This window comes from Lutra lutra, chromosome 12 (assembly GCF_902655055.1).
Source record: "Lutra lutra chromosome 12, mLutLut1.2, whole genome shotgun sequence".
NCBI classification, from domain to species: Eukaryota; Metazoa; Chordata; class Mammalia; order Carnivora; family Mustelidae; genus Lutra; species Lutra lutra.
Window position 1 is genome coordinate 28,065,404 of NC_062289.1, and position 142,223 is coordinate 28,207,626.

General features: G+C 45.2%; 2 protein-coding genes and 1 long non-coding RNA gene across 6 annotated transcripts; 1 reads left to right on the top strand and 2 right to left on the bottom strand.

The window, feature by feature from the left end:
• The first annotated feature begins 3,229 nt into the window (after window positions 1-3,229).
• On the top strand, window positions 3,230-109,861 carry EPG5 (ectopic P-granules 5 autophagy tethering factor). Of its 4 annotated transcripts, none has more exons than XM_047696841.1 (44): window positions 3,230-3,360; window positions 14,753-15,697; window positions 16,946-17,183; window positions 18,966-19,102; window positions 20,115-20,222; window positions 21,115-21,188; window positions 23,090-23,195; window positions 25,718-25,832; window positions 26,460-26,610; window positions 30,012-30,167; window positions 33,889-34,046; window positions 35,351-35,505; window positions 37,578-37,718; window positions 42,467-42,631; window positions 44,512-44,631; window positions 45,282-45,541; window positions 49,383-49,523; window positions 50,994-51,138; window positions 51,365-51,562; window positions 51,942-52,052; window positions 53,460-53,582; window positions 54,472-54,638; window positions 55,451-55,672; window positions 57,668-57,791; window positions 60,524-60,668; window positions 62,267-62,438; window positions 64,013-64,175; window positions 71,857-71,999; window positions 74,359-74,515; window positions 77,549-77,743; window positions 79,304-79,517; window positions 81,513-81,661; window positions 82,220-82,421; window positions 83,406-83,478; window positions 84,877-84,977; window positions 89,126-89,301; window positions 91,481-91,666; window positions 92,156-92,365; window positions 93,080-93,224; window positions 99,335-99,577; window positions 101,036-101,252; window positions 101,424-101,639; window positions 103,230-103,344; window positions 105,400-109,861. In XM_047696841.1, exons 1-44 carry the CDS (start codon window positions 3,298-3,300, stop codon window positions 105,580-105,582), a joined length of 7,728 nt encoding a protein of 2,575 aa, XP_047552797.1. In that variant the 5' UTR covers window positions 3,230-3,297; the 3' UTR covers window positions 105,583-109,861. The 4 variants fall into 4 exon arrangements, with proteins under 4 accessions (XP_047552797.1, XP_047552798.1, XP_047552799.1 ...); XM_047696842.1 differs by having other exon boundaries at window positions 37,578-37,709; window positions 84,874-84,977; XM_047696843.1 differs by lacking the exons at window positions 103,230-103,344; window positions 105,400-109,861 and having other exon boundaries at window positions 84,874-84,977; window positions 101,424-101,643.
• Window positions 109,862-115,406: 5,545 nt separating this feature from the next.
• SIGLEC15 (sialic acid binding Ig like lectin 15) lies at window positions 115,407-127,798 on the bottom strand. Its single transcript, XM_047698231.1, has 6 exons — window positions 127,747-127,798; window positions 120,641-120,700; window positions 119,857-120,240; window positions 118,363-118,743; window positions 117,176-117,206; window positions 115,407-115,488 (listed from the first exon to the last, which is right to left on the bottom strand). The coding sequence occupies exons 1-6, from the start codon at window positions 127,796-127,798 to the stop codon at window positions 115,407-115,409; spliced, it is 990 nt and encodes a 329-aa protein (XP_047554187.1).
• Window positions 127,799-128,352: 554 nt separating this feature from the next.
• Window positions 128,353-140,280, bottom strand: LOC125082551 (uncharacterized). The gene is made up of 4 exons (XR_007122011.1): window positions 139,989-140,280; window positions 138,576-138,680; window positions 135,980-136,089; window positions 128,353-128,596 (listed from the first exon to the last, which is right to left on the bottom strand). It is a non-coding gene; the product is annotated as an uncharacterized LOC125082551 (long non-coding RNA).
• Window positions 140,281-142,223: the final 1,943 nt, after the last annotated feature.

Below are 142,223 nucleotides of genomic sequence, written 5' to 3' on the forward strand. Positions count from 1 at the left end.
CTTTCTATTACATGTTTTTCTATGTTATACTTCTATGTTGTTTGCAGACACATTTAAGAATATTATAATTTAATACTATTATAGGATTTTTTGGAAGGGAAGGAAAAATATATAAAACCAATACCCAATAGTCAGTGCTGTGACTATTCTGAATAATCCAGTATCTTTTAAATGAAATATTTGTGATACTCATCTCAGCTCTAGTGTGTAAGTACAGAGTACTGCAATTACAGAGAGAGTAAGCCTAGATACCTATCTTAAAAGTCTATTTGGGGGTCCCTGGGTGGCTCAGTCAGTTAAGCGTCTGCCTTCAGTTCAGGTCATGATCTCAGGGTCCTGGGATCAAGCCTGGTATTGGGCTCCCTGCTCAGTGGGGAGTCTGCTTCTCCCTCTCCCTCTGCCTGCTTCTCCCTCTGCCTGCCGCTCCCCCTGCTTGAGCTCTCTTTCTCTCTCTGTCAAATAAATAAGTAGAATCTTTTTTTAAAAAGTGTATTTATACTGTACAACTTCATTGGTTCAAATTCCAGCTCTCCCATTTACTAGCTCAGGCTATCTCGCTAGAATGACCGTAGGCAAATCATTTAACATCTCTGAGTCTCAGTCCCTTTCTAAAAATGAGAACAATAAAACAACTGACTTCGCAGAATTGTTGTGAGAATCAAATGAGTTACGTGAAAAGTACTCAGAACAGTTCCTGACTGATAGTAAGATAGTAAGATAGTGAGAGCTCAGGAAATGGTGATTATTACTGCCCAAGGATCTTAGTAGTAAACCTTCCACTGTTAAATTAGGCCAGTGATTAACCACGCTTGCTGCCAATGTAAATTTTTTTTTTTTTAAGATTTTATTTATTTATTTGACAGAGAGAGAGCACAAGCAGGTAGACAGGCAGGCAGAGAGAGAGAGGAGAAAGCAGGCTCCCTGCCAAGCAGAGAGGCTGATGCGGGACTCAATCCCAGGACCCTGAGATCATGACCTGAGTCGAAGGCAGAGGCTTAACCCACTTAGCCACCCAGGCGCCCCGCCAATGTAAATTTTTCAGGGTTTCTGCAGATAACATTTATGTATAGAATATACAGTTATCATTATTTTCTTTTTTGAAATTAATCTTTAAATTATTTCAAAATTAATGTTCAATTTATTAGTCATATACATTGTAAAATTTAGTTTTTCTTTTTCTTTTTTAATTTAGTTTTTCTTAAGTCTTTATCTTTATAAATCTCAACATTCTATTTATAAGTCTAATAAATTTTAATAATCACTTTCAAGGGGGGGCTTGTTTAATTTGGTCTTTCAAATTCAATAGACCAAATTTTGTTCAACAATCAGTTCCATTTATGACTTAAATTCCCTCAAGCATTTTAAACTACAGTATTAAATTTTTTAAAAAAGATTTTATTTATTTATTTGACAGAGAAAGAGATCACAAGTAGGCAGAGCAGCAGGCAGAGAGAGAGGGGGAAGCAGGCTCCCTGCTGAGCAGAGAGCCTGATGCAGGGCTCCATCCCATCTCATCATGACCTGAGCCGAAGGCAGAGGCTTAACGCACTGAGCCACCCAAGTGCCCCTAAACTACACTATTAAATTTAATATAGATTAATTTATTCTATTGCCTGAACTGACCAGCAAAACTAACTACTTATAGTACTAAGTTCTAACAAATTCAGTTCATATATATATATTTTTTTTAACACATTTTTTTTTTAAACAAAATTCAATTTGTAAATGTAAAGTATGCCACTTTCCCCCTTAGGTTGTGATAGATTTATCACAACTTATCTATGCATTGTGTCTGCTTTCCAACTAAATTGTAAACCATAGGAAGTGAAGGTAGGGCCACTTCTGTTTTGCTAAGTAGTGACTAACATGTACAGAACTTTGAAGGTCAAGAAGGATTTGAATTGGTCTAAACCAGAAAGGATATTCCAGACCTGAAGAAACACCAGCAAAAGTAATGGGCAGTAAAGGTAGTAAAAAGATTTTGTTTGTATTTGCCAAGTCTTGCCCATTATAAAAAAATACACACACACACACACACACACACACACACACACACAGAGGTATACAAAGTGAATGTGTGTTCTGAGTGGCTTGATAACATTTTTGTTGTTGAGGATTTCAAAATACATGAAACTGATCTTTGTATAATCAAATAGCTCATAAACAAGTCACTGTGCAGTGTGTATCTCTGAAATGCTTCCCATTTCTCATATCATATTCCCGGATTTTTCATTCTAGGATATGCTACCAGCGTGTGGATAGTCTTATTTTCCTCCCACATAAGCCATCTCAACTATCTTACCCCTGCCACCAGACAAAACAACTCACATTCATTTGTTCCATCCATCAAATATTTATTGAGCATCTACTCTACACTGGCCCGTGTTGTAAAGGCTCTGGGGAAGCAAGAGGGAACATAATAAAGAACGCTTGCCCTTTAAAAGCTTACATTCTGGAGGAGCTGACAGACACAAACAGAAAAGCAAATTATGTAGTATTTTAAGAGGCACTAAGTGCTTTGGAAAGAAGAAATTGAACAGCTGGGGAAGGGAGATGGCGCCAGGTTTTTAACATCTGGAATTTAAAACTGAAGCAAGGTACGGACAATCTATACTAAGAACGCTTTTACGTGTCTTATTTCTTCTCTGCCCTTCTCGGGACAGGGGTCTATTTCCCGCCTGGCACTTTGTACAGTAATGATAACTTCCATTTACTGATATGCCTGTCACTCCACAAGTACCTTTCACGACTGGGCCGTTTAATCTTCATCAAATATCATCGTTCCCATTTACAAAAGAGGGAACCAACACGCAAATCTCAAGGGTACATCCCGAGCGCAAAGCAGAGACTGAGGCTAACTGACTGGATCCACTTAACTACAGGTCAAAACGAGACTGAGAGACGTCCGTCCCCGGACTCCTTTAAGCCGGCGAGCGTGAGGTGTGCGCTAGCGCACCCGGCGTGCACACTGAGCGAGGGCCGGAGAGACAGATAAGACTCCCCACCGGGAGGCTGGGATTCCGCACAACCGAACGAACCTGCGTACGGGGTACAAGGAGCACTGGGCCAGGGGTGGGGCCTGGAGGGAAGGGGCGGGGCCGCCATCCTTCAGTGAAAAATACGCCTCCTGGAGTGGTTTGTCCTACGTTGCGGCCCGTAGCGTCCCTGGCTGCCGCCCCTTCTCCGGGAGTGGTGGAGGCCCGATCACGTGATAAGCCCGGAGGCCGGAACTGGGCCGGTTGTGGCAAGCGCAGGGTTTTGACAAAAACAAACAGCGACGGCGCTGCCGCAGGGTCTATGGCCGAGGCGGTGAGGCCTCCGCGCCGGGCCAAGGCCAAGGCCAGCCGGACTAAAACCAAGGTGAGGATCTCCCCGCCATCCTCCCGAGACCGTGGCGGATGCGCCCTGTCTCCTTTTCCCTCTCTTGGGCCTCTCCAGCCGGGGCTACCCATCTCCCGAGCCCTCCGCAGTCTCTGCCCGCACCTTCCAGTACGTTGATCCCACCACCCACCGACACCAGCCCTGTTCGTCTATTCCGTCTCCACGTTCACTTACCATATTTTGTCAGGAGCCCATATTTTCCTTTTCCTTCTCTGACCTCAGGGGGCTCCTTCTTTTCTGCTTTCTTCTTGACTTTTCCACACCTGGGCCTGGATTCCTGCCGTGGAGCACCTTTTCAGTTCCCAGCTTCATCTTTGACTCTCTTTTGTCCTTTAAACCTGGGAACATTTTCAGTCCTCTGGGGAACAGAGGGAAGGAAGCGCTCCTCCACGCGTAGCATGTGCCCTCTGGCAGAGCTATATGGATAGCGACAGAAAGTAGATTGTAGCGATGTACCTTTTTACTTTTGAAATTCAAGGTGATAGTGGTGCTGCTGCTGTTTATTTCTCATAATCCTGGTCGTTTATGGTGGGGGATGAATGTCCAGAAATTAAACCAGGGCAGGACTCACACAGTAGAGATGAATTTGAATTTTCTGGGTTACTTTTGTTGGTTTGTTTTCAGGTGCACCTTGGGTTTTAATTTTTCACATATATTTTATGAAATGACACTTATTTTACAGTGAAGAGGTTAAATGCTACCCCTGGATGGCTGGACCTAGATTTATTCTGGCTTACCTGGAACTGAATTTACATTAAGGAAATAATGAGGGTAGTATTACAATTACTGGAAATTTCCTTTCTAACAAGTGGGTGATGTTGCAAAGCAAGTGTAGCTTAAAAATGGTACCCAAATCTGACTTTCTCATAAGAGCAAAGTTTTGACAAGAGACAGGTGTTGAAAGATACTGTATTAAATTAGCCATAAATGATATATGTGACTCCGTTTTGTTGTGCATTTTTAAAAGGCTGTAATGGAGTTAAGCACACCAGTGTACCCAGGCCTGTGAGGAGTTACTCTTTGGGGTGAAACCCATTTTGCTATCTAATTTAAGAAGCATATTTAAGAGAAATAATTTTTCATTGTATTGGGCTGGTAAAGAACTAGCTAGATGGAGGAAGAAAAAAAAAAAGCCCTTGGTGAACCCTGCATAAGGTCTCTGTACCTAGAATATGGTAGTGCATAACATGTAAACATCAGTCATGTAGAGGGCAGAACATTAAATCTTAATATGTAGGGCTTTTTTTTCCCCCTCCAAACGAATGATGAAACTAAAGTCCAGAGAAGTTAAATGGTAGGCCCACAGTCGGTTTAACAACTCAGATTAAAGCCAAAAATCTCAATCCAGTAGCTTAGTTCATTAATTCATATATCTATATGTCTGTCTATAGATACTTAAAAATAGTTAAGAAGATTCTCTGTCACGTTATTTTGTTTGCAACAGGACTTTTAAAGTAAAAACCTTAAGCTTTTAATCTATCTTGGAAAACCAATTGCTCATTTTATTGACACATTTCAGGCAATTTTCCTACACAGACATATGTTAATTTATTTGAAGAGGCCTTCATTCTAGAGGTATTTGGTCAAACCAGAAATCCTGGATGCATGCTTTTTTCTCTCTCCAAATCTAATCAGTCACTAAGTCTTTCCAGTTGTATTTCCTAAATACTCTCTTAATTTTGCTCATTTTTCTCCATCCTACCACTACCACCCTCCAAGGAAGACCTCTTGGATTTCTGCTAAACTGGCTTTTCCAAATTCATTTTAGCTGCCCACTCTCTAAACGAAAGCTGGTTGATAGTTTTAAAAACAAAAACCAAAACTGATAACTCTCCTCCTTACAACCTTGCAAAGGTTCCCCATTACCCCGAGGCTGGAGTCCAGAGTCCTCAGCATTGACTCGGGGCCCTAAATGATCTGGCTTCTATCTTTCTCTTCAGCCTCAGGTTTACTACTACCATCTCTTTGGTTCTCAACTATATATATAAAATACATATATACGTATATCTTCTGCTTCAGGGCCTTTGCACATGCTATTTCTTCTGCCCTCATTCCTCTTCCTACCCCTCTTCACCTACTGCTCAGTCGTGAGGTCTCTACTAAAACAGTACTTCCTTGGAAGAGCTTTCCCTCATCACCCTCATGTTACTCCCTCCTGCAGTAACACCCTGCACCTCCTTTGTCCCTTGTCTCATTTGTAGTTATTTTGACAACAACTCTTCTCCCATAGACTGTGTCCTCAGTGAGGCAAGGATTTGTTTGTTTCCAGTACCCTTCACAGCCCTTTATGCACTTGGTCATGTTTGTTAAATAAAGGAATAGATGCCAGTATTGAAGAATACTTCCAAGCTTTGTCACTTAGAAGAATTTAGTAAATTTCCTCTGAGTAGAATGAAAAAAAAAAACAAGTGGAAAAAGTCCACAACACCAGCAAGGCCCTCATACTTGTCATTGTAAAAATTGTTCTTTTAGAGTCAGTAGATTCGTTTTAGTGTTGGCATAATTATAAAGTTCTACATTAATGAAATATTTATTATCTGTTGTCTAATTTACCAGCTATTTACGGAGCCATAAAGCAGTTCCAAGACTCAGTTCAGGAAGTGAGTAGTGTCATGTGTTGTTCCCTTCAGATAGTTTGAGTGGCTTGTGGATTTTTTTTACCCAGCAGCTGACCTGCATTCCTCAATGTTAATCATCTGGTAGATGACTTCACATTGTTAGGCTGTAGTTAATCTCCTCATTCCTAAGAGGTTGTCCTAATAACGTTTTCATTCTTTTAGTACATCTTCTACTGGAATATCCCCCACCTCAGAGGACCCTGACTTCGGTGATCTTGGTAGATTTTGAGTTAAGAATGGTAGATTTTTAGATTTGGACTTATTCTACAGATGCAGTGTGTATTTTAGAGTCATGGAATATGCACAAATGTTAGTTAAATTCTGGATGCCAGCGACTCGTTAATTGTAACAGCATATGGTAATTGCTAAGGGTAGACTGAGATGTGGCCCAGAAAGCTGATCACAGAAACAGAAAGACTGTTATTTTTTTAAAATTTTAAAAGATTTTATTTATTTATTTGAGAGAGAACAAGCAGTGGGGAAGGGCAGAGGAAAAGAGAGAGAGAGAGAAGCAGACTCACTACTGAGCAGGGAGCCTGACTGTGGCTCGATCCCAGGACCCAGAGATTCTGACCTGAGCCAAAGGCAGATGCTTAACCGACTGAGCCATCCAGGTGCCTCCGGAAAGCCCTTTAAATCCCCATCCCCTGTTGTTTCTTAGCCTGGATGATTTCTACCACTCAGCTGCTCCCCCTCATGAATAGGAGTGAAGGTAGGGGATGTTATATATTATTTAGGTCCTTTTGTGCTTCCTAAGGTCCATTCATTTGTTGAGCAAACACTCATTGGTCACCAGGAACTGTTCTAGGCACCTGGGAAGTAACATAAGAAAATGAAAGAACCTGGTCTTAATGTACATCACATTCTCGAGGGAGAGGACAAATGAACAACCCCACCTAAAAAAATAAAATATATGATCTATTAGGAGATGATAAGTGTGAGGAAAGGAGAAAAAGAACAGGACACAGAGTTGGGGAGGAGTGGTGAGAGATAAGGATGGGTTGCAGTTTTCCAAGGTGACATTTAAGTAAAGACACAAAAGAGATGAGGGAGTTAACCATGTAGATATTGGGGAAGAAACGTTCCAAGCTAAGGCCGTAAGGGAGTGGCCTGCCTGGCCTGCCCCAAGAACTGCCAGGAGGCCGTCTGGGTAGGGGAGGAGTGAGGGACAGGGGAGTAGTGGGATGAAGTCAGAAACCTAACACATGAGCCAGGTCATGCAGGGCTGTGGGGGCCATTGTAGCAACTTCTGCTTTGAAATATGTAAGCACCTCAAGAGTTTTGAGCAGAAACTTAAAGGATCACTGTGCTTGCTGTGTTGAGAATCAGCTGTAAAGGAGCAAGAGTAGAGGCAGGGACCTTTTAAGAGTCTGTTGGAATAATCCAGGCAAGAGGTGACAGTGGTTCAGACCAGACTTGTACAGCAGAGGTGGTGAGAAGTGTTTGAACTCTGGAAGTTTCTGCAGGTAGAGCCAAGAGGATTTTCCGATGGCTTGGATCTGGCATGTGAGAGAGAGAAGAGTCACGGATGACTCTGAGACGGGGAGGTGGTGGGTGGAACGGGTTTGGGGGTTGATTAGGAGTTCAGCTTTGATTATGGTAATTTTGAAACAGGTGTCTATTAGACGTCAAAATGGAGATATAAAGTAGGGTTGAGTGTATGAATCTAGAGCTTGGGAGAGTCAGGTTGGGATTAAGATCTGGGAGTCTTTGGGGTGCTTGGGTGGCTTAGTCGATTGAACGTCCAACTCTTGGTTTTGGCTCAGGTCACAATCTCAGGGTCATGGCATCAAGCCCTGCATTGGGCTCCATGCTCTCAGCACGGAGTCTGCTTGAGATCCTCTCCCCCTACCAATAAATCAATCTTTAAAAAAAAAAAGATCTGAGAGTCTTTGGCATATAGTCTTTAGCATATAGGTAGTTATTTAAAGCCAGAGACTGAATTAGGTTACTTTGGGAATGAGTGTCATATAGAAAGGTGATAAGAAAAGAACCCAGGGACACCCCAACTTTAAGAGTTTGGGGAGAAGGGGGAGAAGAAGAAAAGGAAGTGTGAGGAGTGATCAGTGAGGTAGAGAGGGAGTATGTGTCCCCAGTGCCCTTAACTGAGAGTGTGAGGTCCCAGAAGCTGAGTGAGGGAAGTATATGATGGAGGAGGAACAGGTCAAGCTTGTCAAGCCTAACACTTAAAGGAAGATTGGTAAGAGCACAGGAAAGAGGTGGCAGCTAAGAGCAGATGTTGTATTCAAAGCAAAACGTAGAGGCCTTATCCTTCCCCCAAGCCTTTTCACTCATACAGCATCCCTGTATACCCCAAGGAGGGCTGGAACAGTTGCCCAAAGAGCTCTTGACTTAAACAGACCCACATATCCAAGCCCTTTTTATCTCTTCTATGCCAGACGTTGTGCAAAGTGCTGCGGATACAGACATTATTGATAAACAGACCCTGTCTTTAGAATAATCTCATGGAAGTATTCTACGAAATGTGTAAAACTTGAACTTTCATTATTTGTGAAGAAGCAGCTCATTGTATTTTTACAGAAGCAAAGGAGTTGTAACTTTTTTACTTACTCCAGCTCAGAGAGAAAGAATTGTGAGTGAGGAAACTTCCGGTTTGTTTCCCAGAACCTACACTTTTTATTTTTCTTCTAATTTTAAAAGTGCTCATTGCTTCCAGAAGCATGTGCATCTGAGCGGGACACACACACACACACACACACACACACGCAGAAATGTACAGCAGAAGCGAAATGCCCTGAATTCTGTCTCCTGGGAAAAACTGTTGGTAGTGGTTTGTGTGAGTTCTTTAGTTTTTTGCCCACATGTACCCAACACTCCAGAGCATGTTTACTGTGATGTGTAGTTAAGTTTGTTTTTCCCTGTTTATTGACAAAGAAAATTCTTCCATTCTTCCATTTCTGTATAAGTGTTTGCTTATTTTTCCTTCTTTGGAATTATTTTAATATTTATTCTCTACCTATATGTAACTTAGGTTAAAAGTAAAGAAATACAGATTCCTAACCTGGCCATCTTTAGTTGTGAGAACTGTGTCTTTTGCTTAAAATAAAATTATGTAAGTATGAATTTTTTGCACACATGACTTGATACACATGGAGTTGTGTTTGAATTTTGTGATCTGTAATGATTATTATATATACAATACATTCTCCTGTATCTTTATCTCTAGTTGACTCAAGTAGGCAAAATAATCGGAAGCCGGCTTTTTAACTTTTAAGTGACATTTTATATTTTTAGTGTAAGAATAGATTCTGATTTTGGCATAAAAGTCAAATTTCTTCTGACTGATTGGGTATTCCCTCTGCTTTCTGAGAGGTACGTAAAAGTAAATTTCTGAATGTGCCAGAGCACATGGTAAGTATAAATATTTGTTGGATAAATTAATAATTTCTTTTTATTTCTTTATTCTAGTACCTAGGACAGGGCCCAGTATACAGTTTGTACTCAGTAAATCCTTGTATTTTATAGGTCATCACCATTGTCTCAGGAAACATTGAACATTGTCAAAAGTCAGAGGCAGATCAGATCCAAAGACATATAGTGCCTGGCCCTAAGACACTTGTGGTTTATGTGGGGGGAGAAAGAACTTAAAGATAAATTAACCTGTAATCAGGGCTGGATGACAAGTACATACAGCAGGAATTCAGAGTAAACCATGTGTAGAAGGGTTGGTGTGGTCATTAAAGGAAGAATTTGTCTGGAGGCATGGTCATAACTGAGTCATCAAAGGCACTGAGTTAAGAATCAGTCTTTCATTAAGTGGAGAGCTGTGACTGTTTGTGGTGTTCAGAGTAGTGTTTTAGGGGAGCCAAAGTTACAGTGGAGTTTGGAACGAATTGGTGGTGGGGCAGAGGCTGCTGGCTTGGAGACCATTCAGGACCTGCTCCCTTATTTGGTGCTTGGGAAAGTGAAGTAAGCCGCAGGGCGCTCACCACTGCCTTTGAGGCTCTGGCATCAGTGGTGATCTCAGCAAGTCCCCTCTCTCTCTGCATTCATACCTAGAGGTCCTGTCCCTGTACTGGGATCCTCGAGGGAGCAGGCCTTTGCCATCAGCTCAGACGGTTGTCCGTCCTTCCCTCCAGGTTGCCTTCTCTGGTCTGGATAGTCCATTTGAATCGAAGCACCAGTTTCTCTGTCCTTCCCTCACTCCTTCCTTGGGCCAGCTCCAGGCTAATTTCTCTTTGGACCCAACTACCCTAACCAGGACAGGTAGAGAGTTTTCTTTGGTTCCACTCTGGAAACTCAGAGAAGCACTGAGTTCTACCCCAGGGGAAATAAAAGTCTAAACAAAGTCTTGTGTGTTCTTTCCAGAGAGGCTAAGAAGTTTTTAAAAAAATTCATTTGGTTCTCTGGCCTCATTATCTGTTCCTACAGCTGCTGGGAGTGGGCAGGCAAGTTTGGGAGTAGCAGCTGGACACTTCATTTTGTTTGGTAGAGGGAAAGAATTTGAAATTTCAAGGCAATTCTGGAGTGGGGGGTGAGGGCAGAGTGAGGTGGTGTTGGAGTGGAATGAGATGGGGGTTAAAAACTGCCTGAGGGGTAGGTTGGATAGGAAAGCTCTCGTGCTTGCATGTTGGAGGCGGTGTAGTTGCTTTCTGTGCCCTTGATCATGTGGCCTGTCTTGTGGCTGCTTCCAGCTCCCTTGTCTCCTCTTCCAGTTAGCATTTAACACCCCTAGAGGTCTCTTCCAGCTTCAGAAGAGAGAAATAAAAATCTTCTCTGTTCCACATTCCAGTCTCTGCTTCCTTACTTCTCACTCATTTTGTCAACTCACTAAGTTTTAAAAATCTCTCCTAGCTTTTTGAGATGTAATTCATACGCTATACAATTCACCTATTTATAATCACCTATTTATAATGTATAATTTGGTGGTTTTTAGTGTGACTGTAAGGTTGTGTACCTATCACCACGGTTAGGAGTTGATGAACTGTCTTCCATAGTGGCTGCATCACGTTACAATCCCACCAGCAGTGTATGAGGTTCGAATTTCTTTACATCCTTACTGTCACTTACTATCTGACTTTAAATAGTTTTCCTACTGGACATGACATGGTGTCTCATGATTTGGATTGGCTTTTCTGTAATGGCTACTGATGTTAGCATCTTTCTATGGACCATTTGTATATCCCCCTTGGAGAAATGTCTGTTCACATCCTTTGCCCATTTTTACATTGGGTTATTCATCTTTTTATTATTGGGTTAGAAGAGTTCCTTTTTTATGCTGAGTATAAGTCCCTTATAAGATAATTGATTTGCAACTATTTCCTCCCATGCCGTGGGTTAACTTTTCACTTCAAGGTGTCATTTTCAGCACAAATATTTTTAATTTTTATAAAGTTCAATTTATTTTTTTCTTTTGCTATTTATACTTTTGATGTCATGTGTAACCCAGAGTCATTAAGATTTACATCTCTGGGGGGCGTCTGGGTGGCTCAGCTGTTAATCGTCTGCCTTCGGCTCAGGTCATGATCCCAGGGTCCTGGGATCTAGCAGTGCATCAGGCTCCCTGCTCAGTGGGAAGCCTGTTCGTTCCTCTCCCTCTCCCCCTGCTTGTGTTCCCTCTCTCAGTCAAATAAATAAAATCTTAAAAAAAAAAAAAAAAAAGATTTACGCTTATTTTTTCTCCTAAGAGTTGTAAAGTTTTAGCTCTTACATTAGGTCTGTGATCCTTTTTGAATTAATTTTTGTGTATGATAGAAGGTAAGGGTCCAGTTCACCCTTTGGGTATCCTGTTGTTAAGCAGCATGTGTTGAAGACGGCTCATTGTTCATTATATTGTCTTGGCACCGTTGTTGAAAATCAGCTGACTGTAAATACAAGGTTTTATTTCTGGATTCTCAGTTCTCTTCCATTGACCTACTTGTCTGTATGCTGCAACCACACTGTTCTTATTACTCTAGTTTTATAGTAGGTTTTGAAGTTGCAAAGTATGAGATCTCCTTTGTCCTTTTTCTTTAAGGTTATTTTGTCTGCTCTGGGTCCCTTGCATTTTCTTATGAGTTTAAGGATCGAGCTTGTCATTTTCTGCAAAAAAAACCAGCTGAACTTTTGATTGAGATTATGTTGAATTTGTGTATCAATTTGAGGAGGATTGCCGTCTTAACAATATTGTGATCTGATCCATGAACATGGGATGTGTTTCTATTTATTAAGTCTTCAGTTTCTTTTAATGATGTTTGGCAATTTTCAGAGTACAATTTTTACAATTCTTTTATTAAAGTTATCTCTATTTTATTCTTTGCCCATTATAAATGAGATTATTTTCTTAATTTTATGTTTTGATTATTCAACTCACTAAAATTTGGCCTTTCTCCCAACAAGTAACACCAGCATTTCTCTCGCTGTAGTAACATGGTCCTCCGTCTCCTGATTTTCTCTTTCTGACCTCCCAGTCTGACAAACCTACTTACTATAGAAGTGTGCTAAACATCATTGCAGTGTAATTAGACCCACTTCATTTTCTTATGAATACTCGTGTAATGCTTTTTGTTGTTCATGATTTTAGGCAGTTAGACTCATTTGTGTGCCTTGTGTGGCTCATATCTGAATCTGAAGTTCACAGTGTAGATTAAAGTAATTTTGGAGGGGCACGTACTTTTTCAGTCGCCACCATTGTAAATGTTTGGTAGCCATTACCAGTGAGCGACCTCAAATTCGATTTCAAAAACATTTATCTTTTCTTCCTACTATTAGGTACATATAAGTGGCTTACATTTTTGGTTCTTGTCAACTTTTTTTTTGCTTGACATTTGCTGGACAGCACAATCCAAAATCACTGATAACTTGTGAAACTGTCAGGTTTGTCTTCTTAAAATTTCATAGTGAAAGGGGAATGTTTGAGTGATGCATTTTTTTTTCCAGTTTGTTTGATTGTAACAATTTTATTTAAAGAATCTTCTGTAATTTTTTTCTTCTTTATTAGCATGTTTTCCTGTGTATCTACTTTGTGTGTTAATGCCTGAGGTGTTTTTTTTTTTAAACCATAACTCATTTTATTGGACTTCTTTTAATAGTTAACTTTTTTTTGTCTTTGTGTTTTGGGAGATCATTTCAGACTTTGTGAAATGTTGTAAATATAGTATAGGGAGTTCCATATACCCTTCATGCAGCATCCTCTGATGTCACCCTCTCACACAATCATAAATTCTGTAGTGTAGAACATTTATCATAACCAAGAAGTTAATGTTGGCAAAATGCTATTAACTGAGATGTAGAACTTACTTGGATTTCAACAGTTTTCCTACCACGTCCTTTCTGTATTCCAGAATCCAATCCAGGGTCCTACAGAGTATTTGGTTGTCCTGTCGTTGTTGTTTCCTCCAGTCTCTTGATGGTTTCTCAGTCTTTTTTCTTTGATGACCATAACATTTGTTACTCTTTTTTTTTTTTTTTTTTAAGATTTATATATTTATTTGAGAGAGAGACAGAGAGTGAGCATGTGGAGGGAGAGAGGGCGATGGAAATTTTAGCAGACTCTGCACTGAGTGCAGTGCCTGACGTGGGGCTCTATCTCACGACCCTGAGATCATGACCTGAACCAGAACCAAGAGTCAGGCATTTAACTGTACCACCCAGGGGCCCCATATTTCTGTTATTTTGTAGACTGTTCCCTAATTTGAGTTTTTCTCTGGTATTTTTTTATACTTAGATTGAAGTTATATGTTATTGGAAAGGACACTTGAAGAGGTGATAGGCCTTTTCAGAACCTCACATGGGGTTATGCTACTGGTCATATTAATCTTGATGACACAGTTAAAGTATCATTTGCCAGAATTCTCCATAGAACCTTACCGTTTCCCCCTTTGTAATCACTAAATATTTAGGAGATGCTTTGATGCTATCCAGTTGTCTTGTTTCTCCTTGAATTTTCACTCACTCACTTTAGCATCCGTTGGCAGATTTTGCCGTGACAGTTATTACCATGGCGTTGTAATGGTGATTTCCTGTTTTCCTCATTCCATCTACATTTACTAATTGGAGTTCTATAAGGAGGAGTGTCACTTTTGCTCATTTATCATTTATGTCAGTATGGACTTGTGATATTTATTTTATTCTGTAGGTTATAATCTAATACTATAGTCATTTTTATTATTCAACTTATTTGACTATTTCTGCTTGAATTTTAAGTGAATATGTTTGTCAAGATGAAGATAAATCGATTGAGGCCTATGCCACTTGGACACTGTTCTGTTGACCTCTAGGAGAATGGAGAATGCCCTAATTAAAACTTTCCTCCTCTCTTCTTGCATCATAATTTGCTGCTTCTTTTGATGTCTTTCTCTGTTACGATTAGACTAGTGAATCTCCCACACTTAACATAGTCAAAATTGAATAATAATGGGAAATACGAAACACGTTACTTATTTTTTTTTAAAGTTAACTTATTTTTGTTTTTAAAGATTTTATTTATTTATTTGACAGAGAGAGAGATCACAAGTAGGCAGAAAGGCAGGCAGAGAGAAAGAGGGGGAAGCAGGCTCCCCACTGAGCAGAGAGCCCAATGTGGGGCTTGATTCCAGGACCCTGAGATCATGACCTGAGTTGAAGGCAGAGGCTTTAACCCACTGAGCCACTCAGGCGCCCTGAAACACATTACTTATGAAGTTTATTTAGATTCCATTTGCTAATTTAAAAAATTTAGATTTTTGTATACAATTTAAGAATTCCTTATGTTGAAAGCATCAGTTATTACTTCAGTGTTTTAAATTATTTCACATTATAAATCTCATTTTTAGGAAAAGAAGAAATCTGAAACCCTTCAGAGGGAAGAATCTGATGAAGTCTCTCTTCGAGAACCCTCCAGAGAGCTGGCAATCCCTCCTCCAGCTTGTGAATTCAGAGGAGACTGTCTGAAGGTGCTAACTGATTCCCAGCTCCAGAATGCTGCCTGTGGACAAAATGAGAGTGAAATGTTTGATGTACCACTCACCTCCTTAACTATAAGCAACGAAGAGCCCCTGACATGGAACACAGAGACCCTAAAGGAAGGGGAGGAGGTCAGAGCCCGCGTTGGGGACGATGCGGTGAATCTAAAGGTCAGCCCTGGAGACAGTGTCAGAACCAAAGTAGAAACCCCCAAGAACTGCACAGAAGGAGAGGAAAATCAGTTGGTACTCTGTGGACCTTCCAAAGGTAGCTTGCAATCTAATTTTTCTTATACTCAGCCAGAAATGGAAAATTTACAGGCCAGAGAAACTCAGAAAAAGAAAGATGACAAGCAAGCCTTGGGTCTTTCTTCAGAGGTGCTACAAAATGTTGGCTTGCAGAGTTCTTGTGAAGCCAAAGACATTTTTCATCCACCTAGAGTGAAAAAACTGTATCCTCAGTTGCCAGCCGAAATTGCTGGAGAAGTACCAGCTTCGATGGCAGTGAAACCCTTGTTTCGTAACGAGCGACTCTACCCAGAGCTCCCATCTCAACCAGAACTAGTACCATTTACTAAAGAACAGCTGAAGATCTTTGAGCCTGGTTCGTGGCTGGAAAATGTTGAGTCGTATTTAGAAGAATTCGACAGCATGGCTCATCAGGACAGGCATGAGTTTTACGAGCTGCTTTTGAACTACTCGCGATGTAGGAAGCAGCTGCTGCTGGCCGAGGCTGAGCTCCTTGCTCTCACGTCTGATTGCCAAAACGCGAAAAGCCGACTGTGGCACTTTAAGGATGAACAGCTGTCCGTGCAGGTATTTTGGTGTTCTGTAAAGCGTTTCGGCACCTGGGGCATTTGCAGTGGAGCTGCCATTCTTGTGATGCCATCTAGGTCTGGAGGATGCTTGTACTCACATAGACCCTGTCCTAGTCCAGAGTAGTGTGGTGTAGGAGTCACAAAGTTGGATGCTCGCAGGGGCCATGCAGGTGACCTGAAGGAGTGAAATGGGCTGAGTGGGATGGTGGTCCATGGGTAAGTTCCTTCCTGGCCCAGTGGGGGCAGCTGCTCTTGAGTTCTAGCTGATCGTTAGCCGTGAGCTTGTGATGGTCCAACATTGCCACATCTTTTCACTTCCTAAGAAGAGCTGGAAGTCAGGATTTCTGTGTGAAGGATCCTGATTTGTGACTGTTGGCAACAAAATAGAGAGTAGAGGCCAAGCAAGTCATGTTTTCAGGTCAGATTCTGTCTGGGGACCATTTAGTTTGTAACCTTGGGCATAATGCCCGGAACATCCAGATGGGTAGAGAGGGTCAAGGAGAGGCTGATCCATGGAATAAATTTGAGAGCTGAGGAAACAGGAAGGCAATTAGATGTGGCCCTGCGGAGGCCAAGGTGACCTTGTAGAGGCCAAGGGAAGCCACTTCCCAGTGGCCTGGGAAGGTTGGCAAAGAAGAGAAGGCCACTCTTGGCAAGTCTGGCAGTGAAGGGAGGCTGGAGAAGTTATTGAGGAGAAACATGTGGTTCCCCCAATCCCTGATCCTCATTCACTGGGAGACCTTTGTATCTCTCTAGACAGAAAAGAGTCTGTGGTCAGGGGAACATTTGAAAACACTGAAAAAGAGGATAGACTTAGGAACACAGCTGGGGGTGTTAGTATTGGAAAGGAGAGGGGTTTCTTTTGAGCAGATTCAGAGTGATGAGGGTAGGTACAGAGATATTTTGAAGTCCCTTGAAGTTGTGGGGATATCAGCTTGACTTCCATGTTTGTAAAGTTGAAGGTAAGATTATCAATTGTGAGACTCCTAGAGACAAGTTCTATTATTTTCTCCTTAGGGTTTCTTTTGTCTTCTTTGACCATGTGATGCCTTGTGATTGACTTTATCCCTCTTGGCCCCTGATTACAGATTTGATTTATTGTTTCTTGTGTGGTAGTATTGCCCCCTCACTATGATTTATAAGCTCTTTGAAGGTGGTACTGAAGCCAATAATACATTGTATGCCTGATTATGTCACATGTAAAGAGTTAACTGGTTTCCTGTTTTACCCTTTTGTCCACTGCTAGGGTATCTGTGCAGATCAAGTGAAAGTTTCAGGCTATCATCGCTACCAAAGAGTAGAGATGAATGAAAATGCACTGGGGGAGCTAAAGAAGCTATTTGATGCCAAATCTGAGCACCTCCATCAGACCCTCGCTCTGCATTCGTACACCTCTGTGCTCTCAAAGTTGCAAGTGGAGTCTTACGTTTATGCCTTACTCAATAGTTCAGCTCTTCTGAGATCTTTAGCAATTCAAGGCCGAGGTATGTGAATCGTAAAAGTCTCTTTTTTGAGGTCTTTGATGAAGAAAGAATGGAGGAGTTGGTTGAATGGGTTGTGTCCTCATTGGTATTATAAGGGAACATTTGTCCTAGCTGTTTTACCTTGCCTTCCCCAAAGCAGGATTGAGATCTGCCTTCATAACATCTGTTGGGAGCAGAGCTAGGCCTCCCTTCCCTGGGGCTGTCAGTTTCTGCTACTCTGGGAAGCCAGAAAGCTTGCTTTTTATCATTAATGTCCCTTAGTCCCAATTTATGTGCTTGTTACCAAGTAGAGTTCAAATAAATTTTGATTGTAAAACCCATACTCAGCGTTCTTTTTATCCTGTATCTTTTGTGGTTTATTTTTGCTTGTCTAGTTTGTTCGGCTGTTTTATATAACTTTCATCAGAGGATCTATAATGTTCTGTATTTTTCACCATATTTGGGTTTAAAAAACTATCTTTAATTGTATGATGTGGTAAATATGAATTAGCTAATTGAATTATGCAGTTTTTATTTCTTGGGAAGATATTAGGAGTATTTAAAGTAAAAAATAATCCTGGGTGCCTGGAAGACTCAATTGGTTAAGCGCCTGAGTCCTGATTTCAGCGAAGCTCATGATTTCAGGGTTGTGAGATCGAGCCCCACGTTGAACTCTGCATTGGGGTGGAGTCTGCTTAAGATTCTCTCTCTTCCTCTCCCACTCTCTCTTAAAAAAAAAAACAAAACCTTCCTCCTCATTGTTTTCATAACTAACCAAAGAGCTGGGATTATTAGGTCAGAGATCTGCTGATTTTTAAATTAAAAGTGGGTTTTCGGGGCGCCTGGGTGGCTCAGTGGGTTAAGCCTCTGCCTTCAGCTCAGGTCATGGTCCCAGGGTCCTGGGATTGAGCCCCACATCGGGCTCTCTGCTCAGCAGAGAGCCTGCTTCCCCCTCTCTCTCTGCCTGCCTCTCCACCTACTTGTGATCTCTGTCTGTTAAATAAAAAAAAAGAAAAAGAAAAAGAAAGTGGATTTTGATGAAGTTAATTTTCCCTTATTTTGTAATATTTCACAAAATTAAATACTTTTTTGGATTACATATTTAGTAGATATTCAGATTTTTGAGAAAGGTTTTATTTATTTAAGTAAACTTTACACCCAGCATTGGACTCAAACTCAAAAATCCCAAGATCAGGGCACCTGGGTGGCTCAGTGGGTTAAAGCCTCTGCCTTCGGCTCGGGTCATGTTCCCGGGGTCCTGGGATCGAGCCCAGCGTTGGGCTCTCTGCTCAGCGGGGAGCCTGCTTCCTCCTCTCTCTCTGCCTGCCTCTCTGCCTACTTGTGATCTCTATCTGTCAAATAAATAAATAAAAGCTTTAAAAAAAAAAATCCCAAGATCAAGAGTCACATGCTCTTCTAACTGAGCCAGCCACTAGCCCCAGAATTCAGATATTTTTGATGCAACTTTTCTTCTTGGATTTTTTTTTTAAAGATTTTATTTATTTATTTGACAGAGAGAGAGATCACAAGTAGGCAGAGTGGGGTTGGCGGGGGAAGCAGGCTCCCCACTGAGCAGAGAGCCTGATGTGGGTCTTGATCCCAGGACCCTGAGATCATGACCTGAGCTGAAGGCAGAGACTTTAACCCACTGAGCCACCCAGGCGCCCCTCTTCTTGGATTTTTTTTCTGAACTAAATATTGAAAAGATTTTATTAATTAATTAATTTATAGATAGAGACACTAAAAATTCTCTCCAAACTCTGTTTATGTGGGGGCTCATTTAATCCTCTTTTTAATTTATAGCTTGTAAACAGACAGAAAGCTTTCCCTCTGACCTCTGTCAACTTAAGGAGTGTATCAGTGTCTTATTCATGTTCACCAGAAGGGTTAATGAAGATACCCAGTTCCATGATGATATTCTTCTCTGGCTGCAGAAGTTGGTAAGGGAACAAATATTTGAAGAATTATGCCTTCTGGAGTTTTCTTCAACAGCTTCTTCCACTAATTCATTTAATGTATTAATTAGTGACTTTTTTTTATTCATGACACATGATAAATTATACTTATCTAGTGTGTCATTAAGCACAAAGTAGTATTTTTTCTTTCTGATACACTTTAAATAATCTCAGGCCTTCAGCTTAGGAAGAAATGGAAATGTGGGAAGCATGCTAAATTAAAGATGGGATACGTATTTAGAATACAGGTAGCTGATCTAAAACCATCCATATCATTTATTATGTATTATGTATTTTTTATTTTTTTATTTTTTATTATTTTTAAATTTATTATTTATTATTAATTATTATGTATTTATTATGTATTATGTATTATGTATCATCATACATTTAGTGTTGTGTTCAGTCATACTTAAAGAACTTAAGAGAGAAAAGGCTGGTGTCAGGGTTTGGGAGATTTAAGAAAGATGTTAAGTGTGTTAGAGAAGGAGGCTTGTTTATTTAGTCGTGTTTTCAGTGGGGCTGCCTTGGGTGCTTCTTTTAGGTTAATATTAGAGTTCTCGCGTATATGGTAAAGTCCCAAGCGTGCTTATTTGGATTTGAGAATCTGTTGCAAACTCAGACTAGATTAAACTACTTGGCTTGCATCCATTCCCATGTGGCCAGGAACGTGAGTTGTATTTTGCCAGATAATGAAAACTGGGTTTGCAGGAAACTACGTATGATGTTTTTATTGTAGTACTCATTGGTTCTTAGGCTTCCGTGTGCATCTGTGGTAGAAACTCAACCTGTTAATAGTATATCTTTGTTATATACTGTATATATACTCTGTGTGTGTGTGTGTGTGTGTGTGTGTGTGTGTGTGTGTGTACAGTAGATCTCTGGTTCCTCTTCTGGAAGATTCCTGTATTTAAACATTGGCTGAGTGATTTACTAGACCCCTTGGCACATTTTTCTTCTTACTAGATAGTGAAACTGTATGTCCTTCCCTATGCAGGTGTCAGTGTTACAAAGAGTTGGCTGTCCTGGAGATCACTTCTTCCTTTTAAACCATATTCTCCGATGTCCAGCTGGTGTTAGTAAATGGGCTGTTCCTTTCATCCAGGTATGATGATGGTCTTCTGATTTTGAGTGGGATGAGAGAGATTTTGTTAAACATTTTTCCTGAAGAAATTTTTTTCCCTTTAAAAAACTGCTTAAAAATATTGATATTTAAAATAAAATTCTTAAACTATTTTAGTGTATATGTATATGTATTCATAGGGGTTTTTATGCTGAAACTTCTTGGGCCGCCCATCACTGATGAAATTAAGATAGAATTGCAGAAGTTCCCCTGTCATCTGGCTCGGTAGATTCAGTAGTATGTAGTTCTGTAGAATTTCTGTGCAAGAAGACACACTGGAACTTTTTTTCCTGGTGATATGCAACACAGCTTCCTAAATTAGTCCACCACAAGCATGGTTGGTATACGCAAAACAGAAACCACGAGCATCTCAAAGTTCTTTAACGCTAGCAGAGATCAGGCCTTTGTGCTCAATGTTCATACAATCACCTTCAGTGCTGATTATACGGCTCACAGTTTCTCCGCTCTGCTGCTTGCGTTTGGGTTATTTTGTTACTCACAGCCTCCGCTCAGATGGGTGGGAGCCAAGTGCATGCCAGGGGCAGCTTCTCCACGTGACCTTTTCTTTAGTATTTCTCGCAGTGAGAAGTCTGAATCTCTTTAGGTAGGAGGAGGATTTTTGGTTTTGTCCACTATTGTGGTTCATCCCATGTGGGTACAGTAGTTGAAGTCAGCTGCTCTGCTCGCTGTGCTCTGTGAGTCCAGCTCAGTCAGGACTGCCAGGGAACCCACCTGCTCTCACTCTTGGGGATTACGTGCCAGTCACATCTTTGTTTTAGTAACTGCTTCCTTTGTCAGAATGCTGGTGAACTGAGATCATGGATACTTGGGTTGTCAGCTTTCTACAGTATGCCTTTTCCTTTTCTGATTTCAGATCAAAGTGTTGAATAACCCATCAGGGGTCTTTCATTTTATGCAGTCCCTTGCCCTGCTAATGTCTCCTGTCAAGTAAGTGCGGAAGAGCTTTATGAAGTAGAAATTGAAATGCTTCTTTCTACCAAAGGATTGGCTTCCTAAACTGCCCAGATCCAAAGATCCGCTAAGGGAAGTGTCAGCATTCTAGAATTTAATATTGCGGATTTTCTTTGGGTTCGATACCCTTTTTCCCCGACATGACCCTATTAACTTCTTATGTATAAACAATTAAGCTTTTTTTGGGTCCCCTTTTTAGTGGATTTGCCTCTCGTGTCATATATGTCAATATGAAGGAGCTGTGGAGAGATAAGAAAGATGTCTTTCCCTTAGAAGAAGAGCTGTAGTAGAGAGGGGAAGAGGGCAGAGATCTAAGCGCCCACTTGGGAAGCTGTGATCAGCGTGCTAGCCCCGGGGAGCCCCAGGGGGGTGGTGGAGCAGTAAGAGAAGATTCTAGGTGTGTGTATGACTGGGTTGCAAGAATGGGGGCAGATCTCATTAAGAGAGAAGAGCAGGCAGGGCACTGTCGGCGGAGAGAAGAGGCTGTGGCCCAGGGTACAGGTAAGGTGGCGGTGCGGAGGATACGATTGGCTGGAGCAGAGACTGCATGGGAGATGGTCATACAGTGGAAGAGCTACAGCGACTTGGATGATAGAAGGTTTTGACATTAAAACAGAAGAATCTAGATTTGATAAAGTCTGGCTCTGTAGCAGATCAGGGCTTTTGAATAATTGTAAAAGTCATCCAGGAAGGCTAGGATGGACTGAAGGCAGAAGAAGATGTGCTTCTGCTTAATTGAAGTGCAGTTAGAGACTTCTGGCTCTCCTGGCTCTGGATCCCAACCCCTCATCAAGAGGACATTTAGAGGGAGAAGGCACTGTCTTGTCTAGGTGACCTTGAACAGTGGTATTACCTCCGGCTCTCAGTCCTGGAAAGCTTGTCTGCCTTGGAGCCTGAGTTGGGGTAATGGTGGTGAGAAAGAGAAGGAGGGGAACCTAAAGGTTGTCTTCCCAGAAAAGGGTTAAGTAGCTCATGAAATAAGGAACTGGTGGAATAGGAGTGGTTCCGAGAGAACTCTGTAGACCTCTGAGCCTGAGTGACTCTGAGGGCATTCATGCCCTAACAGACCAACAGGGACAGAAAGGAGAGCCGTTTTATAAGGAGGAAAGTCTGAGGTCATTGAGGCATACAAGTGGACACACAGGATTAGAGCTCCTTGGGTTGAAAGGGCAGCGGTGTGCTGGAAGTCATGGGAGAAAGTTCCTGTAACGGGAAGGAATGGGTGAATTTTTCAGGGGCAGGCTGAAGGGGAAGGAACAGGGGCCTGAAAACCATGTTGTAGTCTAAGAGAAGAAATTTCTCTGGTTATACCTGCTCATCAGGTCTAGCTAACACCTTGTGAAATCTGGCTGGCAGGAATTCTCTCTAGTTCTCTCTGCCTGGATACAAGGGGCTTCTCCAACACGTGGTAGGTAGGATTTTGACTTCAAAATTGTTTTGCCTTTAGAGGTACTCTTTTCCCCTAAACAAACTTCTGAATTACCTGCAGATTATCTTTTTATATTCAGTAAAGCTGATGAGAACAGATACTACATGTTCCTCAAGTCGTGTACTGGCACCAGTTTGTAAGCCTGGCTGGAGGTGAGGTCCTTCAGCAGTCCGTATGTATTGAGGTCCTGGCATGCGGGAGCTGGGCCAGCATTACGGCTTCTCTGCAATTACTTGTCACTACTAATCCAGGATCCTCGAGGTCTGCACACCAAAATTAGGTTTTAGCCGCCTTGAGTTCTCGCCAGTTCTTATTTGTTTAGTCGTTTAAACCATGTGATGATGGGGTGGCCGGCTGACTCTTCTGCGGGGTTGAGTAGATGACCCAGAGTGCATGCATGCGGGCTTTCTGTGTTCATGTGATTGGCGTGATCTCCCTTGTCCTTCAGAAATCGAGCGGAATTCCTGTGCCATATGAAGCCCAGTGAGCAGAAGCCATCCTCCTCGGGGCCTGCATCCGGGATGTGGACGCTAGTAGATGAGGGAGGAGAAGAGGTAAGTTGTCGTGTCTGCGTCATTTTCATTAATCATTGTCGAGCTCCTCTTATGTGCCACACATTGTTCTAAGCACTTGTCACATGGTCTTTCCTTGGCTTCTGCCACAGCCCCATGAGGGCAGGTACTGGTATGAGAAAAACCGAGGTGCAGGGGGTGAAGGAGTTTTCCCAGCATGTAACGTGAGTCTGTATAGTAAAGAGCTGGAGCTTACCAAGCTCTTCCTTTAACTCTTGTGAATACTTCCTATCCAGATCGTCTCATTTGTAAGGTAGAAGATGGTTCTTTATTCTTGGTGAGAACTAAGTGATCCAAATCCAGTTTCTCAAGATAGTACTTGTTGATTTTTCTTTCTGCTGTACATAGGGTTAGTGTATCTGTCAGGAATTTTCCCTCCAGCTAGTTACCTGCCCACGTGCTCTTTTATGATCCACATCCTGATTTGATGTGCTGTCAAGGTGGCCAGGGACCAGATTTACTAAGTCTTCTTTTTATTTTTTTTTTAAATACTGTTGTTGTTTTTTTTTAAGATTTTATTCATTTGACAGAGAGAGATAGAGAGGGAGCACAAGCAGGGGAGTGGGAGAAGGAGAAGCAGGTTTCCTGTTGAGTGGGGAGCCCGATGCAGGGCTCCATCCCTGGACCCGGGGATCACGACCTGAGCCGAAGGCAGACGCCCAATGACTGAGCCACCCAGGCGTCCCAAGACTCCTTCTTTTTATTTTTATTTTTTTAATTTTTTATTTATTTTTAAAAATATTTTATTTATTTATTTGACAGACCGAGATCACAAGTAGGCAGAGAGAGAGAGAGAGAGAGAAAGAAGCAGGCTCCCCGCTGAGCAGAGAGCCCGATGCGGGGCTCGATCCCAGGACCCTGAGATCATGACCTGAGCCGAAGGCAGAGGCTTTAACCCACTGAGCCACCCAGGTGCCCCAAGACTCCTTCTTTTTAAAAGAAGTTGACAGTTTGCAGCAGACAGTGATCATGTCTGTGTGTTTACCCAAGTGCTCATTCAGGACTAGGGGGTTGCTTTGCACTCATTTTCCTCTTCAGACATCTCTGCTAGAGACTCAGCAGTCACCTTGAAGAGAGTTTCTCAGAAGCTGGTGCTTTAAATTGTATTTAAAGATTGTGGTGAAATGTTCCCCCCGCCCCCCTCCACAAGAGTGTTATCCCCTGAGAGAGAAGTCTTTTCTCTGGAAGGTTTCCTGCATTTACTCCCAGAGACAGATGATGGTTGGGGACCCTGCAGTGGTGCCTGGCCCCTGGCTAGTCCTCACTGACTGTTGAGTGAATTCAAGAACCTGGGGAGTAGGTGAGAATGTTGAGAGTGCTGTTGACTCAGAAGGCTGCAGGAAGGAAAGTGCTCTCAGTTTTTCACATTAGTGGTTCCTTGATACTGGCTCTATATTAGAACCAACTGGGCAGGGCGCCTGGGTGGCTCAATCATTGGGCGTCTGCCTTCGGCTCAGGTCATGATCCAGGGGTCCTGGGATCGAGCCCCACATCGGACTCCCTGTTCAGCGGGAAGCCTGCTTTTCCCTCTCCCACTCCCCCTGCTTGTGTTCCCTCTCTTGCTGTCTCTCTCTGTCAAATAAATAAATAAAAATCTTTAAAAAAAAAAAAAAAAGGAACAAACAGGGGGCAACTTAGAAATCTCGCCCAGGCCCACACCCAGACATCCAGATGTGTAAAAGCCTCCCAGGTGATTCTGATGTAGAACTAGAGTTGAGAGCTGCTGCTCTAATAGAGTTTCTGAGGCTTGTGTGTAAGCCGTTTAGGACCTAAAATGGGGCGGGGGTGGATGGGGGTAGGGAAAGAGTGGCCTGGGAGGTTATCAATGAATGCATTAGTCCCTTGTTGAAATTGAGGTGATACATTCTTCAGGATGTCTGGATCTTTTTACAGCATTCCCTTTTGAATGTAGCATATTTTAGGACACATATCAACTTGTTTTCTAAGATGACTTTAGTGCTCGGTATTAAACAAAAAACCCTAAACGTTTCCCCTATATAATCTCTACGTATGGCCTGTTATTCTCTCTTGCTTTAGGAGCACTGACTGGCAACAGAGCTTCAGTAGCTCTAGCAAATGCAGATTACTTTGCCATAAGGCAGTGTATACTACAGTAGGCCTTGATTTGGGGGCAAGAGACTTGTAGCTAAAGTAACTTGGCCTGAATATGTGGTTCTTAAATTCATGTTGTCAGAGCACTAACCTTTTATAGTAAGATTTTCCACTCTTGAGGAATTTTTTATTTAATCTTCTTTGGAATGGACATTTAATGAGGGCAATTTCAGCCATGGAAGAATGGGTATGACCCAGATGCACATATAATTGGGCTTGCAATTTCGGGAGATTTATAGCCCATCTGTGGAGCTGATAGTAGGAGGAGAAGTCCACGAAGACACATGGACCTGATGTAGGACTTGTATCTGTGATAATTTAACTCTTGTAACTTTAGACCCTGGTGTGTTCTGATCCAATTAGCTGACATGATTTTGCATCTTTCCCCTTAGGATGAAGATCCTGAGACCAGTTGGCTTCTCCTTAATGAGGATGACTTGGTTATCCTTTTATCCCAGTTTCCGTTCCATGAACTCTTTCAGCATCTTCTTGGGTTTAAAGCAAAAGGTAGACTGATTTCTTTTGTCGTGTGGTAAATGGGGTTGTGGCAAGCTCATTCCAGGAGCTCAGCATCCATCCTTCCAACTTGGGCAGGTTTCTGGTCCAGGTTCCTGGGTGCCTGGCCCGTGCAGACATGGTTGCATCATATCTCAGTGTGATTTCCTTCCTTTCTCTTGTGTTTGTAATTTCCCACCTAGTGCTGAGATGCAGAAAGGTCAGCTAGCTTGCACACTGCCCAGCTTTTCTTTTTTTAAGATTGTATTTATTTATTTGAGTGGGGGGGCATGAGCAGGAAGGAGGGAGGGGCAGAGGGAGAAGCACACTCTCCACTGAGCAGGGAGCCCAATGTGGGGCTTGATCCCAGGACCCAGAGACCATGACCCAAACAGAAGGCAGATGCTTAACTGAGTGAGCCACCCAGGTGCCCCCTACGTCGCCAGCTTTAATATATTGCTTTCATTTTACACTTTGTCTCAGGTTCCCCATGTCATGTTGACAGAGAAGCCAGAGCAATGGGATTGTTGAGTTTTCTCGCCTTTGGCTTTGTTTCCTCACTGAGGTGTTTACATCTGTGTCCTTTATTGTTTTTTGATAGTAATATTAATTCCTCCCTTTTCTCCAATTATCTTCTAGGTGATTATTCACCTGAAACAACAAGACCTCAAGAGATGATGAAAATTTTTGCCTTTGCTAACTCACTAGTGGAGCTTCTGGCTGTGGGGTTAGAAACCTTTAACAGGGCACGCTACAGGCAGTTTGTGAAGCGAATTGGTTATATGATCAGGTAATACTGCTGTTGCTACATCTGTTTCTGTTTGCCTTTGCCTGGGTCAGGCATATATACTGTGTGAAATTGAGATGATGGACATCTCAGTGTACAATTCGGGTCTGATTTATCATATACGTAAGAATTTTCTTTTCCACCATCTAGCAGATGGGAAATCTATAAATGCTTCCAGTCAGAATATTTGGTTAATTATCTCAAATTTAACTGGTTTGTTAGATAATTGTTCTTGGAGTCAAGGTTCTCGAAGTAGTTGCTGGGTTGAACTTGGCCAGAGAAACTCAACTCAGTCATGGAAAATGAAGCCTCTTTGAAGCCTCTCTCCTTTTCCTTTGCTCCCTGTGTTCTTCTACTTCCTCACTTTTACCTGGGAATTGTCACTTAGCTGCAGAGGATTGGCAATAGCTCTTTCATGTCATTGTTTTCCGTTTACCTCTCTTATTTATTCTTATTCTGATTTTCTGTTAATTAAATGCCATTTAAAGAAAGTTGCAAAGACTTCTGTCATTGGCCCCTGTTTTGAACTGAGGAAAGCATTATCATTTATTTGATTGAAAAATGGGTTTATGCTTTTATGATCAAGTATGAATAAATTTTGAGAACATGTACTGCTTTTTATTGAATTAATTTTGTATCCTCTTTTCTGCATTATTAATTTTTCTGTCTTTACTGTCATTCCCTATAGCACATTAGTATGCTGTTGTTTATTCCAACTTAAAAGCCTCTAAAACCTCTCTCCTTCCTCAGTGATGTTTCCCAAACAAAATTGATTATAATTATTTTTGATGTGCTTCCATGTGCTTTGTAAAGCCAGGTAAATGGTTGTAGGATGCCCTGCAAGGCTGTGACTTTTAAGGTCTTTAAAAGCCTTTAGTAGGGGCACCTGGGTGGCTCAGTGGGTTAAAGCCTCTGCCTTCAGCTCAGGTCATGATCTCAGGGTCCTGGGATTGAGCCCCGCATCGGGCTCTCTGCTCAGTGGGGAGCCTGCTTCCTCCTCTCTCTCTCTCTCTCTCTGCCTGCCTCTCTGCCTGCTTGTGATCTCTGTCAAATGAATAAATAAAATCTTTAAAAAAATATATAAATAAATAAATAAAATTTAAAAAAAAAGCCTTTAGTAGAGGGTATTGAAAACAAGAGATGGTGGAAGGGAGGATGGCTGGTGACTTGGAGAGTAATTTCTTTAAATCTAAAAGCCCATGTACTCATTATTAGAAGTTCAGGCGTTCATTTTCTGATTGAGCTTGGTGAATAAGGTAAAGCCTGTCCTTGAGTTTGTTTATGTGATGTAGGATTGAGTGCCCACTACATGCCAGTGATATACCTTCTCGTTTTATTCTCCCAATAACTCTGTAGGAGAGACATTGTTATTCCTGCTTTAAGGTCGGTATTCATTCTATAATATTTCTGTGTAAATACTTACAGTTGATTATTATAGTGTATTATGACCTTTCTTTGTCTTCCATCTGCTTATTTTTCTTTGTATCTATTGCACATTCTTCTCACACCTTCCAGCTGTAGAACTGTTTTCTACAAGGTCACTCTCTTCAGGTCGTCTATTGGTTCCAGGTTTTTCCCCTCCATTCTTGCTTGAATTCTCCACAGTCAGGGTCTCCCCACACCCCACCCCTGGACCCCCTAGGCAGCTCTTAAGAATGAAGGGCACTAATGAACTTTGTTCTACTGAGCCAGTGGCCAGTTCTGAGTCTTCTCCCTTATATTTCTCCCATAGTTGACATAGCTTTCTCAGAGTTGCTCACTTTCTCCTTTAAATATTTTCTTTGGGGCGCCTGGGTGGCTCAGTGGGTTAAGCCTCTGCCTTCGGCTCAGGTCATGATCTCAGGGTCTTGGGATCGAGCCCCGCATCGGGCTCTTTGCTCAGCAGGGAGCCTGCTTCCCCCTCTCTCTCTGCCTGCCTCTCTGCCTACTTGTGATCTCTCTCTCTCTCTCTCTCAAATAAATAAATAAATAAAATCTTTAAAAAGAAAAGGAACATTTTCTTTGCTTGGTTTCCAGGATCCCATATTCTGGTTTCTCCTCCATTTCCGTAGCTTCTCATTTTGCGCCTCCTTCGTTGTTTCGCCCTCACTCTCAAACTCCTTGATGACGGCCCCAGGGCTCGGTTCCTGGACCTCTTCTCTCCATCGAAACTCGCTCTTTGGACCCTTATCCATTCTCTTGTCGTTCAGTGTCATCGAAGTACTACAACGGTGCTCGGAGTTCTATTTTTAGCTCGTGCCTCTCTGTTAAGCCTGTCAACTCAGCACCGCCCCTTGGATGACTCACAGACATTGTAGTTTAATACACCCAATGGACCTCCCCGGTCCCACCTCCCAAGCCGCTCCTCCTTGGCCTTTCTGTCTTAAGTAAGTGGCAACTTTATTCTGGTTGCTCAGGCCAGAATACTTGGTGTCATCCCCGTCTTTTTATACCCCGCATCCAGTGTGACAGCCGATTCTGTCATCTCTACCTTCAAAACACTGTCATCAAATCTAAGATGCCACCAGTTCTGAAGATGCATTTTGTGTGCCTCTAAGAAAAAATGCTACAGAAGTACGGCACGTTATCAGTTTAGCACACATTCCAATTTGCGGGGATTATAGTGTGAAAGATGCGCATCCTTTTAAACTAATGAAACCCGCGGTTTCCAGAATCCAGCCGCTTCTCCCCAAGTTCACTGCTACCGCCCTAGTTCATTCTCACATATTTCTCCCGAATTGCAAATGTCATTGTTAATATCCTCCTGACTCATCTTCCAGCTTTTGCCCTTGCTCTGCCCTCGGCTTATTCGCCCAACAGCCAGTGTTCCCTGTAAGTGGTGAGTCAGTAGCTCCTGTCACTCGTCTGCTCCCAGCCTCGGTCAGAATAAAAGCCGAAGGGTTCAAAGTGGCCTGGTCTCCTGTCACTTTTCTGATTTCGTCTCCAGCCAGTCTCCTGCCCACTTACCTTGCTTTCACGCACTGGCTGCCTTGCTGTTCCTCCAACATCCTGAATATGCCTTGGGGCCCTCTCACTGGTTGTTCCTTCGACCCGGATGCTCTTCCCTTAGATACCCCTGTCTTTACTCACACGTCCCTCTTCAGTGAGGCCTTTCCTGCTCCCAGCCAACCCCCTTACTCTGGCCAACTCCAGAGAAACTTTAGTCCCCTCTCCTACTTATTTTCATCGTCACTTATGACCATTGGACAGATTATACTTTTCCCTTTGCTTTGTTGTCTGCCTCCGTTAAATGTAAGCCGCGTGAGGGTGGGGTTTGCCCTCCCACTGACTGTCTTTAGAGCCTCGAAGATAGCAGGTGTTCCATGAATATGTACTGAGTAAATTAGTGCTTCCAATGTAATACGAAGGTGCCAGGATTGAGTACGTGAATGAAAAGTGCTGAAATTGCCTTTCCTCCTGCTCAGGATGACCCTTGGTTATGTGAGCGACCATTGGGCACAGTTTGTGAGCCACAGCCGAGGCTTGGGTCTGGCCCAGCAGCCCTACTCCGTGGAGAAACTACAGGTTGAATTTGATGAACTGTTTCTGAGAGCTGTCCTGCATGTGCTGAAAGCCAAAAGGTAAGACATGTGATGATGATTGTTGAGAAATGGCTCCCTGACTCGTGAGGAAGATTGGTGCGAAAGTCATCCACTACAGTTAGATCTTCGTACAATAATGTCTGAGTGCATTTCATCTGTTTCTTATCTTGGGCAAATTCATTGTCTTTAAGTTTCCTTATTTGTCATGGTGGACTGAAATGCTCTTTTTAAGTTTTTTTTTTTCCAATCTTAAAATAACCCGATTCTGATACCTCAGTGGTGTCATCCGTCGGCTTTCGGGGAAGCCTTGAACAAGGTGTGAATTCTCATTCCCACCCATCTCAGTGCCTAAGTGAGGCAGGGTAGGTGCTCAGTGCACAGCACAAATGATTTGCCCATTTTATTGTTCAAGTTGTCTTACTGTGAGGATTCTTGTGGGTCCTGGGCCCCTGTGCTTGGCTGTGTAAATGCTGTCTTCTGGTCATGTTGTCTTTGTTGCTGCTTTTAGCCCGGGGTACACTTGGGGGAGGGGCAGGGGCACAGTGGTGCCTCCTGCACTGTCATCCCTGAGCATCTGGCCAAGTGTAGGGGCAAGTTCTGCCAAGCGTTGTGCCCTCTGCTGAGAGATGTTTGCTGGCCTCCAGTCCACTCATGAGCTGCCAGCTCTTCCCCAGCTTTGCCTTCTTCTGAGTTGTCTGTGCTCCCTCTTGCCATGATCTCTAACTTCAGCCGTACTCACTGTGTGCTGTGCAGTGGGTTTGAGTCTTGCCTGCTGTTTACTGGCACCTTGGGCCAGTCACCTAGTCTTTGTCTTCTCACTTTCCTCATTTATAAAATGGAGATGAGGGTAATGATTCTGCCTGTTCCATCGACCTCATGGATATGTGCCCAGGATGAAATGCAGTAGTATATGGAAATACTTTTTAAATCATGAAGGACCTTTTGGATGGAGGTGGTGGTGGTTCTTTGTGGCTTCAGATGAAGAATAGAGTGCTCACTTAGAGAAATATCAGACTCCTTGACTAAGTCTTAAGCACTTTGAGGCACTTGGAAGGCGTGGATCTAAGATATATAGAACTTGGGCTTAGATATTTATCTTTACTCATTACTCATTCTATATTGTCCATAAATTTGGTGGTCTCATTGGGTTTACCAGATCCTGTGCAGAATCCTGCTGGGGGTCAGGAATAGTCTCCTGTGTCTGACTGTCACTTGTCCTTGTGGCCACTTAGCTGAGATGGAAAGCTCTCACCATAGTTACCAATTCCTAGAGTTAGAGCTCTGAACTCTTCTCCTGTAGCATTATACGTGTAATTCACAAAGGCAGTCCTGTCATTTTAAACTTTAAAATATTGAGAACTGTTGTTCTTGAGTATAATTTATTTTAGGAAAGAGATTACACAAGAATCAGATATTTATTTATTTATTTTTTAAAAGATTTTATTTATTTATTTGACAGAGAGAGATCACAAGTAGACAGAGAGGCAGGCAGAGAGAGAGAGGGAAGCAGGCTCCCCGCTGAGCAGAGAGCCCGATGCGGGACTCGATCCCAGGACCCTGAGATCATGACCCGAGCCGAAGGCAGCGGCTTAACCCACTGAGCCACCCAGGCGCCCCAAGAATCAGATATTTAAAGCCATGATGACATTTAAATGTATTTGGCTTTCCAGTAGAAATTTCTGACAGTGGTTATCCCCCAACCCAAAGCAAAACAAAACCAAAGGACAGCAAAAACCTAAGCCAGACTTACTGCATAGCTGCCATATGGGGGATTTCATGGCCTGAAATACACAGTCTCATGATACTACTTTTAAGGCCTCTGCAAATTCCTCTTACTGTTTTGGGATAAGTTATACAAGGTCCTATGTGAGGTGTTAGGATAATTATTTAATAAGACAGAAGCTTGGCCCAACGGAACTTAACAGTTTCTTCAACCTTTGCTCAGGAGTCTAGCTACTGCTTTTCAGAATCTAGGTCAGTGGTGGTTTGGTCCACTAGTAGCGTGGTGATGGAGCATAGATGTGGGTCTGGCTTATATTATTTAATTTCTTATTCTTTTTCTCTTAATAAGCTTTGTTTGTTTGTATTTGGTCAATTTGTAGGTTTGTCCAAAATACAGCAACAGTTTTGAGTGCTTCCCTGTTTTTTAAAAGATTTTTTTGAGATAAAATTCATTTTTTAACCCAATTTTAATGAGCAATTTACCGAGTGCTGATTGTTTGCAAGATACTGGTTTAGGTGGGGGATAATTTGAATATAAGGCTCTAGGTTACATTTAAGTTTATTCAAAGATGAACAAAACCTGGTTTCTACTTTCAAATTGTTGTGGTTTGTATGTGTATGTAAATTACAGCAACTTGAGGCATTTCTCACTGTGTTGTTTGAGGAGCACTTGAGTCTGAGTCACCCGGGATGACTAGAACCTAAAAATTCTTGGGCCGGAGCTGTGACCTACAAAATCAGGATCTGTGTAGGCAGGCCTTGGAATCTGCATTTCCCACAAAGTCTCCTGGTTTTTTTGTCGTTGTTGTTTGTGTGTGTGTGTGTGTGTGTGTGTGTGTGTAAAGCAATTGAAGTTTATTAAGTGAACATACAGAAAAAGCTCTCAAGAGTGAGAGGGGTTCCTATAGGATTGCCATTGAGGGACTTTACAGTTGGTCTTTTCTAGAAAGCTAACCAGGGAACTTACATTGTTTTTAACATCTCTATTGATACCAACATTGAGCAAGGACTAGTGATAATACCTTCAATGGCTTACTTCCTTTTTAGGGTCTGGTTATTCTTTGTTGGTCATAGGTGATTATCATAAAAAAGACACCCACCCCACAGGCCTAGGGCAGGTGGTCGGGTTTGTTCCATTATGCCTGGTTTCCCAACGCCTGCACATTTTTGGGATTTCTGTGAGCCTGATCACATAGCCCCCTATTTATCTCTCCCTGCCTAGCCCTGCTGTCCTTTACTCATTTCTCCCCCCTAGAATAGTCTCCCTGTGATTTTTCTGCCGGCTCTGGTGTAAGAACCACCCATAAAGGGTATGATATTGCCAAAGTCAGGTACGGACGGAGTTCTGTAGTAGTGCCGAGGAGGAAATCAGGAGGGCTTCGCAGTTGGAGGGCGGCAGCTTGGAGGTACGAGATTCTTGCCGGGCTCATCCAGGAATGGTCTCATACTCTGCAGGCAGCGAGGCCTCTGGTTAGAAACATGGGTCTGAGCTGTATAGGGGAAGCCTTTGAACGTGGGGCTGAGGAGTGTGAATTTCATTCAGTGATGAGTGGAGAGGCCCTGCAGGATTTTTGATTCTCCTCTCTCTCATTGCACATGTGTCTGTGTGCACACTCGTACCTGCACGTAGACTCAGACACATACATCGTATCTAAGCGCCTGTCACCCAGGCCTTAAAAAGATCTTTGGTTCAAAACACAGCTCTGCCTCCTATTACCCTTCCTGTGCCTTAGGAGCCTTACGCATAAAGTGGGGAGAGTGTCGCTAGTAATACTTGCCTTGGTTTTTGTGAGGACGGAGTGAGATGATCTGTATGGCAGCGTGATTAGAACGGGGCCTGACACAGACGAAGTTCCTGTGTGAGTCTTGCTGTTACTGTTACCTGTCCTTGAGGTGTCGGTGGCCGAAGCGTGTTAGAAAAATTGCTGTGTTGTGATTTAAGAACTTTTTTTTTTCTACCAGAGCAGGTCTGCCTGCTTTCTCAATGTGGTGAAGTTGACTGATAAATGAAACTATTCCTACTCTTTAAAACACGCAGACTTGGCATTTGGCTGTTTATGTCGGAAATGCCCTTTGGGACGCTGTCGGTGCAGATGCTCTGGAAGCTCTTCTACCTCATGCACCAGGTGGAGAGTGGGAATCTGGAGAAGCTCTGCGTCGCTCTCCCGCCTACTGAGTGCAAGAAGCAGCTCCAAGGTACAGCCTGGCCGGACTGGGCCGCGCGGCTCTTTTCCCCGTGTGCCTCCATGGCTTTATTCCTTTTATTTATTTATTTACTTATTTTTAAATTTTTTTTTTTAAGATTTTATTTATTTATTTGACAGACAGAGATCACAAGTAGGCAGAGAGGCAGGCAGAGAGAGAGGGGGAAGCAGGCTCCCCGCTGAGCAGAGAGCCCTATGCGGGGCTCGATCCCAGGACCCGAAGGCAGAGGCTCAACCCACTTGAGCCACTCAGGCGCCCCTATTCCTTTTATTTTTAGAAGGACTAAGAGAACATTTTACTCTGTATACTCGTATGTAATAATTTTGAAATTCGAAAGACTGCTTTATTGCTCTGACATATTAGAATGATAATTCCAGTTTTCATTATTCTTGAAATGCTCTGGGTAGTAACTTGGTTTGATCCCAGCTCGGGGATGAGAAATGAAAATTGGGTTGTAAATGCCCCCATGGAGTTACTTTGAAAATACGGGACATTTGATGGACTACCTTTGATTTCTGAAATGTGTAAACACCTGGAAAGAAGTGTGGGCTTATTGCCTTCTTATTGTGCAAATTCCATCAGGGGAATGTATTTTTAAAACAGACTATTTTTTCAGTCTTTCCCCTATATCTTTGCCTTTGTAGCATTTAGTTTTCGGTCATGGATCCCGAAACTCTAGTGCCCCCTAGTGACAAAGTAGTGTATTGCGTACACTGCATCCTTGGAGAAGTTGGTAGAATGAACACACTGTGCACTGTTTATCACATTTAGCAGTATTGCAGTCATGGTTGTAACTAATTTCTTGCCCCAGATTTTCATTTATAAGAAAATCTCTTTTGTTTGGAATGAATGCTCTGTTTGCACTGAGTGCTTTGCTAGTCCTAGCAGTTTTCATTAGTAAGGTCGTCATCATTCATTTGGCCAACAGTTAACAAAGTAGTTTCAGATGTGTCTTGAAGGTGTCCCACCTGATGACAAAACCCGTCACTAGTCACTAGTGTCATTTAATCTTCAACAACCTTTTAAGGCAGATGGAGAAACTGAGGCTTGGGGGTGTTAAGTGTTATCTTTGAGGCTACATTATATGTAGAGTTGGAATTTCATCTGGTCCCTGCCTTTTCCCCTGAAGCCTGTAGAAATCCATTCTGGAACAAAGAATCTTTTCTAAATATTATAAATATATTAAAAGATATTTCTAAATATCTTCTAATTTTGTACCTCCTTTCTCTCTGGGGGGTGATTAAAAGTGATATCTCTTCATTCTTTGTTCTAATTTTCTTGCCCTGAACTTGTAGACCCAGAACACTTTGTGAACTTTGAGAAGTGTCTTTCTTCCATGAATAGCTCGGAAGAGATTTGCCTTCTGACTACATTTGCTCAGATGGCTCAGGCCAGAAGAACCAATGTGGATGAAGACTTCATAAAAATTATTGTTCTGGAGATATATGAGGTTAGAATATTAAGTTTTAGAAGTCAGCTAAAAAATGTTTTCTTTGGGATTGTTTTCTTTGGGATGTGTTGATTCTTTTGGGATTGCTTTACAAAAAAAAAAATGTGACTAACTTGTACTGAGTATGGAAGGAGGTAGAAAATCAAACGAATATCATGTTGCTATAAGGAGTATTGAAAATATGAATCCTGCTCATTCCATTTCCCCTTACTCTCTTGACATTTGATGGGTGAGTTTCAGTGAGGAATAGACCACCTGGCACAGCCTGACACTTGCGGTTTTAACAGTGTCTGCTGCTGCTCTTTCCCCACAACACTGCCAGTAACATGGTGGCCTGGCTTCTGAGCCAGTTTATTTATTTGTAAAAAGATTTTATTTATTTACTTATTTAGTGTGCAAGTGGGGGGAGGGGCAGAGGGCGAGGGAATGAGAATATCAAGAGACACCCCAGTGAGCTCCGAGCCTGACACAGGGCTCAATCCCACAATCCCTAGATCATGACCTGAGCTGAAATCAAGAGTCAGGCGCATAACCAGCTGAGCCACTCAGGCGCCCCTGCCGAGCCAGTTTATATGAGATGGTGGAAAGAACACTGATGCTCACATAGAGGACCTGCGCTTGTTTTAACTCTGCTAGCAGTTGCCCATCTCACAGCTGAAAAGGTGCCTTCCCACTCTGGGCTCAGCTTCCTCAGCTATAAAATGACGAGGTGGGATGAGATCCTTGCCTTCTTCCGCTAAGCCATCACTAAGGGAGGAAGAGAGTAGACTCTAGACCCTGAGTGTCTAGAGGCATAACCCATATATTTAAAAAGATGCGTATTTTCCATTTAGGGTGTCATTTATTTGTTTCTTTTCATTAAAAAGTACTTCTTCCAAACTATTCAAGTAAACTTGAAGTCAGATTATGTTTGAAGAAGATATCTGAGTTTATTATTTTCTCCCCAGTACTCTGGTTTGAGAATGATACAACTGGATGATCTAAAGTTCTTTTCCAGGATCAAATACTAGGCTGTTCGAACACTAGGCTATTGTACTTTGTACTTAGCGTGAAGTTAAGGCCTAAATCAGTCTGGCATGCCAGACTATCTTCATGATATGAGAATATTGCAGGGGGTTGGGAAAAGACTGTTTTCATATACAGTAAGTGATGTTCTCAAGGTCTTTTGTGAAAGTAACATTTGTGTTCTTGAATGTTTCAAGGATGTTGGCCAGTACTTAGAGTAAAAATTACATTGTGTATTACATTCTGATTCTTCTTGTGTGTTTGTGTGTGTGTGTACATGTGTGAAATTGAGGCAGCACTTAATCTTACTGAGACGCACTCTCACCTTTTTCTGTTAATTTTTTGTTCTATTCCCTTGTATTTTTTTAAAAAAATCTGCTTGCCATTGACATCAATGGATTGCAGCCTGTAGTTTGGAATATGTTGTTCAACAGGCATTGGTGAACATTGCTATTTTAGAAGCTCTTGTCAGTGGGGATCTTATTTTGTAGGAGAAAATAGGTATTTCTATGAAATGCATTCTGATTTTTATCATTTTAGCAGTTTTAAAGATTTTTTTTTTTTTTTTAATTTATTTGTCAGAGAGAGAGGGAGAGAGAGCGAGCACAGGCGGACAGAATGGCAGGCAGAGGCAGAGGGAGAAGCAGGCTCCCCGCCAAGCAAGGAGCCTGATGTGGGACTCGATCCCAGGACGCTGGGATCACGACCTGAGCCGAAGGCAGCTGCCCAACCAACTGAGCCACCCAGGCGTCCCATTTTAGCAGTTTTAAAGAAGTTTTTACACCAAAGGGACTATTTTATAGCTACAGACAGACTTTGGGATGTATTTACTATGTGGGGCAGTTGGAGTTGTTGTTTTATAGTTGCTTCCCTGCCCCTTCTGACTCCCAGCCTCAGGATAGACGATTTGCCTTCTGAAGGTCCGACATCTTCTTGAACATAGTGTGACCTGAGGCTCAGTGTGAGATTCTTTCTCGTTTGCTTGAAGACGTCCTAAATGAAGTATGGAACTGTGTTTTGACTGACAATTGACTGAAAGTACCATTTCCACCTCCTACCACCTTTAGGTATCTTACGTCACCCTGTCCACCAGGGAGACTTTTTCAAAGGTTGGTCGAGAGCTCTTAGGGGCCATCACAGCTGTTCACCCTGAGATAATATCTATCCTTTTGGATCGAGTTCAAGACACCATTGACCAGGTGGGAATGGTAAGAGCAATGATTTTGTTTGTTTTGCTTTTTTTGTTCTGTTAAATCCTACACTCATGGAGCAATGAGAAAAATAGGTTGTTGGGAATGTCTGAGTCACAGGCACGGCAGGATGAAGAGAGCATGTATGTGTCCCAGGCTCTGCCACTCACCAGGCCTGCTTGGGGTTAGCGGCTTTGTACAAAAAGTCTGTAACCTCCCTAACAGGTTTTTCTTCTAATTGTAGTCTGTAGTTAATAACCGTTTGCATTTCAAAGTTTGTTTGGCTGTCACAATTTTTATGTTTTATACTTGGAAGAAAACAACCCTGATTAGGAAGAAAGGCCCTATTTACATCAGCCAAAAGCAAAATTAAAAGTGGTGATTTAGGTTGACTTCTGTCATTTGTCACAGCCCCTTTTGTAATCTTTGTCCATGTTAAAAACAGCTGTGTTGTGATATAATTCATATGCCATACAATTAATCTGCTTAAAGCTTGTAAGCCAATGGCTTTTAGTATACTCACAGAGTTGCACAGCCATCACCATTCTCAATTTTAGAACATTTTCATAACCTCAGAAAGAAACCACAAGGTCTTTAACTCTTACACTCTGTCTCTCTCTTCCTGGCAGCCCTAAGCCATCACTAATGTGCCTTTTGTCTCTAGATTTGACTCTTCTGGACATTTTATTTTATTTAATCTTATTTTTACTTTTAAAAAAGATTATTTATTTATTTATTCGACAGAGAGATAGGGAACACAAGCAGGGGGAGTGGGAGAGGGAGAAGCAGGCTTCCCGCTGAGCAGAGAGCCCAAAGCGGGGCTTGATCCCAGGACCCTGGGATCATGACCTGAGCCAAAGGCAGATGCTTAATGACTTAGCCACCCAGGCACCCCTCTTCTGAACATATTATATAAACAGAGTTATATGATATGTGGTCTGTGACTGGCTGCTTTTACTTAGCGTAATGTTTTTCAGGTTCATCCGTGTTGTAGCATGAGTCAGCGCTTTCTGCCTTTTGATGGCCAAATAATATTCCATTGTAGGCATGTGCCATTTTTTAAAAACATGCACTTAACGAAGATCTTCATCATCATCTTTAAGAAGGCTGTAATGTGTGAGTTTTTCTAATGGCAGGAAGTCACGTATTATAACTTGAAGAGGAACATTTAAAGCACTTTTCTGTATGGTATTTGCAAAGGGCCCTTCTGTCTTATAGTCACTGCATTATTCCTGTATGATAGATGACTGATAACTGTCATTGCTTTATCACTTTCAAAAGTGGGCAAATTCCAGTGAAAGATTGGTTCACGAGACACGTTCTTTTCTAAATGAAGGATACATGACATACCGTGCTTTCCTTGGAAGAGTACATGGTACTTTTTTTTACATTAAAAAATTTAATGGTGGTAAATTATATGCAACATAAAATATACCATTTTTGCCCTTTTTAAGTTCAGTGACATTAAGTACATTCACATTGTTTTGCTGCCTATCGTCACCATCATCCATCTGTAGAACTCTTTTCATCTTGCAAAACTGGAGCTCAGTACCAATTAAACAGGAAGTCTCCTTTCCCTCCATCCTCCCCTCCAGCCCTGGCAGCCAACATTCTACTTTCTCTATGAGTTTGACTGGTCCGGGTACCTCATATAAGTGAAACCATCCAGTATTTCTCCTTTTGTGATTGGCTTACTTCATTTAACATATTGTGGTCAATGTTTATGCATGTCAGAGCATGTGTCAGAATTTCCTTCCTTTTTAAGCCAGAATAATATTCTATTTTAAGTATGGACAACATTTTGTCTGTTCTTCTCTTGATGGGCACTCAGATTGCTTCTTCCTTTTGGCTGCTGTGAATAATGCTGCTGCGAATAGGAGAATACGGTTTTCTCTTTGAGATCATGCTTTCCATTCTTTTGGGGATATGCCCAGAAGTAGAATTGCTGGAACATAGGGTAATTCTATTTATCATTTTCTGAGGCACCACCATACTGTTTTCCATGCGGCAGTAGTAGTTTTTAAGGAAAGCATTGTAGCCCACTGTGATATGCTTATGTTGAGATGAAAGGCTTTTTATGTGCAACATACAGGAGCATGTTTTTGGTTGTTCAGTTTTGAGTGATTATCTAATGGGATGAGTCCCAAAGAAATATACATGGGGGAGGTGTCACAAGATTCTTCCCATTTGATTGAGCTCATCACTATTTTCTCTTAAGTGTTTTTCTGGTTTTGAGTACACTTATATTTTAAACTTAGTCATAATACTTCAAGTAGTAAACTGTGCCCAGAGGTATATTTAACTGTAAAAATTGGGACCATAAGGTTTTTAGAGCACATCTTGTTAAAGATGGCTCTCCTCTCTGTTTATACCTGTAGTTCCTTTGCGCTCTGTGAACTTGCTGACATTTTTGGAGGAACTTGTTCAAACCCTCTATATCTTTAGATGAATAGGATAGCTCTGAAGATTTTTGTTGTCACCTTGGGATAATTAGGAATCAGATCTAGCCCCAGAGACTGGGAATGATCTCTGGGCTCTAAACTGTTCTAGTTTTCAAATGTTGAACCATTATTGTTCCCTGGAATAAAAGCCACTGAATCGTGGTGTATTATTTTTGATATATGTTGATAGATTCAGTTTGATAATATTTTTTGTTGAGGATTTTTACATGTATATTTATGAGGATATTGATCTCTAGTTTTATTGTTATGTCTTCGTTAGGTTTTGATTTTAGGATTATGTTGGCCCCATCATGTGAGTTGGGAAGCATTCCTTCTTCTGTTTCTTATAAGACATTTTAAGATTGCTGTTAATTTTCACTTGACTGTTTGATGGAGTTAACAGTGAAATCATCTAGCCCTAGAGTTTTCTTTGTAGAAAACCCTTTGATAACAATTTGCATTTTTTAAACACACAGAGCTGTTCAGATTTTTATTTTTCCTTAGTTAGTTTTGGTAGGTTATGTTTTTAAAGGCATTTTCCAATTTCATCTAACTAGTTGAATTTATTGGCATAGAGTTTTTGGTAATATTCCTTTGTTAACCTTTTAATGTCCCTAGGTCTTTCATGATAGTCACACTTTGATTCTTAGTGGACAGATACATGCTAAACCATAATTTTATCTAGCTGGGATAGATGTTTTTCTGGATGGATTTCATTGCTGTACCAACTGTTCTAGAACCATTATTTTGCCCTTTCTTTCAGATTCTCATGGGGTAAAGTAGGATTTTTCCATCTTTAAAATTATTATTTTACCATTTTATTGAGAATATTCAAGACCCTTATTAATAAGTCCTCATGAAAAATTAACTGTGATGAGTGCATACATACACACAAAGGAAAGATTTCTTTAAAATTGATTCTTTCTACTGTTCTTTCACATTTTGTTTTGCCTCTCATTGGGAGCAGTGCAGAAACCTGAAAAATACTAGTATGTATGTATGTTCTAGATCTGTGTTGTCCAATACAGTAGCCACTAGGTATGTGTAACTATAGAGTCCTTAAAAGATGGCTAGCCCAAATTAAGGTGTACTGTAAGTGTAAACTACTCACTAGGTTTCAAAGACTTCATATGAACAAAAGTATGTAACCTGTCTCAATAGTTTTGTGTAATGATTATATGTTGATAACGTATGGGGTGTATGGGATTAAATATATTATTAAAATTAACTTTACTTGTTTAACTCTTAAAAATGTGGCTGTTAGAAAAATTAAAATTACATATTGACTTGCATTATGCTTCCATTGGCTAGCACTGTTCTAGACATTATAAAATGAATTGCTCTCCTGATCAGTCCCCCTTAAAGCAAACTATTGAGTGAACCCAGATTTATCTTAATTTGCACACATGGATATGTTGTTCACAAAGTTGATGCTATAGACTTTTTGTAAACAGGTTTTAAAAACTTTTTATTACAGAATCTTTCAAATCTCTATAAAAGAGAGAATAGGGTCATGGATCCCTTCGTACCCATCATCCAGCTTCAACAGTTACCAACTCTTGGTCGATCTTATTTCCTCTTCACCTCCATCGAGTTCTTTCCCTCCTCCCCAGATTGCTTGGAAGCTAACAGAAATATCTTTTTAAATGTTACAGAAGAAATAATTATTTTTCTATAGTTGACATGCAGTATTATATTCATTTCAGGTGTGCAACATAGTGACTTGACAGTTGCATACATTATGAGATGCTCGCCATACACTAAATGTAGTCACCATCTGTCATTATACAAAGTGATTATATTATCATTGAGCATAATCCCTATCTGTAGTTCTCATCCCTGTGACTTATTTTATAACTGGAAGTTTGTACCTTTTTGCCCATCCCCTTACTCTCCTCCCCTCTGGCAACTACTCGTTTGTTCTCTGTCTTTAGTCTAGTTCTATTTTTTGTTTATTTAAATAATTATTTAACGTGCTAAATCTTCTTGTAAAATAAATGACTATCTCCTCATTTATCATAGCTTTAAATTTGGGTCTTGGTACTCTTAAATGGTTTTCTTAAATGGAAGTAAACCAATATATGTATAATAAAAGATTAATGACCTTTACAAAGGGTAACAAAATGTGCTTTTGGTGTATTACTGGTTTTAATACTTATTTCATTTGGTTGTGCATGATGTCCATTTCATTTGTCTAAAAATCAAACAAAACCTCACTTCCTTTTGGAAAAAAAAATTTTCAAGCAGTTTAATAATATAATATTAAAGTAACACAGGATTGTTCTTAATTTCTATCTTAATTATGATCATTTTCTTTCAAATAAGGTTTCTTTATACTTGTTTAAAGAACTGCCTTTGTATCTCTGGCGACCATCTGCCTCTGAGATAGCGGTGATTCGGGATTGGTTATTGAATTATAACCTGACAATGGTGAAGAATAAATTGGCCTGCGTTATTCTAGAAGGACTGAATTGGGGATTTGGTGAACAGGTATGTGTTAAAACCATCCTCTAGAGACTGGAGGTTCTATACACATCAGTTTTAAGGAAACATTTTCTCAAAATGTAGACATTTTCAATTATCATTTGCAAGGTCTGCAAATTCTGTTAGCTGTGTCAGAGTTTAGGGTCTTTCCTTTAATTCTGTTTTGCAGAGTGACCATCCTTTAAATGAAGATAAATTGTTCCATGGTGAAAATTCTTCACTTTTTCCTTAGACCATTTGTATCTGTTGTGTTCTCTCTTGCTGTTTACTGAAGTTCCTCCTACTTGCCTCTCCTGCATTTGTCTCACATGTCACTGCCACATTTGTTCCCTGAAACACTGTGCATTGCTTAAGAACCTGCACTCACAGCCAGCCTGCATGCCTGGGTTCTGTTTCCAGCTCTGCCACCTCCTGGCTCCATGACCCTGACGGCATCCTGAACTCTCAGGGCTTCAGCTGGTCATCCGTCAACATTGATAAGAGCGTGCTTACCTTGTAGGGTGGTTGTAAGCATTCAGCAAGTTAGAACAGGCAGAATATTTAGGACAATTCTTGGTGCACATTAAGTACTCAACAGTGGTAGTTTTTGTTAATAATAGTTTATTAATAGCTTTATTAATAATAGCTTATTATTATTCAGAGTTTGCTACTTACCATATGTATCATATGTCTCCAAAGATGCCATGTCAATGATTTTAATTATTAAAACTTGCCTTCCTCTTTACCCTAGACCTTATTAGTTAGCTCCTAGAGCAGAGTGTTTCGATATGAAAATGGAAGAGAACTCATCCTTCTCTGCCTGCCAGCTTTTGTTCTGAGCAAATCATTTAGTCTTCATAGCTGTCTTGTGAGGTTTGCATGAACTTGACCCCTCTTGTATAGATGAGAAAACTGGAGCCAGGCAGCTTTTCTCCCTGGACGTCCCTAGCTACCTGGGTCTGCCCCTGGGTCCGTTTGGAGCTTCTCCCACTCCAGTGCTGGTGGGTGAGCACTATAGGGGGTTGTCTTCCATCTTTACGTTCTCTGATTTGTGAGTAGAACCGCCCTCCCCCCAGGCCTTCCTCTCCCACCAGGCTGTGTGAAGACTTCCCTGTGAGAGTCTCTACGATTGATCCTTTGTTAGTTAGGAAAGTCATCTTCCATTAAAGGATTAAGAAATGTATTTCTTCAGGTTGCAAGGAAGATTGGATGGGAAATTCAATAGGCAACTTCAGGCTTCTGAAGGAATACTTTATCTGTGTTGTTGAGTATCTTTTTTTTTTTTTAAAGATTTTATTTATTACTTGTTTATTTAGAGAACTCACCTGTGTGTGTGTGTGATGGGGGGAGGGCGGGGTGCAGATGGGACAGAGGGAGAGGGAGAGAGAATTTCAAGCAGAGACCCTGAGATCATGACTTGAGCTGAAATCAAGATGTTTAAGTGACTGAGCCCACCCAGGTGCCCCTGTGTTGTTGAGCATCTTACATATTTTCCACTGATGATAGAATAATGAAAAGAAATATAGATGTAATTTATTAAATATTTTCCTATTTAATAATAATTGAACAATTTCCCAGTTTTGGGTAATGCCTTTAAACTTGTAACCCAAAGACTTTATAGAGCTTCTAGGGTAGGGACAGGGGAGTTACATTCAAAGATACCTTTGATATGTGGGGTCCGAGATGAGTCAGTTTCAAACCTATCTAAGTGCAGTATAATGGTTAAGATTTCAGTGTCTTTTCCTATTGTCATTTTATAACTTAATTGTTAGGGGATGTAATTTTTGGAAAGCTCAAGTTCTGTATCCAAGATCCTACTTTACTACTTTTCTTAGTCGTTTTGTTCAAGGGTATGTTTAAAAAAAAAATCAAGATGGCATGTTTGTAATTATTTTTCTCCTTCAAAGGGTACCCTTCATCTGGATCGAGCAGTCCATGCTGAAGTGGCTTTAATGGTTCTTGAAGCGTACCAGAAATACCTTGCACAGAAGCCCTATGCCGGGCTTCTTTCTGAAAGTATGAAGCAGGTATTTCCTTTTCTTATATATGGAGAACATCTTTATTTGTAACTTGCTTGCCTGGGTGGATACAGTTACAATGTTTACCCTTAGATTGCCCAAGAACATCTGGCAATTTAAGAGATTAGAATTGAATTCTGTGGTTGGATAAAGATTTTTCTTTGAGAAGTAGCCTACATATGACCATTTTAGTATTGTGGAAATCCATGTGAGCTAGAGCTGGCAGGTACTGGCTCAGGGGAACAGACTATTCAATCAGGAACTTTGCAAACCAGGTTGTTAACCTATTGGTAGCTTGAAACTGACCATGGTGGGAGTCTTTACAGGACCAAAATTGACAAGCCCTATAAAGGATCTCCCAGGCTCCAGCTGGTTGTTAAAACTTACTTATCGTCACAGCATTTGTTGTGTACCAACTTTCGTATTACTACTCCTTTGCTTGCACTGACTCAGATCAGGTTCACAAAGTGACTAGCAAGTGAGCGGAAGTGGTCAGTTGTGAGAAATTGCTTTAATTGAGTGCTGCAAACACTGAGTATTGGTAAGTAGTATGTCCTCTCTTTTGAGGACGTTGTCGATCACAGAAGGAAATGGGTGGGTGAGCTTACTGATTTAATTTGTATGTGACTAATGTGGTTTAAAATAAATAATTGTTTTAGGTTTCATATTTGGCCAGTATTGTTCGATATGGAGAGACACCTGAGACCTCATTTAACCAGTGGGCCTGGAACTTGATCTTGAGGTTAAAACTGCACAAAAATGATTATGGAATACAGCAGAATTGTCCAACTGTTCCCTTCTCCAGCACTGTGCCTGACATGACAGAGTCACCCACGTTTCATCCTCTCTTGAAGGCTGTTAAGGCGGGCATGCCCATCGGCTGTTATCTGGCCTTAGCTATGACTGCCGTGGGCCACAGGTACAGTGTGGGCTGAACCCCTAGGGTTGCTGAATCTCAGTCAGTGATTCTAGATCTCATTTTGCACATCCCAAGGTCTGAGGCCTCCATCAAACCTATCCAAGGGTGATCAGGACCAAATCATAAGCCTTATTAATGGCTTCTCCAGGGGAAATGCTGCCCAAATTCATATAAGACATACTTGTACCAGAGAGTCACCTCGTAGAGTATGGAGAGGGTACGCCTGTCCACAAGAGTGGAATGTTCATGTCAGCAGTAGGTGTTTTCTCTTCCTTGGAATAGAGAGCACATAAAAATAATTGGCCATCCGGGGCGCCTGGGTGGCTCAGCGGGTTAAGCCGCTGCCTTCGGCTCAGGTCATGATCTCAGGGTCCTGGGATCGAGCCCCGCATCGGGCTCTCTGCTCAGAAGCCTGCTTCTTCCTCTCTCTCTGCCTGCCTCTCTGCCTACTTGTGATCTCTCTCTGTCAAATGAATAAATAAAATCTTTAAAAAAAAAATAATAATTGGCCATCCATACTGCATTTTGTTTAATGGCAGCCCAGCTTCTCTGCTATAGGGCTAAACCTGCCCAGGGGAAGGAAATTCCTGATCAGGTCACATGTCTCTCTGGCATGAGTCCAGAGTTGTCTCTGTTTCTTCTACTGGAGCATTTGCCACACTGCACTGTAGTCTGTTCAGTCTTCCCAGGATCGTCCGTGAGGTCCTAACTTCAGGAACCATGTTTGTCTTGTGTTACCATTTCATCCCTACTACTGCTGACGGCTGTAGCTGATGCCGTAAGTAGCTGGTGCAGAGAGTAAGTGAATGAGTTCTTAATTGGTTAAAAATCCCATAATTTTTTTTAAAAGATCATTTTCCTACGGTATATTAATTTTTTCTAGCCTGCCTGTTTTTCTAAAATCTCTTTCACCTCCACACTTTCTGGTTCACACATTTTAGACTCACTGTGATATCTCATTAGCATCCCAATTTCAACATCTTGTTTCACATTACATATATTTTTAGTGGGTTGCCCACTGTCCGGTCAGTTGTTTGTGCTCTGAAGTGGGAGAGATTCGGAATTGGTAGTTAGCTGCCTTCAGACTGCTGGCAGTTCAGTGGAGCTGGTGAACAGAAAGTGGCTGGCGCTGAAGATGTGACTGTGGGCCGGCTGAGGTTGGTGGAGCGATGCTGCTCTTTACAGTGCTGTCCAGAGTGATTCTAAAGCTACCTGGATGGGGAAGAGGGTGAGAGTCCAAATCTCATTGGCCTGGGGGCCAGATTATTCTACAGTACAGCCTGGATTGGGAAGGAATTTCAAGGAAGGGGAGATCATGAGGGCAGGATGCCTACATGGAGGAGCTAAGCTTTGGAGAGGAGTCTTAAGTAGAGAAGGCGTCCGAGACTGGGGACAGAGTGGTGACGCTCACCTGCTCCAGGTGATCAGTGCCCCCAGTGTGGAAGATTGAGCCACGGGCCTTGCCCCGCCCCCCAAACTCCCCGCAGCACCTGTGCACTCTGAGCCCCACCCTTACTCTACCGCAGTGAGGTAGTGTCTCTCCCTCCCCTGCACTCCATGCTCCTCGAGGGCCGGGCATTGTCTTGTCATCTGTGGATCTCCCCAGCTTGGAGTAGGAGGTGCTTGGCTGCATGAACATGGGAGGGAGCAGCGGGTATCCGAGTGAGGAGGGGGGAGGTGTGGGGTGACGAGGAAGCACCCCTGACTGAAGCCCCTGCTTCACATTAGGGAGCGGAGGTGAGCGGGTGGGTGAGGACGGCCCAGCTGTGATGGACAGATGTGAAAGTCTGGTGGAAGGGGGTAGAACTGATCCACTGGGATGAGGAGAGATGTTACACAGGTGCTTTGGAAGGCATTTTGCGTTTTTCCAGTAACTGTAGTGTCATTTGCTAGGTACAGTTTCCGGTACCTCAGGTTCCTTGTCTCTAAAACGGGAGTTACGACAGTACTAGACTTGATGAGCCTTGAGTGAGTGGTGATACATGTGGATTCTGAGTGTGGTACTCTGAACTTAATCTTTCATGATTTCTCTCATGTCTTGTATTCCTTCTGGGAACGCATCTCCTTGTTCGCTGATGCTACCGTGGGTCTATTTGCTTGGTGCTGATTACTGAATCCCTAATGGGAGTGAAGATGAGAATAAAGTGTTTCTCTTTGGGCTACCATGGTAGTCAGGGATGTATATATACTAGAACTAACTTAAAACAATCTCACGAATGTGCTTGGGGTTGGGGACAGAGTGTACAGGGATGTGAGTTGTGCATGAATATAGTATCATGTAGTACAGAGAACAATAGGCAGAGAAATCACCCAGAATCTTTCTCACCCTAACGAAACATTGGTTTTTTTTTTTCTGTTGGTTTTTATCCAGTATTTCTTCCTTTGATCTTTTTTAGAGTTATAATGTATGCATAATTTTGTAAATCCTTTGTTTCTCATTCTGATATTACAGACATTTTCCTGTGACATAATCTTTGTGCTGTTACTTTTATTTTTTGAGAGGACTTTTTACCCTAGAATTAAGGCAGTGTAATCAAACTATAGAAGTAGGAAGATGGGAGAAAGAGCCACTTACTTCTGCTTCTCCAGCACAATGACCATTTTGGCGTGACATCATCCCTGTGTTTTTTTCCTTCTATATGATTCTTTATTAGTTGTTGTTCACCCCCCTGCCCCCCAGCATCAGTATAGTAGAATTTTTCCATTGTGCCCTTGGATATCATATGCATTCTTTTTGAAGATTTTATTTATTTATTTTATTTTTTAGATAGAGAGAAAGAGAGGGAGAGAGTGCCAGTGCGGGAGAGGAACAAAGGCGGAGGGGAAGGAATCTTAAATTGTGCTGAGCACGGAATCCCATTTGGGGCTCGATCTCACTCTGAGATCATGACCTGAGCTGAAACCAAGAGTTGGATGCTTAACCGACTAAGCCACCCAGGTGCCCCACATGTGCATTATTTTTATGTGATGTAATAATATTTGCAATGAATGGATTTTTCCAAAATTTACATAATCATTTCTGCCTCTTGAGTTTGTGTTTTTAAATTTTGAAAAGTGCATCTTTACGTGACTCATCTGTCATATTTTTCTCTACCTTTGAGATATTTCTTAAAGATAGGTTTTCTTTTTTTTTTTTTTTTTTTAAAGATTTTTATTTATTTATTTGACAGAGAGAGATCACAAGTAGGCAGAGAGGCAGGCAGAGAGAGAGGAAGGGAAGCAGGCTCCCTGCTGAGCAGAGAGCCCGACGCAGGGCTCTATCCCAGGACCCCAGGACCATGACCCGAGCCGAAGGCAGAGGTCTAACCCACTGAGCCACCCAGGCACCCCAAAGATAGGTTTTCTGAAGTGAGTCAAAGAATAGATAAATTTTTATGCAAATTGGTTTCAGAAGAATTTTGCCAGCTTATACTAACAGAGTGAACTCACTTTTGAATCTTCCCTTTGCTCTCATACCTTGTGGAAATACGCAGACAATGAGAGCCCCATCGCTCTTAGAAGAAACACCATTTGGGAAACAAAATTGGGTAGTGGCCAGTGCTCTGGACTGGAAATTTGCAAACCTGGGTTCTCATTTTGGCCTTGCACTAGGAAATTATGTGAATTTGGGCATGAATACTTCACTGTTCTCATCTATAAAGTAAAAATACAGATGAACTGTTAAATTCCTTTGTACTTCCTGAGTCCCATGCTGGTATTTCTGTGTGAAGTTTGGCTATGCACAACATGTGTTGGAGACCTGAGATCATCTGGGTGGCAAGTGGGCTGATGGCCCATTGGAAGAAAATCATTTCCTGAACTGGCAACCTTGACTGCTCATTGCCTTTGTCTCTTTCCATAGCATCGAGAAGTTCTGTGCAGAAGGCATCTCACTGTTGGGAATTCTGGTCCAGTCGAGGCATTTGAGAACAGTGGTTCATGTTCTGGATAAGATCCTGCCTTTGTTCTACCCTTGCCAGTATTACCTTCTGAAGAACGAGCAGTGAGTAGAATACAGCCCAGGGAGGACCGACAACTGTGTTTTCAAGTAAAGTAGGGAATGATGTGATTTGGTAGTGTATTTTTTAGGAGGCAGAAAACTTCCTGCCCAGTTTAGAATGCAGGTTGATGAACAGTGACTCTTAATAATGATTCCAGTTGATGAACAGTGACTCTTAATAACGATTCCAGTTTATTTTCATGAGAGATATTTCCCTTTCTTACCTAATTTTAGATTGCTTGTAGCTTATTAGTATTTGACAAAGCATCTGTTTCCATGAAACCTGCTGACATTGAGCAGCAAATGGGCTTTGCTGTTGTAACAGTAGTGAAACACATTGCTTTTCATTGTCTGCAGTATTACAGACAGATGAGATACATAGGAAGGTTCTCATCACACGAGACATTGATAATCTTGTGGAGAAAACAAGACTTTTGAGGTAATTACAAAGTCATGAAGCAAGACCATGCTGTGTGTATAGGTTGCATTTGCATATGGGTAAAAGTATATGGGATTTATAGTAAAAGAAATAGCTGGTTGGGGAGGGAGGGAATTAAAGATAGGGTATTAATCAAGATTCTTAATTGAACATGATAAAAATCCAGTGCACACTGGTTTCACCAAGAAGGGCGTATATCGGCTCATGTAATTGGGAAAAAAGCTCATGATAACATCATGTGATTCTATTCTAAAGTGGTAGTTCTCAGCCAGGGGTGATTTTGACCTTCAGAGGACATTTGGTAATGTCTAGAGATGATATTGGTTGTCACATCCTGGTGGGGGGTGGGGTAGGAGGCAGTAGGTGGTTGAGCAAGGGGATGGTTGAGGGGAAGGGATGGAGGCTTAGTGGGCTAGGTATATTTTAGATGGGAGGGAGGGGTCAGGAAGTGTCCTTTGGGGAAAGGACATTGTAAATGAGATGCGTGGGGAATGAGTAGGAGTTTGCCAGGTTAGGTGTTGGGGAGTGTTTCAGGGAGAAAACCCAGACGCAACAAAGGAGAGAGGAGGGAGTTGGTACATCCAGGGAACTGAGGGCACTTCCTGACTAATTGTGGTGGGACACCCCCGACAAGTGCCCCTTATACCAACCACCTTGTATGAAGGTTACACCCAGTACCAGATTGTGATGATTTTCTAAATATCTCAGCTTTTGTGAGGGTGGGAAGTGGGGAGGGGATAAAGGAGCCCTTGGGATGTTGTTCCTCTGATGCTCTTTGTGCGTGTTTGTATGTCTTGGATCTATCTGTTCACTGTACTTCTGCAGGTAGATAGAATTCCTTTTAACCCACCTTAAATTTGAAAACTTCATTCTTCTGAAATTCTCGAAGATTTATTGAAATCCCTAAGTAGAACTTTGATCTGCAAATGGGATCAGTTTTCATATTTTTCTGTTTCCTCATAAGTAATTCGCTACTGGAAACTTTATTGACTTCTGATTAGAAGGTCAAATGTGTTGTCCTTCATTCCTGGCAGGTTCCTGTCACACCTCCTCCTGTTCCTGCACTTGGACAGCGGTGTCCCTCAGGGTGTCACACAGCAGGTCACCCACAAGGTGGCACAGCACCTGACAGGAGCCAGCCATGGGGACAACGTGAAGCTTCTCAACAGCATGATCCAGGTCAGGCCCCTAGGAAGCCTCTGCATCCACGCTGGCCCATCTTCCCCGTCAGGCACCCTGCTGTTAGCACAGCTGAGTGTTGGTCATTTCAAAGCACTTGGCACAGTGCTTTTGGCCAAGAACATCAGCAGACTTGGGCTTTGCTATGGAAGTAGTTATTTTGTTGGTGTCTTAAAAATGGGAGACTGACTCTTACCTCCACATCACCTAAGCCCTTTCTCCATAGGCCCACATATCCGTAAGCACCCAGCCCAATGAAGTGGGCCCTGTTGCCGTGTTGGAGTTCTGGGTCCAGGCTCTAATAAGCCAGCATCTTTGGTACCGAGAGCAAGCCATCCTCTTCCTCATGGACCACTTGTGTAAAACAGCTTTTGAGCTGATGCAGGAAGACTGCGTGCAGAAATTACTCTACCAGCAACATAAGGTAAACTTGTTAGAGAATTTGTCTTTCAATCCTTGAAAAGATAGTGGCCTTCCCAGAACATTCCCCAAATGCATAGTTCCCAGTACTACTCTGGGGCCAGTGCCTTTTTAAAGCTTGTTTTTGACGGTGCCTTATCTTAGGAACCATAGTCCCTGCTAGTATAGACTCCAGGGAAGCCAAAGGAAAAGACCCCCCAGGAGGAGCCTTGCTCCTTGCATTTGACTGTAACACGCTGCCTGCGACTCTCACTGCTGAGGGACTAATTAGTGAAATCCATGTCTTACCAGAACCTACCATCGTAAGAGGCTAATTGCTGATATTCTTGATAAGGTTTTTTAAAAAGCTTTTCTCTTTGCTGCATATCCTGTCCCGTGTGTAGAATGCTTTGGGTTACCACTGTGATCGGAGTCTGCTCTCTTCTTTGGTGAGCTGGATCGTAGCTGGCAACATCACTCCTTCTTTTGTGGAGGGCTTGGCCACGCCCACTCAGGTAGGAAAGCCCCTGCGGCCCATTGGTGATCTTTGCAAACTTAATGTTGTTATCATCTTTGCTGATGTAGTGCTACTAACTTTAAGTAGTGCTCCTTTAGCACTTACAGCATCGCAGAACCCTCCCAGTGGCCTCTGCTGAGGTGGCGAGGTTGCTCTTCTGTTTCATGGAGGAGTTAACTGAGATTTGGTGGGGCCAGGTGGCTGGCTCAGGATCAGACAGCTCATGGTCAGGCCTGGTCTGCCCGACTGCAGAGCCTGCCCAGCAGTGTGGTTAAGAGCGGACACTGGGGGCGTCTGGGTGGCTCAGTTGGTTAAGCATCTGCCTTCGGCTCAGGTCATGATCTCAGGGTCCTAGGATTGAGCCCCACATCGGGCTCCCAGCTCAGCAGGGAGTCTGCTTCTGCCTCTCCCCCTGCCTGTGCTGTCTCTCTCTCTGTCTCCAATGAACTAAAAAAACAAAACCCACACAAAACGGACACTGGAGCCAGAAGGCCTGGGGCTCAGTCTGCTCTTTGTCTGCCCTGTGCCTCAGCAGCTTGCTTACGTCTCTGTCCTCAGTTTCCTCCACTGGGGAACGGGAGTAATGACTGCACCTGCATGTAACACACTCAGACCCATGCTTAGTCCAGCCCCACTGCACGGACTTAGTGTTGGCTGCTGTTACCATTGTGAGCAGCGGCAAGCGGCAGCAGCTTTTTCTTCATTATTACCCCTGTCTGACTCTGTGTGTCCGATTATGTCCCTGATTCATCACTTCCACCACTAGTGACATCCTTCAGCCTCCTGTCGGTCTGGCCTCCTGCTCTTCCTTGTACCTCTTGTGATCAGCTGCAACACTACTCCTTGCTGTTGCCCACCCATGTCTCTGGTGTTTCTGCCTCTCTGCCTCTGCCTCACCTGGTCTTCTTGCCAGGCCTGCCTTCACCTCCGTTCTCCGTGCAGAACTGTCTCTGGTGTGTCCGCCTCTGTGATCCTGTGCTCTTTCCGCCAGCTTCCCATAGCTGCTGACTCCTGATTCTGTGCTCACCACCTCTCACTTCGCATTGTAGTTACTTACGCATTAGTTTCATCTCCTCAAAGATGTGGAAAACTTCTGGAGGGCGGAGCTTAGATCTGGCTCTCTTTCCTGTCCCTCGTAAAATAATTAATTATTGTGTGAACAAACATCTTCTTTTACTGAAGGGGCGTTTCTGAAGGAATTTAGCATTTTTCAATGATTTATTTTATCTAAGTTTGTATCTGCGACAAGAACAGTGATAGGTGTAAGAACTCTACTAATTTGGGGAACCATAAATATTTGTTGATTGAGATACCTGGTAGAAGAGATGTGCATTTGTAGACTATCGGGATGATTTGGTCTGAGTGAGCTGCTCATTCCGCTCACCCTTACCTGCTGTCCTTGTAGGTTTGGTTCGCCTGGACAGTACTGAACGTGGAATCCATCTTTGAAGAAGACTCCCAGCTCCGAAGAGTTGTCGAAGGGGAATTGGTTATAAACTCCGCTTTTACCCCTGACCAAGCTCTGAAGGTGCAAAAGGCCGTTGTGCATTTGAGTGGGAGAAGGTGGTTTATTGATGAATTCATCTAATAGCTTTTGAACTTGGGTGTTTCCTTTTGTTGTAAATGTTTGGCAAGTACAACTCCAAACCAGTTTTTAAAACTGTATAATTGAAGTGTATACTTCCTTTCCAAGCTTTATTTAGCATAACGTGTCACCACCTAATGATTGAAGTCTGTGTTCACGCATGAGTGCAGGGGTTTACCCTTGTTTTAAAACCGTTTCCCGTGTGTGTTCTATGCATCAGTCCCCTGAAGAGCTTGTTAAAAATCAGATTCCTGGACCCTGGCTTTTGAAATTCTGAGTTTCGAAGTGTGGAGCGGGACCAGGAATTTGTTTTTAAAACTAGCTGATCCTTAGGCTCACTGAAGGGAGAAAAAGACTGGGATGAGGCTTTAGAATGAAAGACCTGTGTTAGGGTCTCCTAATAGAGACTTGGCTTTTGGGTTTCAGATCCTGTCAAGGAGTTTATAATTCTTGTAAGTTCTTTTCAAGTCTAAGTTTTCAAGAGCTTGATAATGTTTGACAGTAAAATTGACTTGATTTTCCTATCAGTCTGCTTCCTTAAACTGTGGTGTTTTGTGCACAAAGGCCTGGAGAGGCATGGAAATGAGGTAAAATGTGTAAGACATATTCCAATCTGGGGAGTCTGTGAAATGTTTTGACCAAAAAAAACTGCCCCACACGTTTCACTACCAAGGAGGTTAAAGTATCAGCTAGTGAGTTGGAAATAGGACTTTTTTTTCCTCACTGAATTGAAAACAAAATGTTCAGGGTTTTATTTGGATCATTTAGAAAGAGCAGACTATCTGGAACTGTGATCATGTTATGGCTGCTCAAAGCCCCTCTTCTTTTGTAGAAGGCCCAGGCCCAGCTGAAGCTTCCCATCGTCCCATCCCTCCAGAGGCTGCTGATTTATCGTTGGGCCCACCAGGCCCTTGTCACGCCTTCCGATCACCCTCTTCTGCCTCTCATTTGGCAGAAGTTCTTCCTACTGTATCTTCATCGCCCAGGACCGCAATATGGGTACGGTACCCAGTGTTGTTGTGTCTGTGAACCTGTTCTTGACTTTGCAGTCTGTTCTCATGCTCATTGTGGCCTGTGAGTTAGAACCATCCTCCAACCTCTGGCTAAGAGCCTGCCTCTTCCTGGTTCACACTGATGAGACTAGACAGTTTGTGAGTTTAGGGTATCTTGTGGCAGCTCCCCGGGTGAAGGCAGCACCTGGAGCTGGGCACGGTGTAGCACAGAGCTCCCGGAGCTCAAAGGGAGCGAAACTGCCCCAAGCAGGCTGCTCATGTGACTGGTGCGACGGCCATCCAAGCGGACCTGTGAAGGGCAGAGCAGGTGTGGACAAAGGCTGGGCAGTGCCCGGCCGCTCTTGGTTCTGTGCCTGGGGGTGTCTAACATTTCCCCTGAGTATGAAGGGACTCTGGCCAGCTGGACCTGTCCACTGTTCCTGACTGTGTTCTCTGGCTTCAACTCAGTTCCTAGCTCACCCCTGGTCCCTTACCTTAGTCCTTCAGAACGTACAGATACTGGTTCTTAGGCTCTTCTGTTTTCTGCCAGCTTGCAAGTTCTTCTAGAACACTGTCTTTATTCTCTACCACTAAGTGGTGATAGTTTCTTAAATTTGGGTAGCATTTCATTCTTTTTAAAACTGCTTTCACATGCACCATGCTTGTGGGAGCCTCATACGAACCACTGAGGTAGAAATAACAGGTGTTGATTTAATGTGGTATATTGCTAGCCACTGAATTGTCAATTGATAGCAATTGTGTGCCACATGGAAAGAGCATCTTGGGTTGATCTTGTGATGTGTGCTTGTATTTTTTAAGGTTACCTATAGATGGTTGTATTGGAAGAAGGTTTTTTCAAAGTCCTGCTCATATCAATTTATTGAAAGAAATGAAGAGGCGCCTGGCGGAGGTGGCCGACTTCCACCATGCTGCGAGCAAGGCCCTCCGCGTCCCAGCAGAGGGCAGTGAAGGGCTGCCTGCCAGCCAGGCGGGGACCCCCGGCTACCTGACTTCGCCGGAGCTGCACACGGAGCTTGTGAGGTGGGCCATGGTTAGTCTCTGCTGTCCTTGGCAGCACCAGGGACACTGCTGGAGCAGCTCTTTGGTGCGACAGCCTGCCAGATGTCATTCTCTCAACCCTGTTGGATTTTATAAAGAGGGTGGTTTGCGCTGGGTTTGCATGGGGTAATGCTTCTTTTCTGTGTTCCTCATGAGAAGGGAATCGGCACTTTGGATACAGCTCTGTCAAGTGCCTGGAGTCTGAATGGAAGGTCTTAAACCAGAGGGCTGATGTCCTCTTCTGTCTCTCTAGGTAATAACAGAAACCAGAACAGTCGGTCACAGGAGGTAAACATTTAGTCAAGCCTGCCAGGACAGTTCTCAAAAGGAAATTCTTAAGCAAGGCAGGGTTCTTTAAGCGAAGTTCATACACCTCTTGAAATCTGCCTGGGGTAGGGTAGCAATCACCCAAAACTGCTTCTAAAATCAGGCACAATGCAGGTAAGCCCCCAAAGATTAAGAACTCTGAAGTAAGTGTGGTCCCTTTGACACAGGTCCTTTACTTTTCATTTATGCTTGCCATAAACCAGGTATTAGTCTTCTAAATAACACTTAATAAAAATTACTTCTAATCATTAGCCCTGGATGCCAAATGTCTTGGTAAGGAAACCAGGGGTTTTGATCCAGTGCTGAGGCTTCAGGCTTGCCTGACCTGAAAGCCCTCCAGGCTATCTTTCTACCTCCGGGATGATTTCCCCCCTTATCTTGCTTGCTTAAAGGAAAACCTACTTTTAGCCAGGTTTAAGCAGTGGGGAGGCTTAATCTTTGAACATTTAGATCAGCCAAGAAAGTTTGATGTGTGGTTCTGCCTCTCATAAACCCCCCTTCCTTTGGCATATTGGTAAAGTAGCCATCTAAGTGAGTCAGAAGCTGGGAGAGAACCCTGCGCTGGCCTCCTCTGTGTGAGTGTGAGAGCCTCAGGGTCCTGTCCGTCTTCCTACACGGGCTGCCCTTGGAGGTAAGGGAGGTGGTTTTCCACGTTACTGAGCAGAGCCAAGCCATGCACCTCCCAGACCCCGCCCTGCAGCTTGTGTGCCAGACTCCTCTAGCCTCGCCTTGATGCAAACGGCTGCTTAAAATACCGGTGATCTTAGCTAAATGGACTGTGTTCCTTGCAGAAACAAAGCAAATAAAGGAAACATCATTAAATTTTTTAAAAAGTTTTTCCTGGAAAATGGAGGTTTTTTTCTCTCTCTCTTTTTTTTTTTTTTTAAAGATTTTATTTATTTATTTAACAGAAAGATCACAAGCAGGCAGAGAGGCAGGTAGAGAGAGAGGAGGAAACAGGCTCCCTGCTGAGCAGAGAGCCCGATGCGGGGCTCGATCCCAGGACTCTGAGATCATGACCTGAGCCGAAGGCAGCGGCTTAACCCACTGAGCCACCCAGGCACCCCTTTTTTCTCTTTTTTTAGCCAGGCTTTGTTTTATTCCTTGTTAATGGGAACAAGGTGTACACACGCTTTTGGGTTCCGTTTGTGATTTCTTGAAGCAGGAGGACGTCATTGAGCCTAAAGCTGGCAGGTTCTTCCATTGCAAAAGTTTAAGATGGCTTTTAGTGTTTTCTCTGAAAGTGAGACAGTGTGTTTTTTGGAATGTTGTTTAAACTTTTCCAACCACTGAGGCTCACTGTGACTGGATTGCCAAGATGGAAAAACTCCAAATTCAGATCCTAGATCTATGTTAAAATACCTCCTCTGGTTATTTTTTTTTCTCTATGTTATATTTATGTAGACGTTAATAAAAGAGTTCACAGAGCTCTTTCCTCACAGCCTTGTTGTAACAATTTCTGCATCATATTGTAAGGATTTGTGACCTTCCTCCCCTGCTGGCCCATGCCTGCGGTGATCGTTGGAAACGTTTTTGGTATTACGTGCTTGTTACTTTTATGTAGTAGTGACAGTGTTCCTAGAGATGTAAGAAACTTCATTTGTCTGCATGTCTTTTTGTATTTTATATAATTCTGTCTTTTTCTTTCAGGCTCTTCAATGTGTATATTTTGTGGCTGGAAGATGAGAATTTTCAAAAAGGAGATACCTATATCCCTTCTCTACCAAAGCATTACGATATTCACAGGCTAGCCAAAGTGATGCAGAATCAGCAGGTAATACTACGGCAATGTCTCTTTCAGTATACCTGACCGTGATCGAATAGGTCACAGTCATAATCTAACGTTAAAACCACTTACTGATATGGAAGTGGGGCCACAGGCATGTTCAAGAGGTGTAGCTGGGGTATAAACCCTGAGGAGGGCAGAGGGTGCCAGACAGGTGAAGAGTGGTCAGATTTCTAAGGGCCATATATATGCCTTTCTAAAGAATTTGGATATAGTTCTGAAGTGTTTGTTTGAAGAGGCCCCAAAATGGCACGAGTGATTAGATAAATGGATGAATTTAAAGTACATTGAAGAAGAATCAGTAGGATCAAGAGGATTTTCAGATAAGATACACAGGTGGGATTGATACAGTAGTAGGATTGATTAGATACACGAGGACACCCAGATTTCTAGCTTGGGCAGCTAGAGATGCTGTTAACAGAGATTCAGAATACTGGAAGAGGAGGTGCTAGAGGGAGTTCAAGGAGAATGCTCTGTCCAGGATTTGGTAGGGAGGGGATGTGTAGATCTAGAATAGAAATGGGGCAGTGTAGGGAATGTGGCTGTGATGGTAGTAGAGCATTTAGATTGAGAAGAGGACTGAACGAAGCCAGAGAACCCTGAGAAGTAGCGACATTTAGGGCATAGAGAAATAAGACTGAGAATACAGGGCCAGAGAAACAGGAAAAATAAATAGGCAGTCACGGTGCCCTGAAATTCTTTGAGTCAATTCCGTCTTTATCTCTTCTTTATCCTTCACATGCCAAGGCCTTAACCTAAGAATTAGTGTGTAGTTCTGGTCAGTGGTTTTAAAAGTTAATCATAGCTCCTTGGCTCTCTGGAGTTTATCTTGGTTCCCCTTTATCGAAAGAATTTATAGCTTTCTTTCTTTCTTTCTTTTTTTTTTTTTTGTCTTTGCCATTTCATTTTTTAGCTCCACTTTCTGATCTGTATTTCACATGTAGACTTGTTCTGTGTTATTGTGGTTTCTGACACCTCTCTGCTTGCCCACTGCTAATTCTTAGTGTTCTTAATCATTAGTCCCTGTCAGCCGTTATTTAGCATAGAGGCAGACAAGGTGACATTAGCGACCCCACTTGAAAAAGGTGCATATACACAGTAGGGGGTCTGGTACAGTACTACAGTACCCCCAACAGTTGTTTGGGGCTTCTAGGATTCAGGCTTGTGATCAGTATGACTTGGGAGTTTCTCCTCTGAGTCTGGAATACCTTGTGTCATGGTGTGGACATGATTTAGGACTTCATGGCAGTGTGCTCATTGAGAAAACAGAGACATTTGTAGGGTTAGAGGAATCCTCTAAACAGTTAAAATCAGAAAAAAAAAATTGTTTACGAAACGATAGTCCGTGTCCGATCACCCATTACTACTATTTGCTATAGTTTTTAATGTTCATGGAGAGCTGGCATTTCTTCTAATTAGAGACCGTCTCCCTTTCTGATACGTACTGATCACCAGAGTGAAATGGACATAGTGCGAAATACGCAAGACAGTTCATTGGAGTGTGGGAAGAGAATACTGAAACTTCCATTTTCTCTCATTTTACCTGTTAGTTATTTTACCTTTTATAATAAGAAAAATTTGATCATACAGAAAAATGGAACAGTGCAGCACACATGCCCTTGTCCTCCCTCTGCCTGCTGTGGACCAGGTGTCGGATTTTATCTATAGCCCGTCCACTCCCTTCACCCATGTTATCTCGGAACTAATCCTAGAAAGCATTTGATACATAAAAATTTCAAAGAGGAGGGTTTAAAAAGTATTATAACCCAATAACATTTATGTCTGGAAAATAGTAACAGCAGTTTCTTAATAACAAATACCTAAGTAGTGTTCCAGTTTCCGGTTGCCTCATATAGGTCATAAAAGTTTTGTTTTCATTTTTACATTTTGAGTCAGGATCCTCATATTGTGGTTGGTTGATAGCTCTTAAGGATCCGTTTAATTTACTGGTCCTCCCCTTATTCCTCTTGCTCCCCCAGTTTGTTTGTGGAAGAAACTGGCTAGTTTGTTCATAAAGTTTCCCCACAATCTGGACTTCACAGATTTTATCTTTGCTAGTGTGGTTTAATATGTTTCTCTGTCCTCTGTATATCCTGTAAAGTGGTATTGGGATCAAGGGCTTGATCTAATCCATATTCAACAATTTCCAATATATTTGTTATTTATCTCTTTAAAATTTCTGGTTTTTACCAGTGTTTTATAATTTACTAGCTCAGTTCTATGTGTATGTAATTTATAAATGTACAGTTGGTAGGGCTGTTAAAATTATTTTTTCTGATCTTGGTGTATAATCAAACACCTACTCTCTCTCTCTATGTGTATATTATATATATGTATATACACACACACACATATATAATATTTAAGGATTTATATATTTGAGAGAGGGAACATGCATGCATGGGAGTGGAGGGAGGGTCAGAGGGAGAGAATCTTCAAGCAGACTCCCTGCTGAGCACGGACCCTGATGGAGGGTGAGATCTCATGACCCATGAGATCATCACCAGAGCTGAAACCAGGAGTTGGGCGCTTAACTGAATGAGCCACCCAGGCGCCCCTGTTAGCGTCCATTTTAAATGTGATTCATGCTAATACTGGAGAACTTGGTATGGATTGCCCTGTGCTAAACCTTACTGGTCTACTTTTTAGTTAAATATATAGTTTTATATGTCAATATGTGATTCGTCTGTGAAAGTTAATGTCCTGTGGTTCAATTCTAGGATCTGTGGATGGAATATTTGAACATGGAGCGCATACATTATGAGTTCCAGGAAACCGTTGGTCTGTGGATGCAGGCCACACTGGAATCCCATTCTCCACCCTGCAGCTTGTCAGTGCAGCTGGACGTCACTGATCCTTTGTTGGGTGAGCTGAATGAGCATCAGCCCCCTCGAGTGAATGAATGAATGAACGAGGGAATGAATGATTGAATCTGAGCCATTGAGGGTTAAGGTTTACACAGTTTATCCCTCCGGTGAGAATTCTTTTTAGGAGTTCATTGTTAACTTGTCTACAACTTAGGGTTAGGTTCAGCTATGAGTGAAAGAAAACTCCAGAACAGTAACGGCTCAAATAGGATAATTTTTCTGTAAAAGAAGTTAGAGATAGGGAGTTCAGGCAGTAGCTTTAGTCCTGGCCTAAAATGTTGCTTGAGAGAAACTTGAAGGAAGCTAGGAGTCTTTTCCAATGATGAATATCCAACTTTGTTACATTCTGTGCAAAGAGTAGTTTTTCTAGTGGAAAAACCCCGGCTCTACAGGACGATCCCTCACTTGACCTGTTTGGAATGTTAAATTCCATCTGTTTGGGGTGCAAACAATACAGGTCTTTTTGTGCCAAGTAAAATCCTGGCTATTAAATTGTCTTAAATTTTCTTAAGAATAGAAAATGGAATGCTACATCTGGAATGAAGGTGGAAATTCATAGTAATCTCTTAAGTATTTGTTGACCTGACTTACTGACTTGAGAGTTCCTTGACCTCTCGTATCCCATGTTATCTTACTTTTGAAAAGAGTCAGGTCTGTGGCAGCCTTTTTCTTCGTGTTCCTCAGTCCCCACCTGCTGTATGGTATGTGTTCAGTGCAGTACAGACAGAGGGTGGGAAGGTAGGAATTTACTGGATACCTGTGTGTGCTCAGCTCTGTATTACGTATAGAAATAGAAACATTGAAATTGGATTTATCAGCATGGGACCACATGCAGTCGAGTACAAAGTTGGATGGACAGATTTGCCTTTCTTACACAGCACCTGATTTCTTATTTGGACTCTATTTATTGAGTGAATGAGTAAGTGAACAAATGAATGCATGACGGTATAACCATGTAATAGAAGTTCTGTGGGAGTTTATGCCCATGTCTTTGTTCATTTTAACTCTGCTAGTCTTATCCCTCCCATTCAAACTTCGGCCCAGTTTAAGATTTTTTCACTCTGCTATATTCCTTAACATCCTTTTTTTTTTTTTTCCTTCTCTTCCCATGAGACTTATCTGGGTGATTGCATTAAACTCTTAATGGGACTACCTGCCCTTTCCCCAGTCCATTGTCTGGTGATAGCTACCATCTTTCTCAGGCTTGTTGAGAGCTGTTCACTAAATCTCCTTTATATGAGTATCAAGTCTAGGCACTTTAGCATGTCACACAAGGCTGTCTAGGGTAATAATTTAAGATCATGAGCTTTAGCTCTTTAACTCTCATTAAGGCTTTTCAGATAGGAATTCTGTTTAATCATACCATGTGCTTGTGAGCTCCTAGCTCCTGGTAGAATAGTAATAGCTGTGTGGGGGCTCCCTCAAAATTTGTAATGGAAGATAATGATTTTATTCAGGCCTCTGATGGTTTATATAACTATTCTGTAGATCTTCAGCATTCTTTTCGAAGTAATAGGCCAAGGCTTTGCACCCACTTAGTATGTTATTACCTCGTAGTAGCCATTACTCAGTAAGTAGGACTTAATTTTCTTTCAGCCAAAGAAAGGGTTTTAAGTAACTTGCGGAAGCATGAGGCTCCCCAGCCTCCCCTTGATCTGCACCCAATGAGGCCTCCTGTGCCAGTCATTTCCTCAGCTGCGCTCCTGAGTCAGAAGGATGCCACCCAGCTGGTGCGCACGGACCTGAATCTGTTGCAGCAGCAGGCCAGGTAAGACTGTGAGACTCCCAGGGCTGTGCCTCTGTGCTTACTGCTGTGACAGCTTGGATGACGGAGTGCCTAGAAGGGCTTCCTCATCAGCCGCCTCTCCATGAGGATAATTTGACCAGACTGGCCCCATCAGTTACCTCAGCTAGCCAAGCTGTGACAAATCTTCTTAATTTGACATTGAAATGATGTGGTGCTTACATGGATGGTAAATTTTACATTTCCTGTGGTGGCATTTCTGAGTGTCAGCAGTGCCAGACAAGTGTTTCTTAAGCTTCTCCTGAGAAGACTTTCTGATACTGGGAAGATGGTGTTGAAAGGGTATCCAGTGAGATTGGCTTTCTCTTGTCACTGCTGTGCTCCTTAAGTCTTCATGTTCTTTAGCAAATTGCCACAGGCACTTGATCAGAATGCGGGCAAGTCATTTAGTGCTCTGAGTTAAAGTAGATACAGAACGACCAATTCTTTTTTTTTTTTTTTAAGATTTTATTTATTTATTTGACAGACAGAGATCACAAGTAGGCTGAGAGGCAGGCAGAGAGAGAGGTGGAAGCAGGCTCCCCGCGGAGCAGAGAGTCTGATGCAGGGCTCGATCCCAGAACCCTGGGATCATGACCTGAGCCGAAGGCAGAGGCTTTAACCCACTGAGCCACCCAGGCGCCCCAGAACGACCAATTCTTGAAGGTTTTGATTCTAGCTTGCCGTCTCGAGAGGAGTGTGTGGAGTAAGTCTGTTTTACAGAGTGAGAGAGTCTTATCTTTGCAAACACCACGGGAATCTGTCTCTTACTGGCTTTGTTTCCTTGGCTGTTTCTGGTCCTGGCATTTATTGTGTCTGTGTGTGCATCCCTGGCCCCACCAGTGCATGTGTGCACACATACACCACACACACACACACACACACACACACACACACACACGTGCCTGCACAGTAATGGAACAGTATGGACACCCATGTACACCCATGTAAAAAGTTAGCTTCCTCCATCTGACAGTCCAGTGAGTTGCTAATACCCAAGAAATCACTGGTGCTTACAAGTATGGTTCCCCTTTAAAAATGTTTTAAGTGGGGGCGCCTGGGTGGCTCAGTCATTAAGCATCTGCCTTCAGCTCAGGTCATGATCCAGGGTCCTGGGCTCGAGCCCCGCATCGGGCTCCCTGCTTGGCAGGAAGCCTGCTTCTCCCTTTTCCACTGCCCCTGCTTGTGTTCTCTCTCTTGCTGTATCTCTCTCTGTCAAATGAATAAATAAAGACTTTTTTTTTTTTTAAGACTGCTTTAATCAGGATGAGAGTCTCATTTGCTCTTGTGTATTTAAGGGTCTGTATAAAAAACGTCGTTAATGTAATACAGATTCTAAATGAAGCTTCGTTCCTGGCTAAAAAGTTGTCCCACTTGCCCTTCATCTCTTAACTTTCTTATTAAGAAAAAGAGAGGGTTTACACACACCTTTGGTCTTTTGTTCCTGTAGAATGCTAGGTCTTGCTTTCTAGTGTAGGCCGAGGGTAACCAGAAGCCTTTATCACTTACCATGAAACCTTTCCTAAGCCTTTCTTCTACCTCCTGATGATGTTTTCCAGAACTGCAGCTCTTCGAGAATCTCAGCAGGTTGCCCTGGATAGTGAGCTGTTGGACACAATGCCAAAGCAGTACGGTAATAGAGAAGAACAGAGCACGCTACATTTGGAGTGTAGAGGCAGTGGTGGTAAGAAGTGCCAAGGAGCAGCCGCGGTCACAGTTCAGGTGAGATTGCTGAAGCTCCTTCATGATTCACAGAAGTTTTCATTTGAGTCCCTAATATTAGTATGTTGTTGAGAGAGGCAGCGGGAAGCTCGCAGCACATGATTCATGTCCCAAAACATTTAATAGTTTTGGGGGGAGTGATAAGCTCCCACAAGGAGCTAACTGTGTATCTCCGTAAGTGCTGATGTGTCCTGCAAGGCAGAAATTCATAGAAAAGCAGAACTACCGAGAAGATCTTTGTGAGACAGGGGCTCACGCTGACCCCTAGAAGACTGCGATGCTGACGATTCGGAGTCACTGGGAAGGAATGTGGGAACGGAGTCCTCTGGACTCATTTAGGGGGAGCTGGCTAGGTCCGTCTACTTTAGGTGGTTTCTGGCTGCGTTGTTGGGAATTCACACTGGAAGGGCTGAGATTCGCATCAGAAAAGAGGATCACTTGAGGGCTCCTGCTGTGTGCTCTGGCCAGTGGGGAGCTGCTGAAGACAAATGAGGAGGGCCTTGTGGAAAGCAGGTCAGTTGGGTGGAGCTTGCCAGCAGGCAGAGGAAGAGATGTGCAGCTTTAAGATTAGGGTTCCACCGCCTCTTAGAGTCAGCTTCTTGAGTTGGAAAAACCGGGTCAAGTTTGGTCTTTGGGTATTCCTGTTATCTTCAGGAAATAAAGGCACAGAGTAGTTAAGTCACACACCTGAAATGACAACAACCACTGAGTGGCAGAAGCAGGAAGGCTGGGGCAGTGTGGGTGCAGAGCTCGAGCTCCTGACCCACTGCACCCGAGTCCTTCTCCAAGGGACTTCAGGGTCGCCAGAGCTGGGAAAGGAGTGCTCCGAGATAGGCTGCCTGTTGCCTGACTACATTTGCACAAACGTAGCTCTTCTTTTGTTAACTTTTAGAAATTAGGGACAACTTATTTTACTGTCTCTTGATTATCTTTCAGGAATTTCTTTTTGTGCTAATCCACATTTGAGCAGTTCTAATGTATTCCTCATCAGTGTCCTTGGGAGCCTGTTTTCTCGAAAATGTCTTCTCTGAAGTCACTTTTATACTTGTATTTTTCATTACCTTCAAAATTTGTTTCTGATAAAATAACAGCTTCATAGCATCCAAAGTTCAGAGATCTGATCTGAGATGAGAGACTTCTAAACACTGAGTAATGTCTTTGGCCAGCCGGTTTATAAAGTTAATTTTTTTTTTTTTCAGTGTAATTTTTCCCAGTTACGAATACTTTAGTAAGACTAGGTAGGAGCATTTAAGAAGATCACTTGCCGAAGTGATAGAGCTGGAAGACAAGTTTGTCAATTTCGGATGGAGTTTGAGTTGGTGTGAGAAAAGCTGAAATGTATCCAGTTCTAATTAAAAAGGGTGTCTTCCAATCTGTGCTTTCACAAATATGGTATTTCTCCATATTTTGGAATTATATCTCTTGGCCAGGCAGTTAATTCTATGAAGAGAGGGGAAGTCTCCTAGGATGCATTCTTGAAAGTGATTGGGTGAAGTGAGTACAAAAATGTTTCCCCAGCTCTGTGAAGAGTTGTGAATATTTGCTGCTCCGGCCAAAGAACAGATCCCTTTGCCTGACCTGTTAACTCTCAGGGTCTTGTGGTGGAAAATACCACCAGGCCAACTGGGGAGCTCTAACTCCTGGCCTGCCAGTGATTTGGCGCTTTTCCTTTTCAGAAATAGTCTTGATTTATCTGAGTCCTTGAATTGAAATTTCTTTACAAACTTTCGCTTTGTTGATTCTGAAATAGAAAGGTGTACCTTTGCTAAAATTCCTTCAGAGTGATCTTGATTAGAGGGAAGTTGGAAAGTAGATGCTTTATGAGAAGAGTTAAAATGAATATGGCTTAGATTTTATTTTATAGACAACTAAAAATACTTCTGCTTTTTTTTTTTTTTTTTTCAAAAGAAAAATTGGTAGATACTAAGATTGTGTGAAGAAAGGAAGGAAAAAAAAGGGACAGGGAGGGGAGAAAAGGAGATTTTATAGAAGTCTAAAGAATTTGAAAAAATAGGTGTGTTTTCTGGTCATAATCTCATTAGAGATACCCAAGTTTTCTTAAAGCACACTCTGATTTTCTGCTGGCCTTACTAGTTTGCCCAGTGCAATGCCTTCTGCTTCCATTTGGAAAGACCTAGAAACTTGGGAACCCTCATGGATGGCTCCTAGAGGTATCAGTATTGACACAGTACAGTATCTGCTTCAGCCATTATTTTGCTGGTAATGCAGATCTGCCTAGGTGGCTCAGTTGTTAAGTGTCTGCCTTTGCTGAGGTCACGATCCCCGGGTCCTGGGATCAAGCCCCACACCCGGCTCCCTGCTCTGTGGAAAGCCTGCTTCTCCCTCTCCGACTCCCCCTGCTTGTGTTCCCTGTCTCGCTGTGTCTCTGTCAAATAAATAATCTTAAAAATCTTAAAAAATTAAAAAATAAACTTAAAATTAAAAAATAAACTTAAAAATCTTAAAAAAATGTGAGGATAGTGAGCAGCTTTTGTAATCTTATTCAAGTAAGATTTCTTTAGAAAATTATATGGCAATTTCTATATTTCTAGGATAGCCTAGGTTGGTTGATACTTCCCGGAATTGAGGATAATAAATTTGTTTGGCTACTCATTGATAGCGATGAGCAAGATAGAAGAAAGTCGAAACTCTGGCTGTCATGAAGTTAGGGCATTACTGAATCACTGCAAGTCAGTCAGATTTACTCTGAGTTTTGGTCAGAGATTGTGCTTGAGTCTAAAGCTATCTCTTGCACAAATGCATGACTTTGGTTATGGATGTTGGGGTAGGGAAGGTGAGTTCTGACTGCTTCAGACTCATCACAGAACTGCCCCTGGGAGAGCACATGCTGTACAGAAGGTAGGTTGTTATTGTTATACGTAGAATTGTGGCTCCTCTGTATCTCTACCTCCTCTGTATTCATGGCTATATCCAGTAGTTTTGATCCTGTTGAACATCATTCTGGGATCTGGCTATGCTGAACGTGATGAAATGTCTTCTGGTCACTCCAAATCAATAGCCACTTTGCAGTTCCTCTCTGGCATTTCCTCTTTATCAGCTTAACCCTTAGTTTGCTGGTTGTGCGTGGCGCTTCCCCGATCCCCTTTGTCATTGTGACATTAGCTGCTTTTGCCTCCTGTTTGTATTGGAGTTCCTAATCTAGGTTGGGTGTGTGAATGGTCTCTGGGGTCAGTGAAGCCCCTGGAAGTACATGGAAATATTTTTTTCTGGAGAGTTCATAACTTCAGTAGATCCTCAGTAATCCATGACCCCCAAAGGGTTAAGCCAAATATTGATGACTCCCATTCTGCTTTTCTAGTCAGAATTCTCTAAGTTCCAGACATAGATTTCCACTTGCCTATTTAACATTCTGTGAATGTCCATAGATACCTTCAACTCAACAGGTCCCAAACTAATCCCACTTTTACCGTCCAAACCCTGTTTTTCCTGTAAAAGGAAATGGGGACCTAGGCTTCAGTATCATCACCCCACCCTCATACTTCCCATCTAGCTACTTTCCAAGTCCTACTGGTTCTGCTTCTGAAATGATTTTACATTTGTTTCTTTATCTTTGTTCCTGTTGTCCCCAGGTAGCCCCACATCGCTTCTCCCCTGAATCATTACGTAAGGCTTCCTGTCTATAGCCTCTCACCCTGTCCAGTCTGTTTTCCATTCTGCCACTGTTCATCCTTTTAAACACAATCTTATCACATTTGCAGGCTACCATCCAACATTGGCTCTCCAGTATCTAAGAGGAATAGGACTTTTAGGATCACTCCCCCCCCCACCACCAAGTAATCTGTTCTTGATCAGTTTCTAGTGGCATCATTTACACTTTCCTGATCCCTAAACATTTTCTAGCCACTCAGGCTTTTTCCATTCTCTAAACATGACATGCATGTTCCTACCTTCTCTCTAAGGCATGTGCTGTTACTTGTTGTCCCACACCCGTTTGTGAGCTCCTTCCCCTCATCCTTCCATTCTTGGTTTAGTCAGTACCTCTTGAGGCCTAGCCTCTCCTTGAGGCCTAGCCCCTCTAGTCAGATTGAGGTATTCTGTCCTCTCATAGCAGCTCTTGCATAAATGCTGTCGTCACCTGTTGTCTTTCCTCCCAGTCTGTGAACTCCTCAGGAGTAGAGTTCCTGTCCTTAGTCATCTGTGTTCCTGTACCACCTAGCATGGCTCCTGGCACATAATAGATGCCCTTTCGTGGCCCTGTATTTGTCCGTGAAAACTACCAGCAGATCTTTCATTACGTTGAGTTACAAGTTGTTTGCATTATGATTACCTCTGTCACTGTGACTAGATTCTGAGTTCTGTGAGGGCCAGGACCTTGTCTTACTTCTGTTTCTGTTGTCAGTGGCTCACACAGACATGCCGTAGAACTGCGGTATTTGAAGGAACAAACAACTACAGATTTATACACTTCACAAGTGAGCTCCCTGATTTTAACTACCCTCGAGAATTTTGTAGATATTATTTGGCTGGTAGTTGGAACTTGTTCGTACTAGAAATTAGCAGTCATTCTTTGATTGTGTTTACCTTAGGCCAGTTTATTGCTCAGTTGGCCAACTTAATGCTTTCCATAAAAAAAATCTCAACTTAACCACCACATTGTTTCACTTTTTACTCTAATACAAATTCTCCTGGCTGTTCAGTCTCGGAAAGTGACAAGGATGGTCATACTTCAGTACACTACATTATCTCCTGGCTTTGTTCAGAGTACTTCTTACCACTTGCCGAGATCCTCTCATATCACTTGCGGGGGCACTCTCATGTTCCAGGTAACATGCTGATGACTGCTTACATTACCTCACTTAATCTTCACAAAATGGGGTGAGGAAATAGGTTCAGAGAGTCCCAAAGACTTGCTGAAGTCACACAGCTAGTAAGTGGCTTAATTGAAATTTAAGCCCACATCTATTTAAATTCAAGACCCATGCTTTCCCATTCAGTATTGGAAGATGAAGTCATTTGCTTTTAGCTGTTTCTGCTCCAATTTTAGGACTAGCTGTATCATTTTGAGTAAGCTGATCATCATCAAATCTCATTTAAATTAACAGGTGTACCATTTTCTCTCTCTGAGTTGGTGTGATAGGATCACCTTCTCTTTCAGTGATTAAAGAATTCATGGATCCATTTTAAAAATCAACTTCAGGGGAATGACTTTTTATTTTAAATATAAATTTTAGATTAAAATGCATAAGTATATTTTAAATGGCTCATTTATAAAGGTTTCAAATTATATCATAAAAATATTTTATTGCTTCATAGAATTTTTCTGTGAGAGGAAAGCCCTGGAAATTTCCAGCCATCTGCAAATGTTTGAACTATGTATAGCTTGTTTGGGATATACAAAAGCCAAATATATTTTATGGGAAGTGAGACGTGCTGCTTTTGCAGTTGTCTCACCCAATAGTAGCCTGATATTCCCTGAGGAAATGGGGTGATTTATAATATTATAATAGGGCTCCTTTTGTTGTACGGTGGCATTGTGGGGCATGTTTGCCGGACCCAGGATTGATTTATTATCATGTGAAAAATTTGGTCAATTCTAGAAATGAAAGATGGAAAAGACCCAGTGAAGCCTTCACAGTATTGTACCAACTTGCTTGCTTTGTCCAGCTTTTACATCGCTTTGTTTCCTCACAGTGACTCAGGCAGAGGGGCTCCCAGCACGCGGCTTTGTTGTGTTGTCCGCAACTTCCGGTGATTGTGAGCCGCCAGGCCCTCAGCCCCTCTTCCATCCTAGTGAGCAAAGAAAACTCTCCGTAGAGTTGGGAACAATGAACAAAACCAAGTAGACTGGGAAATAATGATCATTTTGAGGTGTTTTTGGTGAGAATGTCGCTTTTCCTTTCTCTCGGGCACTAGTAGTTTCCACAGCCTGGGATGGCAGTTCTGAAGCTCTAGTTACTTGGTCTCATGTCTGCATTTCCCAGTCTGGGAACCTCTGTCCTTCTCTCTTATCCATTGTCTTTCCATTTCCTTCATCCTCATTGTCTTCCTTCCTCCCCTTAGATTCTTTCCTTTCCACACTATTTGGCTGTCTTCTCTCTGGGCCAGCCCGCCGTGTTGCTCACTACTGGGGAAGCCCATGTGAGGAGAATGCAGGGTGTAACATTCCTGCCTTCTGAATGTTCTCATCTCTTCAGCATTCTCTGCTGTCCCTGCAGGATAAGTCCAGATTCCCTAGCCTGCTTCAAAGGACTCCCTTAGGACAGGACCCCCAGCTCCCTGGACAGACTGCTGTATGCTATCCATCTCTGACCCCCCTCCCAGACTGGGCTTCTCTTTGCTGTCTCTTTGTCCTCCTGTCCTCCACAGTTGCCACCTTAGTTCTATCTTTGTGTTGCAGCTGGGTGTAGGGTGTGTGGTGCATCTATTCATATCCAGTAAAGGACATCAGAATGTACGAACAAAGCAGTTATCACATAGGTCGCCATCAGTTAATTAGAGTAAAGGGATATTAGCAATCCCCTCAAATAGGAAAGATGTAATCTTAAATAAAGACTGATGTTTTAAATTGAAATAGATTTGGGTAGGAGTTTTTTTGTTTTTTGTTTTTTGTTTTTTTAAGCTCAGTAAATTCTCCTTTGTCACATCTTTACTGAGAACGAGTAAAAATTTTATTAGAGATGAGCTTTCAGGGACCACTGAATCAGTCAGCTACCCTTTCGCAGGCATCCAGCTGATGTGTGCACTTCCTGTATTTTATCTTAATTTGTTGTTTGTTTTATAATTGTATATCCTGCGATGCCTGGGTGGCTCAGTCAGTTAAGCAGCTGCCTTCGGCTCAGGTCATGATCCCTGGACTCTGGGATCAAGCCCTAGGTCAGGCTCTCTGCTCAGTGGAGAGCCTACTTCTCCCTCTCGCTCTGCCTGCTTTTGCTGTCTCTCTCTCTCTCTCTCTCTCTCTCTCTCTGTCAAAAGCATAAAATCTTAAAAAATAAATAAATATAATTGCATGTCCTTTCTTCCTTTCAAAATGGCAAGTGTTTTTATCAACAGCATCTGTGTCATGGTCTGCACATGAGATGTGCAGCCTTAGTGTTTTGAGTTGAACTGTGTGCGATGTTGGGTGGGGAGAATGGAGAGGAGTCAAGGCTCTGGGGAAGGTGCTCGACAGAGGAGGGGCGTCATGTGCTTCAAGGGAAACCTCAGCGGTAGAAGACACAAGTCTGTTTTTGATGAGAGCTGGGGAGTCCAAACACAAGTGACAGAGAACATATCCTACAAAAGTCAGTGATAAACTGACTCAGGTTTGATTCTTCATGAAAAACTGAGGTTCTTAAATAGTTTTCTTTCCTTTTTTTTTTTTAAGATTTTATTTATTTATTTGGCAGACAGAGATCACAAGAGGGCAGAGAGGCAGGTAGAGAGAGAGGGGGAAACAGGCTCCCTGCCGAGCAGAGAGCCCGATGTGGGGCTCAATCCCAGGACACTGGCATCATGACCCGAACTGAAGGCAGAGGCTTTCAGTAACCCACTGAGCCACCCAGGCACCCCTTAAATAGTTTTTTGACATGGTTTTTTTCCCCCACCCCTGTCCCATTCATCTGAGAATTTTGAGTTATATTAGTTGTAAAATTCTTCATCAAATACTCAGTATATTTGTACTATTTTTTCTAGAAACATAATAGGAACCAAAAAGGCTGTTGACCATTTAAATTTTTCTTAGTTTGAAGGTATGCATAAGAATGAAGCAATAAGCCAGCAGCTTCATGTTTTGCGAAAAGAAGTGAAGCAGTTGCAAGCGGAAGCTGCTAAACCACCGTCACTTCATGTTGTGGAAGCTGCAGTCCATGCAGAAAACTTGATTACGTAAGTTTTGAGGGGATTATTATTTAAAATTCTGTTTTGTTATTACTGATAGTAATCCTACCCACTACCACACCCCCAGGCACCCACTAATTAAATTAGCACAGGGATCAGCAAACAATGGCTGTTGGACCAAATCTGGCCTGCCACCTCGATTTATAAATAAAGTTTTATTGGAACACAACCATGCCCATTTATTTACTTCATGTGTATGGCTTTATGTTGTGATGGCAGAATTGAATAGTTGTGACAATTTATGGCCCATAAAACATAAAAATATTTACTGTCTGGTCCTCCATGGAATAAGTTTACTGACCCCTGAATTATGAGATGACAGCATATTGAAATTCAGACATGGAGTTAAGTTTTAGATTAAAGTTATATTTACCCAGAAAGTCATCGTTGTCAACTCCGATCACTGATCAGAGTTTGAAGTGGAATTGCTCAGGGGAAATGGGGCTCTCAGGTGTAGTTGTTCTCTTGCATTTAGCTATTGTGGTTTTTCTCTTGGAGCTTCCGGCTTACACTCAATGTCCTTTTCTTAAAGCCACCAGGGCATGACTTGGGAGAGGGGTTGACTCTGCCTTTGACTTTAAGGTAACTCCACATTCTAGAACCAGCAACTAATCCCCCAGGAGACTGGGGTGGTGGTACAGAGGAGAGCATTGAGTCCCTTTTGTAGGTTGGATTGGGGGACCTGGGAAGAAGGAGATGAGGCTAACAAGGAGTTTCTTTTACTAGCAAAGGAACTCAAAAGAGTATGAGACTTAGAAGAGGTATCCTTATTCTAGGGTCTTAACTCTGTACAGAAATCTTTTTCAGTGTTTCGGATTTTAAAATTTAGAGAAATCAGGATTCTTGTTTTTAAAAATATGTATTATGGGGCGCCTGGGTGGCTCAGTGGGTTAAGCCGCTGCCTTCGGCTCGGGTCATGATCTCGGGGTCCTGGGATCGAGTTCCGCATCGGGCTCTCTGCTCAGCGGAGATCCTGCTTCCCTCTCTCTCTCTCTGCCTGCCTCTCCATCTACTTGTGATCTCTCTCTATCAAAATAAATAAATAAAATCTTTAAAAAAAAATTAAAATATGTATTATGTAAGGAATATACAAAGTGAAAGAATAATTTATATGAATTACATATAAAATATGAAAGGATAATTTTGATAAGGGTAAGAATGTTAATACAGCTGATCCCTGGGGCACCTGGGTGGCTCAGATGGTTAAGCCTCTGCCTTTGGTTTAGGTCATGGTTCCGGGGTCCTGAGATCGAGTCCCACATGGGGCTCCCTGCCCGGCGGAGAGTCTGCTTCTCCCTCTCCCTCTGCCTCTCCCCTTGCTTGTGCTCTCTTTCTCTGTCAAATAAATAAATAAAATCTTAAAAAAAAAAAAATACAGCTGATCCCCAATCTTCCAGGAGGACATAAAATCATTTCTGTGTATTAAAAATAAGTGTTGATTGGGTTATGGATGTTGGGGAGGGTATATGCTATGGTAAGTGCTGTGAAGTGTGTAAACCTGGTGAGTCACAGACCTGTATCCCTGGGGCTAATAATACATTATATGTTAATAAAAAATAAAAAATTTAAAAAAAGTAAGTGTTGGGCCAAGTTGGAAGATACTTATTCCATGGAATATTTTAAAGATTTTATTTATTTATTAGAGAGAGAGAGAGAGAGTGTGTGCTCATGAGTGGGGGGAGGGGCAGAAGGAGAAGCAGGCTCCTCGCTGAGCACGGTCCATTCCAGGACACCCAGATCATGATCTGAGCCGAAGGCAGATGCTTAAGTGACTGAGCTACCCAGGCACCCCCACCCTATGGAATATATATATTTTTTAAGATTTTATTTCTTTATTTATCAGAGAAAGAGCACAAGCAGGGGGAACAGCAGGCAGAGGGAGAAGCAGGCTCCCTGCTTAGCAAGGAACCCGATGGGACTCGATCCCCAGGACCCTGAGATCATGACCTGAGCTGAAGGCAGACACTTAACTGACTGAACCACCCAGGTGTCCCCCTCATGGAATATTTTTAAAGTGACATTTGTATGGAGCTCTGAAGGACTCTTAAGAATATTGCCCGAGGGGCGCCTGGGTGGCTCAGTGAGTTAAGCCTCTGCCTTTGGCTCAGGTCATGATCTCAGGGTCCTGGGATTAAAGCCCCGCATCGGGCTCTCTGCTTGGCGGGGAGCCTGCTTCCCTTCCTCTCTCTGCCTGCACCTCTGCCTGCTTGTGATCTCTGTCTGTCAAATAAATAAAATCTTAAAAAAATATATATATATTGCCCGAGAAACGTAGAGTACCAGAGAAACACTTGTGAGTTTGGATTGTCCTCCTGTAGACCAGTGTTTCACCTCCATTTTCCCGCAGGGCCTTAGTGAATGCCTACAAGTTGCAGCCTACCCCCGGGGCGCAGAAGGTTGGCATTAGCCTCTTCTTTACGGTTGTGGATTATGTCAGTGATGAAACTCAGCGTCATCCTCCCACAAGGCAGTTCTTTACATCGTGCATTGAGATCTTGGGCCAGGTAAGGTCTCTGTGTGTTTTTAGCCGTATTCACGTACATTGTGTTCCTGTAGTGGCCTCATCGGTTATGATCAGGGTTGACTTCAGGCTTACCTCACAGAGTCGGACTCTTTCGTAAGTCAGAAGCCCTTTGAACTGTTAACTTCTCTCAAGATGTGATTAAAATTGTTGGTATAGAATTTTGCTTCTCAAACAAGAGATACAAAGTTATTCATATTGGAAAGTCTCTGGGGAGACATCACACTTTCATACACTTTTGGAGTTGTTAACCGTAACATGATGAATCTCTTTATTGTTTATAAAACGTTCTCTAGTCCATCCTCACAGTGACTATGTGATCGATGCCGTTCTCATTTTAGAGATGAGAAAACTGGTCTCCAATAGATGAAATGACTTGCGTAAAGAATACAGCGGGTCAGGGGCACCTGGGGGGCTCAGTGGGTTAAGCCTCTGCCTTCGGCTCGGGTCATGATCTCAGGGTCCTGGGATCGAGCCCCGCATCAGGCTCTCTGCTCAGCAGGGAGCCTGCTTCCCCCTCTCTCTCTGCCTGCCTCTCTGCCTACTTGTGATCTCTCCCTGTCAAATGAATAAATAAAATCTTAAAAAAAAAAAAAAAAGAATACAGCGGCTCAGTGCTGGGGCTGAGCCTGGATCCCAGGTCTTCTGCCACAGCAGTCTGTGTTCGCTCCGCCTCCCCGCTGTTGCCTCCCGGTTGCTGTTCTCGGTCCCCGTTTATTTGTTTACTTATTTGACTTACTGTTAAATATATGGATATTTAAAAATGCGAGAGCAATGTATCCATGCATATTTATGAAATATGTCCTTGAGGAAAGGAAAGCCACTTGATGGAAAATGTGTAAACAGCAACCAGGTACTCTCACCAAGTTGCAATGGAATGAGTACTTAGTTATTGGATACTTATAAGGAGGTGGTGCAGAGCAGATATTAAGATAGATTTATTTATTTATTTATTTATTTTTTTTAAAGATTTTATTTATTTATTTGTCAGAGAGAGAGAGAGGGAGAGAGAGCGAGCACAGGCAGATAGAATGGCAGGCAGAGGCAGAGGGAGAAGCAGGCTCCCTGACGAGCAAGGAGCCTGATGTGGGACTCGATCCCAGGGCGCTGGGATCATGACCTGAGCCAAAGGCAGCTGCTTAACCAACTGAGCCACCCAGGCGTCCCTAAGATAGATTTTTTAAAGTTTTCTTCCTGACTTTAAAATTGATGTGTGCTTATCATGAGATATGCAGACAGTATAAAAAGTATAAAGAAGAAAAATTTCTCAGAATTCTAACCTCCTGATGATACTGGTTACCTAGCTAACATTCTGTTATAGTTTGTCTTGTGTATGTTTGCATGTTAGTGTATGTGGTGTGCCTGTGTAGGAATGGTACCGCATTCCTGCATATAACTAAATAGATGGGGATAGACATATATACCCAGAAATGGGCAAGTGCTGTTTTGTAACCTGTTTTTCATTCAAGCACAACTTTTAGATACTATTGTATGTTAATAAATACAGACTGATCTCATGGTGTTTAATACATGGTGTTCCCTAGTACCCATACGTTGTGATGTGTTGAGCCCGAGCCCTCTGGCTGGCTATTCAAGTAGTCTGTTTTGCTGCAGTGAGCCTGAGATAAATATTCTTTTTTTTTTTTTTTTTTTAATTTATTTATTTGTCAGACAGAAATCACAAGCAGGCAGAGAGGCAGTCAGAGAGAGAGGAAGGGAAGCAGGCTCCTTGCTGAGCAGAGAGCCCGTTGGATGTGGGGCTCGATCCCAGAACACTGGGATCATGACCTGAGCCAATGGCAGAGGCTTTAACCCACTGAGCCACCCAGGCATCCCGCCTAAGATAAATATTCTTACATATCTCTGTGAACTGTTGGGACTGTTTTTTCCAGGATGATTTCCTAGAAGTATGGTCGCTATGTCAAAGGGACTAGTGTTTGATGCAGATTGTGACAGTGCCCTCCTGGGAAGTTTTTACCTGTCGCCACTGTCGTAGCAGGGTTTGAATTTAGTGTCTCCAAACCGTAACCAGTGTGAGGAAGGACTATTCTTTTTAAGTCTTTCTAATCTAATAGGGGAAGTGAACTTTGTTATTATTTTAAGTTACATTTCTTTAAGCACTTGTTCACTTGCATGATTTTCCATATGTGTATTGGCCATTTAATTATTTCTTGTGATTTGCTGGTTATTGTCCTTTGCATGTTTTCTGTTGTAGAATTTCTGTTTTTGATTGCTTTGGAAGAGTTCCTCTATCACCCTAGTATCTGCAATGTGTTCTGAATTGGGTTTTCTACTTTGTCATTTTCCTTTAATTTTATCATCCTTTTTGCCTTATGGAGGTTAAAATTTTTATATATTCAGATCTCTCAGTCTTGCTTTTTATTATTTCTGCCTGTGATCCAGCTTATCAAAGCCTTTTTTTTAACATCTTAATTTTATTTTTATTTTCATGTTCCAAGATTCATTGTTTATGTACCACACCCAGTGCTCCATGGAATATACTTGACCCTGAAATTATTTAAAAACTTATATCCAGTACTTCAAATAGTAGAACCTAGTTAAAATAAGGTGAAGTTATCTTGATTATATATTAATTATTAAGGTTAGCTTTTTAAAAGTATTAAAAGCACATCTCAATAAAACCTATAACATAGAGGTTTTATTTTCTTGACAAAATGCAGAGTCACGTGGGATGCTTAGTAATCATGGTAGGTACCTTGCACATTTCTGGATTCAAATTATCCTAATATTATCCTAATATTTTAATCTTTTAAAAATTCTCTGTGGCTTGTCCAAATCAAGTTCACGGATAATCTAGAATTTTTAATATCAGCATCACTGGAAGTGTTCGGTTATCTGTGTTGGTTTTAGATTTTTTTGATTGTTTTACATTTTCATTTAGAAAAAGTTGTTTGCCTTCTATATTAGCCCTTAAAGCTTGGTTGCTTAAATAAAAATTTGGAGGCGGGCAGCAGTGCAGATTCTGATGACATTTTCCCTTTCTAATTCTTTCAAGGTGTTTATCAGCGGCACTAGGTCAGAATGCAGGAAAGTGCTGGAGACCATTCTGAAGAACAGACGGCTGTGCTCTCTGCTGTCTCCTTTCTTCACTCCCAACGCTGCGCCCACAGAGTTCATTCAGCTCTATGAGAAAGTGGTGAAGTTTCTAAGTGAGGACAACAGTGATATGATTTTCATGCTGCTGACCAAGGTGAGTTGTGATTCCGTTCTGATGCTACCGTGGAAATGTAGGCTCTAGTGTTATTTCCCACTCCATAGAAATGAAGGGCCTCCCTGGAGTTCCTTTTCCTGGTAGACCCTTTCCACATTTTGTATCATCTTCAAGCAGCCTCATCCCCATCTTGTGGGGGCAGTGGCTGTGTTGTGTAGGGCAGTCTCACTCCACATGGTGGAAAAAGGACTTCACTCCCAAGCCCTCGTTAGAAACAGTACAGGCTTGAAATATTCATAATAGTAATTTAGTGCATCCTTCTTTTGAATATATCCTGAATTTATGCTGGAAATGTGTTTGATAAATGAGATGTCATATATCAAAGTCTCTCATATTTGGAATAAGCCAGATAGAAGCAAATTGCCTTTGTCCTCATTCCAAGTAAAATATTAACCCAGGCCCAGGCGATGAATTTACTTAACCACTTGAGAATTGCAGAGCCTTAGTGATTGTGCCTTCAATTGTATTTCTCTGACATCTATAAATCATAAAACCTAGGCGTTTTTTAGGGCCCAGAGACTGATCTCAGTCGGTAATGGGGAGAAGACGTTATTTTATAGTTGGAAATTCTGGGAGGTGATCGATAACACCCTGAACTTTTATTAACTGAGATAGGTTACTGCCGCAGACTCAGAAATGTGACCATATCAGATGGAGACAGACCCATAAAGTGGCTGCTTGTGTTTCTGCCCCTGTGACCCATGGGGCAGGACTACAGAGTTCTGATTCTTGCCTTGCAGGGAAGACTTAACCAAACATTCTTACATTGCAAAAAAGCATGTGGAGCTGAGAATACTCTGCCCCTGAAATCCCAGAGGGTGACGTGGAGGTGGCAGTTTACCGACACCTGTAATTATTGGCCTGCGTAGACTCCTTTAAGTACTTGTATATACCTTTTAGTTTCAGTCTTTTTTTTTAATTTTTATTTATTTTTTTTTTATTTTTTTTAAAGATTTTTTTATTTATTTATTTGACAGAGAGAGATCACAAGTAGACAGAGAGGCAGGCAGAGAGAGAGAGAGAGAGAGGGAAGTAGGCTCCCCGCTGAGCAGAGAGCCCGGTGCGGGCCTCGATCCCAGGACCCTGAGATCATGACCTGAGCCGAAGGCAGCGGCTTAACCCACTGAGCCACCCAGGCGCCCTCAGTCTTTTTTTTTTTTTAAAGCGATTTTATTTATTTGACAGACAGAGATCTGTCTCTGTCTTTTAGTTTCAGTCTTTTTTTTTTTTTTAAAGCGATTTTATTTATTTATTTGACAGACAGAGATCACAAGTAGGCAGAGAGAGAGGGGGAAGCAGGCTCCCCGCTGAGTGGAGAGCCCAATGTGGGGCTCGATCCCAGAACCCTGAGATCATGACCTGAGCCGAAGGCAGAGGCTTAACCCACTGAGCCACCCAGGTGCCCCTAGTTTCAGTCTTTATACAAAGTTAAATGTTAGGTGATGTTTGACTTTTAAACTAAATTTGCACATAGTTTTCTCTACTTCGGTTAATTTTCCGGTGTCAGTAAAACTGCTTCTTGTTTCTTTTTCTTTTTAGTTCGATCTTAAGCAATGGTTAAACGCCACTAAACCTCCTCTGTCTGATCGTACCAGGCTTCTGGAGTCCATTCATTTGGCACTTACTGCCTGGGGCCTTGAACCAGATGAAGATATTTTGATGCCATTTAATCTTTTCTGTAAGCACTGGACTTACCTTCTTCTCTACCAGTTCCCTGACCAGTACAGTGACATTCTCAGGCTGCTGATGCAGAGTAAGTGTCTTTTAATTGTACTGATTAGATTGCAGTGAATATTTAATATGACATTTACCATTCTACAGTTGTCATCCAAAAATGTAAAAATAAGACAGGTATGTGGAAATTTAGAATCACTCATTTTTACCTAAAGTGCTTGACGAACAGTGCCCGAAAGGGTGCTGCTGTCTGTAGAATAGGTCAGTTATTGTCCTAAATGATCAAATGGTCCCTGGTTCAGTCCACAGTCATGCACCCACCTCTTTCCCTTGACTTTGCAGCTGTCCTGAGCTGGGCTGGGGTAGGAGTGGGCCTGCTTACTCTGCCAGCTACAGATTTGGTAAGAGAAGGAAATTGCTCCTTTGCAATATGTTTGCTGTGCCAGCTGGTTTCTCTGTAAATCCAAATAGTGGATCAAGTTTATTTTTTCCTCCCCCTTAATTTTTTGACTCCTTTTTTTTGCAAGTATACTTTATCTGTATGTAATAGTAGCCTGTATTTATATTCACCAAGGGAAAGAGCAGTGTTCAATTTTCTATATCCCACTATTTATTTTTCCCTCCTGCCCTGCAGTTTTCCACTGGAGTACTGGAGATTAGAAGAGGAGTGAAAGGTTGTTAGCTTTTTTGTTTTGGGAATTTCACTAGGCAGGAATTTTATTGAAATTTGAAGAATGCCATAGCATTTACTTTTTTTTATGTGAACTTGGTACAGTTTATAGATGTAATGGAAAACTAAGTTTTGCTTTATGCCATGTTTTTGTGTTACTCAGTAGAAACCATTTAGTGAGTAAGCTAATGATTTTATATCTTGAACTACCTGAAGAATACTGACGTGTGTGCTTTCGTTTTCAGAGCACTTCAAGCTTTCATTGTTTTTGTGGAGGCAAGTTGCAGGGTGGGTGGAGAGTGGTGATAGGGAGATATATTTGTACAATTTTGATGCATGCTGACATAACTAATTTTGCTCTTAAATTTTCAGAACTTGATCAAGTATATATCGTGGGTTTTTTCCCTGAAGCCTTTTTAAGAGCTTGTAAGCAGTGCGTATAGGCAGCCACTGACTTGCGTTTAACAGCAAATTTATACATACCAGGAAAGTAATTCAGTTAAAGGCTTAAGAATAACAGTACCATCACTGGCGGATCCCATGACCTCTAGCCTCCTGGTTTCCCTTCCCTCCCTGGCCGCCATGTTGGTGTTCTCGGGGCTCTGTCCCTTTGCTTGTCTCTTCTCTTCATTCTTCATGGACGAGCCCCTTGTTTTCCCGGCTTCCCTTCCGTGTTCTAAGCGTGCGCGACTCCCCTACCTGTAACATGATTCCAGGGCTGTGTCCTCTGAGAGCCGGACCGCAGTAGCCCTTCAGCACAGACTCTTCGCTGTTCTTAGACATCTCCCACTCGGCAGATTGCAGCTGCCTCACCCAGTCTCCCCTCAGATCTCTGTTATCCTGTTACCCTGTGTGATCATGCGAGCTCTGGGTGGAAAGCTCTGGGATGTGTGATTGACCAGGAGCAGAGGGCTGGCAGTAGTGTCTGCTTAGCACACTGGCTCTGTGTTGCTTTAGGTTTTGCCCCTCGTGCGAGTGGAGTTGCAGGGGCAGGCATGAGAAGAGAGCCTAGACTCTGAACTCGAATTCTGCAGTCCAGTCTCCCTTGTCCTGTTACTGCTGTTTTTCTCACAGCTTCAGCCAGGAAAGGTACCTTGACTGGCCCCCAGTCAGGGGCTGGTAGGTGGGATTCCCACTCATCCCCCTGGATTCCAGCCCAGACGACTGGCTGTGCTCACTCCCAGCACGGTTACTAGGAACCAGGAAGGTCAAGTGTCCAGGTGGACAGTCCTTTTCATAGGTTCTCTTGACTGCAGTCTCTTCACCCTAGGTCTTTGTAAATTTGTTTTGGATTTTTATTTAATTTTCATTCCTTTGTAAAGTATACATGTTATTTGATTCAAGTTGAAAAAATTAGTTTGTGAAAGATGCTAACCTCCTGTCTTCTGTCCCTGCCCCCATAAGGCTCTGCGGAGCAGCTGCTGAGCCCCGAGTGTTGGAAAGCCACTCTGAGAGCCCTGGGCTGCTGTGCCCCAAACTGCCATCAGGGGGCAGCCTCTGCAGAGAGCTCGGTGCTTCAAAGCTCTCCGGATGTTCTCTTGTCTGACAAGCAGGTGTGTAGCTTTTGGTGTCTGAAGTTTATATCTCTGCATTCCTTTTCTGTTTCCTTTGCTCTCTGTGTTTTAAACAGTTGGAACACATTCGCAATTTTTATCTAAAAAGCTGCAGTTCCGTGCCTTATCTTTAAGAGCCCTGTGTTTTTGTCAGTCGCTTGCTTCCTCCCACGCACCCCTTGCCTTTCTCTCACCCCTCAGAGTCTGTCTTGCTTATCTGTTCAAGAGCAGCCCAGACCCACCCTCTGGGTGTACCTGCCCTCCCCAGCTTACCCACCCGATACTTAGCCCCATGCCCCTGACTCCTTCGGTCAGGTTTTCATGCAGCGTCCCCCAGAGCCTCGGTTTCATCCACATTATGTGGTTTGGGTCCGCATGACAATGTATTGGGAAGAATGGTTCCTCTGCTCTAGAAAGAGTTTGAAATCTGCTGATTTACTTTTCCTATGCAAACACCTTTGCAGCTCTGTTACAAAGTCTGAGCCCTCCATCACAGTCTAGTACTCTGCTGAAAGTAGACCTTCAGTAAGGACTCTTTGACCTGTCATTCTCTTCCAGATAGCGGAGACTATACAATGGCTTTCAAATTTTTTTTATAAGCTTCGGTTATCCACATTGGACTTTAAAAGCTTTGGTTTGTTCTCAAAATGGAGTCCTTACATGGCTGATATGAAGACGCTGTTGGGCTATCTTGTAAAACGGCTTCTTGACTGCGAAATGGCCTGCCTGGCTCAGGACCCATCTGCCAGCAGCAAAACAGGTAATATGTCTTTATGCCCCACGGAGCGAGGTGCTCTGACCTTCCATTATAAGAGACTTGATTAGACACATAAAGAGATTTAAATCTTAGCAATAAAACTAGATATGTGAGTGTCATGAAGAAGAAGTAGGAAATATATAGCATAGGTGTGGACGCATCTAAGTGTCATACCTGTGTTCACTCGCACACTGCATACTTGCTTCAGCTCATCTCTACCCCTCCTTCATAGGGCAGGGCACACGGAGATAGGTTTCAGTTTCTGGCTCTTTCTTCCTATTGTTGTTCTCATTTGGAAAAGGGTTCTGGATATTTAAACATTTATCTTTTAGGGGCGCCTGGGTGGCTCAGTGGGTTAAGCCGCTGCCTTCGGCTCGGGTCATGATCCCAGGTCCTGGGTTCGAGCCCCACATCGGGCTTTCTGCTCGGCGGGGAGCCTGCTTCCTCCTCTCTCTCTGCCTGCCTCTCTGCCTGCTTGTGATTTCTCTCTGTCAAATAAATAAATAAAATCTTTAAAAAAATAAATAAATAAACATTTATCTTTTAAAAAAACGTACGGTGTAAAATTATCCATGACACTGTGTTGTAATAAAAATTCTTCCAGGGGCGCCTGGGTGGTTCAGTCAGGCATCTGCCGTCGGCTCAGGTCATGATTCCGGGGTCCTGGGGTCGAGTTCCACAGCGGGCACCCTGCTCAGCGGGGAGCCTGCTTCTCCCTCTCCTGCTTCCCCTGCTTTTGTTCCCTCTCTAGCTGTCTCTCTCTCTGTCTGTCAAGTAAATAAATAAATAAATAATCTTAAAAAAAAAATCTTCAAGAAATTCCATTGCAGCAAGTGAAAACACAAGCTTACTTAGTTACATGCACTGTGTTGTTTCTCAATATAGGTTTGTGAGAATACAGATAAGAAGGTGTTTTTTAGCATTATTAATGATATTGATGAAGGATGAGCTTGTTTCTTGTCTCTAAAAATTTTGCATTCTTTTTAGTGCTGCAGTCCCTACATTCAGTTATCATCCAGCTTTTTAAGCCGTGGATCTTGGTTTTAGAGGACAATGAAAGGTAAATCATTTTTCAGATACTCATATTCCTTTGAAATTTACAGAGTTAAAGTTCTGATGGTATTTGGCAAAAGGGATGCATTCATGGATTTCGTTTTTTATGTAGGGCCATATTAAATTTAGAAAATGCTTTCTTAAAAGGAAACTTAAGACATTTTCTGCTTCTGGAATTGTTAGTCTGGTTGATCAGATCTGTTACCTTGGAAGCAAAATAGATACTCATTTCCAGTTTTCTACAAAAAGATGTTGAATAAATTTTGGTACTTAATTCAGAAAAACAGATGTTACTCTCCTGAGTTAGATTTTGATAATATACTATTGTATAATATGAGACTAACTGGATTTTACCCAGTACCTCAGTTATTTATTTTGGGGGATTAAATTGGCTTTTGAATTATTGGGAGGAATGAACCCCTTTCACATGAGCTCAGCGATTAAATGAAAACATGATGTTATGAGCATTTAAAACAGAGGTGGAGAACTGTTTGCATGCAGGGAGTTACCTTCTGCGTCTTTTTTCCCCTAAAAGCATGCAAAGAAAGCTAGGTGAACTTGTCAGGAGTTTGTTAAAATTACAGCAGTGCTAGATATCACAGTATTTAAGGTGTTCTCACAAATTTCAATCTGTTGCTGAGACTCAGAAAACATGAGTGGCTTGTTCTTAGTTCCACCAGTGGTGAGGGCCAGAACCGGGAACAGAGCTCAGGGCATCTGACGTCTCTGTCAAGATCTTTGTATTAACCCATGCTGCTCCAAGAGCTCGTTGAGGAAAATAGAAAAGTTTCTGGATCTTTGCTTTTGCTGGTGGACTATCCTTAATCTATAAGCTTTAGGATTCCACACTGACTCACAGACTGCTGGCAGTAAGGCAGAATGTGCTGTTTATTTTCAGGAAGAATTAATAGGATTTCTTTTGGTATTGAGGTTTCTGGACCCAATTCAGAAACTAAAATGATCATATTAAGAGTTTTTTTTCTTTGGTTATCTCCTGTCCATTTGTGGCCATCTTTCTGTTACATGGATTTTTTTTTTTCTTTTTTCCATGTTTTAGGTAGACAGAATTGTTGAAGCCACTTAGCGGCACATGTCTGAGGCATTTGAAATGTAACCGAGATACACAAGTGTGTAAATTGGATATAGAAGGGTGTTAATCTATGTAGACAACACCCTTCTGGAACTTAATTGCTTTGGAATAAAGGTTTAGAAGGAAAGTAAATAAAATTGTGTGGTTGATATTATGAGCTACAATTCACAGCGGTTCAAGTGGTCTGAATGTGTCTTGGGGTTCCATAATATACAGTGTTCTGTAGGACTGAGGCAGTTCCTAGACCCTGGGATCTAGAGTGATTTAATCATGGTGCTTTCCTTTCTAAGCTTGTGCTTCTTTTATTGAAAGCAGCCAACGACATTACCCCTGGCTGGAGAGTGACGCTGTGGTGGCCTTGAGCGTCGTGCGCTTGTTCACTGACTGTATCAACTCCTTGCATGAGAGTTTTAAAGGTAGGAAGATGTTATGTTGTGTCTCTGGTTAGTATCACTTTTCCCCTAAATCATTTGGTTTCTCTTTTGCCTCTACTTTTCCTACTTTGTTTAATTTTGTTTTAGTTGGGAGACAGTCATCTTTGACCAGAGAAGGTCAATGTGACATTTGTAACCTCTTACTGTTTGTAAGGTAGCTCTGAGCTGCATCAGCCTTGGACCGCAGGCAGCCATTCTGTTCGCCTACTCTCTGTCCCTCATGCTGAACCTCATTCTGCCTTCTGTAACTCTAACTTCTTTTTCGTTTTTTCTTTCTGTGCTTCATTTTTGGTGAATTCTTGAGGACTCTTCTGCAGTTTATTCAATCCCTCCAGCAGTGTCTAACCTGCTTTTAAAACAAATACAGGGGCGCCTGGGTGGCTCAGTGGGTTAAGGCTCTGCCTTCGGCTCAGGTCATGATCTCATGATCTCAGATCATGATCTCAGGGTCCTGGGATCGAGTCCCGCATCGGGCTCTCTGCTCAGCTGGGAGCCTGCTTCCCCATCTCTCTGCCTGCCTCTTTGCCTACTTGTGATCTCTCTCTCTCTGAAATAAATAAATAAATTCTTTAAAAAAAAAAAAAAAATCCAAAACCAAAAACAACTGAATTTTTTATTTTGAGCTCTAGAAGTCATGTTTGTTTGTTTTTTTTCCAAACCTATCCTGCTCCTTTTTAAATTTAATTTTATTTATTTGACGGACAGAGATCACAAGTAGGCAGAGAGGCAGGCAGAGAGAGAGAAGCAAGCAGGCCCCCTGCTGAGCAGAGAGCCCGATGCGGGGCTCCATCCCAGGACCCTGAGATCATGACCTGAGCCAAAGGCAGAGGCTTTAACCCACTGAGCCACCCAGGCACCCCTCCTGCTCCTTTTTCATAGCATCTTATATAACTTTTGTTTACAATTCTAATTTTTATTTCTTTGAAATCTTTAAACATACTTTCCTTTATGATCTGTGTGCAGTAATAATGATCTCAAGCTCCTGTTGGGGATGGCTTATGCTGTAGTTAGGTGTTCCTTCAGACTCATACTGGGAGACTGGTTTCCTCATGGATTTAAAGTTTTGTACTGTGAGCCCACATTTAGAGAGATTCTCTCTGTGGGCATTCTGTCGAGACGGGGCTGAGGGTGTGTGCTGCAGAGGGGATCTGCATTTGTGGCCCTTCCTTTGTGGTTTCTCATGGTCATGTTGTAAACAGACCCCAGACTCACTTGTAGTCGGCCCCAGTGGTGGTAGTCAACTTGTCCCCCTCCTCGACTCTGAGTCAAGGGGTGAAGGCAGAGGAGGTCCCTTTCTTTCCCTGATCTGCTCTTTCACAGAGGGCAGTGTCCCTGGGCGACTCTTCGTGCTGTTGGAACCCCATGGAAGCACAGTCCACGGGAAGCCGAGGCTTCGATGTCTGTTTAGTACCCGGGTTTCCTAGTCTCTCTTTGCTTCTGGTCCCTGCTTCTGGCCCTGTTTTCTTTCACCGAGCGTACCCAGCTGTGTGATCTCAGAGGTGTTTTATTTTACCTAGAATATCTACATGTTTTGTATTGGGAGCTTCATAAAGACATTTGTCCACACCCTCCTCCAAGATTCTTGCAACTGCCCCGTTTTTTCTGTGTCCACTTTCTGTTCCTGGCTGTTGACTAGATTAATTGTGAAATAGTGTTTATATCCTATATATTCCTATTTCCAAACTTTTAAGTGTCATGTTTTAGGCCAGCATTCTGGTATGTCTGGCCCAGTGTACTTCAGCATTCTGTGATGGTTTCTTCATGGAAGCCTTCCACTCCAGCCATCCTGCTTGACGCACTGTTCCGCGAATGTCCTTGGCCCTCCCCTCGCTGCCCTTGCTCATCCTGATTCCACTACCACATGAAGCCTCAGGTCCTTTATGTTCTTCTGCACGTGTGTTTATGTGCATGTGTTTCTCTCCTGCCTCTGAGTCTTCATAGCACAGCTTTGCGGTTTGAGTCCTTGTGGGGTAGACACCGTGATGGAACTGCAGTGCCAGACACCTGTTTGGGGCGGTGGCTGTGCAGATCAGAGGGAGAGGAGTGGGAGTGGGCAAGGAGCGCCCTCCGACCCCCATCCAGGTGTGACTCCTGTGAGAGGCTAGTGGGAAGGAAGGGCAGCAGGTGCGGCTCCGTCCAAGGGGAAAACAGCAGCCTCGAGTGCTGGGCAGAGATGCCACACCGACCATTCCCACGCTAGGCAGAGGTGGCCAGCTCTGTGCCCAGCTGTGGGCCCCCCACAGGCGCTGCAGAGCGTTCTGAAGGACCCCCAGCCTGCTGGGCACCTCCTGACTAGTGTGCCTCTGTGGCTGCCCCATGTCTGTGTGGCACGTAATCACCGACCTAACAATGTGGCATTCGGTCCTGAAAAACAACTAACGTGCGTGTATAGAACAGATTTAGGTTTACAGCAGAATTGAGCAGAAAGTACATGGAGTGCCCATATTACCCGCCCCCCCCACCAAACACACATAACCTCCCCCCTCCTGTCAGCGTCCCCCACCAGAGCGGTGTGCTTGCTGCAGCCGATGGGCCTACACGGACACCTCATGTCACCCAAAGCTCATAATCTATGTTACTGTTCTCTCTTGGCGTTGTATGTTCTGTGGACTTTGACAGCTGTGTAATGCACATATCCGCCATTACGGTATCCTATGCGGTAGTTTCATGCCCCCTAGGATCCTCTCTACTCTGCCTACTCGCCCCTCTCTCCCCATGAATTCTAGGTGACCACTGATTTTTTTTTCTTGTCTCCATAGTTTCAGATTTTCTAGAATGCCAAATACTTGGAATCATATATTTTGTAGCTTTTTCATATTGGCTTCTTTCACTTAGTAATATGCATTTAAGTTCCTCCAAGTCTTTTTATGGTTTGATAGCTCATTCCTTTTAGCACTGAACAATGGTCCATTGTCTAGATGTACCTCATCTAGTGTTTTTTTGAGAGAGAGAGAAAGCACATGGGAGAGTGGGAGGAGGGAACAGGAGGGCTCATGGCTAACATCAGGAATTGGTAGCTGAGTTCAAGGTGAGGAAAGAGAACTGTGCAAAGCAGGAAGAAGTATTGTAGCCTTTTACTGAGATCTTCTGATTCAGCTCTCTCCTTTTATTCATGAGAAAATGAAGAACCGAAAAGAAAAATGAATTTATCTGATCTCACAGAACTTACGTGTGTCTCGGCTAAGTCTTGTCCTAAGAGACATCTGCCTTTTAGACACCTACCTACATATCCATATTTGGATTTAAACAAAACCATCTTTTATTCATATTTAAATAAATGCTACCCTTACCTTGTCTTAAAAGGTTAAAAACATGTTGCTGTTTCATGCTGTAGAATAAAGTAAGTAAGGACTGTGAATCAAGGGCACAGGGATGTTGGAAATGGTAAATGAATTGATACTATGGGTTGACGATCCTTGGTCATTTCTCAAAAGCCACTACTAAGAACCACCATCAGGTTTCTGTTGTTGTGGGAGGCTGGCTCTCTCTTCTTTGACTACATTCATTCCCATGCGTAGAACCAGAACAGCTGAAAAGTTTTGTTTTAGATTACGTTGGCATTCACTCTTGGGGGCAACTGAGATAATTAATACTTGTGGCGATAATCCCGAGTGATCCACGTCGTAGAGGAGTGTCACTGTAGAATAACTTAGCTGACTGACAGTTAATCGTCTAGTTGTACTGCACTGTGGGTCATATTTTAGTCACGTGCAACATTTCGTTTTGAGCAATATTGGAATCCGCCAAGGGGCCGAATGAATAAGCCTCCATGCTGGGGAGTGAGTATTTGCTGAGGGCAACAGCCTGGAGGGACGCCTGGGGTGGTTGGGGTTGTGCAAGTGTATTGGAGTTAGAAAGCCATATAGTTAGAAGTTTTAAAGAAAAGCTGATCGCCTCTGCTGTCCCCCACCTACCAGCTACTCATTCCGGTTCCCCAAGTAAGTAATTGCAGTACTGGTCTTTGCTATTAAATTATCTTCAGTGTTTTTTTCCTGGCACATGAAAATCTTAGAAATTTGGTCATTATTGAGAACCTCGGGTTTTAGATTTTTAGTTCACATTTTTGTTTTGTGTTTGTTTTTAAAGATAACCTGAAAGGTCTTCAGCTGTTTTTCCCGTTTGCATTATAGATAAGCTGCTGCCGGGCGATGACGGAGCCCTTCGGTTACACCTGATGCATTACTGCGAAGCGTGCACAGCGCCCAGAATGCCGGAGTTCATTCTGTACGCCTTCCACAGTGCCTACCGCAGACTCCCGTGGAGGGACCTGCACCCTGACCAGATGCTCATGGAGGCCTTCTTCAAAGTGAGCTCTCGCTCCCCGCGTTGCAGCCTGGCTCCCCGGGAGCAGCCCGCTCGCTGTGGCTGTCAGGCGAGGCTGCCGTGGGCGCACAGTGGGCCGTGTCGCGTCCTGGGTGGTCCGGGGTGCTTGTGGGAAGCAGTCTTCCATGGAAATCATTTCACTGCGGGAGGAGGTGACTGGAAGACATTTGTAGAACTGATTATAAAGCCAGGGAAAGATTTTGACTGTCGTATGGCTGTCACCCCTGGACTTCTATAACATTGTTGTATGAGTACATAGTTTAATGACTGTTGTGCTCAGTCTTGGTGTCTGTGGGTTTGCATTTTTTTCTAGGACGGTATCTTCAGGCTTCCATGTCATTAAATGTTCTATTAAAGCAAAGCGTAATTGGTACTCAAGCCATTAGTTTCTTTAAGCGGGTGCATAAGGGAATAATGCTGTAGGAGTTGGAAGTGCATCCTAACAACCAGTGGTGCATCATAGTCATGTGAAGACCCGACATGACTCAGAGAAATTGCCGATGTGTGTGTGAGTCTTAGCAGTACGAGCAGCAGTTACAAAAACAGCCCCAGCAGCATCACTTACATAGCGCCCGGTATTTTTGTTGTTTTGTGGTTCTTAAATTTCCATTTTTAAAAACCCATCATCATCTCGTCTTAGCTCTTCATAGTTCAGTTGATTTATTCAGAGTCACCAGTTCTTTTACATTTCCTCTTCACTTCATGTCCCTGAGACTCGAGAAGTGCTTTCATTCCTGCAGGTTCCCGGTGGCGTAGGACAGGACAGTCCGTGGATCGTGCGGTGCCCTGTTAGCGCTGTCCGCGGAGAGCGCTCAGGGCTGCGCTCTTTGGCGCCACTTCCACAGCCGAGCTCCGGGGAAGGCCCAGCACAGCCGTCTCAGAAAGCGAAGCTTAGCGATTTTGTGGCCAGCTTTAGTATATGAGATAGGTCCTGAGTAGGCATTTATCACCGTTACTAACATTTGTTTAAAGAGCCGTAGGGTAGCTTTAAGTCTGCGCCCGGCCTCAGCTGTGTGACAGATGAAATGGGAGCATGGCCCCTGAGGGTTGCTGTAGACTTGGTGCGTCTAGGAATTTTTGTCTAGTGAAAGAAGATGCTGACCTGGCTGGAAACGGGAAGCTTTCAGCTCTGTGTGTCTTGCTGGAGTAGGAAGGGATGTGTTTTGAGGGGTTTGGAGTGAGGAGAGAGAACAGGTGATAAAGGAGGATGAGGAATCATTTTCTAGAAGGGAGAGAAGCAGCAGGTAGCGTGCTGTAATGATGGTCGTTCCGGGAGGGCATGAATCATCACCAGATTGCACTGACTGATTTTATAAATGGAGTAGAGCTTTTTGATCTTCATTTTAAATAGAAAAATTTATAGCTAGCCATGTTTTATTTTAAACATGCTGAAGTAGGCTAGTAAGCAGTAACTCTGACGTTGGTTATATACTGTAAAATACATTTACCGTTCTTCACCCATCCCTAATATATTTTAGATCTATTTTAAATAGGATTTAATTAAACATTAGGCAGCCATCAAAAATCACGAAGCGTAATGATGTGGAGACATTTTTATAACATAACATCATGCCAAAAATGCAGTATAAAAATTATATACAGTAGTAGAGTGGGTCTCAAAGTACGGTCCTAGGACCAGCAGTGTCCACAGCACCTGGGAGCTCCTTAGAAATCCAAATTCCTGCTCTCACCCTGGATGGAGGAAATGCAAAATTCTGGGGGTGGGGTCCCACAATCTGTGTTTCAGTGAGTCCGCCAGGTGGTTCTGATGCACGATCAGCTTTAGGAACTACTGACTAGTAGATCTCAACCTTTGTTCTGTCCTAGCACATCTGAGGACCATGATGGAGTCCCCTGAGCATTGGTGACATTTGCCACCCTGCTTAAAGCTATGGAAGGTCATTCCTCTCCTGTTGAGAATTAGTGGAATAAATAATGAACTCTAAATAAGCTGATAAACGTACACATTCACTGAGCATGGAAGAAAAAAATTTTACAAATGTTAAGTGTAAATCTTTGTGGGGAGGGATTCGTAGATGATTTTTATAATTGGGAAAAAGTTATTTTTAAAAATTTAATTTAGTAGGCATTGATTTATATACATTTTCAGTAACACAGACAGTTTAAAGGAAAACATTGATTTTGATTCATTTCCCTTTAAGGTGGAACGAGGAAGCCCTAAGAGCTGCTTCTTATTTTTGGGTTCTGTCCTGTGTGAAGTCAACTGGGTCAGTGTGCTATCTGATGCCTGGAGCCCCAGCCCCCGCCCAGAGACCCGGAGCATGATTGTCTGCCTCCTTTTCATGATGATTTTATTGGCAAAGGAAGATGAGCTGGTAGACCAACCAGTAAGTTTGGAGGGCCTGTGATGAAGGCTTGGCAAGGCTTCCTAGGGCTGCACTCCCTGCGAGGTTGTAGCTTTTCACTTGTTTCCCTAACACCTGTCACTGTGCGTATCTGCTTGACATACGGGGTGTGCCTTCAACAGGGAACTGATTCTCTGGGATCGTTCGTAGTCCAGTTCTGGGTTATGAAGGGAAACACACTGAGTTAGAGAATGCACGTCAGGTTGACTTTACATCTCCTTAATTGCTAGTTCTACCACTAGATCTGAGACTTCCTTTGAAAATTGGGTTCTGAATACTTAAAAGTTAATCTGTTTTTGCCAAGACCTTGGCTATTACTTTCATGAGTATTTCTAGCTTCAGTAGATACTTACTTGACATCTTAACTGTGCTTATCATATAGACCATCTTAGTGATCACCGTTGACCAGAGATAGATACTTCTGGGAAAGTGAGGACTCCGAAACTAAAGGAGGATGTATTGTATTTTTAGGATTCACCTCTCCTGAACCTCCTTGGACAAACAAGCTCACTCTCGTGGCATCTGGTGGATACCGTGTCCTACCAGAGCGTGCTCAGTTATTTCAGCAGCCATTACCAGCCGGCCATCATCCTGGCAAAGGAATCTTCTGCGGAACTAATCATGAAGCTCCTGAGAGTGTCTGCGGGCCTTTCCATCCCTACTGACAGCCAAAAACATCTTGTAGGTTGATCGGGTGCTTTAAAAGGCAGAGCGTTCTTCAGGACATGGTAGTGGGGTTGCTGCTGAGGACGGTCTCAAACCCCGTGACAGCTCAGCTGAGATGTTAGAGGATGTGTGCCGCGGTGTACTCCTCTTCTGGCCTTTCAGGTCTTGTAGTTTTAACTACCTGTCTTGGTAAACCTTCACATACTAGCGGTACCACACGCTAACAAGAGGTCAAAAGGACCGAGGGCGGCGGCCATTGGTTTAGAGATGGGGATGTCGTTGGCGGCAGAATGGCAGCGAAGGTGTGAGCGTGCATTTGAGGCCTGACAAACTCTGGCCCCCAGCTTACTGCCATTCTGATGTCAGTTTTCTCATCTGAATTGGAAATAATACTTGCCTCAAAGTGTTGTGAGAGTTAAATCAGATAGTGAACATAGAGGTTTTTGGAAAAGTTTCTGGCAAGTAATCAGTGTGTAGTTAAGTTGCTATTGATGTAGTGAAAAAGAAGAGTGTTCTGGAATGTGGGAGGATGTGGGTCTGGAGTAAGTGTTACCACAGATTTGCATATCCCTAGACATAGGGCCCTTAGACACATACCTGTCTTCATGTGGCCTCCTGCTGTGTCCCCGCCTCTCCTTCCAGAAGCATTGAGAGCAGTGACACGCCCCCAGGGAATACTCAGTTAACACGGCTTGGGTGGATTCTATGAGTGCTCCTTTTGTTTGTCAGGATGCAGTTCCAAAGTGCCGAGCCTTCACTCATCAGATGGTTCAGTTCCTCAGCTCCCTGGAACAAAATGGAAAAATCACCTTAGCCGTCCTAGAAAAGGAGATGTCTAAGCTCTTGGATGATATTATCGTCTTTAACCCACCTGGTGAGTGGCCACGGGCAGTCATATCTTCGTTCCATGGGTGAATCCCTGCTGTGTGAGGCCTTGTGAGATCAGGGGGTGCTGGGCAGGACACTTTCCATCTTGTTCCCCACAGAAGTGGTGCTGGGAAAGAGGACAGGCTCCTAGGGACATTGTCATCTCAGCACCTGGGGAGGCACAAAAGAACTTGAGGAGGGGTTGACACTGTCAGATGCTGGTGAGGTTAACGGGACTGAGGACCTGGCTAGACAGCTGGAGTCAATAAGTAGGAGGGAACCAGAGACCGCCCCTGTGCGGCATTCCAAGATGCTTTTGCTCCTCACTGGAAGAGCCCTTCAGAGTCACCTGTAGACGTGTAAAGAAACTGTGTGGAGAACTCGTGCTCCTGGCAGTTGGTGGATGGGGTATCCTGACTGCTTCCTGAAAAGAACTAAGAATGCTGGACAAAATGTCTTTAAGAAACCAACAATGAAACTTGTCATGAGGTGGTAGAAAATCTTAGAAGTCAGAAGCTAAGTGGGAGGAGGAGCCTGTCAAGGGAGATGGAATGCTGAAGCTGGCTCCCCCGTGAAGACTTTCACAGAACTGTCTTAAACTGGGGTGGGTGGAGTTGGGGGCCACTAAAGCCCAGGGCCTGCTGGAGATGGGGGCCTGAAAGGAGCTTGTGAGCATCGCCCACACAATGGCATCCTCAGTGTAATGATGAGCCGGAGATAAACTTGCTCCTGGGAGAGGAGAGCAAAGACAGTGATCTGTTTGACCTGGGTGTTGGGTCAGATGTCTGTGTGGTGGGGAAAGAGCTACCTCTTTTGAAAAAAGTAGTAGGCACAAGTTGACCCTCATATGGGTCTGAGGCACAAATTCCTACTACCTAGATTGTCCAGAGAAAAATCCCTCAACCTGGGAAATGAGTGTAAGTGTTTTGGGTTGGCAATGCCATTAGATGCCTGGTGGAGAGCACCCACAGAGCTGTGTTGGAGAAACCCATCTTCAGCTCTGGCCTCAGAGTTCCAAGGAGTATGAATTCAGAGTTTAAAAAAAAAAAAAGTCATAAAATACACAAGGAAAACACACACACACACACACACACACACACACACACACACACACGGAAACAAAGCACCACAAGCAAGTCAATAGAGAATGACTTAAGATATTGCAATAATTAGCACAGTAAACAAAAAAGTACTTTTATCTATTTGTTGGAATGAGAGAGATTTGAAAATGTCCATAAAGAGCAAGAAATTACAGAAATAGCTTTGAGAATCCAATATTCTAGAAATGTAAAATACAACACTTGTAATAAAAACTTAATGGGTTAGTTTAACACCAGGTTCAACTCATCTGAAGAGAAAATTAGTAAACCGGAGAATAAATATGAAGATGGTATCCAAAATGTAGAGTGGATGGATGAAGAACGTGGAGGGGAGGTTAGAGGGCCTAGGGGATAGGCCAGGATGGAACGTACGTGCAGTCATCTAGTCAGAATTCCCGGAGAGGACAGACAGAAAGCGGGGTGGGTGGGGACAGTAATAGCCGGAGAGACAGCCAGGCTGAGAATTTTCCAGGGCTGATGAGCACAACACTCCTTGGGTTCAGTGAATCCAGCAAATCCTAAGCAGGACAGAGAAATTCACACCTCTACACACTTCACACTGTGGTGACGCTACACGAGCACTAGGAACAAAGGAAACAATTTTCACATCCAGGAAGGAGGGACAAATGGACAGACAGAAGGACACCTACAAAGGAACAACATTTACACTGAACACTGACTTCTCAGTAGCAACAAAGGAAGCTGAGACCATGGAACAGCTTTCGTGTGCTGTGAGGAGATGACCTGTAACCGGGAGCTGTAAGCTGAGAGAGACCATCTGTCAAGGGTGAGAGTGATCTAAAGGTGCTTTCATTGAAAAGAGTGTTTGTCTCCAGGACATCACTGAAGGAAATCCCAAAGCATGGTTTTTAGGTAGAAGTAGAGTGATCGCAAGTAAAAAGGCTTGGATTATAAACAGGTAAAGTAGGCAGAGAAAGTGGTAAAATGTTGGGCACATACGGAAAACTACAGTAATCATGCATTTAGTGGTTTAAAAAGCAAAAGCTAAAATCAAATTGTATGACCACAAGTATATGTAAGTCTGGAGGAGGTTGAGTTAAAAGCATTCTAAAGTTTTAGTATTGTTCGAGAGGTCAATAAATTGATTAAATTTACATCTTGATAAAATGTGAATGTTGAAATTGCTAAGAAATTCACTGGAAGTATAGAAATAAAATGTGTAATTTCCAAGTTAGTGGAGAGAGATAAAAAGGAATGGCCAAAATGCATTTGGTCCAAAGAAGACAAGAAAAGAAGCTTGGAGAAGGTGAGAAAAATACCCAAAATAAGATAGTAAAGTTTAAGTACATCAGTAAATGTAAGTGGACTGACACTCAGCTTGAAAGAGTTTGTCAGCCTGGACTAATAATGAACAGCATCTAGCTTCAAGCTGTTCCTAAAAAGTACATACAGAGTTTAGGCTCTAGAAAGCTTTCGATAAGGCAGTCATATCAGGCGATTACTAAAACAGAAAGCTGGTGTAGAAGATTAATTTTGGACGGATAGGACTGTGAGGCAGAAAGCGTTACAGAACCAGATGATCTCTAGGGTGTTTTCCTGCTTTGAAGTTGCATGATAAAATAAATAAATAAAAGTATTAGAGAGCCTTTGAAAATTGATAAAAGGTTTAATTCACCAGGAGGATATAATAATGATAAGTGTATTTGTACCTAATTACACGGTAGCAGCTGCAAATACCTGAAGTGAAAACTGACAAAATTAGGAAGAGAAAAGTTAGATCCACTCATGGTAAGAGATTTTGCCTTACATCTCACAGTAGTTGAAGAAGTTGAAGGAGAATCAGTAAGGCTGTAGGAAACCTGAAGGGCCTTGCTGGGTCTAGTGTACACGTGGACAAGGATGTGTGTGCCCTGTACGTGCAGAATTCACATGGTGAGAGTTCACACGGTGTGAGTCCCCCACAGAATGGCTAAGGAGCCTCACCCTTGATCAGCTTGGAGGCAGTCTCCACCAATCCTAAAGGACCAGTGTGCGACAGACCTCACACTTTCTAACCACAGTGCAGCGAATTTAGGAATCAGTAACAAACTATAACTCTACCCTGGAAATTAAGAAGCAGACTGATGAGCAAAGAAACAATCATAATAGAAATTTAGAAGATTTAGAACTGGATAAAAAACCAGAATGCATCCAAACCGTAGGGTGTGGCTAAAGTGGGACTTAGTTTCTTGGCCTTCAATGCGTATATTAAAATTGTAAAAAGACGAAGGTTACTAAGATAAGAATCCAGCTTAAGAAGTTATAAAAAGAACAGCAAAATACAACCAAAGACCATGGAAGGAGAGAGAGAATGATCCAGAGAATGTACATAGGAAGGGAGTGAGTGTGAAGATCAGTGAAAATGGCAAATAAGCGCATAGGCAAATGTACATGAAACGTGACTGTCTAAAACAGTAGTAATAGTAATGTCGACCAGGGTTAAGACACCAGCAGGGAGAGCTGGTGGGAGTTAGAGTGTTACAGAGCCCTGGCACCGTCTTGGAGCTGGTTAACATTCAGACTTTGTAAGTCAAGAGTGCACGTGCAGTTGGTCAGGCAACCACTCTAAGAATGTTGGAATGTGTTCAGCTTCCAGACCAAAAGAGAAAAAAAGGAATAAGAAATAATGAACTAAAGATCAAAAAAGGGATGTAGAATTGGAGGAATAAATGGAAAGTATATTGTAAGGTTGTAGATTTAGACTCAGTTACATCAGGAATTACATTAAATATGAGTGACTGAAATGATCACACTGGATGAAAGAAGGAAGAAGACGACAACCCAGTAGAACAAATGAACAAGTCCCTTGAATTGACATTTTATGAAAGAGATTATCTAAATGACCAGTATATTTACGGAAAGATGCTAACCATGTTAATCACCGGGGAAATGCAACCCTTAGTGACAGGTGATGACACACCCACCAGAATGAGTACAGTTAAGGTTGGTGAGCATGGTCAGTGGAACTCATGTACTGCTGGCCACAGAGAAGCTGGTACAACCATTTTTTAAAACTTGGCATCCGTCATCTACTAGTTTGTGCATCCTGTGACTCAGAATTCTGCCCCTTGGAATATTCCGAAAGAAATGCACCTGTACCCTGGGAGATGTGAACAGTTTCTGTAGCTATGCATCTGAGCGGGTCCAAAACCAGAAACAACCCGTGTGTTCAGCAGATGAATTGTTGTAGTATATTTGTATAATAGAATTCAGCAGTGAAAATCGGCCAGCACGTGGATGGATCTCACAAACATTCTAATGTTTACTTAAATACCGTTTGAAAATAGGCAACCGCAGTATTGAGGGAAGCATAGCAATTGAAAGCTGGGGTCACTGTCTGAGTTGGTTGGAACTGGTAAATAATTGGTTGAAATTTCTTAAACATACCTGCAGTATAGAATGGTATATGATGGTATATAATATGGTATTAAAAGCAGAGTCTGGAACCCGACTGCCTGGGTTTTCCACCTGCTGACTGTGTGATTGTACAGGTTGTATAACTTCATCTGCAAAATGGGATGATAGTCGTACTACCTGTTTCGTATGGGTATTGTAAGCCTGGGATGAGACAGTGCACCCGACCTTTTAGCATCAGCGCCTCTAGCCAGTATCACCCAGTCAATGTTAAAAAAAAAAAAAGACACATTAGCAGGTGATACCAGAAAAACGGTTTTAGAATTGATTAAATGTGTTTAGGCTGTGAAGGTCAGATAATGGCTGGCCAAGTACAGGAGAGGAGGTCATTCTAAAGAGATCTCAGAAGAGTTAACGGGAGCAGATCTGGTTTTTAAGAGAATGTTTGTTGGCTGTGTTGTTGATGCATAGGGAGACGAGAGGGTAGAATCTATTAGGAGGCTTACTGTGTAAGTTTTTTGTTCCTCTGAGTCATCTTAAAAGGCACATTAAAATTACAGTTGCTTTTGAGCTGAAATTCAGAGATAAGGAGATAAGGCCTTAGAGAAGAATGCCGGTACCCATGGCAATACGTAACAAAATACACACTTAAACACTTCACATTGTTGAACTTTCATCTAGAGCTTTGGTTTCTGAAGTCCTTGCTTGATCATTAGTAGGTCTTAAAATAACATTACGTTAGGTTTTATTTAACATTTGCAAGTGGGTGAGTTTGATTTGATGGGTGTGGTAAGGCCCAGACTCCCCCTGCTCTCACTGACATGAATACGGAAGCCTTGTGGTGACAAAGCCCTACTTCTTTCCATTAAAAAATTTTACCTAGCTCAAGAAGAGTTAGAAATAGTTGGGCAAAAACTGTAGCCCTTTGGATAGTTTTCTCCACAAACACCTGGTGAACAAGGTTTTTGTTTTGGGATGTGAGGAAGGAATCCACTTCCGTAACCTGCTCATTTGCGGTGTCTTGTACAGTGAACTTGCTTTTTCTTACTGTGTTCTTTTCATCTCTGGTTTTTTTTTTTTTTTTGAAAGATCCATTTAAAATTTCAGTCTGTCCACTTATTTAAAAAACAAAGAAATAAGAGCTGATTAAGTTAGGAGCTCTTTTAAGAAGGTTTAGAGGTGTTTCTTTTCTTTAATATTTTGTTTTTAGTAATAACCTCTCTTCCTTGTAAATCACACCAGAGTATTGACAGCTTTGGTAGTGGTGAGTGTGGAGGTATTTTTTCTAGTTAGTTTATCACGTGACTTCTGAGATCTGTGTACTTGGTTTTCCAGATGAGCAAGGTTTGGAAGCTAAAGTCTGAGTAAGCATGTTCTGATAAATAATTTGGTCTTTCACACCGGCTTGATAACGTCTCTTTATTAAAGTCTTGTTCGGCCACTTACTGTACCCAAGGGTCTCTCAGTGGTTCCTGCTGTGCCCATGCAAAGTACTCATGTGCTGCATCCCAACCGTAACAGCGAAGCACCTTGCAGAGTATCTGCTTTGGTTCTCGGGTTCAGCTAGCAGAATTGTAAAAGGTGCCCAGCGTGCAGCCGAGGCTGCTCACAGTCATGCCGGCGTTCTGGCGGCCTCTGACAGTGTGTCTGTGTTCCCCTGCAGACATGGACAGCCAGACCCGCCACATGGCCCTCAGCAGCCTCTTCATGGAAGTCCTAATGATGATGAACAATGCGACTATTCCAACGGCAGAGTTCCTCCGGGGCAGTATCCGGACCTGGATTGGGCAGAAAGTGCACGGGCTGGTGGTCCTGCCCCTCCTCACAGCAGCCTGTCAGAGCCTGGCTTCTGTCCGCCACATGGCTGAGACCACGGAAGCCTGCATCACTGCCTACTTCAAAGAAGGTATGAAGCTCTCTTTCAGTGGGTCCTTTCCAGGGGAGAACGAAGCTTTGTCAGAAGGAGGTACCTTTCCTGACCACTCCCCCCAGTGGGTGATAGTGGCACACAGATTTCCTTGTTAATACTCAAGTATACTGTATTTTGTTTTGTTTGCAAAGACCTGCAGTTAGCGTGAGAACCTGTGGCCCATGTCTGTCGGTACAACCATGGTTCTGTGGAGGGAACCTCTAGTTCACTTTACGGTGGTTTGGGACGTCAGACCAGCCCATTTATGGTGGGCACATTGTGTAAGCCATAGGCCTGGCCACGCTTTTCAAATGCTATAAACTAGAATCTTTATATTAAGACCCACTGTGTTCTTTTTCTCTATTTTTGTCATTTGTTAAAATGAGTTTTCATGTAAGTCTTCTATTGCTTTTTGTCACATCTTTTAAACTATTACAAAGAGCTCAATCCCCACCCCACCCCTGCCTTTAAAAAATCTTTCTTAGGGCGCCTGGGTGGCTCAGTGGGTTGGGCCGCTGCCTTCGGCTCGGGTCATGATCTCAGAGTCCTGGGATCGAGCCCCGAGTTGGGCTCTCTGCTCAGCAGGGAGCCTGCTTCCTCCTCTCTCTCTGCCTGCCTCTCTGACTGCTTGTGATCTCTCTGTCAAATAAATAAATAAAATCTTTAAAAAAAAAAAAAATCTTTCTTATTCCCTAACCTCCCTCTAAACTCTGATTCTGGAAACAATGTGGTCTGGTTAAGAAGAATGGCTCGGATTAGCACAACTCAACTCATACCCTGACACATGATTGTGCACACAGTGGGAGAGAAAGAAGGGCATTAGAGGAAGGATGCTGAGGTGCCCATAACCTACCCCTGCCCTTTCTTGGCAAACCCATGACCTATCTCCATGTCCCCCCATGGAAGGTGCTGTGCATGTCACCATCTCCCCACTGTCATTCCCCTCAAAGACTTGAGAACCATTAGGATAATACTCTTGCTTCAAATTCATTCATGTTATTAAATTAAAAAAATTTTTTTTCAATTGATTTCCATTGAGAGATGAGTCCAACAAAGCTTTGAAAAGGGGAAATACTTCAGTAGGATAGAATAATAATTTTCTTTGGAAAAGCATAAATTTTCATAACATACTTAAAAGGTTATTAGATGAAGTTAAGAATCTTAGATGACTGGACAAGCAGTGTCTACCTGCAATTTTAATGACCATAAAAAGACAAGAAGGGTGACTCTGAGAACACGGAGTTCTGATTTTGGCCCTCCGCAGTGGCTGGCAGGGGCGTTGGCCCTCAGCGGGGGAGCTTTCCAGTGTGAGCCGCTGCCGCACTTCCCTTGGGTGGCCTCCGGGGCCCTCCGTGGGCTTGACATGAAGCCTAAAGCGAAAAGACTCATGACAGCAGTTAAATAATTTGATTCCTGTTTTAATCTTGCTGTCTTTTCTTGGTGTTCTTTTCTTAGGTTCCCTCAATCAGAATTTAGGATGGGGCCCCATTCTGGTGTCCCTTCAAGTTCCTGAGCTCACCATAGAAGAATTTCTGCAGGAGTGCCTGTCCCTCGGCAGTTACCTGACTCTGTACGTCTACTTGCTTCAGTGTTTAAACAGCGAGCAGACGCTAAGGAACGAAATGAAAGTGCTGCTCATCTTAAGCAAGTGGTTGGAACAGGTGTATCCGAGGTTCGTAGGCCTGTGGCTATGTATCACACTCACTGTATTCTTACCTGTTAGCCCAGCCTTTTAAAGTACCGAGTGTGCCCTATACTTAAAATTCAAATGTGGACTTTCAGTTAAATAGAAAGACTGCACTTCTAATTTTGTTTTCCTCCGGGCCCTCCTCCTGCCCCGCAGCTCCGCGCAGGAAGAGGCCAAGCTGTTTCTGTGGTGGCACCAAGTCCTGCAGCTCTCGCTGATGCAGACGGAGCAGTGTGATTCGGTCTTGACAGAATCGGTCGTTCGAGTTCTGCTCATGCTTCAGAGTAGGCTGAGCCTGCTGGCCGAGGAGAGGCTCGGCTCTGGAATTCTGGGGGCAATCGGGCTGGGCCGGAAGTCGCCCCTGTCTAACAGGTAAGGAGGCACCTGCCACCGCTCTTTGAAATGGGCATCGGCATCTGGTCCTGCTCAGGGCTTGTGATGCTTCAGTAGGTTTTTTGACTTTTAAGGGCTAGGGTTCCCCCATAGATTAAGGGGGGAAAATCAGCACCTGATTACATTTTTATATTTTTTAAAAACATGTTTATTTTTTTCTCATTTTAAAACAACTTTGTTTTCACATCTAAAAAATGTTTTCTTAGTCATATCTCTTGTCGTGTTTTGACTTTGTAACCTGACCACACTGAGATTTCGGCCTGATTTTGAGCCAGCGACGGTGTGCAAGGTCAGGTTAAAATACCCCAGTTAGCTTCCTCACTGCACACTTTGTCAGGTCCCCCAGGTCCCACGAGGCACTCAGTCTCCTAGAACTGTAAGTCAGGATGAGTTGAAGTTAACTGATAAGAAGGGTAAATAACGAGAAACAAGTCTAAGTTTTTGTTGCTAAGAAATTCCGGAGCATGAAAGAATTTGCTACTCGCCTCCCTTTTATCTCACTTATTTGCATAATGGTTTTCTTTCCAAACCCTTATCAGTGTTGAAAAGAATTCTCCTGTCAGCATTCTTATTCTTACGGAATAGCCCATCCTCTTGTTGCAACTTTGGGAATCACTCAGTCCAAACTGGGTGACGCCATGTCTCTTTGTTTGTGATAGAATTTAGCAGGAGTATGTGATTTTGATTCACTTAAATTGTGGTAGACTACAGGTAACATAAAATTTGTGATGGCAACTCTTTTAAAATGTGCAATTCAATAGCATTTAGTACATACATGGTGTTGCAGCTGTCACCACTGTCTCTTTCCAGAATGTTTCTGTCACCCCAACAGGAAATCTTACACCCTTGAAATAGTTACTCTCTAGATCCCTGTCCTCTGCATCTCTGACAGCCACTAGTTGACTTGCCGACTTTATTGAATCTACTCTGGACATTTCATATAAATGGAATCATATAGTATGTGACCTCGTGTCTGGCTTCTGTGACTTAGCATGAAGTTTCAAGACTCACCTGTGTTTTATCATGTAACTGTACCCCACTCCTTTTAACGGCTGAGTAATATTCCGCTGTGTGATGTCCCACATTTTGTTTATCCATTCATCAGTTGATAGGCATTTGGGTTGTTTACACTTTCAGGCTGTTGTAAATAGTGTCACTGTGAAATTCGTTTACAGATGTTTGTTAGAACACCTGTTTTCTGTTCTTTTGGGCATATGCCCAGGGGTGGAATTGCTGGGTCATATGGTCACTCTGTCACTGAGCAACTGCCTAAACCTATCTTCCTACCCCATCTCTCACATTCACACCAGCACCGTCTGAGAGTTCCAGTTATTTCTGCATGCTTGCAGCACTTTCTTCTTGAGTCTGAATGTTGCTCACCTTGTTGGGCAGTGATGATGGAAGGAAAATTAATGTTCCTTCTTGATCTTTTTTAAGATTTGCCTGCAAAGGCTAATAACAACATTAGGTCTGAAATGTGTTTATCTTGTTTTTAAAGAGAAAATGTATTTATTTGTAAAATATTTCCTTTAATAGTCATTTACTTCTGACTTCTCCCTGACCCCTAAGGTTCCGAGTGGTTGCTCGAGGCATGGTCGCCTTCCTTTCGGTTCAGGTTCCTTCAGAGGATCAGATCCGTTTGAAGCCTGGCACGGAATTACATCTGACCCCAAAAGCTCAGCAGGTCAGTAAAAACAGCTTTCAGCTCCGGGGTAGGAGTCCTTTAGCCGGCCTACGCAGGAGGCGGGGAAGTAGGCAGTGCTGGTCTTTACACATGACAACAGCACGAGGATGTGATTTTCCCGAGTAGCTCTTTGGTGTGCTTTGTGTGCTGGGAAATGGTTACTGCATGTGCCTGCCTCAGGTCTTAAACCCCTTTGTGGGCGCTTGTTGTGAGCACCGTCTCTGCCGCCCTAGCAGAAGCAAGGCTGTGGGCAGACAAGCTGGTCCGGGATCTAATTGGGTTCTGATGAACATGGCTGTGCTCACCGGCCACTTGCTGGGGGCTGGGCACTGGCACAGAAGCTGGGGCCACAGCAGAGACTGCTGAGGTTAGCTGAGCTTTCACTGGGAACCAAGGAAGCAGGTCCTGTTTTGTGAGTCTGGAGGCTGACCACGGCTAGCTGCTGTTGGAAGGACCAAACAGCTATGATGATAGTTTATTCTAAAACCACCGAAGGCCCCAAGCCAGTGGTCCCATTCCCGTAACTGTTTTGACCTGGAAACGGGCTGGCGGAGTGCGTACAGAGGTGTCTCAGATAAAACAATGGCTTGCATTCGTGAGTCCTCAATGCGTGGCAGGCCCTGGTGTAAGTGTTTGCTCACTTGCTAGAACCTTGTAACCAGCCAGACAATGGGACAGTTTCTCTCCTGGTTGTGTGATAGGGAAGGGGAGCGGAGAGGGGCGGGCGCACTAACTTGTGAGTACTGGGCCGGGGCTCACTCGGTGGCTCCGTCTCACCTCCTTCGAGCTCTGCAGGCCTCTGGGGGAACAGTAAGCACCTGGACCCCCAGCTCCTCGTCTGCGGCCTTGAGGTGTCCGAGCTAGCCAGGTGCTGGGTGATGACTTAACTCCTGAGAGCAGGCTTTTTGGTCTGTATAATAACAGGTCTATGCACTACCTGGGCTGACCCAACTTATATCTGAGTCCCTAAAGCCGTCTGTGAGCCAGGCTGAACTGCCACAGGTGGGCGGGTGATTTCCCGAGGGCCTTCCCTGTCTGCGGGCATGCTGTTAGAGCAACAACTGCCGCCTGTCCCCGTTGATCCCTGTTCTTAGGTTGAACTCTTCACACAGCAGTTAGGTTGGTACCTAAATCTCTCCAGTTTATTTTCTACTTTTGGACTTCTGTGTTCGACCCCCTGGCCATTTATTTCTAAGCTGCCCGTTCATTTACCATCCTCGAAATCTTCTCCATTGTTTACTGAGCCAAGCAAATTCCACCATTTAATCTCGGTTTTCTGAAGCAGCGGTCCGCATAGCTGAGGCGGGGGGCACAGGGGATCTTTATGGCCACAGTCGGCATTCTGTGGGTGGGGGAACTTGTATATTGTTCTGATTTTGTTTTCTCCAAATACAGTCTTTTTCTCTTCTCCCACTATGAAGGAAAGAAATTTTAAAATTATGGGATTAAGAAATGTAAAGAGGGGCATGGGAGCACCTGTACTCTTTCTGGCATGCGGAGCCGGAGGAACTTGATCTGTGCTCTGTTGGCCGATAGAACCACCTTATTGTTTATCCTCAGCAGCACTTAGACACTCGTTTCTTTTGGATTTCATACAGTTCGTTTAATATGACAGGATTTTACAACCTAAGAGCAAACCCAATGGCAAATCAAACATCGCACAGGCCATTGGCCCCTGGGATTTCAGACTCTGGGAAGGAGGAGAGGCAGCAGGTGGTTTGGTGGGGACGTCTCTGCTTGCACCCGAGTGAAGGAGGATGAGGCAGTAGCCAGCCAGCCTGCCTGCCGCAGGGGCTCTCTGTGGGGCACGGTTGGGAAACAGCCCAGGCCAGGAGGAAGGAAGGCTGGATGTGGGGGAAGGTGGCTGAAGCCAGACATACTTGAATTGCTGGCTTCCTTCCACCGTGGTTAGTCGGTGCCTGCCTCTGGGATTCTACTCCTAGTTCTGTAGGCCTTCTGGGGGCTCACAGTTGCACCAGGTAATGGCACGTGTGCTGCCCCTGTGGGAGTCACGTTAACATGCATCTATGCGGTTAACCCTCTTGTGTCTTTTAGGCTCTGACCGCGCTTGAATCCTTGCCATCAAGCAAGCAGTATGTTGACTGCCAGGATCAGATCTCACAGGCTGCGCAATTTATAAAGCATCCTGGCCATTGCCTCCAAGATGGGAAAAGCTTCCTGGCTCTTCTCGTTAACGGTCTCTATCCGGAAGTGCATTACTTGGACAACATACGATAGTAACACCGAGTATCTCAAGAAACCCTGTTGCTGTTTATGTTTACATTTAACTTTGCTGTTGCACAAGTAACTTCGCTCAGTCTCACTGCAGAGCTCTGTTTGGCCAATGAGTTAGTTGACTGAGATGCAAGTCGGGAGGCACTAGATACTTCTGTTGTGCATGCACACGTGTGTGTGTGTGTGTGTGTGTGTGTGTGTGTGTTCCTCATTCTTGAAAACTCCTAGGGCCCTTTTAGTGTTGACGTTCACCCGACAGGAGAAACTTCCCGAGTCCCACTTGGGCACAGAACCACTCTCGGTGGCTGGATCCCCAGTCACCTCCAGGAGCCCGCACGGGGCTCTTGTGTCTCCATTTCTGTCTTCCTTGTTTTATTTAAATCTCAAGACTGCTGTGCCAGATCTCACCGCTTTGGGAATCATGTAGAACCCTCACTTTTGAGTCCCATTTTTGCTCCTTCGGGGTAAAAGAAGCTTTGAAAATTTCTGCATTTCTCCCGTGGGAGGATATACACCAGCTTACAAGTAGGACTTCCCTCAGAATGGAGAGAACGCCGAATTAAAGTGAGTCATTATCTGAAATGGGGCCACTTGATCCTGATTGTAGTGGACAGTAGACATGGTGACAGGTCCGTTTCCATCCAGCCATGGTCCTCATGGGGAAGGAGACGTCCCTGCCAACTGAGGTGGCACGCTGGCTGTGTGTTTTGTGTGACTCTCACGGGGGAGAGAGTGTGCTCACTGTAGACGTAATCCCTGTGGAGCCTACCCCGGCGCATTCCCTCTTTCACATCACTTCCTCTGTCCCTGTAGACATCAGACTTCGCAACTCTTGTTAGACACTGGGCTTGAAATCGGAAGGCCTTGCTCTCTGGAGAGACGGACGGAGTCAGACCTTGACGCTCTGGTCCCCGCGTGTTTCTTCATCCACATTTAAACTCAGATGAAGTTCGCACACCTGCTGAAGCACTTGTCCGAGGAAACTTGGCTTTTTCCCCGTAGCCTGTGCCTTCTGTTGTTGGTAACAGTTCACTCATTACCAGCGCCTCTCTGTAGCGTGGCCTTGTTCTGTGGCCGGCTTCTTGTACCCGTCACTTCCCCTGGAATGCACAGTTTGACTTTTGTCTTCCTAATTCTCTTGGCTCAGAGTTGATTTTGTTTGTTCAGCTTGCATAATAGGTCTTCTGTTCATGGGTTACTTACAACCCAAGGTTATTTACCTAAAAATACCTGAACTGAGAGCTCTTAGCAGGGGGTAGGGATCTAGGTTAACGGAGGGACAATCTCTTTTCAGATGTCCTTAGGGTGCTTCCCCCAACATGTGGAAGTGTGCAGGAGCTGTTCCTCATTTCCCACTTTTCCAGTCGCACAGAGCACTTCTGCCTCACAGAGACCGTCCCCGTCTCTATCTGTGAGGTCACAGGCTGGCTGTCTCAGAGGGGCGCGCCACAGAGCTAGCCTGGCTTTTGTGTGTCCCCATTTTCAACATCAGGCAGCTTCCCCGTGCTGTGTCCGAAAGTGTTAGAGGCTGGGAGTAGTTCCATGGCTGATTTGGCAACACAGATTTTATGACAGGAGGGGCTTTTTGTGCTCTTTTCTCTGAGGAAGCTGTAATTATTGATACCCTAGAATGTGAAAATTTTGAGTGACAGTATGTACATTTTAAAGAAAATTATGATTAACCTATTGATTTTTGAAGGTTTGTAATATTTATAATGTGGTTGGTCCGTAAAAATTACAAAAAATAAAATCAATCTCTGGTTGTAGCTAGCAAGAATATGAACTTTAGGGACCTCACACTGTCGTGTCAAGTATTTCAGTTACAGTTGATGCACTTTTATGCCCAGCGTCCTCTGTTTTATCTGACACTGGAACTCGATCATCCGAGATGGTCCGTGAAAGCGCCTCCTCCCTGACTCTTGGATGCTTAGCAACTGCGGGAGCTCGGCCCGCCGGGGAGCCTCCTCGCAGCGGCTCTGGGCCGAGAAAGTGCTTTGAAGACAGACAGGTCAGAAGGTGGCAACGCTGCTGTGGCCTCCTGGCTAACGCGCCTTTGCTGCCCAAAGTAGTAGGCCTCCCGAGTGCGCAGGGCTGGTTTCGGAGATGGTTCCCGTGCTGTGCACGGCTGTCGGGATCCTGCCGGAGCCAGGCCGCCCGCACCTGCCCCGGCGCCGCCTGCTTCAGATAGGGACGTCTGGCAGCTTCCTGGCTGATGACAGGCACCTGCCCTACTGCTGCCCCCTGTCTCCCCGCGCTCTGCAGCACACGGAGGATGGTCAGAGAGGCACCCTCGGTCTCCCCACTCCTGGCTCCCGTGCCTAGCCGTGACCAGTGAGCACGGCGGGAAGCTGGGATGTCCAGACGCTGAGGACGGGAGGTTGTGCTGCTGTGTCTGCTCAGCCTGACGGAGGAGCCGGGACCTGCCCAGCATGTTCCCCAAGCTCCTGGGCATGCAGAGAACCTCATCATCTATTTGGGGCTCAGTCACATCTGCTTCCTGGCGTTGCCGGAGTCGCTCAGCTCTGAGGCAAACCCCCAGAGTAGCCTAATCTCACCTGAACCAGGTGCCAACCCCATTCTTCCCGGTCGGTTCCTGAAGTCAGCGTGTCCACGCTGTCCGAGGCAGTGTGTTCATGCCCTTTCTTCCTTTTGAGTGAAGGTGATACCGGTTTTGTACTGGGATTCTCATACTAAGGTTAATGTTTTCTCTGGGAGCAGGAAGCAAATGCTGTAGAATTGTGACTTTTAAAGTCACATTAGGGCAAAGGGACACTAAAGCTCATCCGGTCCCACTTCTCATTCAGCAGGGGTCCCCAGCACTTCTCCAGCCTCCCCGCCTGACCCCCCTCCTGCCTCTCCTCTGCCCCCCCACCCCGCACCCCAGCCAGTAGTCCCGCCCCTCATGGGCAAGCCCAGGTGGCCAGTGGCCAGCTGTCTCTAGTTCTGCTTGATGTTGTGCCAAAACTGGCCTGATAACACTGGTAACGGTTGGGCTGAGGCAAGCCAGGCCGGGGCTGCTTGCCTATTCTTCAGACAAATCTTCCAACATTTCCAGACCTCATCACACTCTGACCCTACCCATCCACCTCTTAGTCTTCAGGCTAAATGCTCAGTGCCTTCCGTTGGCCCTCTAACCCCCAAAGTCTAACAGGGCTGCTCTTTGGGAAAAGTGCCCAAGTTAGCCCGTGGTATTCCAGAAGGGCCGTGTCCGTGAGTAGCAGGGCCAGGACTCGAGACACATGAGGCTCCAAGGGCACAAACCGGAGGTGGTGTGCACCTGCAGGGTCTGGGGAGTACGCTTGCTTCCGTTCTGTGCCCTCCGCCTAGCCTCTGCCCTGGGGGTCAGTCACAGCAGCGAGGACCCAGCAATCCAGTCCGCTCCCCAGGGGCCGTGGATGGCATCGCTTCTCAGCAGCCCCGTGGTTGGCACCTTCAGTTCGTGGCGAATTCACACGCCAGACTGTGGTTTAACGTCATTTCCTTCCAAAGACTGGTCTCGCCTGTCTGCATGATAGGCTTCTACCAAGGCTTCGCACACATCCTTCAAAACTGCTTTTCATTTTGGACCAAGTTTATGGCTTATTTTGAAGTAGCAGCTGAATTTTTTTCTGCCCAGTTAACTTTGTCTTATTAAACAAAATGCAGAGTATAATGTTGGAAACAAACATGTTGCTTTTTTTCTTGTTTTTTAAACAAGAAACAGACTGATCTTACGTTTGAATCTGGGTTGAGCTGGATAAAGTTCTTGGCTTACAGCCAGGTGCTCATAACTGACCTTGTTCTGGTCCGTGGTGATCCTTACAGAGCCACCAATTGTCCTGTAGAAGCTGTAGTCGATGCTTCCTCTAGGCCAGAGAGGTTCCTGATTTCTGATGAGAATAACTTGAAAAATAAAGTTAAACTACTGACCCTGTTTGGGGGTAATGAAATCACTTAAGGAATGAATGTTGTTTATTGTAACTTCTATTTTTTAATGTACAGGTGTAATGTGTCTGAGCACTGAAGGTTACCATTTATTTTTCTTTCAATGGCTTAAAATCACTTACGGGGCAACAAGTACTTCCTAATTGTATTTTACCCTTTCTTTCCCACATGTCTAGTGTGGCCTTTAAAACCACGACTTATTTGGTCATTAAATGTGCAATATTCACTTCTTACTCATGGTTCAGCATTTCCCATGCTTGTACGAAGGATGGGTTTTTATATAATGATGGGAAACAGGGAGAAATGAGAATTGGTTTAAGTAAAATTCTGCAAATAAACCAGATTCAATTTTAATTTACATGTGGTGGACATGTCTCGTTTTTCCGCAAGTTGGTTGGCAGGTCTTTTCATCGAGAAATGACACTAAGAAAAATGTAACTTAGAAAGCTGGTAATGGGTAGAATGATCTATTGTGACAAGTTGCCACACCGCACACATGGCCTCTAGTTTCAAAGAGAATCTAATGTTGGGGGTTTTAAGGACTGGCATAGACAGGAGGCCCCCTGGTGATCCCAGAGGATTCAGGAGAGCCCTGAGAGTCTGTGATGTGGTTGTGACCTGAGGAGGAGGGACCAGAAGCTGCTGGAAGGCTCCATGCCAGAGTTGGGGGTGCGGGGCACCTCAGAGGGCTGAGCTGGGCGGAGCTGCCAGGGGAGGACCTCGGAACCTGAGCTCTTTCTTACTGTTCGTTTTCGTGAACATTTGTAAGACAAGTCTCGAATGGGCCAAAGTGTGGTGGGAAGGTTTGTGCTTTGGGGATTAACATCAATTTGGGATTTCCCTAAACAGGGCCCCTTCCACGCTTGTCTGGGCTTGGTTTCCTTTTCTAGACAGAATCACAGGATTAAGAGATTGGGAGGAGATTAGAGGCCTGCTGTGCCACCTCCTTGTAGCACGGGAGTCCGGTTACCTTCTCTAGGTGAGTGCGCTTTCTTGCTGCAACATGCCCACAGAAGCGCCATTGGAAGTGGCCCCTGGCACCATGGAGCAGCTCAGAGTTAGAGAAGGTTTTCGTCTAAGGATGAAGGAGCCAAGATCTTCCTCTGAAAACTCCTCCTCTTCTGAAGACAGCCAGCCCTCTTCCCTCTTGGTCTTCCAAGGAGTTTGTTAGCCAAACCCTTTCAGGAAACGGCCCTGCATTCCCTGGTCTGGGTCAGAGGGACCGACATGGCCTCTCACCTGGACACCGTATGTTAGTTATCGCCTAAATGTGGCTTAGACCAGATTTACCCTGGGCTCTCTCAGCCTTCCTAGGCTGACCTCCTCCCTGCCTTGACCTTCTCAATCAACCTTTCTTAAGTCCCCTCTGCCTGCCTTCCCTCTTCCTTCCCCCTTCTTCCCACTCTCATACTTCCCCCACCCCACCCCTCCTCCTCTGGTCAGTGTCTGGGCAGTCTTCAGCTCTGGGGACCCTTTGAGGTCACTTGCACACAGGACTTGGGGATGACTGTGGAAGACAGGTCTGGGGGCCTAAATCTAGGGAAACCCAGAGAGTTCCAATCCCAAGGAATTCTATATCTTTATATTGACAAATCGTGTTTTTCTCCCTTAAGTTCGTAAAATAGGACACAGAGGAAGGGGCACAGCAGAGGAGGAACTCCTGGCAAAGAGGAGGCAGCACATGGATGTGGAAGGAGCTGGGTCCAGGCCAAATCCCTAGAGATTTCCCCTTCATTGTAAATGAGGATAATTGCAGCCTTTCTTGTTCCCTGGGTTTTTAGTGAGAACTCCCTGAGGTCGCAGAGGTGGAGGCACTCAGGACATGTGAGGGGTTATTGTTGGGGGACTGGTGTCACTGACAAGTGGCCACGGCTGGAGGTGGGACAAAGCCTGGGACCCCTGATTCTGGGTCTCTTAAGGTCCCACTGGCCTGAAGGCCCTGTGAGCGGTGGGCCCAGCTCTCCAGTCGAGGCCAGCAAGGGGGCTGTATATGAAAACTCAGCCCCGCCGTGTGTCACTTCTGTCCCCTCCAGTGCCGATTCGCTCACAGACACAGGGTTCTCATGGAGATACATTTTGATATAAAAGTTAGGTTAGCTCCTCAAGGGCAGGGAGAGCGTGTTGGGCGGTTGGTGGATCTGGGTCGCCCAGGCACGAGCATCTCTTCCTCCCGCTGGCCATCTCTGGAGGCATTTGGTGAGAGGCAGTGGAGGGCAGTCTTCGGGCTGTTGGAGGCCCGCCTGGGACAGATGGACTCCCGTTCCCAGAGCACTGTACGGAGGAGGGGAAGTCTCCAGCTGTGCGCCCTGGGCCTCACTGGGGACTTGAAAATGCCAAGTCTCCTGGGGCGCCTCTCTGACTTCTTCTGGGCTGGGGACCATGTGCTGACTGCGTCCGTTGCATGTGGCTCTGGTCCTTGCTTGCCACTGACGGAGCCCCTGTACTCGTAGATGGTCTGGTTGGGGAGGACGGATGGTGGCTCTTCTCTAGGGAGACCTCCCAGTGGCAGCTCCAGGCTCCCAGGGCTCTGGTGCTGGCCAAGTGCAGCCCCCTCACCACCCTCCCCTTCTGGCCCCAGAGCAGCTGCTTTCTCTGGAGCCCAAGCAGGAGGCTGCCTGTGCCCGGTGAGCTAATTGGTAGAGGGAGTGCCAGAGGGAGTCCCACGGCCTGTCACCGTGTGTGAAAGCCCTCCAGAGGAATGCTGCTTCTGCGGTTTCTGGAAGCCCTCCTTCACATTGCACACGGCACAGGAAGGAATGGTGGCCAGTTAGCTCCCTCCCTCGTCAGCCGGGCGGGCCCTGCCAGAGGGAGTCTCAGACTCTAGCTTGCTAAGAATCCCTCAGAGTCCGCTGGACCCTGACCAGAGACAAGCTAAAAAAGACGTTTTGAGAACTGGGTAAATACGAATGTGGCCTGTAAGGCAGTATTCAGTTATTGTTCATTTTCTCCAGTGTGATAACGGCATTGGAGTTAGGAGGAGCGCGCTCCCGTTCTCCGGAGATACCGCTGACGTGGTTGAAGTACTGTGGTGTGTCGAATGGTTTACTCTTGAACAGTTCAGCCAAACATGTGCACGTGCACACACACGCACACACACACACACACACACACGCGTGCGTGTGCACATTAGTTAATATGACAAAATGATGGAACTGTTGAATGTAGGTGGTGGGTATCTGGACGATCATCTTTCCAGCTGTGTGTGTGTGCTCATGCACACAGTTCGAAAATGATCGTAATACAAAGTTGGGGCCAAATAACATGGGCATTTGTTTAATATTTGAGCGCCCACCCTCAGAGCCCACCTTTAGGAGGCCCAGGGGGCACTCAGAACAGGGACGTGAGCAAGCTCCCCAGGTGCTCATGAACCCCCAGAAACCATGGCAGAAACACTGTTTGGGGAGCCCAGGGTATCAAGGTGGAAACCCCAGTCCAAGAGCGTGGTGCATCTGGGGCGGGTGCTGGCAGCCCGCTGGGCCATGCAGGGAGTCAGCACCGCGCTGGGCCGCGTGGGCGCCCCAGCTGCCTTCTGCCTCTCGGCCCTGTCGAGGGCAATGCTGGCCACCCTGTGGGAGGCTCCTCTTGCTGCAGCCCTAACTCCCGCCACCTGGCCTCTGCCCTCATGTTCCAGCAACTTTCAGCTATGTCAACACCATGCTGTGTCCGACCACGTGGTCTTTGCTCAGACTGTCCCTTCTGCTTGGAATCATCTTTGTTCTTACCTTCCAATTTACATCCTCCCCCTTGTAGTACCATCTCCATGTCCCCTCCTCCAGGAAGCCTTCCCAGGACTGGGTCAGTCATCCTTCTGCGTGCTCCCATAGCGCCTTCAGTATACTGTTGCCCTTACATGATTTTCTACCTACTGGTCTGTCACTCGCTAACGTGAGAAATCCTGGGGAGTCTTACTGTGGAGCCCTCAGGGCTGTTCCCCCTGTTTCTGTTACCTGATTCCTGGTACGGTGTCGGGTCTCACTGCCCAGCCCCTTGAGGGTGAGTGGGGCACGTGGCTAGTTCTGGCCAATGAGTCCTGCTCTCAAGTGGGAGACCCTCTAGTGCTTTCTTTTTATCTCCAACCCAACAAGCCACAGCAAGAGATGGTGGATTCTGGGGGGCCCGGGGCCCGGAGTAAGTGCAAGGAGCACAGCTCCAATGCCCGGTCATGACGGGCCTCACTTTGCTGATAGTAAACCCCGACTGTTCTCAGCCACTGTGACCAGGGGGGCTTGTTGGCGAGCACTGCACAACCGAGCCCAGATGGACTGATACACACGCCTTACTCATTCCTATCCAAATACCTGGCCCGATTCCTAGCACCAAACAGATCCCTAACAAATAACTCTGCCATGGTTTTTCCCGGCTGCAAAACAGGCCTTGAAGTCTATGCAGATATTTTAAGACGCACCACCCCGTGTCCCTCGCTGCTTCCCTGGTGACACAGGACCCTCCATGGAGATGCCCACAGTATCCTCGTATGAGGAGGTGCAAATGCCAGTGCATTTTTGGCTGTTCAAACAGACTCCCAGATGGGTCCCATGTTAACTCGGAGCTAGTGACACCTGCTTGCCCTGGCCATGGCTCTGGTGAGCAAGGGTGCCCCATCACCCACTGCCCTGCTGGTTACCTTGTCAAGATCCCTGAACCTCAGGCCACCTCCCCAGAGACCATCGGCTGGGGCCCTTCCCTGCTCTGGGTTTCCAGCCTAGCTTTGGGAAAAGCTCCGAGGGAAAGAAAGTTTGTCTCCGTTGCCTCTTCAGTCCCCTAACCCTATGGCCCTTTGGTCTTGCCAGCTTGCCCCAGTTTCAAGCACACTTTCTCCCTCGTCCCCAGACCCCAAGGACCACAGGAGCTAAAACGCACAGCACCCCGCAAAGTCAGTCTGGGAGACTTCAGGCAGATGCAGAGAAATTGCTGGTGCTTTTGGACCTCACCCATGCAGGGGGCCTGCAGCTCACAGGGAGAAGTCACCGCGGCAGCTGCCGTAGCCGTGGGGCCATCCAGCCCAGACCGGCCCCTCCAGCCTCTCAGCATTTGGTCCTCGAGGACAGTGGATCCCAGATGCAGGGAGAGGATGGGTTTTTCACTTCCTTTCCGCAGGGGTCCCAGCTCAGGGCAGTGCAGAGCAGCCGATAGGTTAAGAGATGGGCAGAGTGTGGGGGGCAGTCACAGAGCAGACCCCGGGAGGCAGGGGTACGAGGCTTCTCCTCACGGCTGAGTGGACGTTCCTAGGACCACAGGTTTACACAGCCCCAGCCTCAGAAGCCCAGGCTGGCTCCAGGCTGGCTCTCTGGAATCCTCGCTCTCAGCCAGGCTGGTGTGGGGCCCCACTTGTCCAAGAACTCTCCGCACGTCCCAAGGGTGCCTCCAAGGAGGAGCCTGTGACCCCCCCCATCCGTACATGGCTCTGTACTTCCCAAAGTCCCTTTCCTCCGTTATTTCCTCCGATCTTGACAGGCCGAGCAGTCAGGATGGAAGGATACTATTGTCCATGCTCACGAGTAACCGAACTGAGACCCCCAGAGGTGGTCCACACAGCGAGTCCAAACCTGGGAGACCCTCTGACCAGTGCCTGGCCTGTCTTCCTAGGACATTCTATGTAGGAAAGGGTGAGAGTTTGTGAGTTTCATGCTGGAGCTCACACACACACACACACACACACACACACACACACACACTCAAAATGCTGGTCCCACTGTCATAAATATCCTGGGGGCTCTGGGACAGACATCCTTGTAGGAGACCACTGAGCCTCTGTGAGCAGGGTCTTGACACCCTTCATGGGAGGTCGCCCAGCCTCGGGCTGCCCACGTGGCCATGAGCCAGGAAGGCCTGTCCCAGCCAAGCCCGGCGTTGGCCTCTGCTCCTCAAGGGGTACGAGTGGATGCCAGCAGCCAAGGGGCTCCTCATGGTACACACGTGGCTGCTGGCAGGTCCCGAGGTCTCATCTGGCTCAAATTCTCATAGTTGGACTCCTGAGCCTGGGGCCTGTGAATGGAGAAAGTAGGTTGACCCCCTAGTACACAAGTGGGGATACACCAACTGCCCAAACCATGCCCCGGCAAAGGGCAGGAAGGAGAGTTGAAATGGGAGCCCGGCCTAGACCCAACAAAGCGTGGGGACTAAGTTTGGAGAGAGGGCAGCGGCGGCATCTGCGGAGCAGGGAGGAGGCCTCCATGTGGAGGATGGCCTCCTGGAGCCCAGAGGCACTGTCTTCTGGAGGGGATCTCATCGGTGGCATCAACAGCCGTCTTTGCGCCTGGTGCCCTCTACACTCATCTCACCAGGCGTGGCCTCCTGAGCTCCAGCTGCTCCCCGACTCCTCCCCCGGGACAACTTAGCACCCATCTCAGATGGAGCTGTGAGGGCTTGCGTCCCCTCCTCCCTGTCATCATCATCTCAGTCAGCGGCACCAAACCTGGGCTCCCTGGCTGCCTCCCTTGGGTCTGCTGCCCACTTGGGTCCCTGCTCAGCCCCGCCTTCCCCCTGCCCCACCCCTCCGCCTCCTTCCAAGCAGCTGGGCCAGCCTCCGCCTTGGCCAGCGGCCTCCTGGAAAGACTGGGCCCCCACTCTTGTTCGGATGGGGCCCCCCAGGTGCTTCCCATCACCACTCAGTGACTTCCCATCGGCCCCTTCCCGGGTCGCCCCTGAGCCTGTGACCCACCCAGTGGCTGCCTCCCTTCCCAGGGCTCTGCTGCGTGGCCCTGTCCATTTTCTTCACAGCTTGTACTTTAGAATCGACAAGGACCTTGTTTATGTGTTTATTAAATTCTCCACATTAAAATGTGAGCTTCCTGAAGTTGGGGGGTTTCGCTGTAGCGTTAGTACCCAACTCAGTGTCTGGTACATGGCAGGTTCTCCGTAAATGTTTGAGCCCTCAGCTCTCTGATTTAGGTGTCTCAGTGAGCTCGTGAGTTAGCAACACAGAGGAACATCACATGGGTTCTCAAGAACTCGGGGTATGGCTGAACAGGCAGCTAGAGAGAGGGGCCTGGGCTGGTCGTGTGGCTTGTAAAGCCTTCAGGGCATGGACAGGGACAGTTATGGGAATGCCTGGGCTTGTCCAATAAGCCCTGTTCTGCCTCCCTACGTCCCTGCCCCCCAGACACCCTGCCTGGGGTCAGTGACCTGGAGTCTTTCTTCCCCGCAGACCTTCACGTGAACAGACACGGAGAGAGAAGGGGAGCCTGGACAGCAGGGCCAGTACGTCCTAACTTAAACCCTCTGAACGTCTAATGGCATTTTGTTTGCGAAGCCTTCGGCTCTGGGGGAGAATGAGTACCCAAACTGGCTTTTGTGTGAGTCTGCCTGTTCTAGAACGCTGGAGAGCCCAAGAGGAAACACAGGCTCGAGGAATCACATCTAGGTGCAGACGTAAGATGGGAAAATGACCCTTCAGCATCACGCACACCAGTGTGAGGCCCAGACTGTAAATGCTAGGGCAGGCGTGAGTGGGGAGAGCAGGCCCCCGTGGCCTGGTCTGACCAAAAAGGGCTTGGGAGACTGAAGAGCAGGACTTTGGGAGGCTGCGGAGGAGGTCAGAACCCTGATGGAGCCCCAGACCCCAGCCCTGACCCTCTGCCTGGTCTTTCTCCTTATGCCGCGAGCCCCAAGAACCCTGCGTGCCTGGGCCAGTGGGGCCTTAGCCCGGGGTGGGCGAGGGCAGGGTACTCACCGTGGTGGGGTGTCCGGGGCGACTGGGTGCTCTGTGTGAGGGACAGAGAGAGAGAGGCGGTCGGGGGGGAGGCATGAATCTCCATGGTAGCCTCAGGCCACAGGCCCTGCTGTCCGCTCCACCCCACCACGGAAAGTGGTCCGAAGGGACACGTGACAAACACAAGCTAGCCAGGTACGAAGTGTCCTTAGAGATGACCAGGAGTTAACGATGAGAACCCCGGAGGGAGGAACGGCCCAGCAGAAAAACCCGCCTTTCTGAGGACCGCGGCGCCCAGAACGCTTGGTGGGTCTGAAGAACCGGCAAGAAAAGACAAGACGGAGAAGCCACAGCAAAGACCACAGCCAGGGCAGCTGTGACTAATTTTGGATTTCATCCCAGGAAAGTGTGAGGTGGGTGCTGCTGACCTGGATGGTCTGAGAGGCTCTGGGAAGCCCCTGCCTAGAGCATGAGCTCATTTCCCATCCAGCTCTGCGAGAGCCATGTGGGGTGAGCGGCGGATCCCGAGGACACCCTGCTGTCACACACGCACACTCCCGCACCTGCGGCTACCAACACCATCAGCTCCCTTCCCCGGTTCCTGATCCAACTGTCCCCGTACTTGTAAGGCCTTCCCTCCTGGCCTAGCCAGACATCCCACCAGAGTGAGGCGAGCTGTGCACTGGGCCTCTGTGGCACCTGGGCTCCAGGACAGCCCTGCTCCCCGCAGACTGCAATTGCTCGCTTACTCCCCAGCATCCCATTCAAGGGCCCGGCTTATTCATCTCTGCCTTCTGAGCACCTACACAGCACACAGTAGGCCCTCAGGGTGCTTACTGTAACACAAGGGAATGCTGCTATTTGGGAAGGTCTATGTGAAAGGGCCAGGGAGGAGTCATTTAGTGGGGTGCGGGGAAGAGTGCGAGCTGAGGTTTTTGGGTCTCTATCTCTGCGTCTCTAGGCTAGAGGCAAGTTCCTTCACTCCTCTGACCTCAACTTCCTTAGTGTAAAATGGGCTCCTGCTGGTTTCCCCCCTCCTGAGCTCTATGTAGGGAGAGATGCGAGAAAGCAAGATGAGGCACAGCGGGGGTGGAGGCGGGCACAAACTGTGTCGGGGCTGAGTCCCGCCGGGAGGTCTCCAGGCGGTCTTACCCGGGCGGAGAGCCCCCGCCCACCCCTCGCCCCGACCCTGATGGGGGTGAGCTCACCTAGGCGGCGGCGGGCTGCAGCGCGGGCGGCCAGAACTCCGAGCAGCAGCAGCGCCTTGAGGCCGAGCGCGCCGAGCGAAAAGGCAAGGGCCGGGGCCGCGGAGGCGCCGTGGAATCGGAACAGGTAGACGCTGGCCTCCGCGCGGCCCAGGCTGTTGGAGGCCGTGCACGTGTAGCGGCCGTCGTGGGCCAGCGCGGACAGCTCCGCGGTCACCTGGTGGCCGTGACCCTGGCCCGGGCCCGGCACGGCAGCCGAGCCATTGCCCAGGGCCGGGCCGGACCAGTCCAGGGCGGGCGGCGGCTCGCCTTCGGCGGTGCAGAGCGCGCGGAAGGCGTGCGCGGGGCCGGGCAGCACCGACAGGTTGACGATCCGTGGGGCGGCTGCGGGCAGCGACGGGGTGGAGGGGTGCGGGAGAGAAAGAGAATTGTGGTCAGAGAAGCGGCGGGGAAGGGCAAGGGCAAAGGCGGACCCCTTTCAGTCCCTTTCAGTCACCAAGAGATTTGGGGCCAGTGGCGCAGAGAGGAGGGAGTAGGCAGGCGCTCTAGCACCACGGTGCCAAGGTCCCCATAGAGATGTGGCCTTGGGCAAGTTATTCTGAAGCTCCGTGCCTCAGTCTCTTCATGCGTAAAATGTGGATCACTTACCTTATGGGGTCGTTGAGATTTGGCAAGTTACTACATGTGAGGTGCTTTGATTCGGGCCTGGCTCACAGCAAATGCTCACTCAATGGTCGTTACTGTGGCTGTAGCTCAGGGCTGGGGGCTGTCTGCTGGTAGGCTTTCAAGGGCACTTCCCACTCCCAGACAACCTCACCAAGATCTAGAGTTGAATGTCTGGGTCTATGGCAGGGTAGCGGCAGGCCCTGGGAAGAAACTGACATGCACTTGGAGAGGCGGCCCAGCCAGACCAAGGGCACATGGAAAGTTCTGGGCAGAGTGGAACCCAGAACGGGATCCTCACAGCAGGGAAGGCTAGGATTTTAAAAAGTTCCCCAGCTCATTCCAGTGCTCAGCCAGAGTGGAGAACCACTGCTCTAGGGACCAGGGACCCTGGTTCCCACTTTATTAGGGTCTAGCAAAGTACTGTGCACTTGGCGGCTCCCTGGGCATCTCTGGCGGGCTGTGTGTGCCCTTCAGTGCACAGAGCACACATCCCACCGTGGCCCTTGCCATTACTGTTCAACTCGTGTCCCTCCCCCTAGACTGAGAGCTACTGGGGCCATTCACTCCCTACGAACTTCATCTGGATGCCCATTTCCCCGGCGCCACTCAGTTCTGCGCCACTCAGTTCTTCTGAAGGCAAGCATTCTGCACTTTTAACAAGTTCCTGGGCGGCCCGCATCCATCTCCAGGTGTGCGGCCCCCTGCCTGGCAGAAAGGTGCTGTGCATCGCCCCCGTCTCCACGCCCGTGGCGGAAGCTGTGCGGGCGCCCTGAGGCCCAGGACACGGCGGGAAGGCGGGCCGGAGGCGGGCGGGAAGGGTGCGGCGCTCACCGGTCACGCGGAGCCGGATGCCGTGGCGGCTCTCGTAGCGGTCGTGGACGTCGCCGGCGAACTCCACGCGGCAGAAGTAGCGGCCATCGTCGGCCAGGGCGAGGCGCTCGACACGCAGCGACAGGTCGTTGCAGCGCGGGTTGCCCAGCAGCCGGAAGCGGCCGTGCAGGCTCAGCGCCGTCTGGCAGAGCTCGCTGCCCCGCGCCGCCGCGCACCGGAACACCTGCGGGCCGGCGTAGGCCTCGCCCGCGCGCCAGATGGCCGTGAGCGGCCCGTCGTAGTGGCGGTGCGGGTGCGTGAAGGTGCAGGGCAGCACGGCCGCCTCACCCGCCGCCGCGCTCACCTCGGCCGGCACCTGCATGGACCAGCGCTGCGCCCGCGCACCTGCGGGCGGCGGGGAGCGTCAGCGGACTCTGGGGGAACCCCTCGCTGGGGAGCCGGGAACCCACAGGACTCAGGGAGCACCCCGGGGGGGGCCTGGAAACCCCAGGATTTCAGGAAGCATCTCCCTTGTGGAGGCCCAGAAACCCACCGTGTGACTCGAGAGGCACCCTCCGGGATCTAGGCACCCTCCGGGATCTTGACTCCCATGACTCTCGAGGTGCCTGGCCCCTCTCCGCCCTTCTCTGGGAGTATTTGCTTCATTTGGGGACGTCCCACCTACAGGCCCATCGACCCCATACTCTTTCCCACCCCTGCCCTGGGGCAGACAAGCCCCAGGATCCTGGTTACCACACAGCCCCAAGCACCCCCCTCCCACGATGGTGAAAATAAAAACACTTACTATGAGCCTCTGTGTTGAGCAAGTTCCCTGTAGTATCTCTTTTGGTTCTCACAAATGATCCTAGATGGAAGCACAGTTATCCTTGAGTTACATGTAACAAACTGAGGCACAGAGAAATTGAGTACGTAAGTAAGGTCACACAGCTAGAAGGAGGCACAGCCAGCTTTCAGACAGGACTGCCCGACTCCACAGCCAGCAGTCTAGGGCACTAAAGGGCAGGGAAGCTTGGGCCTCATCCAAGGAGCCCAGCGCTCCCCGTTAACAGAAGGGAAAGAGGCCTCAGGAAGGGATGGTAGGTTCCGAACTTAATGTGTTGAGCTGGTGAATGAGGTCCCTTTAGAATCCAGGTCAACCCAGAAGGGCTTCCCAAAGCCAGACAGGGAGCTGAGAGCCCACAAGTGGTAGATCTTCTGTGCTGTGTTCTTGCTCTGGGCTTAGTTTCCTCACCCCCTGTCTGTGAGCCTCTGAAGTATGGTTGAGCTCAGGTCTGGAAGCTGTGCTCTGCCTCCAGCTCCAAGATGGCTGGAGAGCCCCTGTCCCTGTTGTCCCATTCGTGTGCTGCTTTGGGGAGGGGCTGAGCAGGTGGGTGAGGGGGGATGTTGGAGCTAGGCCTCAGAGGACCAGGCTAGGTGGGGGTGGTATCTCCCTGAGGAGGGAGGACAGGCTGGTAGGTCTGCCCAGCTAGAGCCCCGAATGTAGTTCCCAAAAGGGATCTTGAGAGGGAATAATATAGCTACTCTTATATTTCCCGAGAGCTTTGTAATTCACACGGTTCTTTTATATATCCTGTCACATGACCCCCAAGACACCCTGGGGGAGAAAGGCAGGGGGCTATTGTTATAGCTCAGAAAACGGAGGCCCAGAGTCACACAGACAGAAGATGGGAGAAACCCAGCTTTTCTGACTGCATGCCCAGTGCTCTTTACTTACTGAGGGTATGTCGTGCCTTGGGTAGGAATCTCCTCAGCCCGCAGCCGGTGACCACCCATCCTCCAAGGAGCCTAGCCCGTTGATGAGTTATCTACAGGTGAGCACAATCCTCCTGTATAGAATCAACATCTATCGGGGGCGCCTGGGTGGCTCAGTGGGTTAAGTCGCTGCCTTCGGCTCAGGTCATGATCTCAGGGTCCTGGGATCGAGCCCCGCATCGGGCTCTCTGCTCGACAGGGAGCCTGCTTCCTCCTCTCTCTCTACCTGCCTCTCTGCCTGCTTGTGATCTCTCTCTGTCAAATAAATAAAAATCTTTAAAAAAAAAAAAAAAGAATCAATATCTATCACGACTCACATGACCATGTTATTCTTGGGAGCACACACATTCCCGTAAGGTGAGGGCCCTTCTGGGACCTGTCTTGGCTATCATGGACTCATTAAGCCTTTCCTTCTCTGGTGGAAGTTCTAGGCCCTCCCCTGCCTCTCCCCTTCCTCACTGCCTGCTTCGTGCTCTCTCTGCAGCATAGTTGCCTGAGCTGGGGCCTCCAGGTGTGTGCCGCGGGTGTGTGCCGCAGGTGTGTGCCATGGCTGTGTGCCACAGGGGTGTGCGCAGGTGTGTGCCGCAGGTGTGTGCTGCACTAGCAGCGTGGGGGTACAAATTGGGTTGTGTGGCTCTGCCTCATATAAAACCACACTTTGGGCTTAGGCCAAGCTTGCCATCAGATAAAAACCACGAGTTCTGTTTTCACACAATGTGCTTGTGAGCCAGCTCTTGTTTCTGCAGGACAAGTGAATTACGCTTTTGACCCGAAGTGGAGGACATGACATTTATCTCCAGTTAAGAGCTTGTTTGTTCAGTTGTTAATAATCAAAGGGCCTGGTTTCAAATCTGAGAAGCCCTTTCTGAAGCTTTTACTTGTTTACTCAGCACTCCCAGGTGCAGAAAGTGCCCCCTCTTGAGGCTCAGCCTGTGCCTCGGTTTCCCTACACTTCCCACCCTCTGTAACCTCAGGCTCCGCTGACCTCCTGCCTCTTGCCGGCGTCCTGGAGCCAGGTGCTGATCCCCCCCAGGTAGGTTTTGCTATTGTGCATTCATCGATGAGCAAACACATAACAGACACGGTCCCACTCTAAGCCAGGCACTTGGATACAAGCCAGGGTTACAAAGATCAATCGGATGGCTTATCAGCCTGCCGGAGCTCACCACTCAGAAAGGGAGACAGATCTGCGAACACATAATTACACTGCAGCCTGCCAGGTCCGCTAATGAGGGACACCGACAGGTTTCCTTTGTCTGAACAAGATTCCTGGCCCATTTCACTCACCACCTCCCTCCCAGCCAGCCCCAGGCCTCTGCTGAGTTGTCCTCCAGAGGGAGGCATTTCCCCAACCCCCAGCCTGGGTCTGGCATCCTTCTCCTGTGCCCCAGGGCTGACAGACGTACTTTCTCCTTGTGGGCATGGACTAGTCAACTGTGTCTTGCCCAGGCACCCAGAAGCTCTGGAGGGCGGATCTGTGGTCATATTTGTGTTGTTACTGTCTCACCAGACACTTGCCACATAGTAATCGCTGTTGAATTGCTGTCATAGGGCAGAAGGGAGGGTGACCAGGCTGGCAGGGGAGGGTGGGGGCGCTGGGGAAGTGGTGTGCAAATATCAGGCAGGGAATGCTTGGAGGGAGAGAGGAGCCATTCTTTCGGCGGAGCCTCGAGAAAGGAGTGGGATTTGCCAAACCTTGGCGTAGACTGAAGGTGCTCTAAGTGAAGGTGGCAGGTGGGCAAGACCACAGAGGCAAGGATGTCCGCATCGGGGAGACAGGGCATGCCCAGATAATGGGGCCAGAGTACACAGTGCTTTGGGTGCTCACTGGGAGACAGTCCTCATATCATTTCATGTGCACGACAGCCCTATGAGGGACTGGCAATAGCGCCTTTAGGAGAAGGGACGACAGAAGCTCAGAGAGGCAACGTGACTGTTACAAGTTCATCTGACCAACCAGAAGCAGAGCCGAGGCTTCCCCTTCTGTGGTTCCTGTTCCTACTTTGTCCCCTGTGCTGTGTTGCCCCGGCATGACAGCCCAGTTTGGAAACATCCTGAAGTGTGATACAAATGGTAGCCACCCCCCCACCCCTCCCTCTCCCTGGAGGCTTCTGCTGTAGGAGCTGAGCAGGCACACAGAGGCCCTGTAGTAAGATCTTGGCTCCTGTCAGGGGGATTTGTGTTTCCTGTTTACCTGCTGGATGGTGTTTCAAGAGGCCAGCGCCTGGACTCCCCCTTACACAGAGACTTTGGACGCAGGGTGAGGGTGGGAGGTCCCAGCAGGGATTGCCCTGGGGAGCAAACGCATGTGCTTTGGCAGGAACCCAAGTTCCCAGCACCTTGTGACGTGTGTCGCTCCCTCCAGCAGCTCCTGCCCATATTTAGCACAAGGGAGGGGATACTCTTGGACTGAAACCTTGGCCCCTGGTTGTAGAGTCTCTGATCTCCCTGCCTCGGGACGGTTAAACCTCCAGGGTCAACAGGAAACCCAGACTCTTCTCACGATCCAGTACACCGCCACTCCATGGTGGCCCCGCCTTCCAGCTTTGGCACGGCTGGACCTGGGGGACCATCGCACTTGTGCTCATTCTTGCCCCGACTTTTATGAGCACCCGGTCTGAGCCTGGCCCTGTTCTAGGCTCCTTCGCTTACTTACTGGGGGATCTTCGGACAGGTTACTTAATATCCCAGGTGTCGGGCTCCTCTGCTGCCATATGGGGTGCCTAATACCTTCCTCACGGGCCTGAGGGTTGAGTGAAGCCACATGTAGCTCGCCCAGCAAATGCTCGATGCACGTTAGCCCCCTGCTCCCGCCAGCCCTGCAGAGGGAGTGTGGCTGCAAGGGAGCAGGGTGGGGGCGCCGAGCAGTGGTAGGGAGGTGCTCTGGGCATACATCTCGAGGTGATGCAGCAGGGGTGAAGACGTGGTACCTTGACATCCCACCTTTTGTAGCTCACGTTGGCATCTTAGATCAGAGGGGCAGTCACGGCTGACCGTGGTCTGGGGCCAGTGTAGACCATGGGGTGCTCTCCCCAGAGTGCCCACTTAGCTCATCTCTGTCCGTGCTCCCCTCAGCCTTCTCAGGGCCCTGCTCCCCGCCCGTCCTCCTCTGCCCCAGCTAGGACTTCTCAGCCCATGCTGCTGGCCACGGGAACCATCAGGAGCAGAAGCAGCATCCTGGCCCATGAAACTCTCCCATCCATTTCCTTCGGGACCCATCACAGCAGGCCATCTCCTCCCCGGCCTTTCCCTGCACCCCACCCCTGGCGGTCCCCTGCACTCCCATGAGCTAGGACGACTGCTGTGATTTGTCTTGGGTTTTGGTTTGTTTTTTGGCAGTGGTTCCAAGCTAGGAAATTCCTCTGAGCCAGCCTGTGCTCCGGGCTCACCACCACTGCACACAGGTGGTAGAAAAGGTGGGCCTTACTCCTGGGAGACTCCAGCGGTTCAGTCCAGGCTGTGACACCCCAGAAAAGTCACCTGACTCCCATGGGCCTCCTTAAGGTAGGGACAAGGGTCCTTGCTTGTAGAGCTGTGGTGGAGAGTGAACGAGCTGCTTGTCAAGGCTGACACAGAAGTCCTTGAGGATGACCGCTACTGTGACCCCTCTACCTGCTTCTCGGAGGGCTGTGGACCAGCTGCACCCAAGCAGTCAGAGCTCCCAGACCATTGTTCTTCCCACCTGCCTGTTCCCTGGTGTCTCCAGCTTTCCAGGAGCAGATGTGTGGGGAGCCAGAGGGGAAAGACAATGGAGAGTGTGCATGAGCCCCTGGGAGATTTGGGGCTGCCCCAGGGCACTGGGTGCTGGGGGGTAGGTGGCATCGGTATGAAGGAGAAAGGCACAGGAGGTAGAAGGGGGTTCCTGGATGAATTCCTCCCACTTCACTTTTGCCAAGGGCCTGCCCTGGTCCTCTGCTCAGAGATGTGTTTGGGGAGGAGACTGGGACTTCGGGCACCGGCTCAGGAAGCCCCAGGGTTCCCTTATTGCAGCCAATGCCAGGCTGGTCTTCCGGCCTCCTGTCTAGGTCCACTGTCCCATGGAGCAGCTCACAGGCGAATGCCTCCAGGGGGGTTTCAGAAAGCGGGATCCCCTCACCTAGCTCCTGGACCTCTCGGGGGAGCAGTGAAGATGCTGCCAGTATGAGAAAAAGTGATCTCCTCCCCCAGAAGCCTCAGCCCCCCTGGGTAAATCTGACCCACAGCGGGAACGCTTATGTGGTTTGGGTTTTGTTCTTGGACACGTGACTGCTCAGGCTTCCTCTAAGTCTTTTTGTCTTTAACTGATTCACAGCAGCTAACCCTCAACGGGAGGAAAGAAATCAACCCAAACCACCTCCACCCCCACCTCGCCTCTCTCCAGGGTATGTGACTTCAGCAAGATTTCCCTGTCATTTATTGCACAATCACTCAGCCCCAGGACCCGGCTGGCAGGCTTTTATCCATGATCTAATCGTCCTTCACAACACCCGACCGGGCGCCAGCATTCCCACTTTTCTGATGCTCCGAGGAGTTAGGCCACCTGCCCAGGGCCACACAGCTAGTAAGTAGCAAAGCTGGGATTCAAAGGTGTATGTGACGTTGACACTCACGTCTGAACCGCTCTCTTACCAGCCCTGGGTCCAGGCGGGGTCTCCTCCTCCAGCCCCCATTGTCTAAGTGGGGCCCAAACCTAAATCATCCCAGAAAGTCGGCGGAGTTATGTCACTCTGGGAAAAGAGAGCCTCCCCCCTCGTCGCCCCCTCCACTGGGTGTGTGGTGGGACAGGCGGCAACATGGGGTGGGGACACGTGGGGGCCCAGTCTGGAGTCTCACATCCACCCACACCCCCCATGGGGTGTCCCTGTGCCTCTGTTGTCTCATCCGGGAAAAGGGAATAGAGTAGTTCCTTTCTCAGTTTGTTCCGAGGCTTACGTATGGTTCTAATTAAAGTGCCCAGCATGTCTAAGAGCCGTCTGTGGGCGGTTGCTGCAATTATCCAGACCAGACCTGACCTGGACGCTGCCTGTGTTGAATGCTCCAGAAGAAGGAGAAGGAGTTTATCATCCAGTCGTGGAGACAGGACCCCAGATGAGGAACATGGACTAACTCAGAGCACCATGATGCCAGTGAAGTCACCGTGCCACACATGACGGCCCGTGGCCCCGCTGGTGGGAGCACTGATGCCGAGACCGGGGGCCCAGTCACGGGAGGGGTCGGAGCTCAGAAGATGGCCTCTGTCATTTATCCTGATAGCCCCCAACTACCCCATGCCTCAGAATGACCCGAGAGACAGGGTCTCGGTGGCACAGTTGGTTATGTGTCCCACTTTTGCTTTTGGCTCAGATCTGATCTCAGGGTTGTGAGACTGAGTGCACTCCGTGCAGAGTCTGCTGGAGTTTCTCTGTCCCCCTCCCCCCAAAATAAATAAATAAATACATCTTTAAAAAAAAAAAAAAAAGTGACCTGAGAAGACAGTTGAACATGCAGACTCCCGAGCCCTGCTGTCTGATACTCTCCTTCTGCAGGTCGGGCGAAGAGCCAAAGGAACTGCATTTAGGTGAATGGCCCTCTCGCCACCCAAATTCTCAGGCAGTTGGTCCCCAACCAAAACACTGTTCCTGGGGACATCAAGTCACTGAGCTAAGTGACCAGTGACGTTGTCACTTAAGCCTGCTGCTGAATCCCATTCAGCCCTTGGAATTCCCACTGGATGCTCAGGGTGCCCTCTCTCACTTGCTCCGTGCCCCGTGGGAAATCACCCCCACCCTTACCCCAAACAATCGCATGCCTCCTCCCCTCCACTCTGGGCTGTGCCCATGGAGAGATACAGCACTTGGAGGACCACAACCCCCGAAATCCCTCAGAGCCTGGACTGTCCTCTCCTGAGCTTGCCCGTCATCTCCCAGGATCCTCACGGCGGGAGGGGCAAGCAGGGGGCCTTTCTACAGGTGGGGCCACGGAAGCCCCGAGAAGTCAGAGGATTGCCCCAGGTCACTGGAAACCGAAGGCAAAACCCGGGCTTGAACTTCTGACTTCCGTCGCCTCTGCTTCCTGGAGTGTCCAGCTGCCCCAGGTGCGAGGAGAGAAGACTGTCCCTGCGGTTTTGTGAGCATCTATTCTGTTCTGACTGTGGGCCAGAGAGAATAGTGGCAGACTCACCCATCGGGAGGATGCCCACCAGGCAGGCCAGGAGTCCGATGGACCGGTCCATGTTGTAAGCATCTGAAGACCCCAGGCCAGCCCCGGGCTCGGCTCAGCCACCAGGGAGAGGCCTCTCTGGTGAGGCTGTGGGAGAAGGCAGGGGAGGGATGGGTGGTGTGCCCAGGTCTGCACCCCTACTGGGCTCCAGGCATGGGAGGAACTGGGGAGACGTGGTCAGGCAGCTTGGTTATGATTCGATGAGGCCCGTGGGGTTTAGTCATGTGGAAAACTGACAGGGGAACCACTCGGATGATTTTCCAGGACAGGAAACAGAGAAGTACATGAGGAAGATGAAGGGTCCTTTCCATGGCCTCTGGTCCCTTTGGAAAAACTGCTGTTCTTATGGTGCCGGCCTTCCCTTCCTCCTTCCCTCCCTCTCCCCTCCCTTCTTCTCTTCTCCTCCCTCCTTCCTCCCCCTCCCTCCCTTCTCTTTCCTTCCTTCCTTCCTTCCCTCTTTACCTTCCTGCATTTTTAATGCGCCAGTATAGGTTTTCTTTTTTCATTTCTTTCTTTTTTTTTTTTTTTTTTTCAGAGAAAGAGAGAGAGGGAGACAGTATGCTCCGGAGAAGGGGGTCAGAGGTGGGCCTCACAATGGGACTCAAGCTCACCACCCTGAGATCATGACCTGAGCCAGAATCAAGAGTCTGAGGCTTAACCAACTGTACCACCCAGGCGCTCCCAGCATGGGTTTTCATTTTGATGAAGCTGTCTTACTATGGCCATACAGATTTTATGAAGTCGTGATTATTCCCAGAAGAATAATCATCTCCCAAACATAGTCATCACTGACAATGGTTACATGACCAAGCTGCATGAAAGGGAAACAGTGAAATTATTAAGCAAATCAATCCAGACAAACATGTCAACATGCTCAGAACATCAAAATGCCAGGTAGAAATATCTTACTCCAGGGGCAGAAACTTTGTAGCTGTTGCAAGGTTGCCAGAAAGCTAGACAGAAGAGCAACCAGGTAAGGGCCTGGCAAAGGTGAGCCAATCGGTGGCGAGAGGGAAATGTTTTAGTGAGGATAAAGGCTAATCTGTTATGGGAGGGGGGCTCTCAAATACAATAGATTAAAAAAACAGAAGGTGATTTATCTCCCATCTGACAGTCCCAAAGTGAGCTGTTTATGTTGGCAGGTGGCTTGCCTCTCCTGGTCATTCTGGGGTCCAGGTTCCTCCATACCCTTACACTTCACCCCCTTCCCCTGCGACATTGTTAATGCCTCTTAAGGCCGAAGGTGGGAATCAGGCTTGTTCACCGGGAAAGACAGAAACTCTAAGTCAGTTGGCTTGTGTTTTGGGTTATGCATGATCCAAAAGTTGTATATGTCACATCCACTCCCATCCCACTGGCCCTGCTGCAAGGGAGCCCTGGAAGTGAGGGCACTAGTAACGCGATGCTATGGCCACAAAGTTACAATTTATTACCGTGGAAGCAGGGAACAGATGTTGCCAGGTACTTAGTTACCTGTCTCTGCTACGAATGTTTGCTAGAACTCTAGAAAACTAAACTTTGGAAAAGAATTGATTCCATAAACTCTAAGATGTCATTGAAGGGTGCACCCTTATTTTATATAGCACACTGAGAGAGAGAGAGAGAGAGAGAAAACCTTTCTACCTTTTTATAACTGTAAGATGCCATTGACTATAACATGTACCCAGAATTCAGAAATGTGAGAAACTGGGCATCTTAGGATGGATGAGATATAGTTCCTTTTTAGCTTTTTGGTTATATATTCTCAGTAAGAAGAGACTTTTCAGAGAGGTCACCGGTCCTCCCGATACTAGAAGGAGCAGAGGAAAGAGAGGCAAGTCTGTGATTAGGTCAGGGTTTTACAGATTCTCTTCCTCAGGTTAAAGAGGCTTTTCCTTCTACTCCTGGTTTGCTGAGAGTTGTTACCATGAATTAGTGTTGAATTTTCTCCAAAATGTTTTCTGCATTTATTGAGATAATTCTAAGATTTTTCCTCTTTAGTGAATTACATTGATTGATCTTTCTAATTGAACCAGCCTTGTGTTCCTGAGATAAACCACACTCGATGGCGATATATTATCCCTTTTACATATTTCTGGGTTCAATTTGCTAACGATTTTTTGAGGATTGTTTACGACCCTGAGGGATGTTGATCTGCGGTTTTTGTATCTTGCAGTGTCTGTGCCTGGTTTTGGCATTAGAGTAACTCCGGCCTCATAGAAGGAGTCAGGAAGTGTGTCCTTTTCTCTTTTCCGAAAGAGATTATGAATTGGTATTATGTCTTCATGAAATATTTGGTAGGATTCCCCACTTGAACCAAATCGTCTGTGCCTGGAGTTTTCTTTTTGTTGGAAGGTTTAAAACTATGAATTTAACTTGTTTGACAGAGTCCTATTCAGATGATCTATTTCTTCGAGAGTAAGTTTTGGTAGGTCATGTGTTTCAAGGAAATGGTCCATTTCATCCAAGTTGTTGAAATTATGGACACAGAAGTGTCCATAATATTCCCTTATTGTTTCTTTCATGTCTGTGAGGTCTGTAGTAATATCACATCTTTCATTCCTGAATAAACAGTACTTTGTTTTATTTTTTATAGGTTATTAAAATTTTTAAAATTTAAATTCAATTAACACATAGTGTATTATCAGTTTCAGAGGTAGAGGTCAGTGATTCATCAGTCTTCTATAACATCCAGTGCTCATTACATCACATGCCCTCTTTAATGCCAGTCACCTAGTTACCCCGTCCCCCCGTCTCCCTCCCCTCCAGCACCCCTCGGCTTATTTCCTACAATTAAGAGTCTCTTACAGTTTGTCTCCCTCTCTGATTTCATCTTATTTTTCCTTCCCTTCCCCTATCCTCCTCTGTTTTGAATGAACAGTACTTTAAAAAGTCCAGTTTCAAAAAATGTTGAACCTGTATCATATCTCCGGTGCAATGCTGGACACACTCAGACATATGGAAAAGCAGCTTCCAGTAGTGGTTTCCAGTGTAACCAAGTGTGCTGGGACCAATGACTCGGCTCTCAGCCCCAAGCCTCCGTTTCTGTACTCAGCTGCAGATGCTGAGGCTGACACTCTGCAAACCACATTCTTCAGACACGCTTGCTGGCCAGTGGAAGGCACGAGAGTGAGATGGGGAGCTGGGCTTCCAGCTCCTGTCAGAGTGGCTCCAGCACCTGATGAGAGTTCTGGGTCCAGCTTCTGGGTTCTTTTGGCAGTGGAAGCCTGCTGCGTCCCCTTGGGAGTACAACACCAACCAGTGCCCCCCTCCCACACTATTGTCTGAGCATTAGTGGACCCCTTCATAGAGCTGGCCAGGAGCTGTGCGGGGCCCCTTCCTCTGAGCTCTGAGACCTCAGTAACCTTACCTCCCCCTACCCCCAGCCCTGGGAGGGGTAGCGGCATCCTCTAGTTACTAGTACTTGGGCTGCTCAGAATCTCCTAGTTTCTCATTTATCATTCAATTATTTGTGTAACCAGCGGGTTATACTGTGCTTGATACATGAGCTCGGCAAATCTCAGTTTAAGAGTTCAATTCTCTCCAAGTTCATCTCTAAATTCAACAATCTCAATCAAAATATCAATAGGCTTTTTTTTTTTTTTTTTTAACAAGCAGATTCTTAAATTTTTATGGAAAGTCAACGGAACTGGAAAAGCCAGGATTGGTTTTTGGAAAAGAAGAATATATTGGGAGGAATGTGGCTCTGTGATTTTGAGAACCATGATAAAGGTTCCGAAAACAAGATAATGTGGTATTAGTGGGATGATGGCCACAAAGACCAGTGAGCCAGAACTGAGAGTCCAGAAATACCAATGCAGCCAGCTGATTTTTGATAGAAGTCCAAAGGCAGGGGTGCCTGGGTGGCTCAGTCATTGGGCATCTGCCTTCAGTTCGGTTCATGATCCCAGCGTCCTGGGGTTGAGCCTGATATTGGGCTCTCTGCTCGGCGGGAAGCCTGCTTCTCCCTCTCCCACTTGCCCTGTTTGTGTTCCCTCTCTCACTGTCTCTGTCAAATAAATAAATAAAAATCTTTTAAAAAAAAAAGTCCAAAGGCAATCTGATGGAGAGAGCACAATCTTTTCAACAAATGGTTTTAGAACAGTTAGATGTCCCTATACCCAAGAGATAAATAAATATAAATAAAAAGGACCTTGACCCATAAATCACACCTTATACAAAAATTAACCAAAAATATAGTATAGACCAAAATGTAAAATGTAAAACTATCAAATTTCTAGGGGAAAACAAGGAAAAAAAATCTTTGTAAGCTTAGGTTAAGCAAAGAGTACTAATTAAAAAGATGATAAAGTGGATTTTGTTAAAATTAAAAACATTGGCTCTCCAAAAGACACTGTTAACAGAGTGGAAAGACAGGCCCCAGACTGGGAGCAAATACGTGCAAATCTCATCTCTGACCGAGGATCTGTATCCAGAATATACAAAGAACTCTCGAAAACCAACAATAAGAAAAGAATAATTTAAAAAAAAATTCAGATTCAAACAGACACTTCACCAACAAAGATATGTGATGGATGGCCAATAAGCTGATGAAAACACACTCAACACCCTTAGTCATTAAGGAAACGCAAATTAAATTTACAATGAGATACTGCTCCACACCCCGTAGAATGGCGAAAATGAAGGATACTGATAATATGGGTGCTGAAGAGTCACAGGACCTCTGACCTGGCATGTATAGCTGGTGGGAATGCAAACTGGCACTGTGAACTTTGGCAGGTTAGAAAAGTTAAGAGGTTCTTACCATGCAGCCCTGCAATCCACTCCTAGGTCCTAACCCGGTGAAATAAAAATTTATGTTTTCAAAAAGTCCGTATGAGAATGTTTATAGCACGTGCCTTCATACTCACCCTAAACTGGAAACAGCCAGATGCCCCTCGTGGTGAGTGACAAGCTGTCCTACAGGCACACAGCAGAGTGTTAGGCCCGGACAGCCAGGAAGAAACCACTGCTTTACACAATAGCATGGATGAACTAAATGCACTTTGCTTGTTGAGAGAAGACAGGCCCAAAAGGGTGCATCTGGTATGATTCCGTTCATGGAACAGGCAAAAACCACAGGGACGGAAAAGAGATCAGTGTTAATTACCCGGGTAGGGGATGACATAGGGATTGACTACAATGGAGCAGCAGGAGGGAATTTGTGGGGGGATGGAACTGTCCCGAATCATGCCTGGGGCAGTGAACACATGCTTCTATTTGTCAAATTGCAAATACAAACGCAAAGAATTATACACTACAAAGGATGAGTTTTACATACGGAATTTAAAGAAATTAACCAGGATATAGGGAGAACCCCAAACGGAATACAAAAGATAACAAAACACCTGAACATATTACAAAAGAATAACTTACCCTTGGGGCGCCTGGGTGGCTCAGTGGCTTAAGGCCTCTGCCTTTGGCTCAGGTCATGATCTCAGGGTCCTGGGATCGAGCCCCACATTGGGCTCTCTGCACGGCGGGGATCCTGCTTCCCCCTCTCTCTCTGCCTACTTGTGATCTCTCTCTCTTTGTCAAATAAATGAAAATCTTAAAAAAAAAAAATGAATAACTTAGCCCACAGGAAAGAATACAGGACTAGCCTTAAGTTTCTCTGGAAAACAGTGTTTTGACAGAATGCCTAGGTTAAGACAAAACACTGTGCACGATCACTGCACTGTAGTTAGCAAATTTATTTCTCACAAGGATAGAGCTAGAGATTCTGAAATTATATATGTGTACAGGAGCAGATAAGCAGATAAGATGTAGACAATGAGTCAGATGTCTCTCTGCTGGAAAAAGAAAAAAAGCTACAGTTAAAGAAAGGGGAAAGGCTAGAAGGACCCTTGTTACACTGGATTGGAATTGGGGGTGTCAGAATAAAATCTTGGTTTTAAAGTATATATATAGGCACCTGGGAAGCTCAGTCAGTTAAGTGTCTGCCTTCAGCTCAGGTCATGATCCCGGAGTTCCAGGATCGAGCCCTGCATCAGGCTCCCTGCTCAGCGAAGAGTCTACTTCTCCCTCTGCCCCTCCCCCGTTCATGCGTGCTCTCTCTCTGATAAGTAAGTGTATATACAGATAGATGCAGAGCCCAAAGAGCTCTTAGTGCAGGGGCTGGCAGGTTGCAGAGTGTCTAACATTCAGTAGATAGTGGCTACATATGGTACATTCAGTAGATAGTGGCTACATATGTGTAGGGATACACACATGTTACACATATGCATTCACATATAAAAACATACACACATGCATATAACACAGGCATATTGACATATGCGTATATATACATAGTGGCTGCTCGATTAAATGTCTTTCTGTTTGTGTTATTGGTCAATAAGCTGATGACGCCTTTCCCCAGTATCTCTGCGCTGGTCCATTTGTAGCTTTTCACTAGGCTGACTATAATTTACTATCCAAACTGGGACACATTTGTCTGGGACAAGTGCTTAACTGTTGGGACCACCAGTACAATGGTCATAAACTGTGACTGTCCTGGGCCAGACATGTCGCTCTTCTAGAAATAGCCAGCACTATGAATTTCTAGGCAGAATCTCTCAAAGGCTTTATGGATCTACATATGAATACTGGGGCAAGGGGAGAGTGGAGGGCAGGAGAAGGCATTCATCTTCCCAGTTATCAAAGGCAGAATATCGCTCTTTCCTTTTGCGTTCCTTTGCCTCAGTTTTCCTGGGAGTCGCCATCTGAGAGGATTAGGATGTATGTGTACAAGCCTCTGAGGGTGAGCTGTACATTCACACCAGTGTCTGTGTAATTGAGGAAACATGGAGAGTACAAATCAGGGGCCATGTGATTATATGCCCAGGAATGTTGTGCAATATACAACCTGCACAACTGTATGTGGTCACCCTGCATCAGTATATTGGAACATGAAACCAGGATTGTTTCTGAGGTACTTTGGGCCCTTCTCTGTCACCTGACACTCTTAATCAGGTTTAATCTGGTGAAAGTGAACCCCCTACACCAGCTGGCCTAGGTCAGTGGAACTAGGGTGTAAACCTCAAGAGTGGCAGTGGTTAGAAATGTAGCCGCAACGAGCAATGGCAGGAGGAACTTGCAGGAATTTCCAGTTGGAGGCCACAGGGTTACAAGCTGATAGGGTTTTCTCTTTGCATCTGCTGATTCCATGCCCTGGTAAAATAATGCCCACGGTTCACGGACAGGGCTGGCTGCAAGGCTCGGGTAGCCAGGAAGCCCAGAAGGTCAAATCAGATCTCCACTAAGAGGCTTCTGGAGAGGAGGGCATTCTCCCTGAGACATGCACGAGGAGTCTGAGGCTGAGGGTAGGCCAGTGGGACAGCAGTTCACACCACTTTGGCCGGGGAAAGGACAGACAATTCAGGGTTTCCTAAGTTATTCTCTACTGGGGTAAACGAGGTCATGCCCTCTTGCTAGTTCTGAAGAAGACGGGGCTCGTTGTTCCTTTCCTCGTCTTCTTCCCATTTCCTCTTCTCTGGGAACCCCAGTTTTAAAAAATCTCTCTGTGTCACTTGCCTCTCTACACTATAGATCACATGGGAAAGGCCGTGTCATTCCCCCTGGCAAGGCCAACCTTCTGCGTCAGATGGCGCTACGCTGACATCCAGCCTTGCCACTCACTACATGTGCCTTTGGTCAAGAATTACTTTCTCCACACAGCCTGGGTAATGGTGGCCTCCTCACACTGCTGCAGAAAGGACACTGGGGCGAGCTTTACCAGAGACCACACCTGGTGCCTGCGCCTAGTAAGAACGCTGCTAATCTTCAGAAAAGGGCAGGATCATCTTGTTATTTTGGGGGTCCCCTTGTTTGGAATATGCACAGATTCAGATTCTGATAAAAACCAGTAAGAATTCAAGAGTCAGATGGGAGAGAGTTGCAGAAAATAGATACCTATCAGAGGTGACAGTGATTTTAGGAACTCAAGAGCTGTTTGGCTAACGAATTAGCAAACTCATCTCTTGTTCATGAAGGCAGGTTTTCTGAGGACCTGGACAAGTGCTCATGATTTTATTTGCTTTGGGAAGCAGGGCAATTGCTTTTAAAAACACCATTATGTAATTTATTTGATTTTGACATTGATCGCTTTACTGTGCTCCCCAAATCCTCACCCTTCTCCCACTCTCTCTCCCAAGCCGCTCAGACAGCACCCCTTGCCCCCACTCCCCCCACCAGCTGTGCTTCTTCCCTGGCTATGAGCTCTGAAGATCCAGACCTTTCCCCTCTCGATGCTTCAAAGCTGCCCTTCCTCAGAGAGGAGCTGCCCGTCGATGAAACAAAGCAGAGTTCATAACCAGTCTGCAAAACAGAGGGAGCATAGCACATCTGAGAAGAAGACATTTCAAATCAGTGGAGGGAAATGGATTCTTTAATAACCGACGTTGGGGGACACCTGGGTGGCTCAGTCGTTGGGCGTCTGCCTTCGGCTCGGGTCATGATCCCAGGGTTCTGGGATCGAGCCCCGCATCAGGCTCCCGGCTTGGTGGGAAGCCTGCTTCTCCCTCTCTCACTCCCCCTGCTTGTGTTCCCTCTCTCACTGTGTCTCTCTGTCAAATAAATTAAAAAAAAACAAAAAACAAAAAAACCGACGTTGGGAAAAACTGTCATTTGGATTAAAAAAATAAAGCTAGATATTGTCCTTGGTTTTTAATCTGTATTCCAGATGGTACGATTACTTGAAAGTAAATGTTAAAACCATAAAAGTGCTAGTAGAGGGCATGAATGACTTTTAAAGATTTTTATTTTATTTGAGATAGAGAGGGCACAAGCAGGGAGAGTGGCAGGGAGAGGGAGAAGCAAGCCCTCCATGGAGCAGGGAGACCAATGCAGGGCTCGATCCCAGGACCCTGGAATCAGGACCTGAGCCGAAGGCAGATGCTTAACTGACTGAGTCCCTGAAGGGTATGAATGAATTTTAAAACGAACCATGAAGTGGAGATCTTTCTAACTTTGGGGAGAAAAAAACCGCCAGAAATCATAAGATGAAATGTTGATACATTTGACCTTGTAAGAAATTCACTTTAATCCTAACTAGTTCAAAACTTAAACAATTTTTACGGTGGGAAAAAAGGCACAAGGCAAATGACAGAGTGAGTGACAACATTCGCAGCCTATATGCTAGATGAAGATGCGTTTCCTTTGTTTCACCCATTAATAAGGTGTTTGATAGTTCATAGAAAAGAAATAAAAATGACTGATAAACTTAATGCTGATTTTAAAACAGCAAATCAACTCCACACTGAAATACCTTGTTGGACCTCTCAGGTGGGCAATGTTTATTTATTTATTTTAATTTTTATAAAGATTTCATTTATTTATTTGACAGAGAGATCACAAGTAGGCAGAGAGAGGGGGCAGGAAGCAGGCTCCCTGCTGAGTAGACAGCCCAATGCAGGGCTCGATCCCCGGACCCTGGGATCATGACCTGAGCTGAAGGCAGAGGCTTAGCCCACTGAGCCACCCAGGCACCCCTCAGGTAGGCAACATTTAAAAGCTACATTAAAACCTCACATTACTGAGCATAGGAGGATGGGCTCTCAGCAGTACAGACGAATGTATCAACCAGTCATGATTCTGGAAGACAAATTGACATAATCAGGACTGCAAATGTGTGTATCATCTCCTCCGGCAAGTCTACTCCAAGAACTTTATTTTCTAGAACTTTATTTTTTTTTGCTTAAGCTGGCAAAAATATACATACTACAGTCTTCCTTGCAGCATTATTTTGTTACAGTAAACAGCCGATAGGACCATCAGCATGGGCTGATTAAGTACTGTGGACACTGTAGACATCCCATCATCGGGATGCTTTGAATCTATTTAACGATGAGATAGATCTCCATGTGCTGATTTAGGAGGGTTCTCAAGATACAGTATCAGAAGGAAAGAGCAAGGTGTAGAATGATAAATATAGTTAGTGAGGTCTTAGAGTAAGGTCTTAGCTATGTTAAGGAGAAAGGGCTGTCAGTGTTCACAGGTGTAGATAATTTCTGGAAAGACTCAGTCAAAAATTAAAGGCGACTCCATCTGGGGAGTTGAGATGATTTTAATATATGTCCAGAAGTATAGTCCTCCCGTCAAAGGGCGAAGCCCAATTCCTCTGTGGCTGGGCTTAGTGACTTGTATCTTACGAGAAGAATGTGGCAAAGGTGATATCATGACTTCTGAAACTGAGTCTTTAAAGTCACTGTGGCCTCCTTCTCACTCTCTCTTTTAGATCATGCACTCCGGGGGAAACCAGCTGCCACTTAAAAATTATTATTTTAGGGGTGCCTGGGTGGCTCAGTGTAGTTAAAGCCTCTGCTTCGGCTCAGGTCATGATCCCAGAGTCCTGGGATCAAGCCCCACCTCAGGCTCTCTGCTCCGCGGGGAGCTGCTTCCTCCTCTCTCTGCCTGCTTCTCTGCCTACTTGTGATCTCTGTCTGTCAAATAAATAAATAAAAATCTTTAAAAAAATTATTATTTGAACATTTTTTAGAATTCCATTTTAATTGCCATGTTGGTAGTTTTGCTATATATCATTGTATGCCCTCACCCCTGGGGCTCTCTAACAATCACAACACACAGTGTCTTAACTTTCCCAGTCTAATTCAATATTGTCCTTCACATAAATATAGAACCCTTGCAACCATATTGGTCCATGATCAACCCCCCACCACGGTGGAATAGAGACCTGACATAGACTATTTCCTTTATCTGACATCTGACATGTACCTATGCTATAAATACAAGAGAATGTTATAATTTTTGTTTGGAATAGTCTTATATGTTTGAAAGGAATTAAGATGGGAAAACCAGTCTTTTATATTTACTGTATAAATGGATGCTCTTCATTCCTTCCTAAAGATTCTTATCTTCATTTGGTCTCATTTCTCTTCAGCCCGAAGAATTTCCTTTAGCATTTCTGTAGTGCAGATCTGCTTGTGACAAATTCTTTTAGTCTTCCTTTACCTGAAAAATCTTTATTTTGCCCTCATACTTTATAATTTTTTTTTTCCTGGATATAGAATTCTGGACTAGATTTTTTCTTTCTTTCTTTTGGCCCTCCAAGATGTTGACCCATTGTCTTCTGGTCTCCATTATCTCTGAAACCAGTTATCTGAATTACTGTTGCCTTCTTTGTAACACGTTGCCTTTCCCTGCACCCTTTCAGGATAATCTCTCTACTATTGGTTTTCAGAAGTTTGACTCTAAGGTGCCCAGGCATGGTTTTCTTTTATTTAACCTGCTTGAGGCTTGTTGAGCCTCTCAAGTGTGTAAATACCTTTCTTTCCCCAAGTTTGTGAAGTTTTTGGTCATTATGTCTTCAAATATTTTTTTTTCTATCCCATTCATCTCTCTTTTCCTTCTAGGACTCCAATTGTGCATATGTTAGATCTTCTGATGTTATCATGTGGGCTCTATTGTTTTTCTCTGTATTCTTCAGGTTGTATGTTTTACTTCGAATTCTCTTTAGATCCACTGACTCTTTCTGCTGTTTTCTCCATTGTGTTAAGCCCATCCCATTAATTTTTAAAAATTTTAGATAGTGCATTTTTCAGTTATAGAATTTCCATTTCATTCTTTTTTCTGGTAGCTTTTATTTATCTGCTAGCCCTATATTTTCATCATTATCTCATCATGTTCCTTTCCATCATTTAGCACAAAGTTGCTGCTCTAAAATCATTTTCTGCCCATTTCAACATCTGCATTGTCTTGAGCTTGGTTTTTGTTTTATGTCTTTCATTTTTGGCATGGGTCACATTTTCTTCATATGTCAAGAGATTTGGGGGTTGTATTCCAGATTGTGTGATTGTTACGTTGTAGAGACTAGATCTGCTGTATTCCTTCAAAAAGTTTTGAATTTGTGCTTTAGCAAATAATTAATTGGGCTCACACGGCAAACTGTGTTTTTAGGATGACACTTCAAATCTTAGTTCAGCTGTCTTATCCTTAGCTGGGCTGCGTATAGTCTGGCCTACACACAAGTCACTAGGGGTCAGGCAGAAATTTGAGCAGAGTCTACATGTGAAAGTTGAGACTTTTTCTCTCTGTCCCTCTCCTTCCCCAGATTCCACTTTACTTTCCAGAAGCTATGGTTACCCCCTCCCAATTCTGGTCACCCCTAGTTCTTGTTCTTCAGACCAAAAAGGATATGGGGTGTCTCTCTATCAGTCTTAGTTACCCCTCAGGACACTGACTGCAGCTTGCCCCCAGGCTGAGAGTCATAAAAACAGGGTACTCACCTCACACTGTCTCATTCTTCCAAGTATCAGCTTTCTACTAGACTCTGTAGCTCCTGCACACTGTCCGTGACTATCAGCCTTCAGGGTGGTGTTTTTGATTTTTTTGGTCTGGAGCTGATAGTTGTTAATTTTCAGGAAGGCTGGTAGACTACAAGCTTCCTCATCCATACCAGAGGCAGAACTCAGTCCAGAAACTGGACTCTTCACCACTGAGATATAAAATACAATGCCGATCTAGCTTCATCAGATATTCTAGAAAGGGTCCCTGCCCTGAGAAGTGTCTGAAACAGTGGGGGTTTAGACACTGCATAAGACTGGTGATCTTTCTTGAAGGATAACTTTTGTCAGTGCTTGTCCTTTTTTTTTTTTTCCCCCTGAAGAGAAAGTAATGACCATGTAGGCAAGCAGGAGATACTGACTCATCTTGGGGTGAGCCAGGCTTTGAGGGTGACTCACTGTGACTTCAGACACAGGGGGAAATGGCCAAGTGGGTGGGTCTTCTGCTAATGGTTGCCTCTGACTTGACTAGATTTAGAACAAATGGATTCTGATTTGGGAAAGGTATGAACTTGATTTTCCAGGTCATTAGGAGGCATCTTCTGTTCCTTTTTATTTACCGTCAAGAAGGCAAGAGATCCTAGGATGTGATTAGAAATTAGCAAATAAATGCAGTTTGTATGAAGTCATTTGGTCACGCAGAGATGGGGGTGGAAGGTGAGGGAGGTGCTGGGGCCATGGGGACAAGTCAGGTGCTGTAGGCGCAACTGGGCCCTGTTTAGTCACCCCTTCCTCCTTTCTGTGAGCACTGAGAGGAGGGGGTTTGGTGTTTGGGGATAGTTGGGAAGGACTTGAGTCTCACAGATTGATACCAGCATTTGCCGTAGCTTTGGTCTTCTGTGGCTTAGGAGCTTTGGGGCTGTTGGAAGGGATCCATAAAGTAATTTCTCTTTTCTCCTCTAAAAAATGATGGCCCCAGATTAGATGTGCTTAAAGGACTGTTTGGGGGGGGTGCCTGGGTGGCTCAGTGGGTTAAGCCTCTGCCTTCAGCTCAGGTCATTATCTCAGAGTCCTGGGATCAAGCCCTGCATCAGGCTCTCTGCTCAGCAGGGAGCCTGCCTCCCCCTCTCCCTCTGCCTGCCTCTCTGCCTACTTGTGATCTCTCTCTCTGTCAAATAAGTAAATAAAAATCTTAAAAAAATAAATAAAATAAAGGACTGTTTGGTTGTCATGAATCTCCAGGGAGGGGCCTCTCTAGCTTATCAGCCCTCACCAGAGGGGAGATTATGGGAATGGGAGCCAAGACAGGAGTGGTTGGGGCAGAAGAGAGTGGACACTGGAGGGTGACATGCCAGAGGCCAAAGGCATCCTCACCCACCCGATTTACCTTTCCTCCAGGTCCACCCCAGAGCTGAGGGTGGGAGTGGGCAGCGCCCAGAGAACCCCACAGTGTGGTGAGAAAATGCAGCTCTCTCTGCAGTGGGCACTGCCTTCCCCTCCCAGGAGAGCTTAGACGGGCAATGGGGGCCATATCCTCCTCTGGGGTCGGACATCAAAAACCACCTCTCACTGGTCTGAGGAAGGAAACATGCAGCTCTTCTCACTGGCTTGTCCCTCCTGGGGGTGGGACTCTAGGTGGCTTAAAACAGTGGGGGAAGGGGAGGAGGAGGGGTTGAAGGAGGGGAAAAATGGAAGGGGATGGTGGAGGGGGTGGAGGACCAATGTCACCAGTTCTGTGTTCCTGATTCTCCTCACCTCAGTGACCCCCTTGTCCCTGTCCCTCCTACCCCACTTGGAAAGGTCCTCTGCTTGGATCTCTAGTTCATTAACTATCAAGTTTGTGCTCACCAACACCCTCCATCAAACTTAAAAAAAAATAAGAGGGTGACGCTTTCGAATCTATTTAGGCTCTCTACAAATTTTTCTGATTTCCCCACAACCAATTTCCCCTCCTTCCCAAGAACTGTCCACACTGGCCCTTCCCAGAGACTTTCCCTGGTCAGAGCAGGGGGCTCAGGTGTGGCTCTGAAGGTGTTTAGTTTCAGCTTGCAACCCCCCTATCCTCAGCCCCGGATCTCCCTGCTCTGGGATGTCAGAGGTCCCAGTTCCTGAGCCACAGGGAAGAAGGGACTCGTCTTTCTCCTGCCCGCCCGCCCGCGGAAAGTGCAGCAGAGGAGGGGGAAGCTCCAAGATCAGAGGGGGACCCGCTTGCATGTTTGTCAAGTGATGGGACCTCCA

What these genes read in the sequence shown, in the direction of transcription:
- EPG5 (XM_047696841.1), top strand. Translation starts at nt 3,298, where the DNA reads ATGGCCGAGGCGGTGAGGCCTCCGCGCCGGGCCAAGGCCAAGGCCAGC. An exon ending in CTGTTGCAGCAGCAGGCCAG is followed by an intron (nt 62,439 to 64,012) that starts GTAAGACTGTGA and finishes GATGTTTTCCAG; the next exon opens with AACTGCAGCTCTTCGAGAAT. An exon ending in TCATGGAGGCCTTCTTCAAA is followed by an intron (nt 89,302 to 91,480) that starts GTGAGCTCTCGC and finishes TTTCCCTTTAAG; the next exon opens with GTGGAACGAGGAAGCCCTAA.
- SIGLEC15 (XM_047698231.1), bottom strand. Translation starts at nt 127,798, where the DNA reads ATGGACCGGTCCATCGGACTCCTGGCCTGCCTGGTGGGCATCCTCCCG. An exon ending in TGCAGCCCGCCGCCGCCTAG is followed by an intron (nt 117,207 to 118,362) that starts GTGAGCTCACCC and finishes TCCCTCACACAG; the next exon opens with AGCACCCAGTCGCCCCGGAC. An exon ending in GCCCCGGACACCCCACCACG is followed by an intron (nt 115,489 to 117,175) that starts GTGAGTACCCTG and finishes CTCCATTCACAG; the next exon opens with GCCCCAGGCTCAGGAGTCCA.